The sequence below is a fragment of the Adiantum capillus-veneris genome, chromosome 12 (genome assembly GCF_014529385.1).
Source record: "Adiantum capillus-veneris isolate H3 chromosome 12, ASM1452938v2, whole genome shotgun sequence".
NCBI classification, from domain to species: Eukaryota; Viridiplantae; Streptophyta; class Polypodiopsida; order Polypodiales; family Pteridaceae; genus Adiantum; species Adiantum capillus-veneris.
In genome coordinates this window covers 144,570,831-144,715,009 of record NC_140942.1, presented here as the reverse complement: position 1 = coordinate 144,715,009, position 144,179 = coordinate 144,570,831, and the positions used below count along the sequence as shown (strand labels likewise).

General features: G+C 44.9%; 1 protein-coding gene across 3 annotated transcripts; it reads left to right on the top strand.

The window, feature by feature from the left end:
* The first annotated feature begins 44,089 nt into the window (after positions 1-44,089).
* Positions 44,090-139,457, top strand: CRY3 (cryptochrome 3). Of its 3 annotated transcripts, XM_086525827.1 has the most exons (16): positions 44,090-44,277; positions 44,480-44,761; positions 78,464-78,603; positions 90,199-90,429; positions 90,587-90,730; positions 90,821-90,898; positions 101,837-101,953; positions 102,057-102,103; positions 102,173-102,249; positions 102,324-102,402; positions 102,483-102,552; positions 120,466-120,589; positions 120,861-120,910; positions 138,191-138,413; positions 138,594-138,751; positions 139,121-139,457. In XM_086525827.1, the coding sequence occupies exons 1-16, from the start codon at positions 44,169-44,171 to the stop codon at positions 139,259-139,261; spliced, it is 2,070 nt and encodes a 689-aa protein (XP_086381953.1). In that variant the 5' UTR covers positions 44,090-44,168; the 3' UTR covers positions 139,262-139,457. The 3 variants fall into 3 exon arrangements, with proteins under 3 accessions (XP_086381953.1, XP_086381952.1, XP_086381950.1); XM_086525826.1 differs by lacking the exon at positions 139,121-139,457 and having other exon boundaries at positions 44,093-44,345; positions 44,485-44,761; positions 138,191-138,643; XM_086525824.1 differs by lacking the exon at positions 139,121-139,457 and having other exon boundaries at positions 44,093-44,382; positions 138,191-138,643.
* The last annotated feature ends 4,722 nt before the right edge of the window (positions 139,458-144,179 follow it).

Here is a 144,179-nt window from a genome sequence, read left to right as displayed (position 1 = left end):
CACTCTTGGGAAGATACACACACACACTATGGGGCACCACTCGGCTTACACAACACACCTGGCCGAGACAGGGAACACACCTCTGGAGTGAGAGGAGAGAGACTATCCACTTGCCCACTCCACACAGACACACACACACACACACACCCACCCAAAAAACTCAGCTCAAAAGAGGAGAATTTCTGATGTTTAGATACAATTGAGCTTGGGCCAACACCAATGGGACAAATAGCTCACACAATATGGGTAAAATAAGCCAGATACAATCACAAACTAGAGCCGAAACTTCGCTCATAGGAGAAACTTACACAAAAAAAAAGCAAGAAAAGAGTGAGGAATTTGGCAAAATGGACAGCGCCATCGCGTCCGGAACGGCCCAAAACCCCAGTCTACAATGTCAAAGTGCTCAAATCCGACCTCGGATGAGCAGTTTAGGGCCAAAACAGGCTCCAAAATGGGCAAAAACACACCTATGGCTGTTCCTCCTCTCTTCTCCACGTTTTTTCTGGTCTTCTCTCTTTTTTTTTCAGTTCCCACACTTAGCTTTATTAATTGGGCACCCTTGGCCTTTTAGATGACCTCAAACGGACCCCGAACAGGCCAAAAACTGACCTCGCAGTGCATAGTTGTCACCTTTTTGCATCATTTGCACACCTGGCACTCAGCTTTTTTCCAATAATGCATCTCGCCACCACGTGAAGTGGCCCCAAAAAGTGGTCCTAATGATGACCTTTCTGCATAACTCTCACAAGAAAACACCCACGTTGTGTCCGTCCTCATCCGCGTGCAAATATTGACCTCGTTCGCCCTCCTGACGCCACTAGATGCCATCTGACGCACCTGCTGACCTCACGTCCTCAGCCCGCGGATAGCTTCCTCGAGAAGTTTTACGCGCTATAAACTCCTCATTATTGTAGAAAAAACATACTGGTACTGGTGATAGTGAAAATCGATACACTATGTACATGCTGTCCTACCTGTACACATGTGGGCCCCACATAACCACCTGGCTCTAGAAAATGGGCAATCCTTTATTTGATGCACCATGAATGTATATGTACATATGCGCAATCCCTTGCTCCAAAAAACTCCTGACATAATTTGCCCATCCCCTAGCCTGCTAGATCATTCATGATCAGCAGCAACAAAGAGAGATATGAGACTCGGCGCATCACAGGTCTCCTCATCCCTCACCAACACTGCTTGATCCACAGACAGCTCATCTTGCTCCACCATCATCAATCTAGCATGATACAATTTAAGACGCAACCCATTTACCCTTGACTTATGTAGAACACCATCCAGGTTAGCCAGCTGATATGTGCCATTTGGAAAACACTCCACTACCTTGAAAGGGCCTTCCCACTTAATTTGAAACTTCTTTTGGAAGGTGTTGTCCAGTTTGCTGTTGTAGCGCAAAACCAAGTCATGATTCTTGATACCCTTACTTTTGACCTTTTCATTTATCTTTGCCAAAGCCTTATCCTGCATCTGCCCATAATGCTCCAATGCGCTCATCCTATCCAACTGGACCTCTTGTAACTGCAAGAGCCTCTCTTTGAATGCATCACTAGGCGGCCCAAGCAACTTCTCTAACATCTTGACCGCAGGCAACTCTACCTCCACAGGCAATAGTGCTTCCTTTCCATACACCAAATGAAATGGAGTAAACCCAGTACCTGTCTTCACCGAAGTACGGTAAGCCCATAATGCACTAGGCAATTCCAAATCCCAATTCTTCCCTTGGTGCTCTGTCACTTTAGAAATAATTTGTACCAACTCACCATTGAATCTTTCATTTAAGCCATTACACTGTGGGTAATAAGGAGTGGTATGTTGGTGCCTAATCTTCATCTTTGTGCATAAGAAGTCTAGCAGTTTAGCTCTAAATCCTGGCCCCTTATCTGAAAGTAGCTCTAATGGCACCCCAAACTTGCAACATATTTCATCATACACAAATTTTTCCACATCCTTTGCAGTGATCTATTTTACTGCTATAGCCTCTGCCCATCTAGAGAGATAGTCCACTGCCGTCAAGATATAGCTTTTGCCCCTGCTTGTGATAGGTAACGGGCCTATTGCATCAATCCCCCACTTTTCAAACACATCAAACGCCATAATGGTTTTTCGTAGCTCTGGCTTCAACACTCTCTTCCCAAATGCTTGACACCTATTGCAAGACCTACACCAATGGTGAACATCCTTGTGCAAACTAGGCCATACATACCCCTCTTGCAAAATCTTATGCAAGGTGATCTTTAGAGCAAAATGGCCACCACATGCGCCTTCGTGATTCTCTTCCAACACTCTGTAAAGCTCCTCCCTCCAAGGTACACGTCTCAACACGAGATCAGCCCCTTTCATGTATAAGACATCGCCAATCAATTTGTACCTGTATGCTCTACGCACAAAGCCATACTTCTTAGACTTCTCAATCTCCTTTGGAATGATTCCTGTTAGCAAAAACTCCTCTTCTTGAGCCAAACTTTCCCGGCCATGATAAAGAGGTAAATTGGTCCTCAACACAAATAGCTCCCCAATCATGCCTTGAGCTGCTTCATGTGCCTCTCCATTTAGAGCACGTTCAATGTGTCTGATGCTCTATGCTTCAAAATTTTTTAACAGGCCTTTAATTCTGAAGCACATTTCCTTCAATGAGGTGTTCTTGCTCTTCCACACACCCAGCACTTGCTTCACCACTAACAAGGCATCACCTTTTATGCTCAACCTTCGAACCCCATGCTTCAAACAAATGTGTAATCCGGCTTCCAATGTAGCATATTCAGCCTCATTGTTACTATGCGCATCCAATTTGAACCCTCTCTTGCATACTAGCTTCCCCTCTGGATCATAAAGTGCTATACCCCCTGAAGCTGCATCGTGGCTCTTTCTGTATGAACCATCAAAGAACAACACATGTGCATTGCTGATCTGTGGCACTTCTTCAACTACCTTTCTCACCACCTCTTCCTTAACAATAAGGGGATTCTCCTTGTAGGTCAACAAATCAGCTAGGGTAGCCCTTGTACTATCTTCCACTAGAAAAGAGAACTCAAACTCTTGCAGCTCAATTACCCATTTCTTCACCACATTTGACATGTTAATACCATTAATTAACTGTGGCAAAAAGGCATAACTTGTCAAGAAAACAAAAGGCCGTGGTAGCAAGTAATGACGAAATCGTCGACAAGCAAATATTACACTGGCCATCACTAGCTCTACTTCCGATAACTTTCTCTCCGCTACCAACTTCACTCGGCTTGCACAATACACTGGCCTCATATAATGGCTGCCCTTCCCCTTTTGCAATAGCATGGCTCCAATGGCATCATCCCCTACTGATGGATTTACATAAAAAACTTTCTCCCAATCAAGAGCCTGCATGGCTGACAACCCCCCTAACACCTCTTTCACCTCTTGAAACACTTCTTCACACTTGTCATCCCATTGCAATGGATCATGCTTTGCCACTTGCTGTAATGGATAAAGAAGCTGCGAAGACAATGGAATACACCGTGCCATGTACTTCACTTTGTGTATAAAGGTTGCCAATTGCTTTGTACTCATAGGTGATGGAAGAAGAATAATAGACTTCACCTTATCTGGATCAGCCTCAATGCCATTTTTTGACACCATATGGCCCAATAACTTCACCCTTGGCTGTGCTAGATGACATTTCTTTGGATTTAGTTGTCCTCCACATTCATCATATCGAGCCAATACCATCTGCAGCTTTTCATGGTGATCAGCTCTACTGCTATAGACACAGAAGTCATCCATAAAAGCTTTAACACAACTACCAATGAATGGTTCCAACACCCAATTTGCTCTCTCTTGATAGAAGGAAGGTCCATTTGACAACCCAAATGGCAATACTGTGTAGCAATAGCAGCCCCATGGCGTAATAAAAGTTGTCTTTGTGCGGTCTTTAAGAGCAATCTTCAATTGAAAATAGCCTGAAAAACCATCACACACACTGTACCTCTCATAACCTGCCACTGAATCCAAGATCTGATCGATGAATGGAAGAGGATATGGGTTCTTCTTAGTGGCTGCGTTTAAGGGTTTAAAATCCACACAAATTCTCCACTTCCCATCCTTCTTTGGACTGACTACAACTGGACTCACCCATTCTGTGGTCTCCACTGGAACTATGAACCCTGCCTTCAATAACTTGTCCACCTCTACCCACAAGGCTTCCATTTGCTCTTGACCCATCCTTCTTAACCTTTGCCGCACTAGCTTAGCACCTTCTTTCAGCTCTATATGCATCTCTTCACCCTTGAACCCTCTGATCTCTTCATATGAAGTAATGAACAAATCAGGAAAACTAGCCAGCATATGCAAAAATATATCCTTCTCCATAGCTGAGAGGTCTCCACTAATCATTTGTGTCATTAATTCCTGCTTCTTTAACAACTCAACCTTGGTTTGCATCAGCCCTTCAATCACTTCATAAGGCCCTTCACTTTCATCTTCAACCTCATTCGCAAATGCAACTAAACCAATCTCCTGGATTTCTTTGTCCATCAAAAGAAATGCAACATCAGCATCCTCATCACTGCTGGTAGTGCTATCACTGTCCTCATCTGTCACCGTGGAAGAGTCTTCATCACTAGACTCATCCTCATCTTCATAAAGCTCCTCTAATCGTTTCCTTGTGTCCATATTATAAAGCTTCTTGGTACCTGTCTTTCCATAGAGGCTAATCGTACCATGTCGCCAATCTTGAACAGCTCCCACTGCACGTAACCATGGTCTGCCCAGTATAATAGGATATGCTCCCAACCCTGCTGGCATCACATGAAAATCAACCACTACCTTTGCATCATATGCCTCCACTTCTAAGCTCTTTACAACACCCAAGCATTTTACTTTTTGATGGTTTGCCAATCTGATCCGAAAACCTGACACCCCCAGCCACTGTGAGACCCATCTTCTCAACGCATGAGTGTGTTATGACGCATATTTGGGCTCCGCCATCCACATAACCTTGTCCCAAATTTTTCCTTTTATGCCACACATCTACTATTGGACAAATGTCTGGTAGCTCATCCATTGCCAACACCTTTACTGAACCTCTCTCTGGCTCTTTCTCCATTGGGTTAACCATCCTCTTCCACTGTCGCTTTAGCTTAGGCACCATCTCTATAAGCTACCCAAAAGTAACATCTGCCTTCCTGCTCGTCAGATCCTCCTTCAAGTCATAGCTTAATTGCCCATCCCCTAGTGGAAAATCTGAAACATGAAACTTTCGACGAGCTCTCCTTTTCCTCTTGGCCTTGACATCCTCGCCTTCATGGCTCTTTCCCTTCTTCTTGCTAGGACCTGGGACACTTCTTCCTTCCTTTTCCTCTGTCGTCCTCTTCCCAATAGGCATCACTAATGTATCCTCTAGCTTTGATGCCTTCTCCAAGGTGACTACACTTAGCACTTTTGTCTTTCCTTTTTCCTCCTGGGTCAGTCCATTGGTTCCTTCATCTCCCTTAATTTCGATTCCATAATCATTTGACCTAGTTAGCACCTGTCTTGGCAATGGATACATGTCTCCCCCCATCCTTGGTGGCTTATCACATTGCGGGCTGATGTGACCCAACTCTCCACAATTATAACATGTGGGTGTCTGCCTCCAAAACCTACCATTGCTTTGTCCAACACCATTCCTAGGCCTTTCTTCACCTCCTGGCTGATTTGCAAACCTCCCTCGACCTCGATTATTTCCCACTTGACCTAGCATGTTTAGGCTGAGATTCTTCATCAAATCTACCATTTGCCTCATGTCTTGCCTTAGCCCATCATCTTGCACTGTTGTAGTGACCACTGCTGGCATAACCTGAGTAGTAACAGGAACTACTGGTTCATGATGAACCCCTGACATGCGCCCTTGTAAAGACTCTATAGGCTGAAATTCAGACCTCATTGGCAAAGACTCCACCCCTAACTGACTCATTTTCCTCAGCTTCCACTCTTTGTTCCTTGCTACCTCTAGTGCATCCTCATATGTCCTAGGCTTCTTTAGCTCCACTCTCCAACGTATATTCTCCCAAAGACCAGCCAAGAACCTGTCCTTCTTCATCATGTCAGGCGGGGGTACCTGTGGTGCTAAAGCCTTGCACATTCGCTCCCATGCCAATGAAAACTTACGTATGTACGCATCTACTGGCTCACCTTCCTTTTGCACCAAAGCCTGTACTTCTTGCCACACTTTGTCAGGATCTTCTATCTTCACAAACTCCACTTCCAACCCATGTCGTAGATTGTCCCAACTCAACCTTATAGGTGGATCAGCCACACGCAACTCCTCTTCAAATGATTTAGACCAAACTCGTGCATCACTCTTCAAACAAATTTGGAGAAGGCGTAACATTTGCGTAGGGTCATGAATCTGGTTGCTAATGCAGGCAACCTCCATCTTTTCCAAAAATTCTTCCACATCTTCATCACTTCTTCCATGAAACTCGGGATAAGAGAAAGCCATGGCTACCCAAATTATGATGCTTTGAGAACCCCTTTGAACACACGTGCAAGAACCCAAAACTTTTCACTACCCAATCCCTAGAAACTTCAATGGAGCTCAGATTTAGATAAGGACAAACACATGCACATCAAATGAGTTTTCATAGTTGATCATCGGAATGACAACAGGCAAAGGACATTCCAGGATCTCTCTCAATCTTCTTGGCCCAAACATAAAGACTATGCGCAGCTGGAAAAAGATCTTCCTGGACACATGAACATTAATCTGAATCCTTTGAGTTAAATGAAAAGGAGTGAAATGAGGGCCATTTTGATCATCCATTAAAGCCAACCATGAAGCTCCCAAGAAGGCACACCTGACTAATCCTCTGATTTTGCCAGAATTTCAGCAGCATAACAGCATAAATGGCTCAAAATACCAAAAAACCAGCCATCATAACTTGGGAAAATTTCGACAGAGTTTCCCCAGAAGTAGAGCAGTAGGAACCCAAAATATAGACTGTCTATGTATGCATAAACTATCAACAATAGAACCCGAGCATCAAGTAGAACTCACTAGTACATAGCCTATGGCGAGGTCACAAAAAGGGTGCTCGAGCTACCTGTATCACCGAAAGGATCTCTACATTTAACACGAAGGCTAATGCAAATCGCATATAGTCAAGTCTCAGAAATGACTATCTTCCAGACCAAGTCTCAGAAATGGCTGGGACTGCCAAATACAACCAAGTATGGCTCCACAAATGCGTACAATGGCAGTTTCCACAAGTAACGTACAATCTAGCAGACAATGCGCTCAAATAGGCGCCAAGTGATGCATTCCCACAACAACTGCAAGTGACATCACTGCTAGTATATCACTGTACTCCAGCTACCTGTACCTGTGTGAATCACTTGTACCTGTACCTGTACCTGTCCCTGTAACCTGTAATCTGCAACCTGCAACCTGTAATCCCGAAGCTCGAAGCTCGAAGCAGAAGGTACTCGAAGAAGATCCTCAGTGGGGGCACCAAAAGAATGTGAGCGGGATGAAAACACACACAGCGCCTCTATAACAACCCGACACACACTCTTGGGAAGATACATACACACACTATGGGGCACCACTCGGCTTACACAACACACCTGGCCGAGACAGGGAACACACCTCTGGAGTGAGAGGAGAGAGACTATCCACTTGCCCACTCCACACACACGCACACACACACACACCCAAAAAACTCAGCTCAAAAGAGGAGAATTTCTGATGTTTAGATACAATTGAGCTTGGGCCAACACCAATGGGACAAATAGCTCACACAATATGGGTAAAATAAGCCAGATACAATCACAAACTAGAGCAGAAACTTCGCTCATAGGAGAAACTTACACAAAAAAAAAGCAAGAAAAGAGTGAGGAATTTGGCAAAATGGACAGCGCCATCGCGTCTGGAACGGCCCAAAACCCCAGTCTACAATGTCAAAGTGCTCAAATCCGACCTCGGATGAGCAGTTTAGGGCCAAAACAGGCTCCAAAATGGGCAAAAACACACCTACGGCTGTTCTTCCTCTCTTCTCCACGTTTTTTCTGGTCTTCTCTCTTGTTTTTTCAGTTCCCACACTTAGCTTTATTAATTGGGCACCCTTGGCTTTTTAGATGACCTCAAACGGACCCCGAACAGGCCAAAAACTGACCTCACAGTGCATAGTTGTCACCTTTTTGCATCATTTGCACACCTGGCACTCAGCTTTTTTCCAATAATGCATCTCGCCACCACGTGAAGTGGCCCCAAAAATTGGTCCTAATGATGACCTTTCTGCATAACTCTCACAAGAAAACACCCACGTTGTGTCCGTCCTCATCCGCGTGCAAATATTGACCTCGTTCGCCCTCCTGACGCCACTAGATGCCATCTGACGCACCTGCTGACCTCACGTCGTCGGCCCGCGGATAGCTTCCTCGAGAAGTTTTACGCGCTATAAACTCCTCATTATTGTAGAAAAAACATACTGGTACTGGTGATAGTGAAAATCGATACACTATGTACATGCTGTCCTACCTGTACACATGTGGGCCCCACATAACCACCTGGCTCTAGAAAATGGGCAATCCTTTATTTGATGCACCATGAATGTATATGTACATATGCGCAATCCCTTGCTCCAAAAAACTCCTGACACCGTCTTTCAACAGAATCAAACCAGGTGGTGGCATCTTCCTCTAAGGTGAGTCCAAATCTGGCAAACTGTGTATCAAAGTCCCTGACCTCTTCTGCTCGGATCACTCTCAAGCATGTTGCCACGTGGTCTCTAGGGTCTCTTTCCCCTGAATAGTTCTTGTTAACCCATTTATACACTTGAGAAGGTCTAACACGTCTGTGGGCTACCAGTCTTACTGTAGAATCTCCTTGTCCCTCTCCTCTTCCAGGTCCTCTTTCATGTCTCAATCTGGCATCAAATGCTTCTTCCAACCCGTATCCTCTATAGGTTATATCAATAGGTGGGTTCTGCTGCAAATCTTCTTTCCATATAGGGGAATCTTGTTGTGGTCGGCATCCTCGTCGGTTCTTTGCCGCCCTTGGGATAAGAGTAAGAACAAGTGGGCATTGGTGATACTATGGGGGTCACATATGATCCTACTGTGATACAGATTTCTCCTTTATAGAATTCTTGTTCCCTTGTCATTGTCGAAGGCAACTAGGATTGCAAGGTTTCAGGGTTTAAGTTCAGATATGAAGGAAAAATTGGTGTTTCAACCACTCTAGCTTGACTACATGTAAACCTGGCCGTATCTTCCACTTCCTCAAAGGGATCTGTAGACTTGTTAGGGGTAAGGTTTAGGCTTTGAGTTGTAATTGGATCTGTTGGAATTACTCCACTGCCTATCAATCTCGCTACTTTCACTTTTTCTATCATGCATACTCCCATCCATACTTGTCAACATATAGTATGAGACTCCCCTAACCTAATTCGTACAAAAACAAGTATAATGTCTTTTCCGTGCTTAACTCAAAGGTGTAGGGTGCTAGACACCGGAAATATGTTTTGGCCCTACCATTCGTGTACTCATAGATTCCTACCACTCCTTGGTTTGTCACTACTTTAGTCACCTTCTTGTCAAACACCAGCATGGCGTTAGCAAGATCTATCCGAGGAGGCTGATGCATGGTTTTTAGGACCCCTTCTGAAGATGCAATAAAGGCACAGTTAGTTGTTGGGGAGATGAGGATACTCTAGTCCAAGGGATCTCGAAAGAGAAGAAAAATCTACTTCACAAGCACCAAAGAGTAAAAAGTGCCATGGACAGAAGATACGTGGGAACGAGCTCTTATGCATGCCTACAACCTATATCTTACAAAATAGCCCATTCTAGGTGTGAATTTCTAGTGAAATTTACACGAGGATGTTCGTGTGGACTCACAGCACAGCATACTCCGTTTTCACTTTTTACCGACAGTAAATATTTTTTACCACAGTAAATATTTTTTACCTACAGTAAATATTTTTCACCTACATGGTAAATACAAATCACTTTTTACCTACAGTAAATTTTTTACCCATGGTAAATATTTTTTACTGCACCATAAGTATTTGGTAGGTAACAGTTCACTGTTACTAGAAGCAGTGATTGGGCATCAACAATGCAGTTACAGGAGGAGAAAAGGGGAAAATCTTATGGTAAAGGTGAGTCAACAGGGATAAAGACTTTTGAGTTGAAAAGAGACATGCTGATTTTTTCAAAGAACACATGTCAAAAGAAGCCATGGTTGAGGATTTTTTGAGAATTTGATATTCAGAGGACCCAGCTGCCACCTCCCCCCCGCAGGTCCCCCCCTGACATGTGCAGAACCTCCAGTTTCAACAGCCACCTTACCTGCTCTTAAATGCTGGTCAAGGCCTTATCCCCATGTGTCACAATCAGAAAAATCAGCATTTACCCTCCCCTCTCACATCACTCTAGAGAATATCTTGATGGTGACATATCAGGTGACCTCAATCTTTTGACCACCCTAAGCAAAAAGTAGCCCCAATCAGCGGATTTAAGCATGTTTATCCCTAATCCTAAACCCTCTCAGAAACCTATATAAGGAGGCCTTCTCTCACTCAAAACCAACACTTCACCCACTTCACCAAGCAATGAAGCTATGACGACATTGCTCACAACGAGGAGCTATGGAGGGAGCTCTACTCTCTCTCCCTCTAGTATGCTACATTACTAGCCCTAAAACCTAAATAAGGAGTCTTCTCTCATGCTCCATGGCCACCATCCTCGCCATCATTCTCTAAGGTATTGATGTGTTGCTAGTAGGATCATACCTACTTGCTGGGTTGATTGTTTTTTACAAGGGATTATGCCATCCTTGGCTTGCTTCTCTATATCCTTGTTATGTATGATCAGATGCCGTTGTATGGTTAAGCTAATGTCTTGTGTATATATATGCTACATAAGGTCCCTAAGCTTCGTTTCTATGTGTTTTGCCATATGTTTTGATGCCATCATAATGCCAGAAGTCTCACTTGCCTATGTGCACTATGTGTGAGGTCCCTAAACCTCTTAATTTAGGGTGGTGCCCCCTTTGTTTTGTTCTTTGCTTGTTTGCATGAGGTGTGGTTTGTGGAGTGTGCACGAGTACAGAGGCCACCCGATTGCACTGCTCTTTTTTCCGCTTTCATTTTGGTACCCCCACTGAGGAGGGCTACACAGACCTTCAGTCCACAAGCTATGAAGATGTGGAATCTACAACATGGACGAATGGCGTGAGGAGTTTGCAAATTGGAGAACAGAAGAGGAGGAGGCTTTAGAGGCCTTAAAAGCTTTCATCGAGGTCTTGTTACCAGGTTGCAGTGTCATTGAAATTCAAGAAGTAAGTTCTTCTACATGCCTTGTTCGTGATCGTCGCCAACGAAGGAGAGTAAGAAGAAGAGCTTGATATACCTCTCCTCTCAACCTATGAGTGCTCCAGAAACCTCCAACGCACACAAGCTTGAAATATTCTACATCAACATACACGAAGGTACTGTGACACACATTAAGGTTAGAGAAAGCATCACCAGACCTCTCTTTCCTGAGGAGCCGACTAAGAGGAGGAAGATCACCTCTACACCTAAGTGGCCCAAGGCCGCAGCGCGTGTTCAAGCGTAAGGTAACATTTGGCTTAATCTCATTAATAAGGGATTACATGACCACTACAGGCAAGAAAAAGGTTAGTGAGCAACCAACTTCAACCTCCAACTTGCAACCACGACTCTCACCCCTAAATCCTCCTGAAGCAAAGAGGCGAAGGCTTGCCTACAAGAGTGCCGCCCGTCTGCGAGTGCTCCCAGTGCACTTTGGGAATGCAGACACCACCAATCCCAAGCCAATCTCCTGTCCGCGTGAAGATCACTTTGGATATTGTCCAAAGTGCTTTGGAGACCGGGTGAAAAGCCTCCCTGCCCTACCTTTGCTGCTAATTTTCAAGAAGTTATCTCAATCTAAGGAAACTATCTTAGTTGATGATGTGCTGCACATTAATGGTGTCACTTTCATTCGTCATGCTGATTATGGTAATAGCATCCAATTGTTGCTTGCTAAAAGGCTCAGCATTGTACAAAGTGTTGCCATCACGCCTTACGTCTTCACAGATGCATCAGGAAGAGTCGAAGTGATCCGAGGTGCTGACCTTCTGTGGCTGATCAGGCTCATTGGTCCCAAGGTGGTGCAACTAAGCTAGGCTCTTGTGTGTAAGTATGGATGCCAATAATGAGAATGATGATCCCCGCATGTTTCCTTTCCATTTTGTGCGTCATATCCATGTGAATATTTGTATTGATAGAAAAATATTTTATCAGCAAAGAATAGCCCTGTTGTTTGGAGCCGAGAGACTTAGGGAAATCTTGCGCTCTCCTCATCCTGTCATTCTACCCTTACTAGACTATTACCATTCCTTTGATGTGTCGATCTTCATCCTATTTTGAGCTAAGTTGTGCTAAAGCTCCAAATTGTAATTACCATACTCTATTTTAAAATAAATTGGAGCTGTTTGTGTAATTGTTTACTCTCTCACTTATGGCCTTCCCTAATTTTTATGGTAAGCCTGGGGAGGTTGCTCCAGACTTTTTGGATAATTTGGAAATGGCCTTTCTGGTATCGGGAAGGGATGACGAAGCTACTAAGTTAAGGGCCTTTCCTTTGGTCTTGAGGGAAGGTGCAAAATTATGGTATCAAACTTTGGCACCTGAAGAAAGAAGAGACTGGGAGTCCTTAAAGATAGCCTTCATCGAAGAATTTCGCCGCCATGAGCCTCCAGAGGAGATATGGAGACAGCTCTTAGAGGTACGCCAAACATCACCCAATGACTATAGAAGCTATGAAGGAAAGTTTTCCAACCTGTGGGAGAAATGGTGTGCATCACTAGGTGAAGGAGAAAGGGCGCCAGAATGCCTAAAGAAGGATTGTTTCCTGGCAGGGCTTTACCCCATCCTTCGAGAAAAGGTAAAAGGTAAATTCCTAGATACCTTTGATAAAGCTATGACTTATGCAAGGGAGAAGGATAGGAAGTTAAAATTCCAAGCTCAACTACAAGGGGGAATGGAGCCTCCACCGCTAGCTCAACCTACGGCAAGGGTAGTAGCAGGGACAGGAGCAACAGAGCAAGATTCCTCTCGACAAGAATTACTTCAACAAATCACCAATCAACTAGAGAGCCTGTCCATCAATCTGGTTCAAGGTGTAAGGGCTCCCCAGCCAGGAAATGAACAAAATAGACAAGAAGGACAAAGGCAAGCACGTGAGTACATTTGCTACAACTGTGGAGAGGTAGGTCACCGCATGTATTATTGCCCCCATCCACGACGCTATCAAGGAAATGGTAATCAAAGACGGCCTCCTCGCCAGCAAGTCACTCCTCCTCAAGCTAGGCCACTAAATGGACAAAATGCACACGTGGCTCCACCAATCCAAATATTGAGACCCCCTCCTCCACCACCACAAGCACCAGCAGAGATCCCTCCACTACCATCGGGAGGGGAGGACAGGGCTGTCTCTGTCATAAGTCTTGACAATGGTAAGGATAAAGGGAAAGAAAAAATGGAGGAAGCTGTTGCCATGCCAATAAAGAGAGTTAGGAGACAAAGAACTGATGAAATGGAAGCTTCAGAGCCGGATAAAGGGAATGAGGGTTCCTCCCAAGTGATAGGAGACAAGAAAAGGAAGAGTAGGTCAAGGAGGCACGTGGGAGTAGAAGACTTTCCACTTGGGATAGGATCCATACCTTACGACCTGATAGCAGATGTGAGTAAGCAAGGACCAAAGATTTCATGGCAGCAACTCCTCCACCTTTAGATGCGTAGAACCTGGTCTAAGATGGTCAGCACCAGGAGGGCTAAGGCAAAGTCAGTTGGGTCTATTAGTGCAAGAGGCATTAAGGATATCGTGCCAGTAATTGATGCAGAGATTAAGAGTCAACGAGTCTCCAATGTGTACGTAGATGGTGGAGCCGAGATTTGTGTTATGACAAAGAAATTAATGCACAGGTTGGGTTTGGAAGTAAACGAGCAAACTTCCTTACAAGCTAAGATGGCAAATAATGTAAGGGTGGCTTGTGTGGGAAAGGTTAATGGAGTGAAGGTTTCAGCTTTTGGTGTGGCAATCTCAATTGATGCTTATGTGATCCCAACTAAGGGGGAGGGCTATCCGCTAATCCTTGGAAGACCTTGGCTTATGGCTATGAAAGCTAGGCAAGATTGGGAGACAGGTTCCCTTGAGTTGCGACCAAATCATAAGGTAGGTGGCAAGCAACAAAAAATTGTGTATGACATGAAGCAGGGTAGACAACAAGACCTAGAGATGGAGACTTCTATGGATGAATGGAGCACAAGCAGCTGCTCTTCATCTGAGGATGAGTCATCTGAGGAGGATGCTAGCTCTTTGGAAGTCATGGGTATAATACTGCGAAACCCAGAAGGAGAAGGTGGTCAAGACTCTCTAAACAAGGAAGAAGCCACAGGCTTAGGGAGATGCTAGCTAAGGACCTACTAGAAGAAGAGAGAGAACCCTATTTGCAGGTACTAAAGAAGCATGCTGGCCTCTTTATAACTGATTACGAGCACATTAAAGGAGTGACGGTAACCCAACACCATATCCAATTAAAGGAAGGTGCCAAACCAGTGGTGCAACGGCTAAGGAGATTAGGGCTAATGCAACAAGATGCACTCTTAAAAGAAGTAAAAAGATTACTCAAGGCAAGATTTATCTACCCAGTGGAAGATTCTGAGTGAGTGTCTCCAGTTGTGGTAGCACCAAAGAAAAATGGGAAGTGGAGGGTATGTGTGGATTACAAGCCTCTAAACGCAGCCACAAAAAGGGACCATTTTCCTTTGCCTTTTCAAGATGAAATACTAAATGAAGTGTGCTGTGGCTCATGAAAGGTACACAGTGTGTGATGGGTACTCGGGCTACTTCCAAATCAGAATTGCAGATGAAGACCAAAGAAAAACTACCTTCATAACACCTTGGGGGTGTTTTGCTTATAGAGTTATGCCTTTTGGTTTAACTAATGCCCCAGCTACTTTCCAGAGGTTTATGAACTTGGTGTTTCAACCTTACTTTGGTAAGTCCATACGAGTCTTCATTGATGATTTTTGCATTTACAGCTCTAGGGAAGTACATCTGTCCAAGGTTGATGAAGGTTTCACCCATCTGGCCCAATTGGGTGGGCAATCGAATAAAGACAAGTGCCACATAGGTGAGAGTAAGGTCACTCTACTAGGCCATGTTGTGTCTCAAGATGGTATTGAGGCTGACCCTGAAAAGGTAAAGACATTGTTAGCTTTACCTACTCCTTCAAACGTGAAGCAACTAGTCTCCTTCATTCAAAAGGTTCGCTACATGGGACGATTCATACATAGGCAATCTATCCTTTGCAGCAGCTCACTAAACACACTACATTGACATGGAGTGAGGAGGGTGAAAGGTGCTTTCAAGAAGTTAAAACCATTTTGAGCTCATTGCCTGTCGTCCTACAACCCACATGGGGTGAATTATTCTATGTAAATCCTAGTGTAGGTCCAGAAGCTCTAGGAGCTGTCTTGCTGCAAAAAGACCCAAAGACATCTCTCATGAGACCAGTCTACTTCTCTAGTAGAGTGATGACAGCTGCTGAAAAGGGTTTCAGCGCAACTGAGCAATTGGTGCTAGCTCTTAAGTTTGCAGTGGAGAAGTTTTGGGCTTACTTACTTCCGAGACAATTTGTGGTGATCACAACTGAGGAGGTTTTACAATATGCCCTACAACACATGGAATTGTCTCAAAGAATAGCAAAGTGGGTGGTGCAGCTTCAAGAGTTTGACTACACACTACAAGTAGAGGATTCCACCCGTGCTTGTTTGGCAGATATCCTCACACAAAGGTGTTATGAGAAGGCCAAGAAAGAGGCACCTAGTAAGGTACCGCCTATCCCAGAGCCTGAAGTTCTACTGGGAGCACACAGTCTGTATTTTGATGGGGCTTACAAGAGGACCAAAGACAAGGCATCAGCAGGCATAGTAATATTAGGTCCAGAGAAGGAGAAGATCTTTGCAAAAGGGTTTCAACTAAAAGAGGTTCATTCTAACAATGAAGCAGAGTACCATGCCCTTGTTTTAGGGTTGCAATGTTGTCTTTCTCAGGGCATCACAAAGCTAAATGTTTTTGGTGACTCCATGTTGATTGTTAAGCAAATGGTTGGGGTATGGGCCTGTAAAAATGACAAATTTTCTGTTAAGATGAGGGAAGCAAAGGCCTTGTTGAAGGGTTTTAAAGAAGTTCGAGTGCACTTTGTACCTAGAGATCAAAATCGAGAAGCAGATGCCTTAGCAGGTGAAGAACTACAAACTCTCATAGTAGGTGCTATCCTTGTGAAAAGTCCTTTATACCAGGGAAAGGAGGAGCTGCATGATTTACTTTACTTTCTTGAGCATTGTGAAGCACCCTCTGATATGAGTAAAAGTGAACGTAGGTGGTTGGCAAAAAGGCTACCAGCTATAGCTTAGGTGAATGAGGACTTGTATTGTAGAGGGAAAGATGCTGTCTTAAGGAGAGTTCCTGCATCCCAAGAGATAAAGGATATTTTGTTTAGTTGTCATGAAGGTGTGTGTGGTGGCCACTTTGCACAAGAGATTACTAGCAGAAAGATTTTACAAGCAGGGTTCACGTGGCCAAGCCTCCATCGAGATGTACAACATTGGTGCCGCACATGTGAGGTTTGCCAAAAAGCTGGACCAAGGCGTCTTACCCATGAAAATCAGCATCCAATCAAAACCTATGGGCCATTTGAAAAATGGGGGATAGATGCAATAGGGCCACTACCTTGCACTCAATCAGGGAAGGAATACATCATTATGGGGATGGAGTACATGACCAGATGGGCAGAAGCTCGTCCCACAAAGCGCATCACAGCCAAGGACGTGAGTGATTTCATTTTTGAATGCATTTGTTGCCGTTTTGGCACACCTTTGGAGATTCTCTCGGATAGGGGACCGAGATTTCGAGCTGATTTAGTCGGGCAATTGATGAGCAAGTTAAAAATCAAGCGCAGGCACTCTACACCATACTACCCTCAGTGCAATGGTCTTGTGGAAAAGGTAAATGGTCTTATATGTAAAATCATCACTAAGCAAGTGCATTTACATCCTAAGGCATGGGACAAACACCTAGATGCAGCACTTTGGGCCTACAGAACATCCTTTAAAACATCCTTGGGGTATACACCTTTTCACTTGGTTTACGGGCAAGAGGCACTATTGCCTATAGAAGTGGAGCTAGCGAGCCTCCGAGTTCTAAAAGCACATCAAGAGGATAGTCAAGAGAAGCAGGTGGAAGGAAGAATCATCGATTTGGAGAGGTTAGGGCTAGATCAAGAGTCAGCAGTGAAGTACTATGCAGCCCAGGCAGAGAAGAAACGAAAGAAGTTCAATCGCAACCTTGTCAAGAAAGGTATCAAGGAAGGTTCTTTAGTGCTCAGATACGACAATCGCTTTGATCGCAGGAAGGATGGTAAGTTCTTGCTTAAGTGGGAAGGCCCTTTTGTAGTGATACAGAGGTTCTCAAATGGTAGTTACCAACTAGGTGACCTAGATGGTAAGGTACATCAGACCCCGGTAAATGGTTGGAGATTGAAGGCCTACCAATGTCGTCTTTCACAGCCATATGCTGGTGAAATCAATGCTAAGGATGGTTCAGAGGAGAGCTCATCATATTCGAGCTCCAACTAAGGTAACAATCATGTACATAGTCGTTTCAAAAAAAAAAAGACAAAAAAAAAGGAAAAAAAGAGAAGAAAGAAAGAAAAAAAGAGAATGCTACCAGTGAAAGCGGATATTGACAATGGATGGGGTATGGCTTTCAAGGGTCTAGGAGACCAGTTGTTAGTCATGGATGGATACAATTATTCATCAGAAAGGACTAAACAGGGTGCATCAGCCAAGAAAGCAGTAACATGGCAAATTCAATTGGTACCAGGTGGGTAAGTATTCAAGAGAACCCTATTGTAGCACAACCTACAGCTAGAGGCATCAAATACCTCTAGCTTAAGGGGGAGGGCTATATGATGCATGGTTTTTAGGACCCCTTCTGAAGATGCAATAAAGGCACAGTCAGTTGTTGGGGAGATGAGGATACTCTAGTCCAAGGGATCTCGAAAGAGAAGAAAAATCTACTTCACAAGCACCAAAGAGTAAAAAGTGCCATGGACAGAAGATACGTGGGAACGAGCTCTTATGCATGCCTACAACCTATATCTTACAAAATAGCCCATTCTAGGTGTGAATTTCTAGTGAAATTTACACGAGGATGTTCGTGTGGACTCACAGCACAGCATACTCCGTTTTCACTTTTTACCGACAGTAAATATTTTTTACCACAGTAAATATTTTTTACCTACAGTAAATATTTTTCACCTACATGGTAAATACAAATCACTTTTTACCTACAGTAAATTTTTTACCCATGGTAAATATTTTTTACTGCACCATAAGTATTTGGTAGGTAACAGTTCACTGTTACTAGAAGCAGTGATTGGGCATCAACAATGCAGTTACAGGAGGAGAAAAGGGGAAAATCTTATGGTAAAGGTGAGTCAACAGGGATAAAGACTTTTGAGTTGAAAAGAGACATGCTGATTTTTTCAAAGAACACATGTCAAAAGAAGCCATGGTTGAGGATTTTTTGAGAATTTGATATTCAGAGGACCCAGCTACCACCTCCCCCCCGCAGGTCCCCCCCTGACATGTGCAGAACCTCCAGTTTCAACAGCCACCTTACCTGCTCTTAAATGCTGGTCAAGGCCTTATCCCCATGTGTCACAATATGAAAAATCAGCATTTACCCTCCCCTCTCACATCACTCTAGAGAATATCTTGATGGTGACATATCAGGTGACCTCAATCTGTTGACCACCCTAAGCAAAAAGTAACCCCAATCAGCGGATTTAAGCATGTTTATCCCTAATCCTAAACCCTCTCAGAAACCTATATAAGGAGGCCTTCTCTCACTCAAAACCAACACTTCACCCACTTCACCAAGCAATGAAGCTATGACGACATTGCTCACAACGAGGAGCTATGGAGGGAGCTCTACTCTCTCTCCCTCTCTCTCTCTCCCTCTAGTATGCTACATTACTAGCCCTAAAACCTAAATAAGGAGTCTTCTCTCATGCTCCATGGACACCATCCTCGCCATCATTCTCTAAGGTATTGATGTGTTGCTAGTAGGATCATACCTACTTGCTGGGTTGATTGTTTTTTACAAGGGATTATGCCATCCTTGGCTTGCTTCTCTATATCCTTGTTATGTATGATCAGATGCCGTTGTATTGTTAAGCTAATGTCTTGTGTTTATATATGCTACATAAGGTCCCTAAGCTTCGTTTCTATGTGTTTTGCCATATGTTTTGATGCCATCATAATGCCAGAAGTCTCACTTGCCTATGTGCACTATGTGTGAGGTCCCTAAACCTCTTAATTTAGGGTGGTGCCCCCTTTGTTTTGTTCTTTGCTTGTTTGCATGAGGCGTGGTTTGTGGAGTGTGCACGAGTATAGAGGCCACCCGATTCAGCTCAAATTCAAATCTTAGGTTCTCCTTGATGGATTAAGTCTCAATCCAATCTCCTTCTGCGGTCTTAACACATGGAATCTGGTTAAATCCTCTTGAAACTGCCTGAATATTCCTCAATTCCTTAAGAGGTTTTCTAAACCAAAATATGACTGAAATTAGGTGAAACTGGGTCCTTAAGTTTGCCTTGAGTTGCTAGACCCCTTGGTCAACCCTAAAGTCAACTCTGGTCTATAAATATGCCCTTCAGACATCATTCGTGTATGATGTCTATCTGGCCAAAATGAGAAGATTTCCACTCCATAGGTTCTCTACAATGCAAGCAACTCTTAGAAGCTTTCAAAACTCAGTTTCAACACTTTTTGTGCTAGTTATGAACAATGGAGTCATTCACTTGCATCAAACCGTCTTTTGGCACTTTTTACCTCCATTAGTGTTTCCCACTTGATGAAATTGGTTCTATGTTGCGTCTTTTTGCCCTGAATGGAGTTCTCTTTCTACCACATCTGCCCCTTGATATATGCAGCATGCATATATGCTCACATCCAATTTTGGATATCAAAGTTGTACAATTTCATTACTATGTACCCAGGAACTTCCCGAAAAGAGTACTATGCACTCAATTCTTAGCTTATTTGCCCAAATGAGATGAAACTTTGGGAATGTGCTCCACACAACATGTAGAATGTGAATATGAAGTCAAAGGTTCAGTCTGCCTGCCAGATCACCCTTTGAGACATTATACGTGTATAATGTCTCTACTGATGGTTTTTGGCACAGATTTTACTCACAGGCTTCCACAAGTTCTTAGCAATGATTTCAAACACTTTTACCAGTTTTTATGCAAACAAATGTGCTCAAAATCACTAACTCCTTAGTTTTCCGTTTTGACTTTTTGGCTTTTGTCTTTTGGGTATCAAGGGTTGGTCAAAGCCTTGGTCTCAAGTTGCACTTAGGGTAAAACACCCCTCTACAACACTCTGGTGTAGTCTGTTTTACCAAATTTGGTCTCCTATTGTTCACTAAGACATCATACGTGTATGATGTCTGCTTATGAAAAATTATAGTTTTCTCACCTAGATCTCTTACAAATAAATTCTTTTATGCCTAGCAACACCCAACCATGTTCAATCAACCATTGATGCTTGTTTATTGCATTTCTCTTCCTAAAATTTAGTTCCTAAGATTGCAAATGCAAACAAGCAAACAAAAAAATTTATTCTATGATGATCAACTCTGGATCTCAATCACAAGTTCTACTTAACCTACTCCTACACATCATATGGGGTTTTTTTTTTTCATGAGTAGAAAAACGCTTTACTCCTACACACGGACTAGTTTATGCTTTTAATACCTATCAAATCACTCACTCTCTAACTACAGTATCTACAACTCAAAAGTCCTACCGTCAAATTCTACCTAAAGTAAAATAGTAAGATTTTGGCAAACCAGAGATACTTTTACCTCGTAGGATTGGTCTAAGGTCACCTACCTAGGGCTCTCGTCCGCGGCAATGGCACCAATGTTGGCGGATATGCGGTAAGGCGATGCTAGCACAGTGAGAACAAGACCAACAACTTTATGTCAACCAAGGAAGAAGCCCCCGCTGTCGCTAACGCATTAGTGATGTCGCTTTTGCAATGGAAACTTTATAGAGTGTGTAGGGAAGAGAAGAAGCCTCAATCTCTCACTCTCTCTCTCTCTCTCTTAGACACAGTGCACAGTAAACGTGAGATTAGATTAATTCAAAAGTTTTTCTTAGGGTTACAAAAATTGGCTTATATACAATTCCTCCTTAAAGGCTCATTCTCACAAAGAATATCGGCCAATTAATTCATTACAAAATTTCTTGTTGTTCCTAAAAAATAAGTGATACAAAAAAGTTGGGAAAGACTTCTTCTGTGTTCATAGCCATCAACACATCATCATCGCTCGCATATGAAGACATCACTCTAGCATGTTTCAAAACCTCATCCGCATCATACATACATCTTCGATGCTACCTCATACATCGGAAACAGTAGAGCTTAAGGTGCCTTGTGTGACCACAATGCCAACAATGCAAGTATTAGCATGAACGAGACCTTCGTCTCTCACGAGTCACGTCTACAGACTCTGAAACATCACACATTTCTGTTATGGATGCCAAGAAACCAAACTATGGTAAGAAATCCTGGGAGAAATTTGACAGAGTCTCCCTTGTAACTTGAGCAAAATCTCAATCATAAACCTGATGGGAATGGGATCGTGCTAGCTAGCGTGGATGAAAGATAACATCGTGCATACAAGTGAGTGTGTGTTGGCTAGATTATCACTCAAGCGAATTAGGTTCCAAGATCAATTAACTTGGACTCATAAACACAATCTTGAGTATTTTCTAAGCCATCACAAGATCACCATAAACAAGGGAGATGTAATGGAAAATAGACTTGGTTTATTCATTCATGAAATGAGCTTTAAGCAACTCTACAACCTTGCACCACTGCATGTGGGATAATTCCACTCTTCTCTCCTTGACTCACACTCTAGGACAAAGCTCACACCTTACAATCCTCCCCTTGAGGTTTGGACTAGGAATATGTTGGGGTAAAGCCCCATGTGGCCAGTTAGGCCAGGTGCCCGCCCACTATACTTATTCATTATGTACATAAAAGAATAAGGGGACTCACATGTAGTGAGTGAGTTTTAGCCACTGCAAACACAAGGTCTCCTCTTCTCCTCTCTTCTCCATTGCTGCACACACTAATACACGCTCCCACTTGTGCACTTCAACTGGTATCAGAGCATGACATAGTTGGTGCAGGAGTTGGCTTCATGACAGATTGAGTGCTACAGAGAAGTGAGCTCTTGGCTATGGTGAGCTCTCTTTCGGTGGAAGCTTGAGATCAGTGAGCAACCACCAGATTTGTGCCCATGAAAACTTGGGGGACATTCCCAAGCTTGAGAGAAGGGTGTATTGCAAATGTGTATGCTTTTTTGCAGCCATACTTGCAGGAAGAATGCAGATTTTCATTTTCGCAAGCCATTTTTCAGGCTCCAAAACAGTGTTTTTTGCATAACTTTTGCATACGGAATGCGATTTATGCAAGCTTAGGGTGTAGCATGGGGTTTTGGCACGCTTCGGATGCAATGATGTCCATTTAGACTGATTTTGACCTCAGAATTTTTTGCATTAGTAGTTGTTTATTGTGTGTCGAGGATTCCACACATGGTTTGCTCTCGGATGTGAGACTAGTAATGGCTGCAAGTTTGCTCACAGGTGAAAGGATACGATGTATGCCTTATCTGGTTTGATGCTCAAGGAGTTGAGACTTTGGGGCAGCTCATGTATGCTTGAGTGCGGATTTTGTGCAGCATGATTTGCTCATGGTTTTGAGCATATTTATGGCATGTATGGTTATTATGGTTAGATAGCCAAATACTGCCAAAACTCTGTCGGAATTTTTTTTGCGAGTTTATTTGTTTATGTGCATGGTTTGCAATCGTGTTTTGATTGCATTTGGCACTCAGTGGTTGTTTTGCCATAGTGTTTTGGTATCGCATTGTGAGAGTGTTTGCTCACCGGATTATGTCACTTGACATACATGAGGTAATCTCTTCATGAGGGAGATTGTTGATGATAGTTTCATCGATTACCACATAGTGCTCTTAGATTAGAGCGGTTCTTTTGGAATCATTTGAGGATGTTTCTCATTTTGTTTCATTACATTGATCGCCATATTTGTTGATACTTCTCTTAGACAGCTTATGTTGTATTTTGACAGTACTTGGTTGTTGAAGATGATGAAACAGGAAACAGAAGGAAGACAGCAACTCAGAGTAGGAAGAAGATGGAGAAGGAGAAGACACAGAGCTTGCGTACGAGATCTCTGTAGTCTATCTCTCTATATTAGAATAATAGAGTATATAAACTCAGAGCTACAAAGCTTATATGAAACCCTAAGAGATAAGGTGTCCTTTCACACCAGATGTTCAGGGGGAAAAACCCAGTGGGAGAAAAGTGCCCCTGGTGAAGCGCGTATACACACTAACACTACTACATATCTACAAATCCCCCCTGTAGTGATAGTGTGAATCCGTACAAGGTAGCAGATCATCATGTGTATGAGAGTAAGCCCAAAGCTTTTCGGAAAGCTTCAAACTTTTCTCGTGATAACGCCTTCGTAAATAGATCTACAATGTTATCCTGTGTAGGACACTAATTTAGTGTGATCTCCCCTGCATGTAGCCTTTCCCTGACATAGTGGTAGTGAACCTCTATGTGCTTTGTTCTTGCATGAAATATTGGATTCCTTGCAACTGCCATAGCACTCTGACTGTCAGTGAAAATGGTAGTGGGTGCCTGTTGACACTCACAAAGATCTGCCAATAACCTACGTATCCATACACAATCAACTGTTGCCGTGAAAGCTGCCCTGTACTCAGCTTCACAAGTTGATGTAGCCACTGTGGGTTGCTTCTTGCTTAGCCAAGATATACATGCATTTCCCAAGAAAAAACAATTGCCACTTGTAGGCAGCTAGGATGTATTGACTGTGAGTTAGACAGTTGGGATTGCATCTTTGCTTTACTGCCGTTGAGGCATTGTTGCAGTCTATGCTTACAGGACAGTGAGAGACAGTACAGGTGCAGGACAGGTTTACCCACAGCTTACAGTGTTAGAGAGACAGTGGTTTTTTGAGCTGTTTTTGGTCTGTTTTTTTAGTACACCAGAGCCATTTTACAAAGGAGACTCTGCCAAAATTTCTGCAGAATCTGAAGCTTTCTTGGTTCATTTGACAGGTTGATATTGGTTCAGAGGTCAGTTTACACGGGAAACTCTGCCGAATTTTTCCCGAGAAAGTAAACTACTGTGAAGCCTAGCTATGGATCACAGGACACTGCTCTTTACAATATCAAGAAGCTAGATGGAACCAATTTCCCATTGTGGAAGAAGCAGATTTGGCACGTGTTGGTACAAAAGAAGCAGATAAAACCTATAAAGCTCAAGGAAATAAAACCAGAAGATATGGACGAAGATGAATGGAGCGAAATGGATGAATTGGCACTTTCTACCATTATGCTGACTTTGGCAGAAAGCGTTTACTTCAATGTAGCAGACGAGATGTCATCTTATGAAGCATGGACAAAGCTGAGTGATCTTTATGAGAAGCAGAGTGTAGCTTCACAGGTATACTGGCTTAAGAAGCTTGTTGACTTGAAGATGAAAGAAGGGACACCTATGTCCAATCATCTGAATGAATTCAACACCATCTACAGTCAGTTGTCAGTTCAAGGTGTCAAGTTTGATGAACCTGTTAGAGCTATGTTCCTGTTGATCACATTGCCGAAAAGTTGGGACACTTTTCGCACAGCTTTGAGTAATTCTGCACCTCCAGATGGTTTGACCATAGCAGGTGTAGAAGGCAGTTTGCTTACTAAAGAAACCAACAGAAAGACAATGGACAAAGGCAAAGGAATAGCCTTAGTTGTCAAGGGAAGGACCAAAGAAAAGTACAAAGGTGGAAAGCGGAATCAGTCTCGTAGCAAGTCCCGTAGTGCTAAAGGCAAGAGTGACATAGAATGCTACCATTGTGGCAAGAAGGGTCACATGAAAAGAGACTGCAGAGAATGGAAAGCAGAAAAAGGCAAAGAGAAAGCTGAAGACCATGGTGAGAAGAACAAGTCCTCATTGAAGATTCAAGAAATAAATGTGACAAACAATGTTGCAGAGGATGATAGTCTAGTGTCAGGAGACATCTACTTCTTGAAGAATACCATGGACTTAGCTCTTCTTACAGCATCTGATGGAAATGCACTGAGTGACTGGATTATAGACTCAGGGACATCACTTCCTGTGTCTCCAAACAAGGAGTGGTTTACCTCTTATGTGACCACTAAAGATCATGTTCAGCTAGGCAATGGGCAGACATGAGAGATCTTAGGTGTTGGAGATGTTCAATTGAAGTTTCAAAATGGCTCTTCTTTCATGCTGAAAAATGTGAGACATGTTCCCGCAATTACAAAGAGCTTGATCAGCACAGGTTTACTTGATGATGCTGGCTATGTCACCACTTTTGGACAGAACATGTGGAAGATATCCAAGGGTTCTATGACAGTAGCACATGGAGTAAAGTCTGGAGGACTTTACATGATTTATGTATCAAATGTCTCTAAAAATGTAATCAATGTAACCGAGCAGCAGAACGTTTCTTTGTGGCATAGCCGGTACAAGAAGGGAATGGAAATCTTGTCTCGTTCTGGTTATTTGCTTGGCTTTTCATTTAATGATTTTGAATTCTGTGAACATTGTCTGTATGGTAAGCAAACACAGCAGCCACATAAGCATAGAAGCAGTAGAAGAGGTACACAGTTGGCACTTGTTCATAGTGATTTGTGTGGACCTATGCCTAACCTATCTCTAGGGGGAGCTTCTTACTTTATGACATTTATAGATGATTACTCGAGGAAAGTATGGGTTTACTTTCTCAAGCACAAGGATGAAGCGTTTAGTGTTTTCAAAATGTTTGTGACACTTGTGGAGAATCAGAGTGGCAAGAAGCTTAAATGCTTACTCATTGACAATGGTAGAGAGTATGTTTCAAAGGCCTTTCAGGACTTTTGTGAGTCAAAAGGTATAAAACGTGAACTTACTGCTCCTTACAATCCTCCTCAAAATCGTGTTGCTGAGAGGATGAATAGGACCATACAAGAGAAGGTCAGAAGTATGTTGTCTAATGCACAGCTGCCAAATGGGTTTTGGGCTGACGCTGTATCAACAGTTGTTCATCTTATAAATAGATCTCCTAGCAAGGTTTTGCAGAAGGATTCAGTGGCAGAGATGGTATGGTCAGGCAAGGTGCCCTCATACAAGCATCTCAGAGTCTTTGGCTGTGAGGCATATACTCACGTTCCAAAGGAATTTAGGAACAAATTTGAGCCAAAGAGTAGAAAGTGCATCTTTCTAGGCTATGGTAATTCTGGTGAGATGGGGTACAGACTTTGGGATCCCGAATCCAGAAAGGTTATCCGCAGCAATGATGTTCACTTTAATGAAGCCAAATATCATTCTAAACCAGAGAGGGTTGAGGAGATTAGAAGATTTGTCTTCCAAGAAGATGGACCTGTACGTGCAAGACAAAATGTCAGGGCTCAAGAGGAGCAAGGACAAGATAGAGTGGAACCACAAGTTGTGGCTGAGCCTCAGCCACTTATTTTGCGTAAATCGGGACGTATCTTACGACCTCCTGATCGGTTTGTTCCATCTATGACCTATGTCATGTTGACTGATTGCAATGAGCCTTCATGTTACAAGGAAGCAGTGCAAATGAAGGACTCCGGGAATTGGCAATTGGCCATGCAGTCAGAGATGACAGCTCTGCATAAAAACCAGACATGGAAGCTAGTTAAATTACCACAAGGCAAAAAGGCTCTACCTTGTAAATGGGTTTACAAGTATAAGATCACCACTCATGATAGTCAGCCAAAGTACAAAGCAAGGCTTGTTGCCAAGGGCTTTAAGCAAGAACAAGGCATTGACTTTGATGAAGTCTTCTCTCCGGTGGTCAAGATGACTACATTGAGATGCTTTCTTGCATTGGTTGCCATATTAGATTTGGTGTTGCACCAAATGGATGTCAAGACAGCGTTCTTGCATGGTGATTTAGATGTGGAAATTTACATGCAGTAGCCAGAAGGGTTTGTTGAGAAAGGCAAGGAAGATTTGGTATGCCAGTTGTTAAAGAGTCTTTATGGCTTAAAACAATCACCGAGGGCATGGTACCATAAGTTCCACAAGTTTATGCTTTCTTAAGGCTACAAACGTAGTGAGTTCGATCACTCTCTATATACAAAGAAGGTTAAGAATGGCAGTTGGCTGATCCTTATTTTGTATGTGGATGACATGTTGATTGCTGGCAAGCACTTGGAAGAAATTTCAACTTTGAAGTCAAAGATGGCAAAATCGTTTGACATGAAAGACATGGGTGAGGCAAGTCATATACTTGGTATGCGCATTGAGAGAGACAGATCAAAGAAGTTGATTTGGTTATCTCAAACAGGGTATATTGACAAGGTTTTGCAACGTTTCAATATGGAGAAGGGAAAGGCATTGAGTGTTCCATTGCCACCATATGTGAAACTTAGCAAACAAGATTGTCCTGTGTCTGAGGAAGAACAGGTTGAAATGGATAAGATTCCATATGCGTCTGTAGTGGGTAGTTTGATGTATGCAATGATCGCTACTCGCCCAGACATTACATTTGCAGTGGGAGTAGTAAGTCGATACATGTCAAACCCAGGCAAGAAACATTGGGAGGCAGTGAAAGGAATATTGAGATACCTGAAATCTACAAAGAGTATGCGTATATGCTATGGGAGTCAGGAGCTAAGTGTTAAGGGTTTTACAGACTCAGATTATGCAGGTGACTTAGACAAACGAAGGTCTACGTCAGGGTATGTCTTTACATTGGCTGGTGGAGCAGTATCATGGCGTTCTAGATTACAAGATTGTGTTACTCAGTCTACTACAGAGGCTGAATATGTTGCAGCATCAGAGGCATGCAAAGAATCAATTTGGCTTAATCGACTAGTAACAGATTTGGGAATCAAAGAAGAGATGCCTATGTTATATTGTGATAGTCAGCGTGCTATACAATTGGCTCGCAATCCAGTTTATCACTCAAAGACAAAGCATGTGGATGTGAAGTATCATTTCATCAGGGAAATGCTCGAGGATAAGCAAATTCAGCTTGTCAAAGTTCACACCACAGAAAATCCTGCTGATCTAATTACAAAAGGACTTCCCTCAAAGAGTTTTGCGCATTTTCGCAAGCAGTTAGGTGTAGGGTAGTACATCACTTCTCTACATCTCTTGTATATTAGCTTGTATAGTAGCTTCTCTCACACTTAAAGTACCACATTGGACTTTAAGTGGGAGGTTGTTGGGGTATAAAGCCCAATGTGGTCGCCCATGTAAGTGGGCGGGCCGCCAGGTATGTACACATATTCTTTTGTAAAAACCTAATAAGAACTCACTATGCTCTACACATTACAATAGAGCGAGTTCACCATATCGTCGTACTCTTCTTCTCGCACTCTCTCTCGCGTCGCACTTCCGCTCGTACTCCTTCATTATGTACATAATAGAATAAGGGGGCTCACATGTAGAGAGTGAGTTTTAGCCCCTGCAAACATAAGGTCTCCTCTTCTTCTCTCTTCTCCATTGTTGCACACACTCATACACGCTCCCGCTCGTGCACTTAGAATATACAACGAAGGTTCTTTATCCATTAAGGATGCCAATACAAGAGGAATCCTCCCCTTGAACTTTGGGCTACAACTTGATGAAGAAAGACAATACTCCAATCCATGAGCACATACAACATACGTACAATGAAGGTTCTTTATCCACTAAGGATGTCAATACAAGAGGAATCCTCCCCTCGAACTTTGGGCTACAACGTGATAAAGAAAGACAACATTCCAATCTAGGAGCACGGACAACATACATCCCCAATCTAGGAGACAAACAACATAACATTCCAATCCAGGAGGCAAAAACAATGCTCTAATCCAAGAGCAAAAAATGTCTGCTTCGCTCTAGTCCAAGAGCATCTTCGTCTTCTTCAATGATTTTTCTTCAACTGCTTCATGGTCTTTGTCTTCGTATCCTTCCCTCGAACAAGTGCTTCTTTCCCCCTTTTGTTGTGCATCAGGATTTATTAAAAAAAAATGCAATACAAAAATATTGAAGTAAAAGACTACTAATGTGAATGCTAATGATGTTGTTGCCGGTTTTCCCTTCCCTCAAAGTGAACCTTTGAATTTCCCCATGGTGCCTTGGAGCGGTCTTTGCACTTGGAGACTCTCCAAGGCCAATGGTAGGACTCTGTGCAATAGCACAATGATATTATCCTCCTTCATGATGGATCTAGTGACATACATTGCAATAAATTGTGCTTGGCTACAAGATTTTCAATTTTAATGTGTACTTTAAAAATTTCCCTTCAATGTGAAGTACCTCTTCACTCGAGGTGAAGTCTCTCTTCACACACACTTTTGGTTGATGATCTTAGGACTTGCCTCAAGGCCTTGGTCTTGGGCTTGAGGGGGTTAAAGAGAGATTCTGTTGCATGGAAAGCAGTGTGCTCACGTGAGAACCTCTTCTTGAGAGGGTCTTTGAAAATGAGGATCTCACCATATGAAAGCCTACTAAGCTTGAGGAGGTTATACACCACTTAGGAAGACTTGAGAGTAGTCAGCAATTTCGTGGGAAACGCCTTTAGTTAAGGCTTATCGGCCTTTGCTTTGGAGCAATTCGGCTCGTGGGAGAAGGCCCTCCACATGCGTTGAACGGGTCAGCCCATGTGAGTCGGTGAAAGGGAGGGTGGAGAGGTCGACCAACGAAGAATGAGCGCATTGCCTGTAGTGCAAACCAAATCCCGATGATGACCACCATGTGCAGCACAAGTCTCGAGTTGTAGGTGCAGGTTGATAGGCCCATGTGCGCACGTGGGGTAGCAAAAAAGGCTTAGGGAGCGTGTTGGCAGCTCTACGACAGGGCCGTTGACCGAGTCTTGATGAGACAAGCTACAGAATGGCCGATTTATGTCAAGCAGAGGTTGGCCGTGGGTGTTTAGGAATTGGGTGAACCTTCAGAGCACCGGGTTTGAGCTAGTGGCAGGTGTATTGACTATTTGCAGCCAATCAACGACAACCATCGGACGGTTGAGCAATGCTGTCGGGTGCAAGGGTGTGAGCAAAGAGCCATACACAGGTGCATGCAGTTTCTTTCACCGCGAGGGTGAGGGCAAGTTGAAGGCAGTGGGTTGGCTGTGAACAGGAGATGCAAGATCAGCTAGGCTAGTTAATGGTGATGACGAAGGCAGTCACTTGTTGATTTGCTGGTCGAAGATAACACAAGATTCAAGGAGTCGTTGCGGACATGCAAGTGCTTCAAAAAAGTCATTCATCTCTTACCATGATATATGCTATCTGCTGAGTTCCAGACAATTGTGAGTGTGGACCTGTCTTTAATAAAGTCAAGGCCCCCCCTTAAAATAGTGCATTTTTCCACATTGAGGCTTTGCTAACAATCTTTTACGAAGGGATGCTTTTAATAAAAATAGTGAATGGTTTTAATGCTCAGGACTACACACACATACACATAGCTACTTTAGTTATTGCAAGCCTTGAAAAATAAAACCAAGATCTAATAATGCACTAATCAACTGAGCAATTAAATGTGCATATGAGACTCGATTGGAGCAGATGGATAATGGATTGCTCTTGTCGATGGCTTCGCATACACACAAATTGTAATAGCCAATGGTAGCACCAATGAGAGCAATGTTATGATGAAACAGGCTGAAAACGAGTAAAATGTGAAAAATCACACACACACATACAATGTTAAATGCAAAAATCCTTCTCATCTAATCACCAAAGGGTAGTGGAGCATGCTCTTCCTTGAGTGGTGGTTAGGGATTGGGATTCTTAAGCTAGTGCAAATAAATATTAGAGAACACTAATTAGAAAATGCTAATCACTAACACATAAATGCATAACAACAATCCTAGCTAGCATAACCTAGAGCTCCAATACCACTTGATGAGAATGGGATCGTGCTAGTTAGGGTGGATGAAAGATAAACATCGTGCACGCAAGTGAGTGTGTGTTGGTTAGATTATCACTCAAGCGAATTAGGTTCCAAGAATTAACTTGGAATCATAAACATGATCTTGAGTATTTGCTAAGCCTCACAAGCTCACCATAAACAAGGGAGATGTACTGCATGTGGGATAGTTCCACTCTTCTCTCCTTGACTCACACTCTAGAACAAATCTCACACCTAACAAAACCACGCCAAAATGGCAACAAAAGTGGGAGATCACTCGACCACTACATAATATCACCATGATCAACCACATCAAAATCAATGCTCGCATATTCGTAAAACGGCTCTACAATAAGTATATGATGTAAAATCCACAATCTATAGGCATAAACATCAACGCTAAACCAAGTTCGCCCCATCCGGGATCAACAACTCAATAGAGCATAACGCACATAACCATATACGCAAGTAATGAGCAAACATATTGCTCAAAACATATCCCATAAGAAAACTGCCTACAAGGATCTGCCAAATGGTCCAAAAAATTTGTAGAACATATAAAGACGATGACTATTGGTAATCTATAGCCACATGAGTATATGCAACGCATGGCGAGATTTTGGAAAAATCTAACAGAGTTTCCTCTAAATCTTGAGCAAAATCTCAAAAATCTCACAAAAATTGCATAAACCATGAATAGACACTCAATGTCTCAGTAGCAAAACCACATATGGTATACATAAACTGCCAAAAGTGTGGAAATGTAACACACTCATGAACGAGCGGCTCTATGGACAGATGTACCAATTCAAAAATCTTGTAAACCTGTGAATCTGTCACCTGTGAGCTGCCATTAGCTCACGTTGTATCCCCATATGTATACATAGTATAAAACCGCACAAAATTGTGCTGAAAATAGTACTCTCTGAAGAATCCACACTAAAAAGAATGCGCAACCTGTGAGCAAAAGATTGAAATCTAGTGCATGCACACACACACACACACACCAGTAGACTCTGCTAGTAGCTGCATGACACTTACAGCCTCTAATACCCCCAACTTCCCTGTAAACCTTGGACAAACCATCTGCCAACTCCAATGGTCGAGTACGACAAGCTTTTAAGAGGAGCTGCCTCTCGAGTGCTAAATCACTTCTCTATGGCTAATTACGTCTCTGCCTGTGGTGGTCGATCGACCAGCCGCCTGTCGATTGCGCTGGCCAGCCAACTTTATGTACATCCTTTCCTTATTTTTCATACACCAAAAGAATAAGAGGCTCCCATTCTTTTGCTTGAGGGAAGCTCTTGCTCATTCTAGCTATGTCAAAGTCGAGAAGTACATGCCAATGATGTCTTCCATCGTCGAAGAGAAGTCACTAGCCAAATCTCCAAGTTGATGTCGAAGCCAAAAAGAATGCTACTGCCAAGAAGATGTCATCCAGGAGAATCTGTCTCAACCAAAATGTCCTAGCTCTTTTGATGTCGAGCACTAATGTCAAGAACCATAGAAGTCGATGCCGAGGAGATCACCGAAACCTATCGATGCTTGAAGCCGTCGAAGGAGAGCCTATGTGCTTTTTCTCCCTCAAGTACTCTAGACGTCATCGTCAGGTGATCTCGAGCTTACTCATCCGTGTGCTAGCTGCTCGCATGAGCCACGTGCAATCGTCAATGCTTGAGTAGCTTTTCACCGCGTGAAGGGGGACCTGAAGAGATTATTATTAAAAAACTTCTTTTCAAATTTCACAAATAAAAAAATATTCTCTATCCTCTCTGTGGTGACCTTCTTTGCTATGACCAAGAGAGCTCCCAAGCTCTCTCTATTTCACTCTGTAGCCCACTATAGCGCTACAGAGCACAAAACGCTGCCCATTTTCCATTTTGTTTTGCAAGGCTTTCGATTTTCCAAGATTTAGAACAGAAAAATCCCAAGTGCTTGGCCAAATCAGCTACAAAACCTTCACTCTTGTCCTTTTCTTTTGCCTGCTCGTTTGATTTAGCGATGATGGCTGCTTTGTTGATTTCAGTTGTTGTAATGTGTGTGTGTGTGTGTGTGTGTGTGTGTGTGTGTGTGTGTGTGTGTGTGTGTGTGTAGGTTACAGGGGACCAAGGCTCATCACAATATAAATCAGATAGAGAAAAGGTTACAATCTCTTTATTAACAAAACACCAGCAATTGACCATATTACAATAGTGTGCCTTTTCCAAATCATATGAAGATGTTTATTGCAGAAGCTTTGTAAGGTAAGGGTTTCCTCTATACCTGTCACCATCACAGCCAATAAAAAATTCATTAGTGAGTGGAAGACATGTGTCACAAAAAAAACCCACGTGTTATAGATGTCAACCAAACATTGCAATGCAAAAAAAATCCTTATGAAACTAGGCCAGCACCTGTGTAATGCTCTCCATAGTTGTTGGACTGTGGTGTATGTATGAGAAGGGGCCCAACAACTGCTCTGTGAAGCCAAAGGTGGTGTTCTCATACACTAGCACTTCAATGTAATACGTCTCTTCTTGCACCAGGTCCATACAAGGCATCTCTTTTAAAGCCATAGCTAAGCATGCATAAGGTAGTGGGGGAGTGGCGCCACTCCTCAGCCAAGCCAGAGAAACCGTTTTTCTGCAAGGGCTACCATATGTAGGAGACCTCATATAAACGCAGGGCATATCTGCCAAGTGAGGGGGGCAAATACCCATCGCGCCAAAATGATGGTCTTCCCACGTATAATAGTATGCATGAGATAATTATGTACTTAGATTATTCTAGGCTTTTCCATAAAATCTCTAGAGAGTGCTAAGGGGAGTATCCCATGGACCAAAAGAGTAACAAATATTTTAATAGCTGGTGCACCTACCCATGAGGTTATAAACCGAAAAGTTTTATAGGCAGGGTGTGTGAATCCCTCCATCCAACCCCGCACTAGGGATAGAGAGGGGGCACTAGGCCCCCTCTTCTCGAGGTCCTAGTGCCCATCTCTTAGAGACAATATGGGAAGAAGTGCTTTAGGATCACAAGTAAACATGGAGTAACAATAACCTTGTAGGGTCTGCCTGATCAATCGCCATAATTTTGCCTTTTCAAAACTATTTCTACAAAAGGCAGCTACTAGCAGGTGGATGTCCTTAGCTGCATTAAGGGGGTCTGAGTTGCAAAAAAGAATAGGCTTTAGCTGTGAGAGGATGACTTTGTGTGCCCAATTGCTAGGCCTATTGCTAGCTCTGTGGATGTATTTTATGGGATTTATTTGGATGGATGTATGTTTCTTAGCCAGAGCTTTCTGAATTTTTCCATCATTTATGGAAAGGGAAAGATTTAGGAATGTTGTTTGTGTATCTTTCTTTCCTTCAATGGTAAGCTTTTTTGGGTAAATTTCTTACTTGGAAATGAACCATTCTGGTCTTTGACAATCTATCCATAGGATGTCATCAAAATATCTAAACGGGGTAGCTAACTCAGTTAACATTGCCCTAGTGGTTGGAGATAGTAACATCTTCTCATAGTATTTGTCTCCAAAGCATGTAAATAAAGATTACACCATATTGGTGAACATGCAAGCCCCATGGGGATCCCATTAGTTTGTGTCATGGATGCTTGAGAGTCAGTCGCTGCCTACATCATTGCCTATGTCATCGCCTACATCATCGCTAGAAGGCTCTAGAAGATTCTAGAAGTTCTAAAAGTATCAAGGAGATTCTAGAAGTTTCTAGAAGCATGGAGAAGATTCCAGAAGAATCTAGAAGTTTTTGGAAAGCTCTAGAAAGTTGAAGAAGGATCAAGAAGGTTCTAGAAGATTCTAACCTCCTCAAGAAGAACCTAGAAAGTCCTAACCTCCTCAAGTAACCTCCTCAAGTAACCTCCTCAAGCACTAGTATAAATAGGGGTCTTGGGCCACAAGCCCCTCAGTCTTGCCAACACCAATTGTGAGGCTCCTATGAGGAGATCCCTCTTCTAGTTCTTATGTTCAAGTCTTGTCCTTGCAATCAAGCCTTGTCTTGTACTCAAGTCATGTATTCCAAGTCTTGTATCTAGCTCTCTTAAAGTATTAAGTTTTATAATCAATATTAAGCTTATCATCAAGTCCAAGTTCTTGTACATTGTGAGTGCCTCCTCTTGTTCTATTCTAGCTCTACACGCGCCCATAACAGTTTGGCAAGACTACCATCTCTTAATCTTCTCAAGCCATCATGGAGCTGACAATGGAAGGTGTTATCAACACATTGCAAAGCATCCAAGCTCAGTTACAAGAACTTCGCGAGAGTAACGCTCGACTTCAAGCAGGGCAACCCCTAATCTTGGGACCAGCATTGCAAGATCTTCAACGTCAAATTCAAGAGCTTCAAGAGACAAGCACACATCAAGCACAAGCTATAAGACCTAGCTATTCTCAACAACATAAGAAGGAGCCGAAGGTCAGCATGCCTGAAAAATTTGATGGGACTAGATCAAAGTTTAGAGGTTTTCTCCAACAAGTGCGTCTCTTCATTCGAATGCAACGAGAGCGTTATCCAGAGGATGCCTCTCAAGTAGGCCTTATTGGGACCCTCCTCTCGAGTACAGCTCTCTCTTGGTTTGCTGCCTTACTTGAAAACGAATCTCCTCTTCTTCACGACTTTGAAGCTTTTGTGCGGGAGTTCTCTGAAACCTTTGGGGATACTGATAGAGCAAGGGTTGTTGAAACCAAACTTAGAAATCTCCGCCAAGGATAAAGACCTGCATCCATCTATGCATCCGAATTTCAACAGCTCACTTGTGATCTGACTTGGCATGAGGAATATTTCATTAGCCAATTTTGGTGGGGATTAAAGGATGACGTAAAAGATCTTTTATTAACTATGCCAAAGGTTCACACACTAAGCGAGTTCATCTCTCAACCAATAGAATGTGATAATCGACTATTCGAGAGGAGACAAGAGAGGCGTCTTGTGTTGGGTGTGCAAGCCCGAATTCCATAATGTCTACGCCCGTGAGAACAAGTCTCAAGGCATGCAGGCCACTTACAGTTTGCATGGCATATTTTTACTTTATAAGGCTTTACAATCAATCAAAAACATATAGCGTTATTTTTACTGGTGTCAAGCTCTCTCTCTCTCTCTCTCTCTCTCTCTCTCTCTCTCTCTCTCTCTCTCTCTCTCTCTCTCTCGTTCTTTCTGTTGCTCATCTTCCACGCCATGGCTTGCCTCAGGCTACACCCACCATAGCCTCAGGTTCCAACATCTTGGGGCACCATTGCGACCCCAAACAGAAGTGACACATAATGGCTACACACCTCAACAGGGCCATGAATCAAGCATTGAGCCCATGCAAATTGATTCAGCACGGTTTCAATCTCTCTCAGCCCAGAAGAAGCAAAGGCGACGCATTAATGTCTTATGTATGTATTGTGGGAGCAGGAGCTCCAGTACTCTTTGTATTTCTTGGTTATGCAATTTTTGAAAAGGGAATCTCCATGGATCCAAAGAAGGTTCAAATCATCCTTGATTGGGAGACACCCACCTCGGTAAGAGATGTTCAATATTTCCTCGGATTTGCAAATTTTTATTGTATCTTTATACAGGGATACTCCAAGGTGGTTACAGCACTCACAAGGTTGACAGGCCATAATAAGTTTATCTGGGACTCAGAGGCCGTGAAAGCATTTCAGACTCTCAAGCAAGCTTTCACGACCGCACCCATTCTAATTCACACAGATCCTACAAAGCCTTTCATCCTAGAAACAGACGCTTCAGATTTTGCCCTTGGGGCTATTCTATCCCAAGTAGGAGAGGAGGGTCGAGTACATCCAGTGGCTTTTCATTCCCGCAAGTTCTCAGCTACAGAAATCAGTTATGAAATCCATGACAAAGAGCTCTTAGCAATCATCGACTCCTTAGACACTTGGCGTCACCTACTTGAAGGAGCTCCTCATAAGATCACTGTCTATATAGATCACAAGAATTTAGAATACTTCATGACATCCCGCGTCTTGAGTCATCGCCAAGCTAGGTGGAGTGGTATCCTATCAAGGTTTGATTTTCTTCTCTCTTATAGACCTGGCCATTGTGAGCGGGATGGAAACACACAGAATGCCTCTATAATGACCCGACAAACACTCTTGGAATGATACACACACACACACACACACACACACACACACACACACACACACACACACACTATGGGGCACCACTCGGCTTACACAACCCACCTGGCCGAGACAGGGAACACACCGATGGAGTGAGAAGAGAGAGACTCCCTTTTACCCACTCCACATAGAGAGAGAGACACACACACACGCCCAGAAAACTCAGCTCAAAAGAGAATAATTTCTGATGTTTAGATACAATTGAGCTTGGGCCAACACCATGGGGTAAATAGCTCACACAATATGAGTAAAATACGCCAGATACAATCACAAATTGGAGCAGAAGCTTCGCTCACAGGAGAAACTTACACAACCAAAACAATAGAAAAACAGTGAGTAATTTGGCAAAATGGACAGTGCCATCATGTCTGGAACGGCTCAAAACCCCAGTCTACAATGTTAAAGTGCTCAAATCATGAGCAGTTTACGACCAAAATAGGCTCCAAAAACAGCAGAAACACAGTTGCGGCTGTTCCTCCTCTTCTCTCCATGATTTTTCTGGTCTTCTCTCAGTTTTTTCAGTTCCCACACTTAGCTTTATTACTTGGGAACCCTTGGCCTTTTAGTTGACCTCAAACAGACCCTGAACATGCCAAAAACTGACCTCGCAGTGCATAGTTGTCACCTTTTTGCATCATCCGCACACTTGGCACTCAGCTTTTTCCAATAATGCATCCCGCCACCACATGAAGTGGTCCCAAAAGATGGTCCTCATGATGAACTTTTGCATAATGCATCACAAGAAAACATCCACGTTGTGCCCGTACTTATCCACGTGCAGATATTGACCCCATTCGACCTCCTGACGCCACGAGATGCCATCTGACGCACCTGCTTACCTCATGTCATCGGCCCGCGGATAGCTTCCTCGAGAAGTTTTACGCGCTACCAACTCCTCATTATTATAGAAAAAACACACTGGTAGTGGTGATAGTGAAAATCGATGCACTATGTACATGTTGTCCTACTTGTACACATGTGGGTCCCACGTAACCACCTGGCTTTGGAAAATGGGCAATCCTTTATTTGATGCACCATGCATGTGTATGTACATATGCGCAATCCCTTGCTCCAAAAAACTCCTAACACCGTCAACAAGCTAAGCCAGATGCCTTATCAAGGAGATCCTACCTTGCACCTAGAGAAGGCGACGCAGCATTTGATCAACAAGAGTCAGTGACTTTGAAACCTGAGTAGCTTAAGCTCAATGCCACCATGAGCCAAGCTCCTGAAGATTCTAATTTTCTTTCTAAGGTGAAGACGCAAATTGCTAAAGACCGACTTGCTCAGAATATTAGACAACAACTACAAGGACAAGAGGTTAGTGAGGACTTTCACCAGCGAAGGTACGACCAACTCTTTCTACAGCATATCTATCATTATCATGAATTACCGGATGACATAGTTTCTGATCGAGGCCCACAATTCATCTCTAGCTTTTGGAAAAGCTTATTCAAGCTACTTGGAGTACAAATCAACCTCTCCTCAGCCAATCACCCACAAAGTGATGGACAAACAGAGAGAATAAATCAAGTTTTGGAATAGTATCTCCGCTGTACTATCAATTATCACCAGAATAATTGGGTCGAGCTCCTACCGCTAGAAGAATTCTTCTTTAATAACAGTTTTCATGCCTCCACCCATCACACTCCATTCTTTGCTAATTATGGTCAACATCCCAAACAGGATATCCATAGACACTATCAAGTCAAGAGTCCAACTGCTATGCATCTTACACAACAATTATCTGCAATTCACAAAGAACTTACAATTCATATCAAAGAAGCTCAATCCAAGTATAAGGAAAGTGCAAATCTCCATCTCATGCAGCATCCAAAATACAAAGAAGGGGATAAAGTGTGGCTCCTCTGACGTGATCTGCGTTCATCTCGTCCCTGTCAAAAGCTTGATTATCGAAGGCTTGGCCCGTTTAAAATTATCCGTCAAGTCAATCCGGTCACCTATCGACTCCGATTGCCCTCATCCATGAAAATCCATTCGGCTTTCATGTCTCAATCCTAGAGCCTTGTCACACATCTAAGATCCCAGGAAGAGCCCTACAACCACCTGGTTCGGTAAGATTCAAGGACATGAAGAGATATGTAGGTCGAGAAAGTCCTAGATTCTTGAGTTGCAATAGTAAGTGGTGCATTGGAAATGCTATGATGTTAGTGTATGAACCTGGGAACCAGCAAACAATCTGAGTACATGCATATTATCATTGGATCCAATTCCAATGATAAATGAAAATGGGAACCCAACTCAAGGAAAACCACTCTTCGTGGAAGAGGAGCTAGAGGAGGGTAATGCCATGGATCTTGAGTCGCTGCCTGCATCATCGCCTATGTCATCGCTTACATCATCGTTAGAAGGCTCTAGAAGAATCTAGAAGGATCTAGAAGATTCTAGAAGTTCTAAAAGTATCAAGGAGATTCTAGACGTTTCTAGAAGCATGGAGAAGATTTCGGAAGAATCTAGAAGTTTCTGGAAATCTCTAGAAAGTTGAAGAAGGATCTAGAAGGTTCTAGAAGAACTAGAAGGATCAAGAAGTTTCTAGAAGCTTGGAGAAGATTCCGGAAGAATCTAAAAGTTTCTGGAAAGCTTTAGAAAGTTGAAGAAGGATTAAGAAGGTTCTAGAATATTCTAACCTCCTCAAGAAGAACCTAGAAAGTCCTAACCTCCTCGAGTAACCTCCTCAAGCACTAATATAAATAGGGGTCTTGGGCCACAAGACCCTTAGTCTTGCCAACACCAGTTGTGAGGCTCCTATGAGGAAATCCCTCTTCTAGTTCTTATGTTCAAGTCTTGTCCTTGCAATCAAGCCTTGTCTTGTACTCAAGTCATGTATTCCAAGTCTTGTATCTAGCTCTCTTAATAAAGTATTAAGTTTTATAATCAATATTAAGCTTATCATCAAGTCCAAGTTCTTGTACATTGTGAGTGCCTCCTCTTGTTCTCTTCTAGCTCTATACGTGCTCATAACAGTTTGTTGGTAGAACTTTTGGTAACATTGAATGTACATATGGTTAATCAACCAAGTATTGGTCCTAATTACATCATCAAGGGAGAAGGAGAGTCAATTCTTATATTTTGTTTTTGACCAAGTTCCCTCTTGACAGAAAGTAGGGAAGTTTTGGAAAGAAATGTAGGAAGTATTTGATCTTGAAAGCACAAGTAATGAGGTGATTAATGAGAGGGGTTAGACCCATATCTCCACTATGGGGGATATTCTCATAGCATTTCTTAATGTCTGCTGAGTAGAATATGCTAGCTCCCTTTGGTAGGTTAATTACACGATCATAGATGGATTCAATAATCCACCAAGATTGTATCCTTAGGTTATGGCATAGAAGAGCTTTTCAGTTCAGTGCCTTAGCTCTATGTTTTAGCAAAGGTAGGCAAGTCTTCAAGAGGCATGCCATGAGCAACGAGGCTTCTAAATAAATACTAGAAGCACCACAAGTCAGCCATCTAAAACTATTCTTGTGTATCTTAAATGATGCCATTAGAAAGGGGGTTGAGGATGGTAAGTTCATTTTTTTAAAAGCATATCTATGATAGCATAAGAAGGGTCCTGCAAGCAAGCAGTGAAATCACTACTGGTGAGTCTGCGTTGAATCTGCTCTTGTATTAGTGCTTTACAAATAAAAAGAGGGTTGTTTGGGGCTTTGTCAGCATATGTAATAAGATATCGATGTTTAAGAGAGGAGAATATGACATTCATGTCTACATCAACATCATAACCAAACTTCTAGGGTAACCATTACAGACAATAATCATAAAAATATTGCTTAACCGAGTTGATATCCAGAATCGGAGGTAAGATGACTATCTTATCAGCAAGCAGTTTTAACAAGACCATATACAGTTCATTAAAAGCCTCATGTAGATTAGGGGGGCAAGATGGTATGTGGTTTAACCCTATCATGAGTATTCTCTTAACCTCTTGAGGAACAAGTAGGTGCTCCTGACCAACCAACACATGACGAAGGTTAGGAACAAAACCAGGGTCCGAAGGGTGCAATTACAAGACAAAGGTTCAACTTTGGAAGTAAACACGCATTTCTGATTAAAAAGTAAAAGCTTTAAGGAAGGTTTGAAGCTCCAGGTAAGCATACATTTTTCCCATGAAGGGGATAACTCAAAGTTTAATCCAAAAAAGGACACCCCAAAAAAAGATCTTAGACTAGGTAAGTCCATCAAAGAGTTGAAGTACAAAATGTTGACAAAAAGGCGATCCTTTTTCTTTGCAAGGGGGCTAAAGATAAAAAGTCCAGCAGAATCCTTTAATCCCTCATTCCCATAAGGCCTCTCTGACTTGCATCCGGTATTCTTCTCTGGTGTGTGAGCTCCCAAAGCTTAATACATTCCCAACACAACCGTGGGTCAGATGCAGGGAGTGGAGATTTTCCCTCCATCCTGGGAAAAGCTTGCGAGTGGCAAGCTATGTTGCACATCATAGCCTAATCTTTGCCAAATATAGGATAGGCAATGTTTCCAGCGGATGGATTGGTGCAATCTATAGTGCCAAGCACATTAAATGGCTGCATGGAGATCAATGGAGTCCACCTAAGACAAGCCATGATTAGTGTGATTATCACTGTTGGTGGCGTTATTACAAGTACTATAATTGCTATGTAAATTGGTATTGTTGATGTTGACATTGCAGTGCAGCATGTAAACTGATATTAGTCAAGCCCGCCACTTGTCTGCGGCCAGCTGACATGCATGCTACTGCTTCATCTCTGCAAGAAGTTGACCATGATCGTTCAATACCAACTACCACTAGTGGCCTCTCCAACGTGGCTCATGGTTAGGGAGGTGGAGAATCAGGATCTTCAAATCACAAAGAACAAAGAGAGTCAAAGAGCCTTGGCATTTGCAAAGCGCCAAGCTGAGTGCAAGAGAGCATTGAGCTTGGGAAGCCAAAAAAAATGGACGAAGAGTTTTTAGAGGGCGACATGTAGAGCTATTAAGAAGGAAAAGAACGTTTAGCTACAACATTTTTTTTTGGAGACTGGCGAGTAGAGGAAAAACAATTGGATGATGAGACAAAAGAACGAACGACTATTCATCTCTCTTTAAGTTTAATCTATATCCTATATCTTTTGTATTTGTCTTAACGCGTGTTTTGTGTCTGACAGAGAGGACATATATTCACAACAGTGGACATTTTGATTGCATAAGCAAGTCTCTAATTCGACAACACTGCAAGGGTCGTTATTTGCGTCCAATTCCCCATGGCTATGCGTTTGCTTGGTGCAACATAAATGCTACGGGGCAGGGCACGGCTTCCGTTTCTTATAATTTTTGGAGAGACCATAGTGCCAACTCTCCACTATACTTTTGTATGGCACTTCTGCATGACGTGCACCGTATACTTCGTATTTTCAGTCTGTGACCCTTCATCGCAAGGCGAAATGTTTAACTATTCACATTGCTTTTTTGACTCAAATATTGGTCTGCAATTTGGACAATCGAAATGCACCTATACGTCATTACAGGTCAGTAAAGCATTTTATTTCTTATTGCAGTTCATTGATGCTTTACCACTTGCTTGTTTTAGAATTTTGCACAATGCTTCCTTTAGTTTGGTTTACATGTATGTTGTCTTTAAAAATATACACTCAATGTCGATCAACATCTGTACATAATAATTACAGATGCTAGAGCGAAGATCAGCCCACTGATGTCTTGGTCGAATAATGCTAGTCTACACTCTACAACTCATGAACTATCCAGCTCAACCATTTTAGTTGTCCTTGCTTTCAACATCAAGAACAAACCTAGACAAACGACTATACAAAAGAATAGCATTCTGCATATTGTCTGAAGAGGTTCCAGGCGACATGATCCATCGCCATTCACAGCTACAATCCTTTGACCTAATGGATCAAGCCCAAAACGAAACCAGTTTCTTGATTTTGGAAACATTGGCTGAGCCAGCAACACGACAAGCATATATCACATCCAATACGCATGAATTTGGCTCCATACAGCCTGTCAAAATCATGTTTGTTTAATTATTCATTGCTATAATATGTTTTAGCAAGGCCCACCAAGCAAGACTAGTTGGTGGAAGAAGACATGTAAGCCAAATAAGTTGCATACACTAAAGCACTCAACGTGCTTGCGGAGCTTCTTTAAGCAATTTGTTGGTTGTTGCATGTATAGTACATACCATAAATAGAATCCTATAATTTGTTTTTTTATTGTGGGTTGTGTTAAGACAAAGGACACTCTGTCAAGGGGGGTTGGCCTAGTGTTTAAGGCGAGGGGCTTTAAGGTGCCTCCCACACGCAGGAGGGTAATCTAATATTCAAACGGCTTGCCTCTCGCATGTCACCCTCACACGCACGGAATCATGAATCCGTAATTTCAAAATGGGAGATAATACCAATTGTAGCTCAAAGAGATTCAATTTCCTCTTCTTCTTCCGTTTTTCGGTTTGAGACTCCCCCAACTTGTCCTTTCATTGCATTCAATTAGCTCGTAGGTATTTATTTTCTACATTGGAAACCTCATCGACTACAATCCCTCTCTCGATCGAGACGCTTTAACATTTTTAAAATATGCTCAACAGTTTTTTACTTCCAAATCTCAAAACTTCTCAAAAGGTGAGCTTCTCTCTCTAACCTGCGCAAAAAAGAGCCTACAATGAAAAATCCCATTTAACAATACGTTATTTTGTGTGTGGCCATGACTATATTATCACTCATTTAAATCACGCTCAGTTTTGAGGGGGTAACCATACTCGTTTTGGTTCAACCCTTGCCACATGCGTGTAATGGGAAGCATCAGATTGAAAAAAAAAAAAAAGATGTCAATTCACGGCTCTTAAGAAGCCACGTATCCAACTGCAATTCTACCATCTCGCAGCGAGACAGATGATTTGCATTTTGTTTTGCGACATTCGCAACTGAAATGATCAACGTGTTGGCTCTTTCCATCCCTGTCAGCATCCAACCATTACCCACCTCTCTCAGACCTGCAAAGAGCCTTATCGCCCACAAAGTACGCCAAAGGTCACGTTGTAAGTCCACCTTTTGTTTCTTGCTTCCATCAGCTCACAAGTCCAGTCTACTTACTGATAGCTCAAATGTTGGTATTGCCCCCTTCGAAATGTTATCTAGACCTGGTTGGCTTTGTTTGTTGTGAAGGCTTAGTATGTGGTGGGTATTTGTCCCCTTGAAAATTTCTGAAGACCTGGTTGGCTTTGTTGCCTTGATTTGCAGACCAGGTCTTCTTGATAAACTGTGGGTTCAACTCTGCTACTGGTAGCATGGGAGAGAAAGCAGACATTGCTGCTGCAGATGCTTTCAAACGGTACACATCCAATAAGCTTGTCAGGAAAGGCAAGGGGATTGCCATTGTTTGGTGTAGAAATGATCTTCGGCTTCTCGATAATGAGGCCCTTTGCAAGGCCTGGGTAGCTTCGGAGGCACTCCTCCCTGTTTTCTGTTTTGATCCTCGACAGTTTGGTACGACATATCACTTTGGGTTCCCCAAAACAGGAGGTTAGTAGCAAACTAAGGGCCTATCTTTTATGGGATTTTTAAAGTCTGTTGAACATGATTTGTTTCCTTATGCACAAGCTCATTGCATGTGCATGCTGTTAAAGTAATCCATTGCGTTCAAAAGTGCTTGCTGGGCAGATGCATATATTGTGCTTTTCAAGGACCTTATCAACATATACATTTTTTTAATTATACGCACTTACAGAAATACTGGTCATGGTTGTTTGCCATTGTAAAAATAAGCTCGAAGGAAATGTGACAAAGACACATAGTTTGTTACCATATTTGTAGTTGTCCTATGCCATGAAAAAAGTTGGTGAAGACAGTGCGCTACCATATATGCAACAATGTGTTTATCAAAACTGCAACGTAAACCTGAATAATTGATGTAACCACAGAGTTAACAATAGAAAGCTAGGCACAAGGAGCCATATGCTTCTAGTTAGAGAGTTGGTGGCTGTGAACCATTACAAGCAACACCCCCATTATTGCACAAAAGCAACGTCAGCTGAGTTGGCAATTTGTTGCAATTAAGGCCGAACCACAAGAGATGCTTTCTACTTGTGCTCACCACCTAGTGATGATTGGTAAAGGGTATTCTCTTGGTTGTTGGTCGACCTGACATTGGAGTATCCTGTTGTCATATAGGAGTTGTCTCACACCAGTCTGTGACGGAGGCTCTCTACTTCTCTGGTATGCGTTACTTCCGCATTGGAATAGCAAGGAGAGGATTCTAAGAGAAGCAATTGCATTATGTGCGCTGCCCCAGCGTGGTAGATTTGCCCTTGGGACAATCCTTTTGGCCATGTCCACGTCCCATGTAGTTAAAACATAACTTATCCATCTTTGCCTTTTCAAACACATGGATGCGAATAGTAGGATCCTTTGTGTTTGGCTCTAAAGTCAAACGCCTTTCTCCTGATAAGGGCTCCTTGCTAGATACAAATAGGCCTTCTGGCAATGAGGGCAAGTGTTATTGTAGTTAGAGGGTCTTCTGATCGATTACAAAAGCCAAATGTATTCAGTTGGTGTTCATTATGGATTCATAAATTGTGTCTAGGAATACTACTGGGCTGCATACGACAATTTCATACGCTCATAGTTGAAAACGACTCTGATGTAAGGGTGGGGTTATGTCACCAAATAAATTTTTTGATGAAGCCTAATACTTTGAAAGTAATATAAAGTCATTTTGATCACATAAAGATGTTTTCAGAGTGATCAAATTGAAAGCCTAAAGCGAGAGATCTCTTTGTGGAAAATTTGCGCACAAATTTCTTGAATCGGGAGACAAGTCTCAAGTAAGAGAAAAGTTCAATCCATTTTCTCAAGGCAAGAACCAAAACAACAATAAGGAAAAGGAGAAGGGATTTTACAAAGGCATCCCGTAGAACTTGAGAGATACAAGAGAAAGGATAAATGTTTTAGATGTGGAGAGATTGGTCACATCTATCGTACATGCCCTCAAAAAAGGAGCAAAAGAGGATAATTACAAGGTACTAAAGTTCCTTTATACAGAGGCTCAGGTCCACAAGGAGCTCTATCATGTTATGCTTGGGGGAAGGGGATTAAGATGCCTTCACACTCTTTGACCGTGGCTCTACCCATAATGTCGTCTCTCGAGAAATGGCTATCAAGGCAAGCATCCACTCCTCTAAGATGGGTTCCTATGAAGATGCGTGTCAGATGCAGCGGAAATGTTTAGGATATAGCTTGGATCTAGTACTCCGCACAAACACAAGGTTACTGTTGCTAGAGCAAGTACTTGCTTTATTACTTGCACAATGCTGTTACAACGATTCTAGATGATGAATGCTGATGGGTACTTGGTGTAGATGCTTGGTACTACTATAATGCTGATGGGTACTTGCTATAAATACTTGGTTCTTGCGAGGCTAAGGGCTGAATTCTGAAAATGCTATGTATGCTGAGGGCTGAAAACTGAAAACGCTGATGAGGCTGAGGGCTGAAAGGCGCTGGTCTTGTAGGGCGTGACGAGGTACTGGCGTTGAGGCCAAAATGCTGAGGTGAGGTGCTGCAAGGTACTGGTTCGGGTAGTGCATGTACTCTCTTCTTCTTGTGCTTCTTGCTTTCTCTAGCACCCCAATTGGCTGCCTATATAGCTCGAGAATGCTGGGTGGAGCAGTTCCCTTGAGCCTCCCACGATTTGGAGAAATATGCATAAATGTCACTTATTATAAAGTGACTCGATAAGAGGTGGTTCCCACATGGTAAGTTGGATCCACATGCGGTAAAATGCTTATGCATTGGTACTAATGCACTGTACAATCAGAGGGTATGCAAAGTGTCTGGACATGCACGTCCTGCGTATAGGCTCACAAGGGTGCCAGAACACTTCCTAGGCTGTCCTAAACCCTAGAAGTAGGAGTTACAGCTTGTCCACATGCACATATGGTTAGATGTGCTTGTGGCATTCCCCTCCTTTGAAAGGTGAGGTATTGGTACTGGGCTGCATGGCTTCCTTGTTGTTTGCCAACAACTCAGGGTAATCCGTGAAGAAATCTTTGCCAACCCACACTGCCTCGTGGGTTCCTTAGTGTAATGCATCCCATCTCCCAAACCACTTCTTTATGTCTTGCATCCATCTCGTGCACAAGATCTTGCTTTTTTACGTCTTTTGAACTTTTTTGCTGCTTCGCATGCAATTGTAGGAAGTCCATGTGAGGGGTTTTGATACATCTTTATCATGTACTCCACAACCCTTTCCATGCCATAACCTCAATCGGAAGAGATCCCAACTCAAGAAGTAGGAGCATATATGGTGTTTGTGTCTTAACTTGGAGAACGTTTGTAAGAAAACGCTTTTGGACAGTCTCAAACTCTTTCCAAGTAGACTTTGTGTCACAAATGGGTCACACGGCTAACCCTGGACACACACACACACTCAGCGGAGAACTGGCCCGAAAAAAGCGTCGTGAATTGCGCTGACTGTTTGACACGTGGCAATCCGAAAAAAGCGCCGCAGAATGCGCTGCTGACGTGGCATTGCGTACGGAATTCCCTGGTTTTACGTTGGCTGATTTTTGGACAGCTTTTGGGATAATTGCTTTTTTGTTAAAAGCTTTTCAAGTTAATGCTTTTGGGGCTCTGCTTTTGGGCATCCCTTGTATCAATAAATTAGTGGGCTAGGCCGCCTCACTTCTCAGAGCATCTGGACGTAGAGTCTGAGAGGGAGTTCCTACCCATTCTCTTGTACTTTGAACACAGATTAATACAAAAAGAAATACTGAAAGGGGCACCAGTCTTTGAGGCCAATATCTCTAGGCATGGAACTACGCCGGGGGCCGTGTCGACAAGTGTGAATTGTGAACTGTTTTAAAGTGACTCTGCTGTGTCGCTGTAGAATCTTGACTTGGGGTGTCCAAGTTTGTTACAATGGTATTAGAGCACAGAAAGATTCTTCTTCTACGGAGGATCCGATCTTTTTTTTTGCAGCGCACACAGCTTTTGAAAAAGAATCTTCGTGTCCCGACCCCGGACTTATTAGCCACTCCCACCCTTCATACATCGTGCATCGGGCGCGCTCCCGTTTTCATTGCTCTGTCTTACAGGGCATTAAGCCATAAAGAATCCTAGATTACACATGTGTTCTCGTGAAGAATCTGACAGAGATGACATCTCTCAGTGGGAAGGCAAAGAAAAGTTGAAAATCCGGCGCGGGAATTGAAGAAAAGAATGAAGATTTGGGCAAAAATTTTTCGAACAAGTTTGGCAGAAAGTAATTCAAACGTCAATTGCAGATTGGCATATGTGTGAATAGATTGATTAAGTACTCCAGGGACCCGAGATTGGTGAAACACTTGAAGAATTACTTGATTGATACGATGGCGTGGCCATCGCTTCTCCTCTCAGGTAGGGAGGAAAGCCGAAAAGACAGACGAGTGCAGAAAAGCAGAACATGTACTCACAGAAAGACATTGACAAGCACTCTTGAAAAGGACTTCTACAGAGCCAACGAATATGACTTCCTTGAAGATGAGCAAGAAATAAAAGAATTTAAAGAAGGTGGACAGTTGATTAAATTTGAATCCTTTTCTGGGTTCCGAGATGCTCGAACATGGTGGTCCACTCTTCTTCTGAAGAAGGAAGCTCCATTACATGGTTGAAATTCAAAAGGCTCTTTATTTTCTTCTTGGTTGACTCGGGAGTACGAACGAGATATACGAACTGCTTGGAATCATCTTCGGATGACCAAGGGAGATTCTTTGGACGCTTATTGCTAGAGATTTTGGAAATCTTTTCTACCAACCTCTTCATTTATGAAGGTCTCTTCTAAGGAACATATTGAGCGGTTTTGTTGCGGACTCCTTACAGAGATCCGAGACTACTGCTTGGAACAAAAGTTGAATTCTATTCAAGAATTGATGGGTCATGAGAAACGGGGTTTTGCGATACATTCGGGAAATTCGACTTGCCCCACTGATGAGATCTTGACTTAGAGAACCAACATACCTCTCACAATGAAAGTAGAGAGAGATGTTCCCACAACAAAGAAAAGAAAGATACACGTCCCCGATTGACTCTTAGAGAAAGGTCTATCTATCTCAAAGAGGGGAAGTGTTTTGGTTGCGGGGCATTTGGACACATCTCCGCAAAGTGCCCCAAAAAGGCACAACAAGAACAGACTGAAGACAGGCTAGAGAGTTCTAGAGCAGTAGAGGAATGTGGCAGAAAAGGCAGATGAAAACAGAAACTGGTACCACATTGTGTGGAGCCCGAACCGAATCAGATGAACGAAAGTACAAAACTTTGCCGCACTTAGGGCAAAGTGAGAGATCAAGAAGCCCTCATTTTCCTTTGATGGAGGAGCCAAGGCCAACTTCTTTTCACTTAAATTGGCGGCTCGATTTGGAATTATGCCCGACAGGCTGAGGCCACAGGCGGAGGCAGTTCTAGTGGCACCTGGACGGGATGTTGCCATTACACCGATCATTGGCAAACTTCGTTTGCAATGTCAAGGGTGTTTAGGGCACGAGGACTTCTACGTAATGGCCTTAGGAAGGTTGTGATGTCCTCCTTGAAATCCCTTGGTACCACAAGAACAACGCCGTGGTTGACTATTGAGCTGAGAAAGCGACTTTGACAAATGAAGGGCAAAGAGATTGTACTTGATGAAATTCAGTTTCTTTACTCGATTTTCTGGAGAGAACTGAAATGATGATTGAAGCTCGAATATGTTTTGACCTTGATAAAGAATGCCACGATTTTCTCCACTCATGCTGGTTGCTTTTCTGAGGGCCTGCCAGGCGAGTTGCCACCAACTCGTCTTGAGGATCATACTATTGATCTGATACCTGGAAGCACACCACCGAACCGGCCACCTTACCGTGTGAGCCGAGCCCAGAATGAAGAGATCATGAACCAAGTGGAAGACCTCTTGGAAAAGGGTCTTATCTAGCCGAGTACTTCAGCTTACTGCTCTCCAGTGTTGTTGGCTTTGAAGAAAGACGGATCTTGGAGAATGTGCATTGATTATAGAGCTCTCAATAAAATCACCATCAAGAATAGATTTCTGATTCCGAGGATCGATGATATTCTTGACCGACTACAGGGATCCTCTTGTTTCAGCAGGATTGATTTGAAGAGCGGATATCATCAGATTCGAATCGCGCCGGGAGATGTCTATAAGACAGCTTTTCGGACGAGCCTCGGTTTATATGAATTTTTGGTGATGCCCTTTGGCCTTACCAATGCTTCGGCGACTTTCAACCGAATGATGGACAGGATTTTCAGAGAGTACAGATCTTTTGTTGGCACTTTCTTTGATGACATTATAGTCTTCTCCAAGGATGAGGCAGAACATAGACAACATCTGCTATAGGTCTTTCAGGCATTGCGAGATCACAAGTTGGTGATCAATGCAAAGAAGAGTGAATTTTTCTTATCAGAGATACACTTTTTGGGACACATTGTCTAAGCAGCAGGAGTGCAGATGGACCCGGCCAAGATTGAGACTATACGTGATTGGCCCTATTTGAAGAATGTTCATGAAGTTAGAAGCTTCTTGGGGTTATGTTCTTACTACCAACGGTTCATTAGAAAGTTTCAGAGGTTGCTTCCCCTTTGCATATCTTGACACAGAAAGGAGTCCCTTTCTCGTGGGGACCCACAGAGGTGACTACATTTCAGACTTTGAAAGAGAAATTGACCACGAGACCAGTTTTGACTTTACCGGATTTGCAAAAGTCATTCGAAGTATATTGTGATGCTTGTGGTTGTAGTCTGGGTGTGGTCTTAATGCAAGAAGGCCATGTCATTGCCTGTGAGAGCCGATTGTTTTCAAGGCCGGGATTGAGAACACAGATATATGAGAAAGAGCTGTTGGTGGTTATCCATGCTCTTACTCAGTGGCGACATTACCTACTTGGAGCCGATTTTACGGTCTTCAATGATCATTAGAGTTTATGCTACTTCTTGTCACAGAAGCAGCTATCGGAAAAGCAGATGTGGTGGGCTAACATCTTGTCACAGTTTCACTTCCAGATTGTCCATGTGTACGGACAAAAGAACTTGGTGGCAAATGCTTTGTCCCGGAAGCCGTTGGTCTTGGCTATTTCCGTGATTCATCATAGAAGCTTCGAGGACATGGTCGATCAGTATGCCACAGATCCAGATTTTGTAGATGTATTCAGTCAAATATAGAATGGGGAGGTAGTAGCGGGATATTCCATTTGGGATGGCTACTTGATGAAGAAAACGATTTTCTGCGTTACACAGCCGTTGAGGGAAAAAGTTCTAACCAAATGCCATTGTCCACGATATACGGGTCACCGCGGCATTGATACCACCTTGAAAGGTGTGGAGTGATACTTCTTTTGGCCGAGACTCAAGAAGGATGTGGACGATTTTGTACGCAGTTGCTTGGTATGCCAGAAGGTCAAGTTTGATAGGCATAAAGCACAGGGATTGTTACAGCCTTTATCCATTCCCACCCGTCCTTGGGAAAGTATTGCTATGGATTTTATTTTTGATCTCCCAAAGACACAGAGTGGACACGATGGTATCTGGACTGTTATTGACATATTTAGCAAGCACATTCTAGTGAAGAAAACAGTCAAGCCGGATCATTTAGCGAGACTGTTCATTGCCCAGATATTCAGATTACATGGCTTGCTTCAGACAATTGTCCCTGACAGAGATCCCCGATTCACGAGTTTTGGAAGGCTATACGGGAGAACACTGGCACATGGTTGCAGTTCTCGTCATCTTTTCACCCGCAGATAGATAGGAAATCTGAGATTGCAAATTTAGTCGTACTGGATTTATTGAAGTCTTACATTTCAGATCAGAAGACTCAATGGGAAAAGTTTTTGCCTTTGGTGGAATTTGCCTACAATAACACGATCCACTCTTCGACGGGGAAGGCGCCATTTGAGATTATTGAAGGTGCTACGAAGGTTCCACTCTTCCTAAGCACGAAAGATAAGATTTTTGAAGCCGACGAGTACACGAGGGACTTGGACACTTCTTTTGCCAAGGTCGGGGAGGCTTTAGAGAAATCTCAGGAAAGACACAAGAAGGCAGCTGATTGACACCGTCGCGATTTGAAATTAAAGAAAGACGATTGGGTGCTCTTATGTTTTCAGAAGGCACGTCTGAGAAAGAAAAAGGGAAAGGAGTGGCTTTTTCCAAAGCTTAGCATGAGATACTATGGACCTTTCCAGATAAAAGAAAAGATAAATGATGTCTCCTTTAGACTGAAGCTGCCCGATACTTGGAGAATTTACAATGCTTTTTATGTGAGTCTCTTAAAGCCTTTAAAGGCGACGTGCCCGATGATGGGGAGCCAGATGAGCAACCCGAAGTGGAGAAAACCGAGGAGATACTTGTTCCAGAACAGATATTGGCACATAGAGATAGAAAGATTAAAGGTAAAGTGGTTAGGCGGTTCTTGGTTAAATTCAAGAACTATCCTGCATTGGATGCAAAGTGGATGGAGGAGGAGGATCTAGCAGATACTCCTCAGATCGTGGAACTTTACCTTGAAGCATTCGGTTTAGCATAGTCTACTCCGATAGAACCCCAATTTTAGCATTGGCGAATCTAGTGCAGCGGGTTTTCACAAGAGGGGAGTCACTTCGCTCCTTTGTCAACAGATTGCCCCGATTTTTTGATATCGAGTCACTGATGTCCCTTTGGGTTCCAAGGATATTGCTGAGCTGACTTTATGAATTGGAATTCCCGATAATGAAATGATATTGATTGATTTGTACTTGACTTGTTTGAGTGTAGGAACTGATAGACGAAATGACTGCAGCATTTCGGTCTCATAAATCTCTATAGACATGATTGCAATATGGATTAGTTAATCAGGCATGTGTGAGGTCCCGACTGGATCTCGATGCGATTGCTAAATACGTTGCCGATTAATCATGGTCTGAGATTTGGAATGATTTTGAATGTGATTTGTCATGTGATGTCCTATGATGTGACTATCGATTGGTACATGTGCTAGATGTGTTGTGCCTAGTGCGTCGGTACTAACAGTCAGTGTCTGCTAAGACAGTTTATGGCCTCTATCTGTTTTGCAGGCGTAATCGAGGGCGATTACAATGCTTTCAAGAGGGGGGTTTGTCACAAATGGGTGACGTGGCTAACCCTGGACACACACACACACACAGAGCAGAGAACTGCCCTAGAAAAAGCACCGTGAATTGCGCTGATTGTTTGACACGTGGCAGTCTGGAAAAAGCACCGTAGAATGCGCTGCTGACGTGGCATTCTTTATGGAATTCCTTGGTTTTACGCTGGCTGATTTTTGGACAGCTTTTGGGATAATTGCTTTTGAGTTAAAAGCTTTTCAAGTTAATGTTTTTGGGGCTCTGCTTTTGGGCATCCCTTGTATCAATCAATAAGTGGGCTAGGCCTCACTTCTCAAAGCATCAGGACGCAGAGTCTGAGAGTGAGCTCCTACCCACTCTCTTGTACTTTGAACACAGATTAATACAAAAAGAAATACCAAAAGGGGTGCCAGTCTTTGGGGCCAATATCTCTAGGCACGGAACTACGCCGGGCCGTGTCGACTCAAGTGTGAATTGTGAATTGTTTTGAAGTGAGTCTTTGCTGTGTCGCGGTAGAATCTTGACTTGGGGTGTCCAAGTTTGTTACACTTTGAGATGCTCCCGCCCCACACTTGAGCTCCATAAAGAAGAACCGGTGTCACCAATGTGTCAAAAAGGTACTTTTTGAGAACCCAACACTTGATGTTTCCTGCATTACACATGTTCTCGAATCTCAAATGAGAGAGAGAGAGAGAGAGAGAGAGAGAGAGAGAGAGAGAGAGAGAGAGGGAGGGAGGGAGGGAGGGAGGGAGAGAGAGAGAGAAATGAAATGATATATTAACGTCTTCAAAATGGCCAAAATGACCTATGAGACAAAAGAGTTTACAAATGGTGAATTGGATACAATGTCTGTGTAAAAGACCAAAAACTGAAACTGAAATTAGCTAAAGCGAAATGAAATGAAAGGCTGAAATGCTGGAATCAAGATCCTATCCTATGATATCCAGCGTCGGTCGTTGGCAAAGCTCATCAACGTCCTCCTTAGTGAGTACTCTGACTGGGCGTCTCCCATGTCGTGCCAGAACAGTCCGGACCCTCTGTTGTGTAGCTTCCAGCGATGAGCCTCGCAGTCGTGGGCAGCTGGATCTCCCAAGCTTAGTGGCCCTGTCAATCAGTGCACCGTTGGTACAAGTGGACTTTGAAGTCTGCTGTGATGCCTGCTCATCTGAATGTCGCGTATGTAGTCTGAAGAAATCAGTGATCTCCCTCTGTGATTGTCTCCTACTGTTTGGTCTCCTCAAGAGGCTCTCCCTATGTTTGTGGAACTCCAATAAAAATAGCCCAAGGCATCTTTGATCCTGATATCTCATAACTTTGGCCAGTGGTCCAAAACCCTCTTTGAATAGGCAGTGGAAATGGCCTCGTATCTCATAGTAGACTAGGCAGTGACATGCGATGTAACTTTGTCTCTGGTTCTATATGGCATAACTGACAAATCCTGGCCTTTGCTGGTACTGCTCTAAATCTGCCACCCTCAATCTCTAACTGATGTGATGATGTGCGCATCTGTCCAATAACACACGTAATCCATGGGATAGATGAGTGTCCATGTAGGCGGGTCGGGTCACAAAACCATCCTCTGTAAGCTCAAGGAGATGCTCTATGTAGAAAGCCATCTTCGTGCCAAGCACATGCATAGGCTGAATCCATGTCCTCCTAGTGTCTAACTGAATCAAGTCCTGTCTGATGGCCCCCATATCTGCACCCCATAGAGCATAGCTGATGTGACCAAAGTGTCGAAAAGCCATAGCTTCGTTTGAGGTTCGTGAAACTGAACCTGCGAACACATCCTCTCCATCTTCCCTAAAGCCGGGTATGCTCTCGTTAGCCTAGTCTCTGCTGCTCTCCGTAAAGAAAACATTGGGCCACTAAAGACCACATCAAGGTAAGTGTATGCATGTGTATGCTCCACCGTCTCCTGACCATATGCAAAGGTAGGTGCAAATCGCCTGACCCACTGTGGTGTGGTGTTGAACACCATAACCTTGGTCTTGCCAAGGTTCACCAATAAGCCGCTACCGCTAGCAAATGTGTGCAATGTATCCAAATATTGCTGCATTCCCTCTGGTGAATCTGAGATCAACACAATATCATCTGCATAGAGTAGCAAACTAAAGACCACACCAAGGTAAGTGTATGCATCTGTATGCTCCACCGTCTCCTGACCATATGCAAAGGTAGGTGCAAATCGCCTGACCCACTGTGGTGTGGTGTTGAACACCATAACCTTGGTCTTGCCAAGGTTCACCAATAAGCCACTATCACTAGAAAATGTGTGCAATGTATCCAAATGTTGCTGCATTCCCTCTGGTGAATTTGAGATCAACACAATATCATCTGCATATGGTAGCAATGAGATCCAAGTCCCTGCTAACTGTGCTCCTTTGTCGCCTTCCCTCTCAATGTAATCTAAAACCTCATCCACATAAATACCAAATAAAGTAGGGGAGAGTGGACATGGCAAGTGCGCACAAACCAGCAAGACCAAACAAGGGAGGAACGCCTAAAACAGCTGTGATGAAGTGTATAGCACCTAGGGGAAGATGTCGCTGGTGGGGGATGCAAGGTTGAACCTTCTCCAGGCAGAAACAGAGAGCCTGATGGCCTCCATAGTGGTGAAGGGGAAGCGGCACTTGATGTTGAGGCGAGGCGAGGGCTGAAGCTGGTTGGACAGAGATCAACACCAAGCCTTAAGGGCGAGCACTTGCAGGGGCAGCAATGCAAGACAGAAGGTCGCGAGGCTGAAGACGAAACTGTAGAAACCAGCGGCAGTAGGAGGGCAAAATCTGTAGGTGGTGGGGCGTGGGAGCAGAGCGGGTAGGCAGAGAACCGAGGGGACACGCAGGTATTGGCAAGGTGCAAGGCCGCCACGAGGAGATGTAGGGGCTTCACGCAGGGGGCAAGGCCGTCGCGAGCAAAGGAGAGGGCCTTGTGCAGGGGGCAGGTTGGTTGTGAGCAGAGGAGGAAGTGTCGCGAGCTTGAGCCTTGCAGGGCACTTTGACGTTTGCTAGAGAGACTAGACAGATTTTATGTGGGTGCATGGGCAACATCCCTTGGTGGGATAGTTATGTTTTGGCCTAGCAAAGTGCTCTCTGATCATGTCCCAGTTTCTTTGCACTTGAGTTTTGAAACTTCCTTTATGCCGAGATGAGGATCGCGCATAGTACATACCTGACTTGGTGTTAGAGGATGCTTCATTGTCTTAGCTGATTCAGGATGTTGGACACGCAGTGCTCTGTAGATCCAACATCCCATTTGTTGACATGCATCACTGTGTCCTTCAAGGCTTGTAGACAAACCACTGCAGAGCGGCGACGACACCTGTTTCGTAGGGAGCATGACCTACAGGACCGCTTGAGCTGCATTCGCCGTTAGCTTGAGGAGTTTCCAGGAGATGAGTTCTTGGGTGAGCGTGAGGTCGACACCGAAGAGACACTTAGTCACATTCAGACTGAAAATTCCGAATTCGCCTATCATGCTTCGGTCTCGACGTGGATATCCAAAGCAGATGAGACGAATAAGGATTTCGTTGCCCACTTCGGAGAGCCTCAAGGGGACTTCCATTAGAGTCTTACGTATTTTTGCAGACAGAGACATAGTTTTAGATTATTTTGAGCATTTGTTTACTACTGGTCAGCTTACAGATGATCAAGTCCTTGACATAGCTTTAGATTATTTTGAGCATTTGTTTACTGCTGATCAGCTTACAGATGATATTCAGCGTGCTAGAGAAGAGCTTTGGTCTCATGTACCGCGTGTGGTTACAGAGGCCATGTGCCACACGTTACTAGCCCCCTTTTCTTATGTTGGAGATGCATGACGTAGTGGTTGGCCTGGATAGTGTCTCTTGTCCGGGAGAGGACGGGTTGACTAGACAGTTCTTTTTGAGGTTTTGGGATGCTCTCAAGTCCGTTATGCTTTCAGGTTTGCAACACATGTTTAACACAAGAGAGATGCCTGCCTCTATGTGTTCGGAACTTATTTCTTTTATACCAAAAGGCGGAGATGGATCGCCTCCCTGACAGTGGAGACCGATCACCCTCATGTCTTCTGTGTATAAGATCTTCGCTCGTATGATCAATATGCGCTTGAAACCCTTAATGCCCGATCTCATCCATGCTTCACAGACTGGTTCTGTGCAGGACCACTGTATCTTGGATAACATCTTCACTCTCTATGAAGCAATTGAGTGGGATCGTCAGACAAATCAGCCTATAGCTTTCATGCTTCTTGATTTTGAGAAGGCTTATGATAGAGTGATTGCATTTGTGTGATGTTTCGAAAACCGCATTTCGTACACGGTATGGACATTACTAGTTTTTGGTTTTAGCCTTTGGGTTAACCAACGCTCCTGCCACTTTCCAACAAATGATGAATGATCTCTTTCGTTCGTACTTGGGAAAGTGGGTTGTTGTGTTCCTTGACGACATTTTAATTTACAACAAAACACTCGAGGAGCATTTGCAACACCTTCGTCTCGTCTTGCGTGTTTTGAGGCGGGAAGAATTGTATGCGAAGCAAAGTGTGAGTTTTTCCGCACCGTATCCGGGTCATGTCATCTCGGTTGATGGCATTTGCATTGACCCTGAGAAGATATGGGCTGTGCTGGATTGGCCCATTCTTCGCACGACTAGGCAAGTAAAATCTTTTTTGGGTTTTATTCGTTTTTTTGGAAAATTTATTAAGGACTACGCTCCTATTGCTGAGCCCCTTACTCGTATGTTAAAGGGCGCCAAAAGCGAAAAGGGTAGTGTTAGTCTGTCCGTTCGATGGACCGATGAGCTCGATCGATGCTTCCAAGCATCGAAGGGACTTGTTACCACTGCACCAATGTTGCAGATTGTGGATCCGAATAAACCCTTTGTGGTGGAAACGGATGCTAGTGAATTTGCTATCGGCGCTGTCCTATACCAGGATGAGCGGCGTGTTGCATTTGAAAGTCGGAAGCTCATTGACGTGCAGACACGTTATTTCACACAGGAGAACGAATTGTTGGCGGTCATTCAGGCCTTAAAGGTTTGGCGCCACTACCTCTTTTGTGCCCGCAGACATAGACTTCCTCGCGGGAAAGCATCTGCTTTCCCGAAAAGCAATCCCGCTTTCTCAAAAAGCATCTGTTTTTCCTCAAAGTTTCCTCTGAACCCATCTTCATTCAAGTGCTTGCTTTTCCTTGTGCACAATTCTAACACAGTTCGGAATTTCCTCCTGACTATGGATATTCCCTTTCTGATGTACCCGTCACCCACCTTGTGACGCATCAAGAATACCCATCACCTAGTCCTTTCCTACCGAACTTGTGGTACAATCTCCTTGGCGATGCTCTGTCACCCATCCTATGACGCATCAGAGATGTCCGTTCCCGGATGGTCGGATACTTCTTCCCGATGCTCCCTGTCACCCATCCGATGTGACGCATCAGAAGTACCCGTTCCTGGTGGCCTTACAGATATTTCAGTGCTCCCGTCATTACTTTGAAGATGCACTAGGAATTCTCTGTACTCGGATGTCTCCAGTGAGAAAAACCCTCTCACTTAAAATTCCAATAATTCATCTAGAATTATTTTTCCTTGGTGTTCCAAGCGAGAAAACCCTCTCACTTATAAATCCAATAATTCATTTAGAATTATTTTTCTGTAAGATAAAGTCAATTTAGCAACATCCCTCTCACTTATAAACAGTTGTCCTCAACTGTAGAGGTCCAACTGAACTGCTCGGGGAGAAACTGGGAAATTTCCAAATCTTACTCAATGGTGAGTTGAGCTAGTCCTTTCTCCAAAAAGAACTTCAAAATTAAATAAACAGAAATTCAAACATTCAATACTTACCTTACCGGTTCATGTCCTTCCTCTAGTACCTCGAGGATATCCTTCACCAATCATCAAACTTACGCGCCATGTAAGAACTCTTCATTCGCGTCTTTCCAACAGATCGAAAGTTTCCTCATCCGTGAATCTGTTAACTCAATTCCACCTTCTCAATCCCGAGAAGAAGAATCCTCCTAGAAATCAATCTAGGTCTTTGCCCTTGCGCATAACCTTGCGCTATTAGTCGTGAGGATATTAAACCTCTTGTGTCCTCTCGCATAGGGCATGTCGAGAGCATTAAGCTTATGTGAATCTTCCTGAGGCAGACAAAGTGTGCCATCTTACCAAAGTAAGTTCTTATTCCGGAGCCTTTGCTTTGGGTAGGCCAATTGTTCTGATCCAAAGTTTCCTTATCCGAGACTCTGTTAACTTGATTCCGTCTTCTCAAATTCGAGAAGAATAATCTTCCTAGAGATCAATCTAGGTATCTGTCCTTGCGCATAATCCTGCGTTGTTAGTCCAGAGGGTATTAAACCTCTTGTGTCCTCCCACATAGGGAATGCCCAAGTCATAGGGCATTAAGCTCGACGTCTTTCTTTCACAAACAAAGTTTGCGATCACCTTAAAGAAGGTTCTTGTTCCGGGCCGTCGCTCAACGTAGGCGGACGGTTCCAATTCGAAGATTCTTTGTGCACGGCGGCACTTCCTTCCAATCTTTTCCTCCTGCGAGTTATTACCACCAGCAGTGTTTCCCCGACGCCCATTAGCGTCTCTTCCTTACAAAATCGTCAAAAATGATTCACCTTGCGAGCATCAATGACGACTTGCAAAATCTCAGGCAGATAGGATTCTAGCCATAGCATTTTCTGAACGTACGTTCAAACCCGGTTCACAATAGAGCGAACCCTCTTTGATTCTCAGGGATGTTCTCCCATATGTAATTTTTACCATTTTGAAACGGTTGGCGAACTATATTCTTACGAACATAATAGTTCGAATTTATTCAAGCAGCGTGTAAATGCTGCTTGACCCGCTCATGGAGAAACATATACCGCAACCAAAAGTTGCTCTGTAATGGTAAAAGCACATAGCGTACTCAATGATCAACGACCATCAGAAAACCTCTTCTCCGAAGAGAAACTCAAATAGAGATTCTCGTGTCGAAATATTCTTGTGTGCAAAAAGGCGCTCAAGAGAGTATAACAAACTCTCGTCCAGTTCCTTGGCATAGGTCTGCATCTTCGTGTGTTATCCATGTACTCAAAAGTATACATAATTCTTAAGCTATGTTAGAGCTTCGGTGAACCTGGGAAATTACCTTCCCTTCGTAAGATCCTTAGAGCGAAGACGCTCAACTTGATGATCCCTTGGCTCGATCTTAGAGCAAAACCCTCTCATCAAATCATCTAGGATTTCAATCTTTGGATTCCTCAAGCACAGGCCGTAGTCGTCGCTTGTTCCTTCCCTCGTAAAGAGAGTGTTCATTCACTTGTGCGAAAAGCACAACCATATCTTCCCTTACCGGGTAGGGGGTGTGGGCTTAAAGAGTATTCAAGCTTAATGAAAGCTTTTCTTTGCTTGAAAGCTCAGAATGGTTCCTTCATAATTTCCTACCCGCAGTAGCAGGTAATCTGTTGGAGAACTACCGGATACCAGATCAATCATGGATCTTCTGGATGGTTAAGCAAAGCAATTCATCGTATAAAACAATGTTCTTACTCAACCTTACTCTCATAAACACTCGAGAGTGATTGTCCTGGTTAGACGCGTGCATATCTCGTGCATAAAAGCAATACGCAATTGATGAGTTCCTCAAAGATTTAACTTTGATCAAAGACTTGCCCTCTCACTTAAAGTTTGAGGGTCTTCTACTCAAAAAACTTAGGAGTTAGATTTAATTCCCTTACTCCAAACTTTCTCCGGATAGCAATGTATCCTTCGAGGAGAGGTAACAAAAATTCATTGTTTCTGTGTTCAATGGTTCTTGTCCCACTTCGGGGATTGTATTCTATGTACACTAAGGTGTACACTTTCAGCTTTTATTGTTGACTCCACTATCTCTGCAAAGTATCTTGCAGATGCGTTTACAAAATTCGGGTAAGAGTCCATTAAATTTGTTCGCTTTCCTTCCTCAGAGAGGATCAAGAATGGAGCTACCTTGGCAAGAGTGAACCACTACTTGCTTTGACTCGCTCGTGTTCCTATTGGGCAAACCAATCCCAATCTTCTTGAATGCCTTTCTCAAAGCGTAGAGGAAAAAAAATTTGTCGGAAAATTCAGCCTTGAACTGTTGTTGTAAGTTCCTTGCAGAGCTTTGGTATACCACCAAGTACTTGCAATCCCCCTTGAGGTGTTTGGTCACATGCCTCACCTTCGACACTTCTCAGAAATTGCCGTTTGCAAAGGCAACTTCAAATAATCGAATGAAAGCAGTAGCTTTCAGGACATCTTCCCTTCCATCAAAAGTATCAAACTTGACTGCAGTGTTCCTAGGTCTAGAGACCTTCTTCATACCCTTCCCGAGATGATGGGATTTCTTGGCTATGGTTCTGGATTGATGTTCATGGATATCTTCTCGGCTCTGAACGATCTTGAGAATTCTGCTTCTTGGATTCTCTACGTTCTTGAGCATCATGCTCTTGTCGCCTTCTCAAAGAATCCCAAGTCTTGTGTCGACTTCTTGCAAAGAGAAGAAAGAAAAAAAAAAAATCCAACTCTGCGAGCTTTTTCCTGCAGGACTTAGGTTTCCGCGTGCTTACTTCTCTCTCGGCTTGTCATGGCTTCTTCCCGTATCTTCCCAGAGTCGTCCTCCTTTACAGAGAAAGAGAGGAGACCATGCTCTGATACCACTGTCACAAACGGGAGCGCATAACAATATAAAATATACTTGGATAAATAGAATTTATCACTTAATACTGAAGCCAAAGGATATAGAGAGAAATAAATAGAGAGAGAGAGAGTGAGAAGATCGACACAGTACTGGGGACCAGAAGATGGGTTGGTCCCCCCCCGTAATAGTATCTTTATTACTGAGGAGAAGTCTATACAAGCACTTGAACCGAACGTATTACCTCGTTCGTTCTAGAATAAGACTTGATGGTTCCCGAAAGCCTCGGCTTACGATTCCTACGGCAAAACCCTATTCCAAGGAACTTCCGTTCCTTATTCCAAATCCTTGAGAACCAAGGTTCTCGCCTCTGGATCTCACCTTCCAGACTCAGGGCATGACATCCCTGCAACTCTCTTGTCCAACTCTGTTTCCAGAGTCCTCTTCTCGCAGAACAACTTTGCTTTTCCAGACACGAAGTCCTTACTTGGGAATCCCAACTTCCGGATCACAACATGAGAGACTACCTCTCTCCGATCCGTGGATCTACTTCCCAAACTCGGGTACGAAACCCTTGGGCTGATCTGGCTCTAGTTCCTCAGAGCGCTTTTCTCCTGCAAAGGCTCATGCCTTCCTCTGCTCCTACTCCCTCGCGAAGAGGAAGTACACTTGCAAACAAATACTCAGAGTTCATAACATGAAAATCGTTACCTTCAAAGTCTCGACGCTCGAAATGCAACTCGGTTCTCGAAAAGCAATTCCCTGGAAGAGATTTCTACATAGAAAATCCTCTCTTCCAATCCTACACACAAAAGAGGTGTTCTCGGGTTCCTTCTCATAAATCAGCCCTGTCTACGACGTTTATGGGCTGAAAACAGAGAAAAAAAGCAACTTGTCGCAATGGAAACATGCTTCATAGGCACTTCTTCGCGAGGGAACTCGCGCACTGGGTCTTGGCGACATCTGGTACACTTGGGGCAGCCATGGGCATCACCGGCAACGTCTTCTTTACGGCTGAAATCTGCAGCAGCATCTCCTCCTTGCAAAGATTGGTCCTCCTCCTGAGTAAGGGCATGTGATGCTTTTATAGCTCCTAGCCACGGGCTCGAATAGCTGCTCGCGTAGAGATCGCGGCCGTTTTTTTTTCCTGCTCTGCCAGAAAAAGAGAGAGAAAACGCTGGCTGATCTGTTGCTTTATTTATCATATGGTTGCCCACTTATTAAGTGGCCGACTGGCGTATTTTAAAAATAGTCTGAACTTGCCCAAAAACTCATTATAACCTTTTAAGTTAAAAACAATATAACCTTTAAAGTTAAAAACAATGCTTTCACAGCACTTCCTAGGCGTCCCAGGATGCAATCACATGCACAGTTGCAATGCAGACATAGACTTCCTCGCGGGAAAGCATCTGCTTTCCCGAAAAGCAATCCCGCTTTCTCAGAAAGCATCTGTTTTTCCTCAAAGTTTCCTCTGAACTCATCTTCATTCAAGTGCTTGCTTTTCCTTGTGCACAATTCTAACACAGTTCGGAATTTCCTCCTGACCATGGATATTCCCTTTCCGATGTACTCGTCACCCACCTTGTGACGCATCAAGAATACCCATCACCTGGTCCTTTCCTACCGAACTTACGGTACAATCTCCTTGGCGATGCTCTATGTCACCCATCCTATGATGCATCAGAGATGCCCATTCCCGGATGGTCGGATACTTCTTCCCGATGCTCCCTGTCACCCATCCGATGTGACGCATCTGAAGTACCGGTTCCTGGTGGCCTTACAGATATTTCTGTTCTCAGTGCTCCCGTCATTACTTTGAACGACGCACTAGGAATACTCTGTACTCGGATGTCTCCAGTGAGAAAAACCCTCTCACTTAAAATTCCAATAATTCATTTAGAATTATTTTTCCTTGGTGTTCCAAGCGAGAAAACCTTCTCACTTATAAATCCAATAATTCATTTAGAATTATTTTTCTGTAATATAAAGCCAATTTAGCAACAAGTCCAAAGCATTGTAGAGATTTGTGCAATCAATAGTAGACCGCTCTCGCTATAGAGAGTGGGGCCTTCGGAGGAGGGTTTGAGAACATTCTTGTGTCGTATTCTTCTCTCTCTATCTCTCAATCTCATGCACCTTCATTCACAGTGTTCACCACTTTGTTTGTGATCACTTTCACTCTCTCATTAAAGGAACAGATGGCTCTCCCTTCCGTAAGTAAAAGGAACCTTGAGCACAGTTCAACATTCACTTCCGCTGCACCTTACATTTAAATATGTGCAAAGGGCTCATTCTCTGGCATGCTTCTTGGAGAAGGTGCAGAGTCTGGAGTACCGGCTTGTACTGTGTTGATGCAATATAAAGAAATACCGATAGGGGCGCCATGGTTTGGGGCCAGTGCTCTCTTGGGGTGGAACTTCGCCACTCCCCGTCTCGTGAAGTGCTAAAAGTCTGTTCAGTCTGTTCTTTTCTATTGGCACGTGGTGCCCGTCTTGTGACAGTGGTATCAGAGCATTTGGCGTGTGCTTTTCTGAAAGCATACGGATCCTACCAAATAGCAAACAGAGCAAACCAGCGCTTCCAAAAGTTTACTGGAATTTTTTCTCGAAGAAGCTTTGTACTCCGACCCCGGATTTACTAGCCACTCCCACCCTTACTCAGCTCCCGTCTTCACCGCTCATGTCTTACAGGGCATAAGCCATAAAGATCACTTGCAAGAGAAGGATCCAGATTTGTTTTGAGTCATTGTTTTTCTCAGAAGCAAGTGCCATGGAGATGTTGATTTCTATAGCTACCAAGCCGCACACACCAAGGACTTGGCAAGCTTTCAAGAAAATTTTTGCCCGAAGTTATACGGTTTCAGACATCTTCCTTCGGAGTGCAACCTCTGGGAGAGTCGGGTATTCTAAAATGCTTGCCATGGAAACCTAGCAGATAATAACTTGAAATTTCTCGACATCTCTCAGTAGGTGTCTCTTCTCAAGCTGATAACCTTGGATGTCCAGTGCGATTGCTATCTTGTGACTACCATCGCCGCTAGAGGAACACTGTCTATCCAAGAACTGATTGGACCATGCTGTGGTTGGCTACGACCTTATAAAAAGGACGTAACCCTAATTTTTTGGTGCAGGTTTCAGGATGGAAAGTCAATCGACTTTTCGAGCTCGTCTAATGTCGAGACTGCCTTTTAAGTTTGAATTTTGTTTGAGAATGTGTTTGAGAAATTGTTTGGTGATCCTGTTTGAAATGGATGGTATCTGTTTTGAACATGTCTTGGTGCCGATTTGAACTGTTTGACTCTGGTTTTAATACTGGTTTCATTGATTGGTGATTTTACTCGCGGGTGGAGAAGTGAGAAATACTGTTTTGGTATTGTTTGAACCTCGGAACGACGCAGGTCGATGCCTAAGGAGCGTTTCGTTGTATGCTTGAAAACCTCAAAACGACGTAGGCCGATGTCTGGGGAGCGTTCCGTTGTATGCTACAAAACCTCCGAACGATGCAGGACGATGCATGGGGAGCATTTGGTTGTATAGTTAAACCTTCAAGCGACGCATGCTGCAGCCTGGGGAGCGTTTGGTTGTACAGTCCTCTGAGCTCATGGCCCGATCCTTTTTAGGTTATTTGCGAGGGGAGTGACGAGGTAGTCGTTGAGTAGCTTTATACCGCAGACCGTTTGTCTTGGGGGAGTGCTCAGCGGCGCTGTTTGTTGTGTCTTGTAACATGCATATGTAAGCATGTGTGTTGCTTTGTGATGTGCCAACTACTGAATATTCCTAACTGGATGAGATTGCCTCGGTATGTAATTTTAGTGCATTAAGACACCTATGGAAGATCAGTGCGGTCTGGGTGTGATGGCTAATTTTACTACGCCAGCATATCAAGAGTTCCGAACTGGATGAAAGAAGAAGCCAACTCCTTGATCAAAAGAGCCGAAAGGAGAAGCCAACTCCTTGATCAAAAGAGCAAAAAAAAGAAGCCAACTCCTTAACAAAAAATATAGCAAAGTGGTTGTCCCTTGGAATGTCCCTCGGAACGACCATCGGAAAATTTTGAGCTAACTTGAGTTGTTTTGCAGATATCCTGTAATCGCGGATGATTACTTTCTTTGAAGAAGGGGGGATGTCACAAATTGTTGACGTGTCAAGCCCTGAAGAATGGAGCCAACTTGCAGATCACGGCCGAAGGGCCCTAAGAAGAACAAGTAGCAGAAGAAGAAGTCCTACCAACTTATGGGGACTGTGTCCCATGGGGCCCCAAGTGATATAAAGGATTAAAATAAAGCAGGACCCACACACACACAAAAGAGGATTTGCGTAGCAGCTGATGTCGTGGCAGTTTTTCGGATTTTCCACTGACAGTGTTGACGTGGCAGATTTTCGCCAAACACACTGACGGTGTTGATGTGGCAGTTGTACGGAATTCCGTGATTTACGGTGGCAGCTTTTTGGCATTGCTTTTGGACAGAAGCTTTTGAGTTTGAAGGCTTTTCATGTAAACTGCTTTTCATAGGCCAAGGGCCTTTAAATATGTGCAAAGGGCTCATTCTCTGGCATGCTTCCTGGAGAAGGTGCAGAGTCTTGATGCAATATAAAGAAATACCGAAAGGGGCGCCAACGTTGGGGCCAATGCTCTCTTGGGGTGGAACTTCGCCACTCCCCGTCTCGTGTCGTGCAACTCTTTCAACTCAGTTGTTATTGAAGTGCTAAAAGTCTATTCAATCTGTTCTTTTCTATCGGCATGTGGTGTCCGTCTTGTGACATTTTGTGTAGGACGGTTGTATTTTGGATAACATCTTCACTTTCTATGAGGCAATTGAATGGGCTCGCCAAACTGGGGTTTCCCTTGCGTTGGATGAGAGGTGTATCTGTGTTAAGCCGTATTGCTTCTAGCACTGCCACAATAAGAGGCCACATTGGACGATGCTTTCCTTTGTCTTGTTTAGTACGACAGGGATGTCCCTTGGCAACCTACGTTTTGTTTCTTGCTATGGCCATGTCTCTCTTTTGCGTAGCAGAACTCCGTAGTTAAGAGGCCTTGCTATGCCTTTGGTGGACTTGATTTGTTGGATCAAGAGTATGTAGATGATACTATGCTCTTTGTAAGATATGACACCCCCCCTTTGGGCAGTCTACGGGATGCTCTTGCTACCTTTTGCTTGGCCAGTGGTGCTCTCATAAATTGGCACAAGTCTTTTGGCTTTCTTGTAGGAGTGGATGCGGATTGTTTGTGGGGTGCGCAGTATAACCTCACTTGGCTACCTAGAGAGCAGACTTGCAGATAATTGGGCTTCCATGTCGGCATTGATGTGTCGGTTGAGCAGCAGTTTACACCTGTGCTGCAATCTATTAGGAAGAAACTTTGCTATTGGTCATCCTTGCATTTATCTCTGGCTGGCAGAGCTCTTGTGGTGAGTCAGGTTCTTTTTGCGATGGCTTGGTTCACGGCATCTTGCATGACTCTTCACTCAAACATCATGGCGCGCTTGAAATGCCTTGTATGCAACTGCTTGTGGGGTGGCCTAGATGGCTCTTCTGACACTCGACTACGAGTCCATTGGGACAGAATCATTTTGCCTAGAGGAGGGAAGACCCGGGATTATTGATCCAGAGATGCAAAGCAAGGCATTCCTTGCAAAGCTGATAGTTCATGGATTGTTTCTAGGGGCCCAGCCTTGGAAAGAGTTTTGCACCATGCATTGTCACATACCTCTTCTCGTTTTGGATCTCTACATATTATAGGTGCTTGGGGCCCGACCATCAGATTCATCTTTACAGATGCACCCTTGGATACGTCTCATTTGTCATCATTTATACGCTGCTTGTTGCGGATTTGGAAGGAATTACGTCTTGCTTTGATTCGCCACCCGCCTTCGTGTGTCAAGGAGTAGCGAGGCAGCGACTTGTATGGAATGCATATGTGACAAACTCAGAAGGCCGTGAGCTAGGCAAGAGGACACACATTGATTGGGCTAGATGGGTTATGGGTCAACAGGCTCTTTATGTCACAAAATGATGACGTGCCATGACCACCTGTGATCGGACAGAAGTGATGACGTGGCTGATTGTACGGATGCCCGAAAAATACACAGGTAGGCTGATTGTACGGACAGTTCCGTGAAATGTGCTGATAACTGCTTATGTGGCAGAACTGTATGGAAATCTGCTTTTTGTGCTAGATGCTTTTACTGTCAGATTTTTGGAGTGAATTACTTTTGGAACAGGGATCATTACTTTTGAGTTTAATTGCTTTTGGGGCTCTGCTTTTGGCATCCCTTGTAAGAATAAATAAGCCCTAAGGGCCTCACTTGTCAGAGCATCTAGACACAGAGTCTGAGAGCAGAAGGCTCTTCGGGAATTGTGCTTTGCTCAAGATTTAATAAACTAAACTATACCGAAAGGGACGCCAGGTTTTGGGGCTAATACCTTTGGGCACGGAACTACGCCGGGCCGTGTCGTCTCGAATTGAACTGTGATCTAAAGTTGTGAATTATTTTGAAGTGATTATCTATAACAAACTTGGAGACCCCAAGTCAAGATTCTACCGTGACATAACAGAGATTCACTTCAAAACAGTTCACAAAATTGACACGGCTCAGCGTAGTTACGTGCCGAGAGGTATTGGCCCCAAAGACTGGTGCCCCCTTCGGTATGTTCAAGTACAAGAGAGCGGGTAGGTGCTCACTCTCAGACTCTGCGTCCAGATGCTCTCAGAAGTGAGACCTTGCCCACTTATTTAAAGGTACAAGGGATACCCAAAAGCAGAGCCCTAAAAGCATTAAACTCAAAAGCTCTTAATTCAAAAGCAACTGTCCCAAAAGCTTTCAAAAAAGTAAACCATTCAGTCTCAAAAGCTACCGTAAATCAACCAGCATTTTTTACGCAATTTCTGTACGGAAATGCCACGTTAGCACTGTCAGCACAGACTGTGCCGCCGCGAATTCCGGAGGTCCGTACATTGCCACGTGTCAGCCTGTCGATGCATAATCCGGGACTTGTGGATCTTTGTGTGTCCAAGGCTAGCCATGTCTTCACTTTGTGACATACCCCCCTCTTGAAAGAATTGTAATCGCTCTCGATTACGCCTGCAAAACAGACAGAGGCCATAAACTGTCTGTTAGTACCGACTTACTAGGCACAACACATCTAGCACATGTACCAATCGAGAGTCACATCATCGAACATCATTTGACATCACATGACAAAATCACATTCAAATTCATTCCAAATCTCAGACCATGATTAATCGGCAAGGTATTTAGCAATTGCATCTAGATTGAGTCGGGACCTCATAGATGCCCGATTAACTAATCCTTATTGCTACATCATGTCTATAGAGATTTATGAGACCGAAATGCTGTAGTCGTTTCGTCTTTCAGTTCCTGCACTCAAACAAGTCAAGAACATATCAATCAATATCATTTTCATTTTCGGGAATTCTAGTTCATAAAGTCATACAACAGAATACTGTCAGCCTAGAAGTATCCCTAAAACCCAAAGGGACATCAGTGACTCTATATCAAAAAATCGGGGTAATCCGTAAACAAAAGAGTGGAGCGACTCCCCTCTTGTGCAAGCCCACTGCACAAGATTCACCCATGCTAAAATCGGGGTTCTATCGGAGTAGACTATGCTAAACCGAATGCTTCAAGGTTAAGTTCCACAATCTGAGTAGTATCTGCTAGGTCCTCCTCCTCCATCCACTTAGCATCCAATGCAGGATAGTTCTTGAATTTAACCAAGAACTACTCAATCACTTTACCTTTAATCTTTCTATCTTTATGTGCCAATATCTGTTCTGGAACGAGTATCTCCTCGCTTTCTTCTACTTCGGGTTGCTCATCTGGCTCCCCATCATCGGGCACATCGCCTTTAAAAGGCTTCAAGAGACTCACATGAAAAGCATTGCGAATTCTGCAAGTATTATGCAACTTCAATCTAAAGGAGACATCATTTATCTTTTCTTTTATCTGGAAAGGTCCATAGTATCTCATGCTAAACAGTGGAAAAAGCCGCTCCTTTCCCTTTTTCTTTCTCAGGCATGCCTTCTCAAAACGTAAAAGCACCAAATCGTCTTCCTTTAATTTCAAATCGTGACGGTGTCGATCTGCTGCCTTCTTGTGTCTTTCTTGAGATTTTGCTAAAGCCTCCTGGACCTTGGCAAAAGTAGTGTCCAAGTCCCTCATGTACTGGTCGGCTTCAAAATCTTATCTTTCGTGCTAAGGAAGGGTCGAACTTTTGTAGCACCTTTAATAATCTCAAATGGCGCCTTCCCCGTCGAAGAGTGGATCATGTTATTGTAGGCAAATTTCAGCAAGGGCAAAAACTTTTCCTGTTGAGTCTTATGATAAAAAATGTAAGACTGAATTTGCAATCTCAGATTGCCCATCTGTCTGCGGGTGGAAAGATGACGAGAACTGCAACCGTGTGCCAATGTTCTCCTAGATAGCCTTCCAAAACAAACTCGTGAATCGGGCATCTCTGTCGAGACTATTGTCTCAGTCATGCCATGTAGTCTGAATATCTGGGCAATGAATAGTCTCGCTAAATGATCCGGCTTGACTTTTTTCTTCATTGGAATGAAATGAACTTGCTTGCTAAATCTGTCAATAACAGTCTAGATACCATCGTGCCCACCCTATGTCTTTGGGATAAAAAATGAAATCCATAGCAATACTTTCTCAGGGGCGGGTGGGAATGGGTAAAGGCTGTAACAATCCCTATGCTTTATACTTGTCAAACTTGACCTTCTGGCATACCAAGCAACTGCGTACAAAATCGTCCACATCCTTCTTGAGTCTCCGCCAAAAGAAGTAACGCTCCACACCTTTCAAGGTGGTATCAATGCAGCGGTGACATGTAAATGGTGGACAATGGCTGTAAGGTGCAACGGAAGTGAATGTTGAACTTTGCTCAAGATGAGTGCTCGGAACTGTGCTCAAGGGTTCCTTTTACTTACGGAAGGGAGAACCTTCCATTCCTTTAGTGAGAGAGTGCAAATGACCACAAGCAAAGTGCTGAGATTGAGAGATAGAGAGAGAAGAATACGACACCAAAATGTTGTCAAACCCTCCTCCGAAGGCCCCACTCTCTATGGCGAGAGCAGTCTACTTATGATTGCACAAATCTCTACAATGCTTTGGACTTGCCGACGATGTCGATGACGATGAGGACGACGACGAGACGGGCTGAAATCTGAAAATGCTAATGGCGAATTCTGATTCTATGACGACCATGCGACGACGACGCGCTGAAAACGCAGATGCTGAAATCTGCGTTTTCCGGGCTGAAACTGTAAACCTTGCGGAAACTGACCGTGCGGCGAGGAACTGCTGCGGGAAATTGAGATCTAGAGGATCGGGACTTTATCTGCGGTGTCTAACTGCTGAAAACTGAAAACGTTGATGTTCCTTGATGTTCCGTCGCGGTAAATTTGCAAAACGCCAGGGCTGATCTGGAAACTAAAAACGCTAGGGCTGAAAACTGATCTGCTGTCGTTCGCCGGATGTCCTGCAAATGCAAAACGCTAGGCTGATCTATGGTTCTGTTGTCGCCGGGAATCTGCAAATGCAAAAACATTGGCTGATATGGGGTCTTGATGCAAAACGCTAGCCTCTCTGCTGTGTAGCAAAAACGCTAGGCCTTGCTGGGGGTTCCTACTGAGAAGGTGCCTGTTGAGCGGTGCTCCTGCTGCCTCTGCTGCCAATTAGTGCTAGTCTAGGTTTGCTTATATACAAACTTACTCAATTTGCCCTACCTACTTTCCAACAAAAGTCACTTAAAAATAATAAGTGAAAAATGTCAAAAATAGGAAAAATAGGCTAAATGCACTGGAAAATTCCCCTGAAGGATTCTGATGGGAATGCTTATGATCATGCTGTGTGCAACCAGAGGATATGCATCTAATCTAAGTGTCTGGACATGCACGGTCTGCAACAGACTCACAAAAGTGCGAGATCACTTCCTATTCTAGACTGACTTGACTGACTGAACCCTTGTCGTGCTGTAGGTTGTCCACGGACACGTAGGGTTGGATGTGTTCACGTGACATCCCCTCCTTTTCAAAGTGACGTACTGGTACCGAACTGTATGGCGTTGAGGGAGATCACCAATAGCATCCGGAATCCTGGAAGGGACTCTTCGCCGGCCCGCTCTGATGTGTGGGTCGTGCGGTACTTGAACTTCATGAAGGTCTGCAATGCTTGCTTCTTTGGGCCGCACCGAAAGCGACAAAGTCTTCTGAGGCTCCTTCAATGCTTAAACTTCTTCTAGAGTCATGCTTCTTTCTTCTTCAAGAATCTCCATGGCTGAAAATTCATGAAACCACTTCCAACACAAAATCATGAACATACCTAGTCCATGTAAAGTGAGTGGAAAAAATCTTGTCTTCCTAAAAGACTGTGCATGGAATGTAGATGAACCAATAGACGGAGTGTCGAACCGTTCACCACACACACGCAAACAATGAGATCGAATCTTTCTCTTCTGATCTAAAGCAATCAATTGTGGCAATTCACAACGGAAATGCCCATGCTTGGTGCTTATACTTTCATGTGCTCTTTCTACAAATGTGTCATGCCAAGGAAGAGACATGGAATGTGACTTCCTTGAATGCATACTTTTCAACTTTTCATGAACAATCCGCATACATTCGTGCTCATTCATGAGTGAAACGTGCTCAATGTACAATATGTTATGCCTAGGAAAAGGGATCACATAAAGACACTGACTAAAATACAGGAAACGATCACGAATGAAACACTCGTACAATGCGTGTGTATCAATCATGCAAACACATAATACTTCCTATGGGGGTTCTTTGGACCGAGGCTCGAGGGCCAAGATCGGTTCTTCCTGAGGGGGTTCTTTGGACCTAGGCTCGAGAGCCAAGATCGATCCTTTGTGATTGATCGAATTTGCAAGGAGGTTAGCTTCGCTAGAAAAAGCATCAACTATCACATCATCCTTGTGAACAATCACATCATCTTCATGCAACTCATCATGCTTGTGAGAAATCACATCGTGGTCATGCAAATCATCATGCTTGTCATTGTCATCCAAATCATCATGCTCATCATTATCATTCAAAACATCATGCAAATCATTGTCATTCAAATCATCATGCAAATCATGTGTGTCTTGCTTTGGAGAAGTAGAGACTGAGAGAGTCTCCTTTTCCCGATTCTGTGCAAAGTGCACCTGCACTTGAGAAAAAAGTCGCCACAACTCTTTCATGTGTCGATCGCTCTTTTCTTAGATGGCTTTTTTGTTCTCGTGATCAAATCCTGCTTGTCTTGCTTTGTTCTCTGCTTGTCTTTTTGCGCGCTCACGATCCAATTTGGCTTGTCGTTCTTTAGCTTCCAAGCGTGCTTGCTCGCGCTCACGCGCTATGGCTGCCATTCTTTCTTGGTGTTTGCGCTCCATTTCTGCTTTTCTTTCTGCTCTTCTTGCTTCGCGTTCTAACTTCCTGTCCATAAACATCTTGTCGAAAGCCTCCATAGAAGTTAGTGCAATCCTTGGCGTAGATGGGGAAGGGGGAGGGTCGAAAAAAACTCTTGGTGGGGAAAATTCTTCTTCACCACCCTCATGCTCATCACTCCATGCGAAGTATCCATTCCGCTTCGGGTGATGACCATCCACTGAAGTCGTGGGTTCTTAACAAGGAACTTGGGTTCTTGTGGTTCTTGGTTCTTGGGTTCTTGAGGGTCTTGAGGTTCTTCTTTCGCTTGCAATCTGTGTTAGAGAAGGATCTTCTCTTTACCTGAGCAATACTCTTTCCCACGGGCGCACCCCTTGGCGGCCTTGCAATCACACCTAGGTTGCTTTTTCCCACCTCATGTCGATTGGCCGGCCGCTAAGTGCACGGTCCACTCTCAATGAGTGAAAAGAGGCACAAGGGGAGGCTGGACAAGTCCTTCTTTCTTGGGTTTCCTGTCACTCTTCAAAGACACGATTAGGAATCGACACGCCCAAGAGGTCTTGGGTTACGTGCGACTGCAACAAGCAAAAAAAATTCTGTGGTTCTTTCCTTGAGTGATATAGAACACTGCCAAAGCTCTGATACCAATGTAAGGTGCAACAGAAGTGAATGTTGAACTTGGCTCAAGTTGAGTGCTCCGAATTGTGCTCAAGGGTTCCTTTTACTTACGGAAGGGAGAGCCTTCCGTTCCTTTAGTGAGAGAGTGCAAATGACCACAAACAAAGTGTTGAGACTGAGAGATAGAGAGAGAAGAATACGACACCAGAATGTTGTCAAACCCTCCTCCGAAGGCCCCACTCTCTATGGCGAGAGCGGTCTACTTAACATTGCACAAATCTCTACAATGTTTTGGACTTGCCGAGGATGTCGACGACGATGAGGACGACGACGAGACGGGCTGAAATCTGAAAATGCTAATGGCTGAAATCTGCAAATCTTTATCTGCTGAATTTTGACTCTATGTCGGTGACAATGTCGATGACAACGATGCGATGACGACGCGCTGAAAACGCAGATGCTGAAATCTGCATTTTCCGGGCTTGATCTGCGGTGTCTAATTGCTGAAAACTGAAAACGCTGATGTTCCTTGATGTTCCGTCGCGGTAAATCTGCAAAACACTGGGGCTGATTTGCAAACCAAAAATGCTAGGGCTGAAAACTGATTTGCTATCTCCGGATGTCCTGCAAATGCAAAACGCTAGGCTGATCTGGGGTTCTGTTGTCGTCGGGAATCTGCAAATGCAAAAACGTTGGCTGATCTGGGGTCTTGATGCAAAACGCTAGCCTCTCTGCTGTGTAGCAAAAACGCTAGGCCTTGCTGGGGATTCCTGCTGAGAAGGTGCCTGTTGAGCGGTGCTTCTGCTGCCTCTTCTGCCAATTAGTGCTAGTCTAGGTTTGCTTATATACAAACTTACTCAATTTGCCCTACCTACTTTCCAACAAAAGTCACTTAAAAATAATAAGTGAAAAATGTCAAAAATAAGGAGAATAGGCTAAATGCACTGGAAAATTCCCATGAAGGATTCTGATGGATTCTGATGGGAATGCTTATGATCATGCTGTGTGGAACCAGAGGATATGCATCTAATCTAAGTGTCTGGACATGCACGGTTTGCGAACAGACTCACAAAAGTGCGAGATCACTTCCTATTCTAGATTGACTTGACTGACTGAACCCTTGTCGTGCTGTAGCTTGTCCACGGACACATAGGTTTGGATGTGTCACGTGACAGTGGCATTCGGTTAGAACCTTTTCCCTCAACGATTGTGTAACGCACAGCATTGTTTTCTTCATCAAATAGCTTTCCCGTATGGAATATCCCGCTACTACCTCCCCATTTTGTATTCGTGTGAATACATCCGAAAAATCTGGATTTGTGGCGTATTGATCGCATCTGCTTTTATAAAAAGCTGCTTCCGTGACAAGAAGTAGCGTAAACTCTGATGATCAGTGAAAGGGTCTACTCTCCCAAGGCAAGGTTCGAGTTTCCAAATGTGATGATTGAAAACTAAAAAGAAGTTTCTAAGAAGTTGTTACATTTGTGAAAAGCGTGGTCATTTGTCTCGGGGTTGCACAACCAAAGGCAAAGGCAAGAACTATCGAAAGGACAAAGGCCGTGTGTTGGAGCTCACGTAGTATATTAAACACTATGGATGTGCTTCAGACAAATCATTGTTGTTGGCAAGATTATAGATGAGTTCAAAGTTCATTGTCTTAAAGAATCTTGGATGTGAAGTGTTGACATTTCAAGAATGGGGATTCTTGGATGTAGTGTAGCATACAATTCAACTATTTATGAGGCAAGTGGTGCTCAAGATAGCATCACCATTATGGTTACAAGCTGACGGCTACAAACAAGAGGTGTATCCCGTAGTGAGATACCACTGGGGTGTCCATGGTAGCTTTTTTTTTTTGGCGGGAGGGGCAAGAAAAGGTGTTGTATTCTATGTAGTGTACACTTAAGAGACCCTCTGGAGATGAACAATGGCCTATCACCCAAGGAAGTACAAAAGTGGGCTAACAAAGTGTGTATTACACTATTAATTGCGGAGAGTGTTAAAGTTATGCATCTCAAGTGAATGCCCTACATGATCCTTTTTCTTTACTTGTCATTTTAGGTAATTTTTACCTATTTGACATAATGAATTGGGTCAAGAAATTCAGCTCAGGGTTGTATAAGGAACCATCAGCCCCCATTGTACTAATCATCTAAATCATTGCCTATTGTTAGTTTGGTGAATTCATCTCTCTCTCTCTCTCTCTCTCTCTCTCTCTCTCTCTCTTCTCAGGGGTATATAAGAAATCCTCAGCCCCCGTTGTACTAATCATCTAAATCATTTCCTAGTTTGTTAGTTTGGTGAATCCATCTCTCTCTCTCTCTCTCTCTCTCTCTCTCTCACTCTTATATATATAAATATATATCTATATAAATATGTGTGTGCGTGCGCGCGCGCAATCAGGTTTCCTGAGTGAGGATCAAAGTACACCCACCATCCGTGATGAGAAGGTAAAAGTGTAAGCCCCTTGATGAGGGCGTGCCAATCGGATGGAATAGCCTCATCAATCTCTCCCCTATAGGCAACAACCCCTTTGCGGATCCCGTAGGTAGCTCCAAGCACCCGTGTCCCTAGGAAGCATATGATCAACGGTGTAAAGTGTCATAGGCTTGGGCACCCCAAGCAGAGAATCTGACACGACACATGAGATAATGTCACAAACTGGTGACGTGGCTAGCCTCGGACACACAAAGACCCGTAGGTCCCGGATTATGCGCCGACAGACAGGCTAACACGTGGCAGTGTACGGACCTCTGAAATTCGCGACGCAATCTGCGCTGACAGTGCTGACGTGGCATTTCTGTACAGAAATTGCGCAAAAAAAGCTGGTTGACTTACGACAGCTTTTGGGGCTGAATGCTTTACTTTTTTGAAAGCTTTTGGGACAATTGCTTTTGAATTAAGATCTTTTGAGTTTAATGCTTTCAGGGCTATGCTTTTGGGCATCCCGTATACCTTTAAATAAGTGGGCAAGGCCTCGCTTATAAGAGCATCTGAACGCAGAGTCTGAGAGTGAGCACCTGCCCGCACTCTTGTACTTGAACACAGATTAATACAAAAAGAAATACTGAAAGGAGCGCTAGTCTTTGGGGCCAATAACTCTGGGCACGGAACTACGCCGGGCCGTGTCAATTATGTGAACTGTTTTGAAGTGAAACTGTGTCGCGGTAGAATCTTGACTTGGGGTGTTCAAGTTTGTTACAGTGGTATCAGAACGCGGCCAATTTCTCTTCTACCGGGAAATCCGATCCTTTTTTTGTAGCACTTATGGATTCCATCAACTTCTTCTGCATCTACAAATGGGGAGGAGATCACGAAGAAGATTCTCATGAGCAATTAGAGGAAGAGTACGGCCCACCTCGGCCTACTGAGTTTGAGATTGAAGAGATGAAACATCGACAATTGGTTGATGAGGCAACAAAGCAGATGATTAAAATTGCGAAGGATCCAAAATTTGCAAAATTTGTCTTAGCAATCCCTCGCAGAAGTACATACCCAGTGGCAGAAGGCCACAGAGCCACCCATCAAACCGGCCATCAAGAAACATCCTTCTCTGAGGATGTTTACAGAGCAAGAATTACAAGAGGTGGTTCAGACATAGATTAGCCGGCTTTTGGACGCAAACAACAAATCCAAAAATCATGAGAAAAAGCACAAGAAAGGAACTGACTTCCCAGGTTATTTGGGTTATCAATCTACTTTTGCATCGCAAGAAAGTAGAAGAAGCGTGTACAATTTGAAGGACTACTACTCAAGCAACTTCGTAAGTACCAAGGCAGCTAGTCTGAGCACTTTCCATAGCCAAGAGTTGATCATGGATGATCTTTGCCTTCATAAAAAATGAATGCATGGGAGTCGAGTCTTCAAACTTAGGGTAAACGTTTTCCCAAGAAGGGTGATCGCTTGCATTGTAAAGTCCGATCAAACATATCTCCGAGCTTTTACCACATCTCACGAGCAATTTCCAAAGTCTGAAGCGGGAGAGATCTCCTTTGTGAGTGCTTGAACAATGGCAGACATGACCTACACATTACTCAAGTCCCAATCAACACAAAATTCAAGAGACTCCTCATCTTGACATCAAGTTCACTATTGCTACCGGACGGTAAAGGTCATGATGCTTTTGCACAAACATCAATATGTTTTGCTTTTCATCGATGATCGGAAAGCCTTCTTAATGTGGGTTTTTTGTATCTGCCTCAACTGAGACTAATGGTATATGTCAGGCAACATGTTGCATACATGAACGCCTAATGATTGTGTCAGCAGAAATAAGTAAAATGTTTTTCTGAGTTAAAGATGAAGTAAACAAGGTAGCATGACAATACAAACTACATCAAATTGTTTGGGATATTATGTCTGGTTTGGCGCTGTGGCATCTTTTTATTAGTTTTCTGCCTTCTTCAAACATATCTCAGTTCTTACTAAATTATTGTTTTTTTTTGTGAGGCAGAGCTTCGCGCTCAGTACATTTTGGAGGGTGTCTCAGATTTACGTAAAAATTTGCAAAAGAAGGGCCTTGATCTCTTTGTTGAGTTTGGAAAGCCAGAAAAAGTTCTGCCAAGACTAGCTGCAGCAACTGCAGCACACACGGTAATCTCTAATATAACTGAGAGACTGACTTGTTTAAGTTGTACATGCAGAAATACTCAGATTCTAGCCCTTGACGTTATTGAAGTTTATGGATTTCAAAAACACTTGTGTGGTAGGCACAAGTATCTCTTTGATTCTTACCTTGAAGCTTGTGAGGCCCTTTAGACCAAAGGGCTGCTGTATCAACCAAGAAAAGAAGATGTGTGCTGTCAATGCTCATTCTTGGGGCTGTTTGTCATTTTGGTTATTTATTATTTGTCTCGGATGGTCAACTTCTCTTTGGACCTGGCCCTGTTTCTTGGTGGTCAATCTTTTATTTCCATTTTTAATTCTCATTTAGTCTATGCATGTAGGTGGGGTTGTGACCTTTGGAGTTATGGCCACCTTGAGGCTCCAATCTATAAAAGTCTTCATTATTTTTTGCGAACTTGCTCTCTTTCTCGCTTCCAGCTGTTTTTTCTCAAATGTTGTTGTGACTAGGTTTCTTTTTACCCTATGACATTGCTAGATACTTGGGAAACCTTGGTTGTCTCCTTGAGCAACAGTCCCACCCTGACGTATGACGGTGTGAGAGGGTCTATTCTCAATGAAGAGATTAGACGCAAGTCTACTGGGTAAGGTGGCAGTTATGCCTACAATGCAAGAGGTAGAAATCAAAAGCGTGATACGGGCAACATGACTCAAAATAGAAGTAAGCGCAAGACAAAGGATAAGGATGTCACTTGTTATCAATGTGGCAGAAAGGGTCACAAGAAACCCGATTGCAAGTATTTCAAGAAAGAGCAGGAAAGGAAGAAGGAAACGCAAGATAAGAAGAAGCAAGATGAGAAGAAAGGGGGAAAATCAGCAGGTGATTCCTCCAAGGATGCTAAGAATGCAAATGTATCCTCTAGTGTGGTCATTGAGGAGTTGTCAGACGTTGAGGAAATCTTGGTTGCGGCTTCATGCCCTTCAGATTTGGTGATAGCTAATGCAGAAGATATGCTTATCTCGAAGAAAGATGTCATTGATGCATTGCTCAGTGCTAATGATGGCCTATCCCAGTCATGGATAGTGGATTCTGGTGCCTCATTCCATGTGACTCCATCTTTGGAGTGTTTTGCTACATATGCTGCATGCAATTATGGCAAGGTATACCTTGGTGATAATTTTTCTTGCAATTGAGGAAATGGGTACTGTGCGTTTGTCTCTTAACAATGGTCAAGAGCTTGTGTTGAATGATGTCAGGTTTGTACCTGGCATTAAGAAAAGTTTGTTATCTGTTGGCCAGTTAGATGCACATGGTTATGCTGCCATCTTTGCTGGGGGTTCATGGAAGTTGCTTAAGGGCTCTATGCTTGTTGCAAAAGGATCTAAAAGAGGTACTTTGTACTATCTTCGATGCAAAGCTTTGCCTGTCAAGTTTCTTGCTGTTGCTGAAGTTGCTTCACATACGGAATTGTGGCCCAAGAGATTTGGCCATATGAGCCAAAAGGGTATGGATGTGCTTTTCTCTCTGAAGAGAGTTGATGTAAAAGGCAAAAACTTGGATTTTTGTAACGATTGTCTTTATGGAAAGCAAAAGAAATCTTCGTTTTCTCTGGTGTCTCTCGCAAAGCTAATCCTCTTTATCTTATTCACTCCGATGTATGCACTATGCTTGTTAAGTCTTACGGTGGTGCATTGTATTTTGTTACATTCATTGATGACTGTACTATGAAAGGATGGGTGCATTTGTTGAAAAGTAAGAGTGAGACTTTTAATGCTTTTAAGAAGTTTCATGCTTTTGTCACTATGCAAAAGAGTACTAAGCTTGAATGTCTCAGATCTGAGAATGGAGGAGAGTATGTATCTGCTGAATTTTAGCGTTTTTGTGATGAAAATGGGATCAAAAGGGAGTTGACAGCCCCTTATAATCCGTCTTCTAATGGTGTGGCTAAGAGGTATAATCGTACTTTATGCGAGAGAGTGCGTTGCATGTTGTCCACCGCTAATCTTTCCCAAAAGTTTTAGGGGGAGGCATTGAAAACTGCAGTTCATATTTGCAATCGCTCTCCTAATAGTACGCTGAAAAATGACATTCCAGAGGAAGTTTGGTCTGGCAAACCTGCCTCTTATGATCATTTGAGAGTATTTGACTGCGAAGCTTTTGTTCATGTACGCAATGACTTGAGAACAAAGCTTGATATGAAGTCCATTAAAGGAGTCTTCTTAGGTTATGGGGAAGAAGGTGAAATGGGCTATAGAGTGTGGTTACCACAGTTTAGAAAGGTAATACGCAGCCGAGATGTAGTATTCAATGAGGCAAAATTGCTTAAGAATGCTACAAAATCTGATGCTGACAAGAAAACAGTCAGATTTCAGCCTTCCGTGCCACCCATTGATGCTGAAAAAGAGCCTCATGATGCATTACCGCAAGCTGAAATTGATAATCATCCAGTTAACCTTGAGCCAGAAGAGGTAGGACATGATTTTGATGCTCCTAATGAGGATGGACAACCACCTGAAATGGCTGAAAATGATTTTCAGCAGCATGATAGAGCTGAAAATGAGTTGCCTTACGATGTAGAACCGTTGCCTGAGAATGTAGATCATTGGGTACGTAGGTCAACTCGTTTGAGAAGGCAACCGTAGAGATTTAACCCCTCTTTGGATCATGTAATGTTGACAGATGTGGGTGAACCTCTTACATATAAAGAGGCCAAATCATGTGAGTCAAGCAGTAAGTGGGAGCTTGCGATGCAAGAGGAAATGAAATCCTTGTATGCAAATGATACTTGGGATCTTGTGCCATTGCCTAAAGGCAAAAAAGCTCTTCCTAACAAATGGGTATACAAGATTAAGATAGTGCATGAAAAACCCAAGTACAAGGCAAGATTGGTTGCAAAAGGATATGCACAGAAAGAAGGAATTGATTTTCAAGAAACCTTTTCTCCTGTTGTAAAGCTTACAACTTTACGTGTCCTTTTTGCTCTCATTGCGGTGCTTGATTTGGAATTGAATCAAATGGATGTAAAGACAACGTTTTTGCATGGTGACATTGAAGAGGACATATACATGAAACAACTTGAAGGTTTTGTAGTTCCTACACGCGAGGAACTTGTATGCAAACTGAAAAGGGCTTTGTATGGTTTGAGACAATCATAAGGACAGTGGTTTAAGAAGTTTGACACTTTTATGCTGTCTCAAGGCTTTAAACGCAGCCATGCAGATGATTGTTTGTATACGAAAAGGGATGAAGATGGTAGTTCCATCATACTTGTTCTCTATGTTGATGACATGCTCCTTACCGGGAAACATAAGACCAGTCTTGATGCTCTGAAACGTAAGCTAAATTCAACATTTTCTATGAAGGATTTGGGTGATGCAGAGCATATTTTGGGCATGCTTATTAAAAGAGAGAGAAAGCTCAAATTGCTGTTTTTATATCAAGAAAGGTACATTGCAAAAGTACTTGACAGGTTTAATATGGCTGATGCTAAGCCTCTTGGAGTACCTTTACCTCCATACACTAAGCTTAGCAAAGCAGATTGCCCAAAGGATGAGGTGGCATTGAAAGCAATGAAGGGAATCCCATATGCATCATCTTGTGGTTCTCTTATGTATGCTATGGTTGCCACTCGTCCCGACATTGCTTACGTAGTGGGAGTTGTTAGTCGATACATGTCGAATCCTGGCAAAGCGTATTGGGAAGCTGTCAAATGCATTTTGAGATATTTGAAAGGTACACAATCAAAGTGTATCTGTTATGGCAAAAGTGACTTAAAGTTGCAGGGATATTGTGGTGCAGACATGGCAGGTGACATGGATACCAGGAAATCTACCAGTGGATATGCATTTGCCATTGTTGGTGGTGCAGTCTCTTGGTGTTCTAGGTTACAGAAAATTGTGGCATTGAGTACTACTGAGGCTGAATATATTTCAGCAAGAGAGGCTTCAAAAGAGGCCATTTGGTTGGGCACACTTGCAAAAGAACTTGGTATGCCTGCTCATACACCCGTGTTCGGTTGTGATAGCCAGAGTGTTGTCTATTTAGCCAAAAATGCCATGTTTCATGCGCGTACCAAACACATAGATGTCCGGTACCACTTCATACGACAGGTATTGGAGGATGGTCTAGTCACCTTGACTAAGATCCATACACAGGATAACCGTGCAGATGTTCTCACCAAGAGTCTTGCTAAGGCTCAACATGAGCATTGCATACAGGTGGTGGGAGTTGGTTAACTTAAAGGCGTCATTTATGCCTTTAAGTGGGAGGTTGTTGGGTTAAAGCCTTAAATAACCTCTTTTTGTACAATTTTATACTTTGTTCAAGAACCTCGACACATTTTTTTAAAGTCACTTATAATAAAAGTGGGAAAACCCAAAACTCACATATTGAGTTTTCCCCAAAAACGTGAGCTCTCTCTCTCTCTCTCTCTCTCTCTCTCTCTCTCTCTCTGCTTCGATCTCTAGCGCTTCCTCTCTGCTGCACTCCGCCTCCTGCTTCTTGCCCCAATCCTGCACTACATCGCGACGCGCACCTACCGGTACCTTCTACTTCGCGCTTTCACCCTCTTATCTCGTTTCAATTTTGAATTAGCTTCAAATTCATTCCCTTAGTGTTTTACTGTTAGTTCTTTGCACTTTCCGTACTCAGACATGGTATCAGACTCACGAATTGTAACTTTTTGGTCTCATAGGTCATTTTGGCTTTTCAAAGACGTTAATATAACATTTCATTTCATTTCATCTCTCTCTCTCTCTCTCTCTCTCTCTCTCTCTCTCTCTCTCTCCATCACTTCCACAGAGACATGGGGGGAATATGCTACATCTCTCTACACATCATCAAGGCAGCCACCTTTGCTTGACCCTCCCGAGGCATGCCTAGAAATTGGGAGGGTAAGGAAAGCCATTGACAAGATGAAGACAGGTAGAGCACAGGATCTGGTAGCAGAGCACTTTATCCATGCCAGAGATATGCTTGCAGAGCCTCTTGCTATGATGCTTAATAGAGCCATGCATGAGGGTTTCCCTAAGACTTGGAGTATGTCCACTATCATGCCTATCTTCAAGTCGGGAGATCCTATGCTTCCTGGTAATTACCGAACCATCGTGGTTGGTCCCACTCTGGCTAGGCTACATGCATCAATTCTTGAGCATGAGCTGAGTGGATGGGCAGAGAGAGAGGGCATACGGGCAGCAGGACATGCAGGGTTCAGGAGAGGTTTCCCCACTCTTGACCGGATTTTGACACTCAGAGCCATTATTGAGGAGGGTAGACACCATGGCAGGATGATATATTGTAGCTTTGTGGATTTCCACAAAGCCTTTGATACAGTGCCACGAGCTAGACTCATACGTAGATTGCAGGACATGGGGGTGCCCACAGAGCTGATTTGGGGGATCTTAGCTTATACAGGACAGTGGTAGGACAGGTATGCACTACTCAGGGCATGTCTGATATGGTTCACTCCACCATTGGGGTGAAGTAGGGTTGTCTCCTATCTCCTATTTTCTTTGGGATATATGTAGATGAGTTTTCAGATTATGTACATACAGAAGGTGATAGAGGTGCCCAGCTTGCCGAGACATGGATTCCGTTGCTATTATATGCTGATGATATTGTGCTGATCTCCGATTCTCCAGAGGGGATGCAACGTCATTTGGATGCATTGCATGGATTTGCACGGGATAGTGGATTGTCTGTGGACCTTGGTAAGACCAAGGTAATGGTTTTTAACACCACGGCGCAGTGGGTAACGAGGTCCCCACTATTACATATGGTCGAGAGACTGTGGAGTATGTAGATACATACACTTATCTTGGGGCGGTTTTTAGTGGTCCAGTATTTTTCCTGAGGCATGCAGCAGATACGCGATTGACCAGAGCCTATGCAGCATTGGGGAGACTTGAGAGGATATGTTCGCAGGTTCATTACCAGGAACTTCGGACAAAGCTTTGGCTCTTTGACACTTTGGTCACTTCGGCCATGCTGTACGGAGTGGAGATATGGGGCCCCTCAGTTGATCACCATAGCAAAGCTGGCAGTACTGATGGATGGAGATGTATGGAGAAGCCCTTGGTGTCTATGATTTCTCGGATGATTAGCGCCAAGGCCTCAGTACCACATGACATTGTTAGGGCAGAGCTCGCTGCACCTCCGTTGGTAGTGGAAGCACTCACTCGATCAGTTTCATTTATGCATAGCAGTTGGGCTCTCCCCAGAGACAAATATGCTCGATTAGCACTAGAATCTTTGTGATAGCTTGCATTACAGGGAGATAGATCATGTTGGTATGCAGAGATGGCATCTTGGTTTCAGTTACATGGCTTTAGTATGGATCGGCTACCCCCATTTTAGTGGTATCTCATGACTCTAGAAAGTGGCCCAAAACCCTCTCTCAATAGCAGTGAAAGCGGCCTCGTATCTCATAGTATACTGGGCAGTGACATATGTAATGTAGCTCTGTCTCTATCTGGCACACCTGACAAATCTTGGACTCAGCGGGTACTCCTCTAAATCTGCCTGTCTCGATCTCTAGCTGATGTGAGGATGTGCGTATCTGACCAATAGCACATCGTATCCTGTGGGATAGATGAGTGTCCATGTATCCTGGTCTGATCACAAAACCATCCTCCGTGAGTTGGAGAAGATGCTTTCTATAGAAAGTCATCTTCGTACCTAGCTCATGTGTAGGTTGTATCCATGTCCTCTTCGTATCCAATTGAATCAAGTCCTGTCTGATGAGCCTAGTAATCTCTGCCCTAGTGAGGGAGATGGAGGGTGCATCCCGAGAGTAGGATCAGAGATGCCTCGGCTTATACTTACTGGAGATTCGCAAACACAGAGAGGACCTCTTGAAGAGGGGCACAATGAGAGAGATCCAGCAACAACAGAAGATTACAGATTTCTTTTAGTCACAGACAGAGGAGTCCGAGAAGCCCTTGCTTGATCGGGTGATAGAGTTGGGGTGGTCCTGCCACCCACGGATGAGGGGACCCTCTCGACATTGATGTAGATTGCGATAGAGGATCCATACCATACTGGCGCGACATAGGAGCCGTCCGGACAGAGTGCCTACCTTGGAGGACATTGAATCTCTATAGCCTTTTGGATACTGATGTAAATGTATATGATGCCTCGATTGTCAGAGAGCTCCATTGTATCAGCTCACCCTTTGTATTCCTCTTGTATCAACTTTCACCCCACCCCTACCCACTATTTTCTTTTTAGCTCTTTGTACTTTTTGTACCCAGACCTGGTATTAGATTCACCACATGTAACCTTTTGGCCTCATAGGTCATTTTGGCCTTTTGAAGACGTTAATATTACATTTCATCTCTCTCTCTCTCTCTCTCTCTCTCTCTCTCTCTCAATGTGTTTCAAAAGGTGCTAAAAACCTTCTTGTCTTTTTTTATTCTCCAAGAAAAAGATATTTCCATTAGTTAATAAAACTGCCCAACGGGCTACAATGTGCCCCTGCTAGAGAGGGCTACATCAGCATGTGGGGAGACTCTCCCAATGAAAAAACAAGATATGTACAATGAGGCTAAATCAGGAGATGGGAGGAAAAAACACCCCACACCTTGAGGAGTTACCGCAACGACATTACCCATTCGAGTGAGTACAGTATGCACTTGAGGTATTGCATGTGTGTACATTACGTCGGCAACGATGTGGGGCGCTTGAGAGAGTTGGTTGGGACCCCATTGGGTGTGTCTCTCTCTCTCTCTCTATCTCTCTCTCTCTGATTCCCTCTCTTCAGGGAAAAGTAAAGGAACCATCGAGACAGTATTCTATGATACCTCAGAGGAGTTGATGCCGGAGCTTGATATTACAGAAATGGGCCTATTTAGATTATCACAGGATAAGGAGCACACTGAGTATGGCAGATACTTGATTGATATGGAGACTGTACATGGATTTGCCATTTTTAACGATTCCCTGCAGCGGGTGGTTTTACATGCTTTCCACATCGGCATGGCTCTAGTACAATGGATTATGTTTTGGCTCCGCCAGGACTCATTCCTTCCTCTCAGGATTTTGTGGTGGGAACTAAACCGGTTGGGGTAGCAGTCGATCATGCTATCTTGTCTTTCACTCTATCGTTCCAGTTCAACACAGCTCCATTGGGAGAGGCCTCCACACATACTCGGTATACCTTCACGAGGGAGACGGATCACATGTACACTGATGAGATATACAGGCAACTATGCACTCAGGAGCCAGGACGACCGCTAGATGAGCTCACCCAGATTTTGACAGAGACGCTGCATGATGCAGCATCAATGGCATATCCCCACAGCCAGCCTACACGCAGACGATCTGGGAGCATGCCTCAGAAAAGTTGGTATGATGAGGAGTGTAGAGAGACGAGGATCAGATTATAGAGAGAGGTGCTCATGGGTACTACTACACATAGATAGTCACGTATTATCTTCCGCCGCCTAGTGCGACGAAAGAAGAGGGCTTACCTATCTCAATTAGAGCGTGATCTGTATCAGCTGTTTATGAGTCAGGACTCTAGTGAGGCATGGAGGCTTTTCAATGAGCACTCTCCATGGCTAGCCATCACTTCCACAGAGACATGGGGGGAATATGCTACATCTCTCTATACAGCATCGGGGCAGCCACCTTTGCCTGACCCTCCACAGGCATGCCCAGAAACATGTACTTTCTTTACTGCTGAGAGGGTAAGGAAAGCCATTGACAAGATGAAGACAGGAAGACCACCGGATCATGATGGTCTGGTAGCAAAGCACTTTATCCATGCCAGAGATATGCTTGTAGAGCCTCTTGCTATGATGTTTAATAGAGCCATGTATGAGGGTTTCCCTGAGACTTTGAGTATGTTTACTATTGTGCCTATCTTCAAGTCGAGAGATCCTATGCTTCCCGGGAATTACCGAACCATCATGGTTGGTCACACTCTGGCTAGGTTATATGCATCAATTCTTGAGTATGAGTTAAGTGGATGGGCAGAGAGAGAGGGCATATGGGCAGCAGGACAGGCAGGGTTCAGGAGAGGTTTCTCCACTCTTGACCAGATTTTGAGGAGGGTAGACACCATGGCAGGAGGATATATTGTAGCTCTGTGGATTTCCGCAAAGCCTTTGATACAGTGCCACGAGCCAGACTCATACGCAGATTGCAAGACATGGGGGTGTCCACAGAGCTGATCTGGGGGATCTTAGCTTTATACAGGATAGTGGTAGGACAAGTACGCATTGCTCAGGGCATGTCCTTATGGTTCACTTCACCATTGGGGTGAAGCAAGGTTGTCCCCTATCTCCGACTCTCTTTGGGATATATGTAGATGAGTTTTCAGATTATGTACATACCAAGGGTGATAGAGGTGCTCAGCTTGTAGGGGCATGGATTCCGTTGCTATTATATGCTGATGATATTGTGCTGATCCTTGATTCTCCAGAAGGGATGCATCGTCATTTGGATGCATTGTATGTATTTGCACGGGACAGTGGATTGTCTGTGAACCTTGGTAAGACCAAGGTAATGGTGTTTAACACCACGGCGCAGTGGGTAAGGAGGTCCGCACCCACTTTTACATAGGGTCGAGAGACTGTGGAGTATCCAGATACATACACTTATCTTGGGGCGGTTTTCAGTGGTCCAGTATTTTCCTTGAGGCGTGCAGCAGATACGCGATTGACCAGAGACTATGCAGCATTGGGGAGACTCGAGAGGATATGTTCGCAGGTTCAGTTCCAAGAACCTCGGACAAAGCTTTGGCTCTTTGACACTTTGGTCACTTCGGCCATGTTGTACGGAGTGGAGATATGGGGCCCCTCAGTTGATCATCATAGCAGAGCTGACAGTACTGACGGTTGGAGATGTATGGAGAAGCCATTGGTGTCTATGATTTCTCGGATGATTAGGGCCAAGGCCTCAGTATCACACGACATTGTCAGGGCGGAGCTCGTTGCTCCTCCATTGGTAGTGGAGGCACTCACTCGATTAGTTTCATTTATGCATAGCACTTCGGTTCTCCGTAGAGACAGATATGCTTGATTAGCACTAGAGTCTTCGCGATAGCTGGCATTGCAGGGAGATAGATCATGTTGGTATGCAGAGATGGCATCTTGGTTTCAGTTACATGGCTTGATCGTGCGATAGAGTTGGGGCGGTCCCGTGGCCCACGGATGAGAGGGCCCTCTCGATATCGACGCAGATTGCGACAGAGGATCCATATCATATTGGCGCGACATAGGAGCCGTCCCGGATACTGATGTATATGTATATGATGCCTCGACTGTCAGAGAGCTCCACCCTTTGTCTTCCCTTTGTATCAGCTTTCACCCCACCCCTACCCACTATTTTTTTTTTAGTTCTTTGTACTTTTTGTACCCAGACCTGGTATTAGATTCACCACATGGAACCTTGTCATTTTGGCCTTTTGAAGATGTTAATATTACATTTCATTTCATTTTCATTTCTCTGTGTGTGTGTGTGCCTGTGTGTGCGCGCGCGTGCGGGTCTTCATTATTCTCCTCTCTGACGGGAGATTCAAAACATGCTTGCTGCTCATTCGCCCATTCCTCCGCTGGATGAAGACTCTCGCTTCTCTGATTGGAATCTGGCTACTACTAGATTGGACTGCATCTCAGCTGCCAGTGTCTATGCCGTTCTTCCACATTCCTTTTGAATAAAGAACTTCGGCTTCTTGTGTTTCAAAAATGAATGACTCCAAAGTTCTGTTTAGGCAATGCATTGGAGTCAGGCATGGTTATGTATTAGAAGTAAATTGTCTACGTTACCATGTGTAATATCATCTTCACAAAGTTTTTCTACTTTAGCTAGGGTTTTAGTTAGGATTATGCTCCTCCTTTTGTAACACTTTATGATGACAGAGATCATCATCAATTGTACCTTGTTCTGGTCTCATGGGCCATTTTGGCCTTTAAGAGACCATAATTTATCTCTCTTTCTTTCTTTTGTACCATTTTTTAACACATCGTTCTTTTTCATATAAATTCTTTTTCTTATTATTTTATCATGGAACTAATCCAAAACTCTGTTCACTTAATGCACTCTTCGTCTATTTCTTCTGTCTTTGCTGCACGTAAACTTTTTTTGTGTCTTTCGACTTCAAATGTTTAAAGAGGTTTGAGCATATGCAAATCAGATAGATCAGGAAGAGACATTTGATGCAGATAGAAGTTGACATGAATTTACCAAGAGTCAGCTTTATACAAATTATGGAAATACTGGAGGAATTCTTGAAGGATTGATTTCCAATTAGTTTACCAAAGACCAGTTACCATCTGTTCATTCATTTGAGGAGATGATTGGTGTTGCCTTTTCAAAATGCATTCGGATTTGCCTGGTATTGAGTTGGTTTGCAGTGCGCGTCTTCTCTAGTGGGTGCCTGTCAGGATGGTGTGAATAGCGCACTCTGCCTAATAAAGAAAAAAGAGTGGGCTTAGAAAGTGGTTCATGGGACGGATGGCACACGAAAGTTGACAGTCTGTCCTTAGAAAGTAGCAAATTATGTTTTGTGCTGTAAGATCTTGCATTTCTGTGGAAGACACTCTAATAGTGAATGATTTTGTGCAATGTGGATGTCATGATTCTTCAACAATGAAGCCTGAAGGTACTCTTAACTTTCTCAGGTCTTTGCTCATAAAGAGACTTGCAGTGAGGAGCTCTTGGTTGAAAGGCTTGTTCGTAAAAATCTTGCAAAGATCGATATCTCTTCAAACAAATCTTCAGATGGAACATCTAAAAGCGCCAAAGTGCAGTCTCCAAGGTTGGAACTTGTTTGGGGTGGAACGATGTATCACTTGGATGACCTTCCCTTTACCACTGCCCAGCTTCCAGATGTCTATACTCAATTTCGAAAGGTGAACCTCATTCCTTCTCCCCTTCTATACAAAGTTTTGCATCTCCTGTCATGCATGTGGTCGATTAAATGAGAAAGATGATGGCAGTGTGTAAACTGTGTTTTTACGGATTGAATATTTGCACATTTGCCTTTACATTCTATAACTTTGTGAACAGGCAGTGGAGACTCGTTGCCAGGTTCGCACAACATTCAAAATTCCTCCTTCTCTGGGTCCTAAACCAAAGCCATTCAGTGATGGTGAAATAGATTGGGGAACAATCCCAACTCTTGAACAATTAGGGCTTCAGGACAGACAGCAGGTGTTCATTTTGTTTCCCGATTATTAAGTGGTTGTGAAAATAGTGTATTTTATCTCGCCAATATTTATAAACTGTGCTGGGGTTGGACAGAGTCCTCTCGGGGTGATGAGGTTCATCGGAGGGGAAACCACAGCACTTCATCGACTCCAGGATTATTTTTGGGAAAAGGTGAGCCAATTTCTGAGTAATCTCTTTGAAATGTTTAATCTCAACTTTTTTTTTTTGTAGGTTCTATTTACAATCATAAATCTAGATGAGTATGAGTCTTGATCCACCTAATTCACATTCATTTGAACCTGTCTAAGTTGCATGCCTCTCAAGAAAAAGTTATAGAGCTCATTCTCGACTCTAAATTTCTGATTAGGCATATCTTTTAGGGAATCACTTTCTGCATTCAAGCCATTGACTTGTGAATTGTCTCAGAAATTGATTGAAATTACTTGGCATCTTTCTCAAGGTCTTTTCTGCCCATTGGCAAAATAAGTTTTGCAGGTGTGAAGACCAAAAGAGGGCAATACGGTGTTTTAAGTTTTCAGTGATCTGAGATGTATACACTTGAATTCAGTGTGCTTCAGAGAGTCTTTCATCTCAAACTCTTTGGAGATTCTGGACTGGACATCCTCCACCATTCATCAAAGTGGAACAAGAACAATATCATTTTCCTTGACCTGTAGTAGAGCTTATGATCAACATTATTCCTTTGAAAGCCTTGAGATTTGAAAAGATCATCAATCCTACCATAGCAAGATCTTGGGGCTTGCTTCAATCCATACAAGCTCTTTTTCAACTTGCATACTATTTGCTCCTTACCTCAAATAGCATATCCTTCTGGTTGCTTAACATGCTAATGTTCCACTGTCATAGTCAAATCCTAAAGTAAAAAACATTATCATGCATAATGTACATCCTATTCAATCAACCCCATCTATTAGAATCCTGGGATGATTGGAATGTGTAGCCTGGGTCATGAGAATTTAACAAAGACCATAACTCTTGCTTAAGCATGGGGCATGGGAAAGTTAATTGCACCCTACACTAAGGTGTATTCATCAATTCCATGTGGGGAAGATGATTGCAAGGGCATAATCAGCGGAATTTCAAAATGCACTCTATGCAGGCCTTTGAGGCCTCAAGCATTTGGATTGGAGTACTTTAAGTTCCTTAAACTGTCTGCTCATGAGGTAACTGCAAGATGTGTCAACGAAGCAAACCTGGTAGTCCACTCGCTAGAGGATCCTTCAATCATTAACCCTACGATGTAAAACCTTTTTTGAAAGACAGAGACAATTTCAAATAAGAATTCAAAATCCGAGTCTGGGTGCCATTTTGGCAGCAATTGAGATTGGGACTTTGGGATTGTCTCTAGAATTGTCCCAAACATCTCACCAACCCAGGACGGTACTGAAAGTCCTCCATTTGAAGCTCTGGAAAGAATAAGTAGGTTGTTTGCCTCCTTATGAAGAGCGTCAATGGTAGGAATAAAGACATAGTAGCATGTTTGGAAGCCTTGCCTTAATTTCTGATGAGAGAAAAACTTGGAGGTGGGTGAAGGGGGAGATGGAACATTGCCAACGTGGCTACATGCATAGGGAGCTCATTTTCTATGCATTAGCTGTAGCAAAAGACCATGTTTTGATGTAGCATCTTGCCAATAGAGCTCTCAAGCTCTCTCCTTCCCTCCCATCTTTTCACACGGAAAAGTAAAGATGTCTAACTGCATCAGAAGCAAAGTGCTTAAAGAAAACCTTGACAAATCAATATGAGTCGGTTTTGACATAACAATGATTACCCAAAAAGCATGGTGTTGTGGCATCCTGCTATAGGCTATGAAACACATTTTGTGTTTTGCTACCAAAACACAAAACCAAATAACCTCAGCAATGGAGTCCATTGTACACTATTAAATACCTCGTGATAAACTTGCTGTCACAAAGTGATGACGTGGCATGCCCAACTGGAAGAGAAATGGCCTTCAAGTTACGAGGACACCCATCGAGCCCTTGAGTTTATACAACAGTTGACGTCGCATTCTTTGAAGGTCGGTTCACGGAACACTCCAAGGTGCAAAGGGCGGCACCTTACTTGAAACTGCACAGACATGGTGATCCACTATGTTGTTACGCAGAGAAGCACGTGCGACGTGGGTAAAATTCAAGAAAATTTTCACGTCAACTTGGATTTCAGATGAATATGAAAGAGACGTCATTACGGCTTGGCATCATTGGAGAATGACTAAGAAATATACATTGGATGGCTACTGCTAGAGGTTTTATGATACTTATTTGCGAGTGTCTTCGTTTCGGAAGATTCCTTTGAGGGACAAGATTGAACTGTTTTGTTGTGGTTTGCCAAAAGAGATTCGAGAGTATTGTCTAGAACAGAGGTCTGACTCTATTCAGAGACTTATGGGACATGCTAAGCAAGGATTTGGGATGCATGCCGGCACATTGACTTATCCTACGGATGGGATAGTATCCACCTCAATAGGGCAAGAGTCTTCCAATGAAGAGAATGAATTGGGGGAACCGGATGACAACTCATTATAGGATTCTGGAGCAGTAAGAGAATCAGATGGTAGCGCATCCGAGGGTTCCAATGAACTAAGGGAACCAGATGCAAGCTCATTAGAGGATTGTGGAGAAGAACAGGGATCAGATGATTGAGACTGATGTGCTAGAGGAGAGGGGAGGCTAGCGAGGCTATCCACATATCCAAGGCACAAGGAAAGAAAGGAAAGTGAATGAGCCGGTAGATCAGAGAATTCCATAGATCGAGATTGAGGTGCCAAGGGCAGGGAGGCCAGCAGGGCTACCAACAGGTCATAGGGCACAAGAAAAGAGAAAGGTAAGGCCGTGGGATAGTTTGGTCAAGGGTACTTTTTTTGCCCTCGATGCAAAGTGGATGGAGGAGGAGAAGCTCACAAATTCTCTTCAAAGAGAGCTGTACCTTGAAGCTCTTGGGCCATTAGCAGTGTCTGTGTCAAAAGTTACCGATGAATCAATAGGTTGAATTTGGTGCAATGTGGACTGCACAAGGGAGGAGCCACTCCTCTCCTTTGTCACAGATTGCCTAGATTGAATAAAGTCACGAATTTCTCGTTGAGATTTTAGGATACTGACAAGCTGAATTATTTTGCGGAAAGATTTTATGAATAGATGTATACTGAATTGAAATTTTCTTAATTGAATTGAAAACATGTGCTCTTTCATGTGTGTATTGATGGAATGTGTATAGTATTTTTTCTGATGAATGATTTGAACTTAGTGCATCTAGACATTTGTTAGAGATCAATGAAATATGGATGTGATGGCTAAGTGAACTGAATGTGCATTGAATGAGATTCTAGTGCATCAAGATGTCTATTTGGATGTGATGAGTGGATACTATTGTGAGTGTATCAAGAGTTCCAGAAGGATGAGATGGCTGTACAATGATCTAGGTGCATCAAGAGTTTTGGACGGAACGAGATGGCTAGATTGAATGATTGAAAAGATGGTGTTTAGTGTGAACTAAGTGTGTGATTTTGTGGACTGCATGCGATGAGGATGTCATGTCTTGTGGGGATGGTTTACTTGATTGAAATGTGAAAAGAAAGGATATGAATCTGATAGTTACAAGATTTAGTAGATCAAGACATCCGTGAAAAGATCAACATGGTCTGGATGTGATTGCTAAATGGTTACAATGATCAAGATTTGTATCGGAGACCCTCGATAGAAATGTGATTAATCAGTGACTGATGTCTTTGTAGGAGTGCTGGATTGGTGGAGTCTGGTGCGAGTACATAGAGTGAGTGTCTACTGAAGAAGTTTTTGTCCTTTGGTTGTTTTTGCAAGTGTAATCGAGGGCGATTACAATTCTTTCAAGAGGGGGAATGTCACAAAGTGATGATGTGGCATGTCCAACTGGAGGAGAAATGGCCGTGTGGACAAGAGAGACCGAAGAATTGAACCTTAAGGGACTTATGAGCACCGACTGTGGGGCCTAAAACTCTAAAAACCCAAAGCTTGAATTCTCAAGAGGTTTTCCGCAAAACGTGCTGCATGCTGACGTGGCGCATTGTAGGGATACTGACGTGGCAATTGTTGTACGGAATTTCCGCGTTTTGCACCGTTGATGCCATGTGGCTGGCTATATGAATTTTTGCAAATCACACTGGCAGCTTTTGGGAGTTTCTAGCGCTAGCTTTTGGGAGCAGATTCTTTTGGGGTTTAGTGCTTTTGAGAGGACTGATTTTGGGGCTCTGCTTTTAGGCAACCCTTATACTGTTTATAAAGAACCCAAGGGCCTCACTCTGCAGAGCATTTGGACCCAAAGTCTGAGAGCAGAGGACCCTTGGGAGTAGTACCTTGTCAAATTAATAATGAAGAAATACCAAAAGGGGCGCCAGCCTTTGGGGCCAGTGCTTCTGGGCGCGGAACTCCGCCGTGCCGTGTTGACTCTCTCTCTTTCTCTCTCTCCAGAGACAGATTACAGATTTCTTTTCACTAGATATGGGACAGCCAGAGGAGCAGCCATCACTGTAGAGCTCGGCCAACACTCATTCGACCACTACCGGCACTCTCATTGATCGAGCACTGGAGCTACGGATATCGAGACGGCCACGATTGAGGAAAGGGGCTACACAACATTGACGGAGACTACATCAGAGGATTCGAGCCATACTCTCTCGACATCCAGAGTGCAGATGAGGATGAATTCTAGTAGGAGTATTTTTGTTCTAGTCTTTTTGTACCCAGACATGGTATCAGATTCACTATTTTGTAACAAATTGGTCTCATAGGTCATTTTGGCCTTTTGAAGACGTTAATATAACATCTCATTTCATTTCTCTCTCTCTCTCTCTCTCTCTCTCTCTCTCTCTCTCTCTCTCTCTCTCTCTCTCTCTCTCTCTCTCTCGCGCGCGCGCGCGCGCCCCCGCTGCCTGCGCTGCACCCTCGCGCCCGCCCTGCCCCCCCGCTGCCCTGCCCTACTCGCGCCCCCGCTGCCCCTCGCGCCTGCCCTGCCCTGCCCTGCACCCGCACGCCCGCTGCCCTGCCCTACTCGCGCGCTGCACCCCCGTGGCGCCCTGCTGTGCACCCGCTCATGCGCTCTCTCTCCTCCCCCCGCGTCCGCTGCACGCTGCCCTAGCCCCCCAACTTCTACGCGTAATGTCTCCCCCCCCCTCTCCTACGCGTAGATTGTCTCTCCCCCCCCCCCCCCCCCCCCTCCCCTACCCCCCCCCTTTTTTCTTTCACGCGTAGGATGTCCATCCTCTACGCGTAGGGAGTAATTATTTTTATTTTTATTTTTCCGCCTGCCCCCCTTCCCCCCACTCTATCTACCATACTTTCCCCCCCCTCCCCTCTCTCTCTCCAATCTGTAACTACCGCTATCTTCCCCGGGCCCTACCGCCTCGCGCTCCACCACTCGCCGAGACCGCCGCTAGTGTGGGTGCACACGTGCATCTAGCGACTCCCTTGCGGACGACTCCCCCACATGCCCAATTGCCGCGTCCGCTGCTAGGGTGGGTGCACACGTACATCTAACCCCCTTGCGGACGGCGATCAAGCATGAGGAAGACGAACGATAAAGCCGACCCCCTAGAGGATGCCATTCAAAAATGCAAAGAGGAAATGACGGAGACCATTACCAAGATGAACCGCAATCTCTGGGGCACAATAAACATGCTCGAAGGACGTGTGCTGATCCAAGAGAGCAAGATAAGCACGCTGGAAGACCGAGTGACGACCCAAGAGGAAGAGATCGCGTCACTCAAGAAAGAACTCGCCGAAGCCCGATCAAGAAACACACTGGAAGAGGGCGAACTGCAACCCTCAGTAATCGAAGAAATCAACACGGTCAAGGAACAAGTACGTGCCATCAAAGAGGGAGAAGAACAACACAAAGAAATGACGACTTCTTGGGTGGATGTTCTTACCAAAACCCAACAGAAGGATGAAGCCGAGAAATGGATCAAGGTGGCCAAGAAAGGAAAAGACAAGGAGATAACGCCCACGTCCACACCCAACAACATCATTAACCAGACACTAGAGGAGGAGCAGAGGAGAAGGTGCGCGCTTTACATGTGAGAATTTGCGGTCTTAAAGACAAAGGCAATGTGGATGAAGAAGTAAAAGAACTCACAGCCTTGATGGGGATTTATGAGCCGACACACACAAGGGTATGGAGAGTGGGCAACATAAAGAAAAATGGAGGTAGTGGAGAAACCTCAAAAGAAAGAGCACTCATCCTCCGTTTTCCCTCCATGGAAGCAAAGAAGTCATTCTTGAAGAAAAGACCAACTCTTAAAGAGACTGGCATCTTTCTCGGGGATGATCTCACCCTCTCGCAGATCGCTCATATGTAGGAAGTAATGCCGGAGATTAGAGCGGCAAGGGGAAAAGGCAAGATCGCTTTTTACCTAGACGGAAAGTGGTAATACTTGAGCGACTCTCCACATGACGGTGCGAGACTTATGGGACCACACTCAAAGGAGCTGCCTGGAACTGCAATGGATCTATGCATCTTGATGTGGGTGCTTTTGAGGATAGCTTTACTGGAAGAGACATCATCTTCTACTCTGAGACACACCAGGCCCCTGGGCAATCCATGCCTCACATCAGTGGATACAGGTGGGAGACAGCCTACAGACAGGAGACACGCTTAGAGCACAGAGGACGGGGCTCGGGTGGAGTGGCAGTGTTATTTAGAGAGGATCTGCAACCACTAATACATATAGCCCGCAGGGACGAGTAGGCTAGGTACATGTGGGTGAGACTGAAAGCAGAGACAGGCAGATACCTCTATCTAGCTATTTGTTACTTTCCCCCGAGTACATCAATTTATGCACCACCTAGAGGACAGTCCCCTTTCTCTATTTTGGATGATGACATATGGGAGTTCTCTAGGGACGGTGACATTATCATCCTCGGGGACTTCAATGCTAGGACTGCCCATCACCAGGCAGTGTTTTATGATACTTCAGAGGAGATGCTAAGAGAGCTAGATGTGGTAGAGACGGGCCTTTCGAGACTATCACACGATATGGAATATACTGGGTATGGGCGACACCTGATAGACATGGGCACTGCACATGGATTGGCCATCTTGAACGGCCTACAGAGATTTCCTGCTGCGGAAGGTTTTACATGCTTCCCACACAGACATGGAGCCAGCACGGTGGACTATGTCATGGCACAACCGAATCTCATCTCTAGTATCGAGGATCTTACAGTTGGGCCCAGACCGGTCGGGGTGGTAGTGGATCATGCTCTGGCGTCAATGACCATCTCCTTCCAGTTCAGTGTAGCACACAGGCCACGAGTAGCAGCCCCTACTCGCTACACATTCACACGGGAGACGGATTCTGTATACATGGACGGAATCTACACACGCCTATGCACTGAGAACCCGGGGCGACCTCTGGATGAGCTAACTACTATACTGACACATACATTACATGAGGCAGCAACAGAGGCATACCCACACACCCAACCTGAGCAGAACCGCCGATCAGGGAGCATGCCTCAGAACAGCTGGTACGATGAGGAGTGCCGCCAGACTAGAACCAAACTTCAGAGGAAGGTGCTGTTGGGGGACGTCACTCACAGACAGTCACAGATTGACTTCCGATGCCTGGTGCGGTGGAAGAAGAGGGCTTTTCTGGCTCGACTCGAGGAGGATCTGTATCAGCTATTCTTGAGCCAGGACTCGCGTGAGGCGTGGCGGCTCTTTCATGAGCAGTCCCCCCCCCCCCCCCCCCCCCCCCCCCCCCCCCCCCCCCCCTCTTCTATTTCCTCCACAGAGACCTGGGGTCAATACGCATCATCTTTGTACATAGTACCTGGACAGCCGCCCCTCCCCAACCCCCCCGATCCATGCCCACACGCATGTGTCTTTTTCACCGCTGAAATGGTGAAGAAAGCTATTGACAGGATGAAGACTGGGAGAGCATATGATCATGAGGGACTAGTCGCTGAGCATTTCATGCGTGCGAAAGACCTACTAGCTGAGCTTCTAGCAGTTATGTTTAACCGTGCCATGTGTGAGGGCGTACCGGACACTTGGAGCCTATCTACGATAGTACCTATCTTCAAATCAAGAGACCCCACGGAGCCTGGGAATTATCGCACTATTATGATTGGGCACACACTGGCACGGTTGTATGCATCCATTCTTGAGCAACAGCTGAGTAGATGGGCAGAGAGGGAAGGAATACGTGCAACTGGGCAGGCAGGATTCAGGAGAGGCTTCTCTACTCTTGACCATATCCTAACACTGAGGGCCATCATCGAGGAAGGCAGATCTCATGGGAAACGGATCTATTGTAGCTTTGTGGACTTCCGCAAAGCTTTCGACACGGTACCCAGAGCTAGACTGATGCGCAGATTACAGGAAATGGGAGTACCCACAGAACTCATTCAGGGGATCATGGCATTGTACAGATCAGTAGTAGGGCATGTACGCACCTCGGAGGGACTTTCTACACCGGTTCACTCCACTATTGGAGTGAAGCAGGGCTGCCCGCTCTCTCCTACTCTTTTCGGTATGTATGTGGATGAGGTTTCTGACTACATTGACAACGATGGGGATAAAGGTGCTCAGTTGGCAGGGACATGGATCCCACTTTTGTTATATGCTGATGACATAGTGTTGATCTCCGAATCCCCAGAGGGAATGCAACGTCAATTGGATGCTTTGCATACATTTGCCCACGAAAGTGGTTTGTCTGTCAACCTCGGTAAAACCAAGGTTATGGTGTTTAATACCACCCCCAGTGGATCAGGAGGTCAGCACCTACATTCACATACGGCCGGGAGACTGTGGAGTACACAAACGCTTACACTTACCTCGGAGTGGTTTTTAGCGGAATTGCATTCTCACTCAGAAGAGCAGCGGAGACCAGACTTACTAGAGCCCACGCAGCATTGGGTAGATTGGAGAGGATGTGTTCGCAGGTTCAGTTTCAGGAACCCCGGACGAAGCTATGGCTCTTTGACACCTTGGTGGCTTTAGCATTGCTCTATGGAACCGAGATATGGGGACCTTCACTGGATCACCACGGGAGGCCGGGTCGCTCAGACGGATGGGGGAACATGGAGGAACCTCACGTCTCTATGATCTCGCGGCTCATTAGAGCCAAGGCATCAGTACCACGGGCCATTATCCGAGCAGAGCTAGCGGCCCCCCCACTTGTGGTGGAGGCACTCACCAGATCAATCTCCTTAATAAACCGCACATGGGGACTTCCTAGAGACAGATATGCTCGCATAGCACTTGAATCCTCTCGACAGTCAGCCATACAAGGAGATACAACATGCTGGTATGGGGAGATGACATCATGGTTTTAGGCACATGGGTTCAGCATAGACAGGCTGCCACCATTCCATTACTCATTGGATGCACCATCTCTCACTCTTACACAGTCAGAGATCACCAATCTCATCCGCCAAGACCTGACCCAGCTAGACACCAGGAGGACATGGATACAACCAGCCCAGGAATTGGGCACGAAGATGGCTTTCTTCAGAGACCACCTTCTCCAGCTTACGGAAGATGGTTTTGTGGCGAGACCCAGATACATCGATACCCACTTGTCTCATGGGATACGATGTGCTATTGGCCAGTTACGCACATCTTCTCACGGGTTGCAGATTGAGATTGGGAGATACAACGGAGTACTAGCAGAGGACAGGACATGCCCCTCGTGTAACATGGAACCGGAGACAGAGCTACACTATACATGCCGTTGCCCCGTCTACTACGAGATACGAGGCCGCTTCCATTGCTTGTTCAGAGAGGGTTTTGGACCACTCTCAAGAGTCATGGGATACGAAGACCAGATATGTCTGGGTCTGTTCTTACTCGAGCTGCGCAGACATAGAGATAGCCTGATGAATGGCGAGGCTAGCCAGTCTCAAAGGCGGATCACAGACTTCTTCAGAGCAGACACGGGACAGCCACGAGAGCCACTCCCGCAGCGGAGCTCCCCCTCGTCTCACACCAGAGGCACACTGATTGACCGAGCGATTGAACTGGGGAAATCCAGGCGCCCGCGACTGCGAAGAACTACACAGCATCGACGGAGGCTACGACAGAAAATTCGGAGCACGCTGGCCAGGCATGCACGACGCCCGGTCAGACTTCTAACCATGGAGGAAATTGTGAGATTCGCCAACGACCGATGCTAGATTTCTTGTGATTCTGCTATCCCAACAAGCCGCCCATTGTTTGCTTAGTTATTGCTTGGCTCACACCGACCTACCTACTTAGGACCCCATAGTATATATCTTTGTTTTGTACTGTTGTTAGGTTATTTTGTTACTCTTGACTCTGTATCTGATCCACCACTTTGTAACTTTCAGGTCTCATAGGTCATTATGGCCTTTTGAAGACGTTAATATTAACATTTCATTTCTCTCTCTCTCTCTCTCTCTCTCTCTCTCTCTCTCTCTCTCTCTCTCTCTCATAACGTTCAACAATTTTGCAGTTTCTGTTGGTGTGTTGCTATTGATTTCCCGTCAGAGTGTCCACGCCTGTGACACTTGCAACAAAAGAACATCCTGACCTTCAAACCTGGATGCTGTTGAAGATTGTGTTGTCTGCTTGGCATTTAGCAGTAGTGCAAGAAAGAAGCTTCATAGAAGAATCATGTCAAAAGGTTGAATGAAGTTGTGATGGATATTAATCCAAGAGATAATCCTTGGACTGTGCTTTTGTATCTAATTTTAAGGCTTACACCTCGGTCGTAATTGGTTTATATGATGTATTTTTGCCTTGACATCTGTGTACTGAAGAATTTTTTTGGCAAAGGATATTTTTTGTGCAAAAATATAAAAATGCATGACAATGGCACCTTAATGGTGCAAATCTGGCTAATGATTAGTGAGAGCAAAAATGTCAATATTGTCAATCCAGACAGTACCTTAGAGAATTCGACCAATGCATGCGTATGTGCACGAGCACATGGTACACAGATACATGTATGCCAGTGTGAGAGCAAGTCTAAAGGTATTGAGCACACCATATGGAGCACTCCATCTGAGCTCGCTTAAGAGGATATCTATTGTATTCTGATTGTATCACCAGTCATAGCTGTTATCCCTTTTTTGAATTTTTGACTAGGACCGCTTACGAATCTATAAGGAGACGCGAAATGGGATGTTGGGAGCAGACTATTCCACAAAAATTTCTCCTTGGCTTGCACTCGGTTTCATCTCTCCAAGATACATCTATGAGGAGGTGTGAATTCTTTTTGTTTTCAAAGTTATGTGGTGTTTGTGGGGGCAGTGCAGGTGTGCTGAAGCAGTTACAGATGCAGACAAAAGTTTTGTGTTTTGGATAGGTCAAGCGGTATGAGAAGGAGAGGATTTCAAACGAGTCCACATATTGGTAAATCATATGTGCTTATTTCAAAATTGTGTGTTCTCTTGTGAGAGAAGGACTTATCATCATTAACAGGGTGCTATTTGAACTCATATGGAGGGACTACTTCCGGTTTGTGTCTATGAAGTATGGAAATGCAATTTTCCATCTGGGTGAGTGCTTTTATAACTTGATCTTCAGAGGTACTCTAATGTTTTGAAAACTAAGCTCCAGAATTTTATTTTAGAGGGCCCAAGGAGAGTGAAAGGAATTAAATGGAGCCAGAACAAAGAGTTGTTTGAATGCTGGAGAACTGGCACAACTGGGTAAAGTTTTTGCTGTTAAGGTTGTTGTATAAATGCATTTGTGAGTGCTTTGAGGTTTGGCACGTATTGTCTAATTGCAGTTATCCTATGATCGATGCCAACATGAAAGAGCTGATGGCCACAGGATTCATGTCAAACAGGGGACGCCAGGTAGGATTGTGTAATCTGATATAACCAAAAGAAGTCAGATCAATGGTTAACTCTTTCAACAGGGTAAAAACTACATTAAAAATTTCTCCTGTTTGATACTTCTGGAACCTGCGATGCTATGATTTTCCTCTCGTTGACCTGCGAGACTATAAAGTGGCAATTAGATTGCTCAACCATGTTCATAACGTTAGCCAAATGGATCCTCTATATAGGATAGTTGGTCCTCTTATTCTTGTTTGAAGATTCCACTGAGCTTCTGTTGTTCCTGTTGATATTCTGTTACTAGTCTCTGAAGATACATAGGAATGACTATTCGGCACTTCTACTTCACAATGTGCTCACAAGATGAGTAATATGTAGGCCAATCCAGGGCCTTGAGCTCTGAAACTCAAGAATGACTTTACAATGTAGGGACAAATGGAATAAGAATTACATTTTTCTTTTGTAGAAAAGTGTGTTTCCAGCTTGTTCTCCAAACATGTTGTAGAAGCATGCCCATCAGTTACATGTGAAGCAGGTTGGCCTTTTCAGCTTGTCCCATGAGTCCTCAACATTCGTGCTTATGTTTAGTCGACATTGGATTACGTGGATCTCATATATGGACATGCTTTTGCTTGTATAATTAGGAAGTGAATAGGGTATAGGAGGGGTCTCTTTATTTGGCAGTTTAAGGAAATGCTTAAGGCTAGCTTTGACCAAGCCTACGTGGTAAGGAAAAAGGTCTATGTTGGGCCTAGAGAAAAAGGCTTTTTCCATATCTTGGCTTTTAAAATAAGTAGTTTCTACCAAAAAAAGAGGTGGGTAACTCAGTTTTTACATATATGTTTTTGAATTTTAAATTGTCCTTTTCCCACCCGTCGTCTCTCTCTTACATAGAGACCACTCTCTCTTTTTTTTGTAAATCTGCTTTGATTAATTTACGAGTGGGAAACCTCAAAGCGAGGAAAACCCACGAAAGGGAAGCACTTTTGAGCCCTCTACCTGCCACAAAAGCAGATTTTTTGACATTCTCTTTAACCCCCCCCCCCTCTCTCTCTCTGAGAGACAGGAACCGTATATAATGATGTCGCATATTGGCCCCACACATCAGGTGAAGTAATCACTGGGGGAGGGGAGTGCTCATAGAAGAGTCGCCATGCCTGTCCTGAGTCCCTACTCAAGAACATCTGATATAAGTCTCGCTCCATCTGAGCTAGGTAAGCTCGCTTCGTCCGTCGCACATGGCGTCGGAAAGCAATCCGAGACTGTCTGTAAGTGATGACTCCTAAAAGAAGATCCCTCTGAAGCTGGACTCTCATCTCTCTGCACTCCTCATCATACCAACTATTCTGGGGCATGCTCCCAGAATGTCGTCTCTTGCCCGGCTGAGTGTGTGGGTATGCCACTGATGCAGCCCCATGCAGTGTCTTAGTCAGTAGAGTGGTGCACTCCTCCACCGAGAGGCCTGTACCATTTGTGCCAGCTGTGCCTTTCAATAGACGGTCCCAGATCTCCTCTGTATAGACGAAATCAGTCTCTGGTGTAAATGTATAGCGGGTGTGTGACCTGCCTCTTGATGTCTCGGTTGTACTATACTGAAATTTAACGGACAGTGTCAAGAGAGCATGATCTACTGCTATGCCCATTGGCCTGGCTCCCACTGTGAAATCCCGAATGCAGGGGACAAAGCTCGGTTGTGTCATAACATAATCCAATGTACTGGCCCCATGTCTGTGTGGAAAGCATGTGAAACCGTCTGCTTCAGGAAATCGCTGTAAGCCATTAAGTATGGCTAATCCATGTGTAGTCGTCATTTCCATGGGGTATCTCCCATACTCCGTCTGCTCTTTGTCATCTGAGCATCTGTCAAGTCCCAACCCACCCACAACCAGCTCTCTAAGCATCTCATCTGAAGTGTCGTAGAAGATTGTCTCCTTTTCAATACTCTCTACAGGCACCCTCGAGGTCTCTGACACGGGTAGAGATTAATAGACTTATTCGTCAGGATCTGGTCCAGCTGGACAGGAGGAGGACATGGATAGAGCCATTACAGGAGTTGGGCACAAAGATGGCTTTCTATACAGAGCATCTTCTCCACCTTACGGGGGATGGGTTTGTGATTCGACCTAGCTATATGGACACACATCTTTCTCATGGTTTGCGTTGTGCCATTGGCCAGATACGCACGTCCTCACATCAGCTCGAGATTGAGACTGGCAGATTCAAAGGGACACCAGCAGATAGCAGGATATGCCGCTTATGCCATCTAGAGCTAGAGACAGAAGTACATTACATATGTCATTGCGCAGTGTACTATGAGATACGAGGCCATTTTCATTGTCTATTCAGAGAAGGTTTTGGGCCTCTATCTAGGGTCATGAGTTATGAGGATCAAAGATGTCTTGGGCTATATCTACTTGAGTTACATAGGCATAGAGAAACTTTACTGAGGAGAGCTGAAGAGAGACAACCCCAGAGACAGATCACAGCTTTCTTTACACTAGATATTGTACACCCAGAAGAACAGACAAAGGAACAGCCAATAGTGGAGAGGTCTACCTGCACTACTGGCATTCTCATAGACCGAGCATTGGAGCTAGGGAGATCTAGACGACCCTGAAGGAGAAGAGGAGCTACACAGTTTCGAACGAGGCTACAGCAAAGGATTCGAGCCATACTCTTTCGTCGTCCAGAGTGTAGATGAAGATGGATCTCTACTCCCCTCCCATATTGTCTTCACATTGTACTGCTTTGTTTAGGATCCCGCAGTATTTATATTTTGTTATCCTAGTTTAATTTTTTTTGTTAATCTGACTTTGTATCAGATACACCGCATTGTAACTTTCTAGTCTCATAGGTCACTTTGGCCTTTTGAAGACGTTAATATAACATTTCATTTCATTTCTCTCTCACCTGGAGGTTCTTAAGGGAAGCACGTTTGAGCCCTCTACCTGCCACAAAAGCAGATTTTTTGACATTTTCTCTACCACCCCCCCCCCCCCCCCCCTTCTCTCTCTCTCTCTCTCTCTCTCTCTCTCATGTCATCCCCAACCTCACCTATGGCAACAAGCAAACTCAAATATATGCTTCACTCCAAACGAATTTCCATCATTGAATTGGAAATGAAAGCATGGAGAAAAGAGATGGAAGATTGGAGGAACGCGAAGACCGTTTTCCTCCGAGAAAATGAAGAAAAGGAGAAGAGGTGGAAGGACGAGAAGGATCATCTTCTCAACAAGATCACCACGTTGGAGAATAGCATTTTGGACCTCCACAAAGAAGTGTTGGAAACACGGTCAAAAAATGGGCTTGAAGAGGGGGAATTTCAGCCCTCTTTGAGGGAAGAAATTGACAACATCAATGAGGAGAAGAAGTCATGGGCCGCGGTCATATCCGAAACGCAAAAGAAAGTAGAGGAGGCCGAAAAATGGATTGAGGTTGCCAAGAAAGGGAAAGGTAAGGAAGCTCCTTGTACACCCACTCTTATCAACATGACCCTCGAAGAGGAACAAAGAAGGAGGATGCGGGCTCTACATGTGAGGGTAACCGGCCTCAAGGACATAAACAATGTGGAAAAAGAGGTCACAAGCCTCACATCAATGATGGGGGTGGAGAAGCCTTCACACACAAAGGCATGGAGAGTGGGCAAGAAGAGTGAGGGCCCCGGAGAATCTTCAAAGGAAAGAGCTCTCATACTACGCTTCCCTTCATTGGAAGAGAAGAAGGAATTCTTGAGGAAGAGACCTACTCTCAAGAAGACAGGTATTTTCTTAGGCGATGACCTCACTCTCTCACAACTTGCGCATATGAGAGAAGTAATGCCCGAGATTCAAGCGGCAAGGGAGAAGGGGAAGATGGCCTTTTACAGAGATGGTCGGGTGGTGATTGTAGAGCGGCGCTCTACATGACGGTGCGAGACCTATGGGACCACATTGAGGATGGCGACTTGGAATTGTAATGGGTCTATGAGGTTGGATGTTGGTGCCTTTGAGGACAGTTTCAGAGACAAGGACATTGTTTTCTTTTCAGAGACTCACCAGGCCCCTGGCCAACTGATGCCACATGTGGTGGGATACAAATGGGAGACAGCCCACAGAACAGTCACGAGATCTGAGCATGGGAGTAGAGGTTCAGGAGGAGTAGCGGTGTTGTTTAGGGAGGAGCTACAGCCACTACTACATATTGTACGGAGAGATGATCAGGCTAGATACATGTGGGTGAGGCTGAGAGCTGACACAGGTCGATTTCTATATATTGCTATATGTTACTTCCCCCCCAGTACGTCAGTATATGCTGTATCCAGAGGGCAGTCGCCTTTCTCAATTCTAGATGATGATATATGGGAGTTTTCTAGGGATGGTGATATCATCCTCCTAGGAGACTTCAATGCTCGAACGGGCAACTGTCAGACAGTCTTCTACGACACCTCAGATGAGATGCTTAGAGAGTTGGATGTGGGTGAGCTGGGGTTTGACAGATGCTCACATGACAGAGAGCAGACTGAGTATGGGAGATACCTCACGGAGATGACGACTACACATGGGCTAGCCATACTTAATGGCTTACAGCGGTTTCCTGGAGCAGCAGGCTTCACATGCTTTCCACACAGACATGGGGCCAGTACAGTGGACTATGTTATGACACAGCCGAGCTTTATTCCTTGTATTCAGGATTTCATGGTGGGAGCCAGACCAGTGGGCGTAGCAGTGGATCATGCTCTCTTGACACTGTCCGTATCTTTTCAGTTTAGTACAGCCCAGAAATCAGGAGGCAGGTCACACACCCGTTATACATTTACACCAGAGACTGACTCGGTTTATACAGAGGCGATCTGGGATCGTCTATGCACAGTTGCTCCAGGCCTCTCAGTAGAGGAGTGCACTACTTTATTGACTGAGACACTACATGATGCAGCATCAGAGGCATACCCACACACTCAACCGGATCGGAGGCGACATTCTGGGAGCATGCCCCAGAATAGTTGGTATGATGAGGAGTGCAGAGAGATGAGAGCCCAGCTTCAGAGGGATCTTCATTTAGGAGTCATCACCTACAGACAGTCGCGGATTGCTTTCCGGCGCCTTGTGCGAAAGAAGAAACGAGCTTACCTGGCCCAGATGGAGCGAGACTTGTATCAGTTGTTCTTGAGTAGAGACTCAGGCGAGGCATGGCGACTCTTCCATGAGCACTCCCCTCCCCCAGTGATTACTTCTCCTGATGTGTGGGGCCAGTATGCGGCATCGTTATATACGGTTCCTGGGCAGGATCCCCTTCCAGATCCTACAGAGCCATGTCCACCTACGAGCACCTTCTTTACCACTGAGATGGTAAAGAGAGCCATTGACAGGATGAGGACCCGGAGGGCCTACGATCATGACGGTCTAGTAGCGGAGCACTTTATACATGCTAGGGATATGCTGATGGAGGTTCTTGCAGTGTTGTTCAATCGTGCCATGTGTGAGGGATTACCTGAGACTTGGAGGTTGTCTACTATTGTGCCTATATTCAAGGCAGGTGATCCTACAGAGCCTGGAAATTACCGCACTATTATGGTTGGACACACACTGGCACGATTGTATGCATCCATTATTGAGCAGCAGTTGAGTAACTGGGCAGAGGGTGAGGGTGTACGGGCAAAGGGACAGGCAGGTTTCAGGAGGGGTTTCTCCACTCTTGACCATATTCTGACACTCAGAGCTATCATTGAGGAGGGCAGGTCACATGGGAGACGGATTTATTGTAGCTTTGTGGATTTCCGCAAAGCATTTGACATGGTACCGAGAGCTCGACTGATGCGCAGACTGCAGGAGATGGGGGTGCCCACAGTGTTGATTTGGGGGATTATGGCTTTATACAGATCAGTGATGGGACATGTACGCACCCCAGAGGGGATATCTGACTTAGTTCACTCCACTATCGGGGTGAAACAGGGTTGCCCATTGTCTCCTACTCTATTTGGTATGTATGTTGATGAGGTGTCTGATTACATTGACAGAGAGGGTGATAGAGGTGCCCAGCTGGCAGGGACGTGGATCCCATTGTTGTTATATGCTGATGATATTGTCTTGATCTCTGACTCACCAGAGGGTATGCAGCGACAGTTGGATGCATTACACAGTTTTGCAGAGGATAGTGGATTGTCTGTAAACCTTGGTAAAACCAAGGTCATGGTGTTTAACACCACACCGCAGTGGATCAGGAGATCGGCACCGACCTTCACGTATGGTCAAGAGATTGTGGAGTATACAGATGCATACACTTACCTTGGGATAGTCTTCACTGGGCCGAGGTTTTCTTTGGGGAGAGCAGCAAAGACTAGACTGACCAGAGCTTATGCGGCCTTGGGAGGCTTGGAGAGGATGTGTTCGTAGGTTCAGTTCCAGGAACCTCGGACAAAGTTATGGCTCTTTGATACTTTAGTAGCCTCAGCTATGATGTATGGGGTACAGGTATGGGGACCTTCTGTAGGCCAGGATGGTTGGAGAAGTATGGAGAGGCCCTTGGTATCTATGATCTCCCGATTGATTAGAGCCAAGGCCTCCGTACCTCACGCGATCATTCGAGCAGAGCTAGCTGCCCCCCCCATGGAGATTGAGGCGCTTACCAGATCAGTGTCCTTTGTGCACAGCCTATGGGATACTACTAGAGACAGATATGCTAGATTGGCCCTTGAGTCTTCCAGACAGTTAGCTCTACAGGGGGACACTTCATGCTGGTATGCACAGATGACTTCATGGTTTCAGACGCATGGCTTCACCATGGACAGGTTGCCCCCTTTCCAGTATTCTCTTCAGGCACCCTCGCTGTCTCTTACACGGGTGGAGATCACTAGACTCATTCGTCAGGACCTGATCCAGCTCGACACCAGGAGGACATGGATAGAGCCGCATCAGGAGTTGAGCACGAAGATGGCTTTCTATAGAGAGCATCTTCTCCACCTCACAGGAGATGGGTTTGTGATTCGACCCAGCTACATGGACACACATATGTCTCATGGTTTGCGTTGTGCCATTGGTCAGATACGCACATCCTCACATCAGCTCGAGATTGAGACCGGTAGATTCAGAGGGATACCAGCAGACAGCAGGATATGCCGATTATGCCAAAGAGAGCCAGAGACAGAGTTGCACTACATATGTCATTGCACAGTGTTCTATGAGATACGGGGGCGTTTCCACTGCTTATTCAGAGAGGGTTTTGGTCCTCTATCTAGGGTCATGAGTTATGAGGATCAGAGATGTCTTGGACTATATCTACTTGAGTTACACAGGTATAGAGACACTTTACTGGGGAGAGCTAGAGAGAGGCAGTCCCAGAGACACATTACAGATTTCTTTTCACTAGATATGGGACAGCCAGAGGAGCAGCCACCAGTGCAGAGCTCGTCCCACACTCATTCGACCACTACTGGCACTCTCATCGACCGAGCATTGGAGCTACAGAGATACAGACGACCGCGACTGAGGAGAGGAGCTACACAGCATCGACGGAGACTACAACAGAAGATTCGAGCCATACTCTCTCGACATCCAGAGTGCAGATGAGGATGGATCCTCACCATTTCTTCCATCTTTGTTTCACACACTGTTACATCCAGTTTACCGGGTACCTATTGTATCAGCTGCTACACCCACGTAGTTTTAGATTGTAGTAGTAGTAGTAGTATTTTGTTCCACTTCTAGTTCTTTTCTAGTTCTTTTGTACCCAGACATGGTATTAGATTCACTATTTTGTAACTGATTGGTCTCATAGGTCATTTTGGCCTTTTGAAGACGTTAATATAACATTTCATTTCATTTCATTTCTCTCTCTCTCTCTCTCTCTCTCTCTCTCTCTCTAAAACGTGAGCTATCCACTTCTACTCCCACCCTTGTCAACATGACGCTAGAGGAAGAGCAAAGGCGACGAATGCGGGCCTCACATGTGAGGGTTGCTGGCCTCCAAAATCGGGATAATGTTGGGGAAGAAGTGAAAGAGCTCATGAGATTTGTGGGGATTGGTACACCGACACACATAAAAGCATGGAGAGTAGGTAAAAAGAATGGGGGCAATGGGAAGCATCAAAGGAACGAGCTCTCATATTGCGCTTCCCCTCTATCGAGATGGAGAAGTTTTTGAAAAGGAAGCCCACCCTAAAGAAGACCGACACTCTTTTACAACTTGGAGCTTGCCCACATGAAGGAAGTCTTGCCAGAAATCAAGGCAATGATAGAGAAGGGGAAGATGTGTTTCTTTAGGTGGATGGGATGGGACCAAACTTAAGATAGCGGCTTGGAATTGTAATGGGTCTCTTAGACTTGATGTGGGGCCTTTTGAGGATAGCTTCAGAGACAGAGACATCGTTTTCTGTTTAGTGACTCACCAAGCCTCTGGTTAGTTGATGCCGCATGTGATTGGGTACAAATGGGAGACAGCTTGTTGAACAGAGATGAGATTTGAGCACATGGGTAGAGGATCAGGAGGAGTCATAGTCCTATTTAGGGAGGAGTCATTGTTCGGAGAGATGACCATGCGAGATACACATGGGTGAGGTTGAGGGCTAAGATAGGTAGATTCCTGTACATTTCTATATGCTATTTTACTCCCAACACATCATTTTACGTTGCACCTAGAGGGTAGTTCCCATTCTCTGTGTTAGATGATGATATTTGGGAGTTCTCCAGGGATGTTGACATCATCCTTATGGGGACTTCAATACCTGAACGGGTAATCACTAGAGAGTTTTCTATGATAGCTCAGAGGAGATGCTGAGAGAGTTGGGTGTCAGTGATATGGGACTTGGCAGATGCTCACAAGATGAGGAGTGTACAGAGTATGGGAGGTACTTGACGGAGATGATAGCTCAGAGGAGATGCTGAGAGAGTTGGATGTCAGTGATATGGGACTTGACAGATGCTCACGGGATGAGGAGTATACAGAGTATGGGAGGTACCTGACGGAGATGTGGATTGGCCATCCTTGTTGGCCTACGGAGATTCCCCACCGCAGTGGGCTTTACTTTTTTCCGCATTGACATGGGGCCAGCATAGTGGATTTTGTCATGGCTCAGCCAAGCTTTATCGCTAATATCAGGACTTCACAGTTGGACCTATGCTAGTTGGTATAGGAGTGGATCATACTCTTTTGACATTGACCATCTCCTGCTAGCTCAGTACAACACACATAGCAGTGGGCTTTACTTGTTTTCCACATTGACATGGGGCCAGCACAATGGATTTTGTTATGGCTCAGCCAAGCTTTATCGCTGATATCAGAAGAGGTCACTTATATTTTGCTAGAGACATTGCACGATGGAGCAGCAGAGGCATATCCACACACTCAACCTGAGCAGAGACGATGTTCTAGGAGCGTGTCCTAGGACAGCTGGTATGGTAAGGAGTGCATAGAGACGAGAGCGAGACTTCAAAGGGAGGTGTTTTTGGGAGTCATCACTCATAGACAATCACGGATTGCCTTCCGGCGCTTAGTGTGTTGGAAAAAGCGGGTGTTCTTGGCTTGACTGGAGCAGGATTTCTACCTGTTATTTTTGAGCCAAGACTTAGGAGAGGCATGGCGATTCTTCCATGAGCGCTCTCCCCCTCCAACCATCACTTCTACGGAGGTTTGGGGTTAGTATGCATCATCCTTGTACATAGTTCCCAAGCAGCCACCTCTCCTAGACCCTTGAGAACCATGCCCACATGCATGTGCTTTCTTTACTGAAGATACTAAAGAAGGCCATTGACAAGATGAGGACCATGAGAGCATATGCTATCATGTGACACATTCAACCCTATGTGTCCATGGACAAGCTACAACATGACCAGAGTTCAGTTCAGTCAAGTCAGTCTAGAATAGGAAGTGATATGGCACTTTTGTGAGTCTGTTCGCAGACCGTGCATGCCCAGACACTTAGAGTAAATGCATATCCTCTGGTTGCACACAGCATGATCATCAGATTACAGGCAGAACCCATCGGGAGCATTTTTACAGTGCATAGACCTATTTTCCCTATTTTTGACATTTTTCACTTATTAATTTTAAGTGACTTTTGTTGGAAACTAGGTAGGGCAAATTTACTAAGTTAGTATATAAGGAAAACTAGCACTAGCAATTCTGGCAGAAGAGGCAGGAGTGCACAAGAAAGCCACTTGCAATAGGCATCCCTCTGACTCTCTCTCAAGCAAGACTCTACAAGGACCTGGCGTTTTGCAGCAACAAAGACTAGCGTTTTTCCAGCATGCATCTCCAGCGTTTTAGAAGACCATCAGACCAGCGACTTCAGCCTTGGACAATGCTAATTCAGCCCCCTGTTCCAGCATTTTTGAAGGACAGCAGAACCAGCGAATTCAGCCTCATAACCAGGGTTTTCCTAGATAGCAGACCTGCGTTTTTTCAGCCATAGAAAACCAGCGTTTTTCCATCAGCAAGCCAGCGTTTTTGACAGCAAGAAAGAGCAGCGTTTTCAGCATTCAAAGCCACAACAACAAGTTCCTCATCGTCGTCATCGTCGTCTTCGAAGCATTCACTTTTCAGCCCTAGTCTCGTCATCGTCGGCACCACCGTTGGCCTCGACATAGCATCACTTAGTTTTGCATCAGTATCTTGTATCAGATTGTGCAATCAATAGTAGACCACTCTCGCCATCGAGAGTGGGGCCCTTGGAGGAGGGTTTGACAGCTTCATGGTGTCGTATTCTCTTCTCTCTCTATCTCTCAGTCTCAGCACCTTCATTCACAGTGTTCACCACTTTGTTTGTGTCCATTGCACTCTCTCACTAAAGGAACGGAAGGCTCTCCCTTCCGTAAGTAAAAGGAACCTTCAGCACAGTTCGGAGCACTCATCTTGAGCAAAGTTCAACATTCACTTCCGCTGCACCTTACATATGCTCTCTCTCTCTCTCTCTCTCTCTCTCTCTCTCTCTCTCTCTCTCTCTCTCTCTCTATCTACTGAGGTAGCGCGCAGGTAGCAAACATCACCCGTAGTCAGTTCTATAGTTGTCCCCAGCAAGAGGTACAAAGGGTGAGCACGCTGGCAATGTAGAGCAGTTAGGGCACCACATGTTAGGGCAGGCACAATGCACAGCTAACGTAGAGCAGCGTAGGCTTCATTACTGTCTCGTCTACAGACAGTGAGTGATGGGGCTTGGGCTGTAGACCAACACACAATCAACGCATACAGCCGCTGTACAGTTTAAGCGGGAGGGTGTGTGAACACTCTCTCTCGAAGACCAGGTCTTTTGTACAGCTAGGAAAAGGAAGTGAATCAAACAAGCAAGAAAGATGGTGGCGCACTTCATGGTCACAAGCAAGAGGATGACAGCCATTGAAAGAGAGTTGAAAGAATGCAAAGTTCTCATGGAAGAGTGGAAGAAAGAGAAGAGCTCACTTCTTGAATGGAAAAAGAGGGAGGAAAAGGCGAGGGAACTAGAGCGTAAAGAGTTCCGGGCTGAAATTCAAGCTCTAAAAGGTAATATCTCAGACCTTCGGAAGGAACTTGCCGAAACTAAAGAGAGAGGATGCCTTGGAGATGGAGAAATTCAGCCATCAATGCTAGATGAGCTGAATATTATACAAGCGCAAGTCAAAGAGATAAAGGAGGAAGGAGAAAAGAAGACCTCATGGGTGGAGGTTCTCTCCAAAACGCAAAAGAAGGTGGAAGAGGCTGAAAAGTGGATTGAAGTTGTCAAGAAGGGGAAGGGCAAGGACATTCCGGCTACACCCGACACCAACATCATCAACAAGACACTTGAAGAGGAACAACGAAGAAGGGTACGCGCTCTACACGTGAGAGTGACCGGCCTAAAAGATTCACATAAGGTGGACCAAGAGGTGAAGAGCCTCATGTCAATGATGGGGGTGGAGAAGCCCTCGCACACACAAGCTTGGAGAGTGGGCAAGAAGAATGAAGGTAATGGGGAGAGTTCAAAAAAACGGGCTCTCATTTTGTGCTTTCCCTCCATGGAAGAAAAGAAAGACTTTTTAAAGAAGAGGCCAACCCTCAAGAAAACAGGTATCTTTTTAGGAGATGACCTTACCCTCTCACAGCTTGCACATATGAGAGAGGTCATGCCGGAGATTATAGCAGCAAGGGAGAAGGGAAAGTTAGCCTTTTACAGAGATGGGCGAGTAGTGATTACAGAGCGCCGCTCTACATGACGGTGTGAGACCTATGGGACCACTCTCAGGATGGCGGTTTGGAACTGTAATGGTTTGTATAGACTTGATGTGGGGGCCTTTGAGGACAGCTTCAGAGGCAGAGACATTGTTTTCTACTCAGAGACTCATCGGGCCCCAGGACAGTTGATGCCGCATATATCAGGATACAAATGGGAGACAGCTTGCCGGACATGCACCAGATCTGAGCATGGGACTATAGGATCAGGAGGTGTAGCAGTTCTTTTCAGAGAGGAGCTCCAGCCACTACTGCACATAGTTCGGAGAGATGATCAGGCCAGATACATGTGGGTGAGGTTGAGCACAGAGACTGGACGTTTCTTGTACATCGCCATATGCTATTTTCCTCCCAGCACTTTAGTATATGCTTCACCCAGAGGACAGTCTCCTTACTCTGTACTTGATGATGATATTTGGGAGTTCTCCAGGGATGGAGACATCATACTATTGGGGGATTTCAATGCCCGTACAAACAGTTCACAGACGGTCTTCTATGACACCTCAAAGGAGATGCTCAGAGAGCTAGAGCCAGAGGAGAAGAATCTTGAGAGATGCTCACACAACAGAGAGCATACAGAGTATGGGAGATACCTCAGGGAGATGACGACTACTCACAGTTTAGCCATACTGAATGGCTTACCAACCTTCCCATCATCTACAGGTTTTACTTGTTTTCTACATAGACATGGGGTCAATACTGTAGACTATGTTTTGACACATCCGAGCTTTATCTCTCACATTCAGGATTTTACAGTGGGGCCCAGAACTATTGGGATAGCAGTAGATCATGCACTTTTGACATTATCAGTGTCCTTTGAGTACAATACATCTCAGGCCCCACTAGGTGGTAGACATCCACGCTATACTTTTACACCAGAGACTGACTCAGTCTATGCACAGGAGATACGTAGACTTTTATGCAGATCAGAGCCAGTATACACAGTGGAGGAGATCATATCTATGCTGACAGTGACATTACATGGTGCAGCGACAAAGGCATACCCACACACTCAGCCTGGTCAGAGACGTCGTTCTGGGAGGAGGACATGGATACAGCCAACACAGGAGCTGGGCACGAAGATGGCTTTCTACAGAGAGCATCTCCTCCAGCTTACGGTTGATGGTTTTGTGACGAGGCCCAGATACATGGACACCCACTTGTCTCATGGGATACGATGTGCTATCGGCCAGATACGTACATCTTCACACCAGCTGCGGATCGAGACTGGGAGATACAGCGGAATACCAGCAGAGGCCAGGACATGCCCCCTGTGTGACATCGAGCTTGAGACAGAGTTGCACTACACATGCCACTGCCCCGTCTACTACGAGATACGAGGCCGCTTCCATTGCTTGTTCAGAGAGGGCTTTGGACCATTCTCCAGAGTCATGCAGTACGAGGATCAGAGATGCTTGGGGTTTGTTTTTGCTCGAGCTACGCAGACACAGGGAGAGCATGATGAGAGGAGAGGCTAGCCAGTCCCAGAGATAGATCACAGATTTCTTTAGAGCTGCCACTGGACACCCGGAGGAGTTACTACCACAACAGAGCTCGTCGTCTCACACCAGAGGCACACTGATCGACCGAGCGATTGAGCTGGGAAGATCCAGACGCCCACGATTGCGGAGGACTACACAACATCGGCGGAGGTTGCATCAGAGGATTCGGATCACTTTGGCTCGACATGCATGACTCTCGGTTAGACTACTGACCATGGAGGAGATTGATGAGATCCGCCAATGACCGATGCTGAATCTCTTGTGATCTAGCTATCCCAGCTAGCTGCTGTTCACACCTAGTAGTTTAGGATTCCATAGTATCTTATTGTGACATTTGTCATTTCATTTTTGTCATTGTTGTCATCTTGTTACTCTGACTCTGACTTTGTATCAGATCCACCACATTGTAACTTTCTGGTCTCATAGGTCACTTTGGCCTTTTGAAGACGTTAATATAACATTTCATTCATTTCATTTCTCTTTCTCTCTCTCTCTCTCTCTCTCTCTCTCTCTATAATCTATTGATACTAGTAGCTACATAGTACATACTACATAATGCCTCCTCCTCTTCATGAAGCCTTTGAGAAGCATTGCCGCTATTTTGAGCGGGTGGGGGGCAAGCAAAACGCTTGCAAGTGGTGGTGCAAATATTGTCCAAAAAGCATTACCTCTTCCGTTACCCGTCTCATCATCCACTTGACAAAGATGGGAGGAGAAACGGGACCATGTCCCAATATCCTCGAAGATATCCTTGAGGAATGCAAGAGAAAGTACCTTCCATTGAAGACACGCAAGGGTAGAGTCACCTCGGATGAGATAGTGCCGTCAGATGTTGATAGCTCCGATTTGGAGGAAGAGACCTCTCCAACTACGTCCCTGGCTACCGGTGCCACTGGGGCCTCATGTGATGGTGGTGCCATCTCCAAGAAGTCCAAGAAGTCGTCTAGTGATGGTGGTTCGCCTCCGAAGATGGAAAAGCAAGCCTCTCTAGCTAAATCGGTGGGTGGATGCTCTAGCCCCTTGTCTTTCCTCAAGGAGAGACAAAGAATCACGGAAATAGAAATTGCCCGCACGGTGATTGAATGCAATATTCCATGGGAACAAAAAAGCTAGATGAAGAGAGGGCAAGGACGGATGGAGCGACCACAAGAAGAGAGGCATCATCAACATTCTTGTGTCTTGTCCTCTTGGCATGTACTTCTGGCCGTGGATGCGAGTTCGAGAGGGAAGAAAGTGACCAAGGCATTCATTTACAAGCACATCCGTAAAGCCATTCTTGAGGTAAAACGTTGAACCAAGCCTTTATGTCTTGAGCAATTGCCAATGAGTCCTATGTTTCAAGTTTTAACTCTCTTTGTTACAAATGCTTCCTGTGTAGGTTGGTAGGAGCATGTCGTGCAAGTGATTACCGACAATGCTTCAAATTGCAAGTCAATGAGTAAGAGGCTAGAGAAGGAATTTCCATCCATAGTATGGACTCCATGTGCCTCTCATTGCCTTGACCTTCTCTTTGAAGACATATGGGAGCTAGATTGGGTGAAAGATATCCTCAACCAAGCACTCTCCATCATCAATTTCATCAACAGAAAAGTGAAGGTGCTCGCAATTTACAGCACCTACTCCAACCTTGAGTTGAAGAAGCCATCGTCCACTCGCTTTGCCGCTATGTGGCTACTTCTCGAGCAGCTCTATGATGTGCAAAACAAGATCCAAAAGACCATGGTCTTTGATGAGTTCAAGGAATGGATGAATCAAGAGTCGGCCACTTCACAACAAGATGCAAAAGCCATCCAACGACTTTGCTTGCGTGAGGAGTTTTGGCAAGAATTTAAGGGTCTTGTCATTGTGATCTTGCCCTTGTACAAGGCTCTCCGCATGTCCAACATGGAGGGGGCAATCAATGGGCTTCTATGGCACTTTATGGAGGAAGCTTACAAGGAAATTGAGAAGTCTACAATCCTAGATGGGCCTCCCGATGGAACACGGTATAACTACATAATACATTTTCTATATATTTACTTTTATCAATTTATAATACATTTGAATTTTGTACCTTCTCTACATCTACATGCTTGTTTCTCTACTCAATACATTACCTCTCTCTTCTTGTTGTGATTACCTGGAGGACTCTCCCAAGAGGGACGACATTCTCCTCCTAATCAAGAAGCGGTGGGATTGGATGAACAGACCTATTCCATTACTTTGTGGCTCTCTTGCATTTGGCTTACAAGAAGCCGGAACTCTTTGCAAATCAAGACCTTATTGAGGAGCGCAACAATTACCTCTTTAAGGTGCTAAAAGAAGAGGATGTTGGAGCGTTTCTCCAAGAGGTAATTAACTATATCGACTAACGAGGCACCGCATTTACTTCCAACTTGTGTTGGAAGCGGGAATCCTTGGTGAAGCCTCTATTTTGGTGGGAGAGCTTTGGCTATCAATTGCCCACTCTCAAAAGACTTGCTTTGAGGGTTCTTGGTCAAGTAAGCGGCAAGCCTTAAAACTCTTACAACTTGTGCTTAACCTTGTAACATATGCCTTGAACTCTAGTCTCTTATAACTTATGCCTCTCTTGATGTGCTTTAGGATTGCTCATCCAGAGCATGTGAGCGTAATTGGTCCGCATACTCCCTCATCCACACCAAAATCAACAACACCAACGGAGGCTCCTGTAGGACCTATGTGCGGCGAGGCTCCGGAAGCGGTTCTAGTGTGGCGGCCATCACTATGGAGGATGTTTCTAATCGTAGGCCTACCAATATGCAGCCTAGAGAGCTAGAGTATATGATGAAGGCAATCTCATTAGTGATGGAGATTATAAGCCATCATCCTTCGACTCTTGTAAGGAAGAGGATGATGTTGATGAGAATAGCTTGCAAGAGGAAGATGATGAGAGCACTAGTGACTAACGCTCTTAGACTTGACTTAAGTCTTAAGTCTCTCCATTTTGGTGTGCCACTTTTTGTGTATTTTGAAACCCCTTGGTCCTTCCACTTTTTTGTATGATCTTGATTCTCTTCTTATCATGCTCATTCTCTTGAGTCTTGACTCGTTACATTGTAGTATTGTAAATTGTAATTGTACAAATGTCAAGTTTCTTTAAGAGTAAAGTTTCAACCCAAGGGCCTAGGCCCTAGGATTAAGAATTATTTGTATTTTTATTTTGACCGTACATGACATCGTCGTACATCTTAATTTTAGTACCGTACATCTTCGTATATGTACAAAACGTACGGGACCATACGAGACCCCTCTCTCTCTCTCTCTCTCTATGCTTTATTTTTTACTCTCCTTTGCCATTTTTCACTGTTTATACCCCATGCTCTCTAGTCCCTTTTCCCCTTAGAACACCCTCTGAAGGGTGCACCCAACTCTAAAATGTGGCTGTAGACAAAGCAATGATCTCGTAACCCAATGAAAAATACTATGTCTTCTGGCCTGAGGCCGAACTAAGTCTTGTAACCCTTCCATGTATGCTTGTAGATGATAACAAGGGAGATCGGACACCTGATTTATTAATATTGTCCTCTAATGAAAACTAACAGGCAGCAAAAGGTTGTTTCAGACCAAGCCAAAAAGGTAAGCCATGCCTGCTCTATCAAAGAAACTTGCCGAAACTGTGACTATCTTATTGATGCGACCCCAACAAGTCTACATAGGAAACTTGTTCGCAAGCAGTGACCTATGGGCAGCCAACGAGAACCACCCCATTGATTAGAGTCCGGACTCCAGTAGGCTGTGGAGAGAATGTGGAAACTTGGTAAAGACACTGTTAAAATTGTTTCCAAAAGAGCACAATGGTTGATAGCAGTTAGCCCGTAGATTGGGCGGTTATCACAGGGCTACACCTCTTCTGGAATCCACCAGTAGAAAGATGTTGTATTTATGTGGAGCGTGAATCCCTTCTTTAAATGAGTACTTCGTCTGATCACATTCTTGGTACCACTGTGTGAATAGCGTCTCGTGTTGGAGGTATTACTTGGGACTTATACTTCTTCATAATTACGAATCACTGGGGACTGTTTGAATGTTTTATATGCAACTCACACTTGTTTGTGACAGCAAGTGTTTGCCTTCATAATCTGCATGTGAAGTGTATCATACTTGCATAATACAGCTAAGTTGGGGTCTTCTCCAAAGTTTTCGGAAACAAGGGTCAATTTCTTGCTACTTGTAGGTTTTTCCCTCACAGTAACACATCTGCTAGTGGTAGTAAATTGTTTTGAACTAGGCTGGAACTTGTGCAGGTTGCACGTCTGACTATAATGTTCCATATTGCCAGATTGTCTGTTCATTTTTGGTAAGGGATATGGGCATTGACTGGCGGATGGGAGCAGAGTGGTTTGAGAGCCTATTGCTAGATTATGATCCTTGTTCGAACTATGGGAATTGGACATATGGAGCAGGTATGTTTTAGGATCAGCTATCACCATTTTCTGAAGTTAGTTCAATTTTTTTGCTAGAGATCGTAAAATTTTGTTCTGAATTTTCTTCCAAGTTTCCCCTAAATTTCTTGTATCCGTCATATCAATCACAAGTTTAAGTTAATATTTTCCTTGCAAATGCTAGATCTCTACCCTCTCAGTATAGAGTGAACTCAATGAAGGCACAAGTGCATTTCTTTGTCTCTCCTCTCAGTCAAGTTGATAAGAATGTGTCTTATTTCTTCCTGAACAGGTGTTGGAAATGATCCACGAGAAGATCGGTATTTCAGCATTCCTAAACAGGTTTGTGTCTGTTACGTGAATCGCTTTTTGGTTCTTCTAACATGATTTTTTAACTATGGCTCTGTGTTTGTTTTTAAATGTGTTAGTGTGTAAGGAACCATTGTTTTATATCAAAACCTCCTGAAGACAAAACATCTTCAGTAATCACTTGCCAATGTCTTGCCAGCATCCTCGAGTTTTTTGTGTTCGATGCTCTAAGGCTCTCTGTCCCCGTGTGACTCTGATGTCCTCAATTCGATTAAGTGACCTCCCTCTATTGGTAGTGGGCCTCAATATAGATGGTTAATGTGCGTGCTTAGACATTCAACATGGTGCAGTAAATCTTCAAGTTTCAAGATGAAGATCATTCCGTTAGTTAAAAAAACTTTCCCAATGGGCTACAATTTGCCCTTGCTAAAGAGGGCTACATCAACATGTGGGGAGACTCTCCCAATGAAAAAAAGATATAAACAATGATGGCTAAACCAGGAGATGGGAGGAGGAAACAACCACACTGGTGGACATTAATGCCATCTAGGCGCACCATCAACCATGGTGAAGAAGGGCCCTGGGCGCCAAAGTTGCAAGAAGGCCTCATGGCTCTCCAGCATGAGATCGGAGTTTCCTTGGAGTCTCTCAAATGGGCCCCTGAGTGTGTGGATCAGCTCCAGCCAGATGTCACGGATAGTCTTCGCAAGTGGGACTGGTCGTGCCTCCAAGATGCGGAAGCAGCGGGCTCTCTAGATGAACCAGTGTCAGGCTTCACATGAGCTTGTAGCCTGCTACAGTGTCACTTTCACTTTCATATGACAGTAGTTTACAGTTGGGCTTTGGTCAGTTGGTCTTTAGTCTAGTCGGTTCACACTTGGGCAGAGACACGTGGCAGGGTGGTCTAGTGGACATCGTGGCCAGGTCACCACCGCCACCCAGTGGGGATAGACTTAGATGATGTTCTTTATGAGCCGTTGGTGGCTCTTGATGATTGTGCATATGAGTAGTCGTTTTGGGCCAGTGGCATTATCTTTGTACGTAGTAGTCGTCTAGAGTGGGTTTTTACACGGAGCACTTCTGCACCATCCCGGCACATCTGAGCCTCGACACCCCCATTGTACCTGAGAGTCCTGGGCTGGAGCTGAGTGTGCTGCCATGCCAGAGTCTGTATCAGTCTTTGAGATAGTCGAGTCATATGTTCTGGTCTGTTGCTGTGTCTTTGAGAGCTCTGTTGACGTCTATTGTTTCCCTTGTGTTCATCTGTTTGAGGGAGATTCAGTCTGTTTGAGTGAGATTGTCACGCACATTGCACTGAGGACCACCCACTGTAGAGAGCGCGACACGTTATCCGCGCTACAGGTGCTCTCATTTCGGCGATCACGGTGGGACCTCAAAGGAAGTCTCACTCTTGTGGGGTTAGAATCGTGAAGCTAATCGGTTGTTACCTGGCTCTGCACACTTGCTCACACTGTGTAGATCGTCTGCAAGTCTGGTCTGTTTCTCTCTCGCCCTGGTCCAAGTCCTGGTCCTCGTCTTAGTCCTCGCCCCTGGTCCAGCCCTCTCGCCCTGGTCCAGCCCTCCTCGTCCTGCCAGCTAGGTGGTCTAGTACTGGTCCTGGGCCAGGTGGCCTAGTCATATCCTCACTTGTTCTAGCACTCTTCACTGTTCACTGCATGACACATACAAGGCGGTGAGTTGAGCGTCAAAGCGCACTACTGAGCCCTCTGAATCACTATAACAGAAGACGCCCGGTGGTATCTAGTAGAAGTCCATTAACCTCATCAACCTTACCTCCACATACTCCATCCCCCATTCCTTCATCTCCCATTCCTTCATCAGGTTCCACATCTTCCAGATCACCTTCTCCAGTAAAGCTCTCCCCTATTTTGCTGCAACAAGGGGCCATGGAGGCGTTGGCCAAGGTAAACATCAAGTTCCCCACCTTCAAAGGACTCTCCTCGGAAGATGCTGACGACCATGCTCGGAGGTTCGTATCTCTCTGTAGAGGACGTGGTCTTAACAAGGAAGATGCTTATCTGGTACTTTTTCCTTCCACCTTGGACGGCTTAGCAGACAAATGGTACAGCCAATTTGCAGAGAATCATTTTGCAACTTGGGCACAGACTTAAGACAACAGTTCTGTGCAGCTTTCAGGCCGGGCGACTACCAAGAGAAAGTGTTGGATGAGTTGGCCAACATGGTGCTCCAGCTAGAGGAGACTTTTGCGGAGCTTATGACCAAAACCAAGTCTCTGGTTGCCAAGCTTCCCCAGCAACCCGGTGAATTCATGGTTAAGAAGTGGGTGGAGAAGGCGCTTCCAAAAACCTCTCAGCAAAAACTCCGGGAGAGCCTCCGACCTGACGCCACTCTGGAGGAATTCATCGTAGCTGCTACTAGAATAGAGGGGGCTAGGAAGCTGTTCAACAACTCTCCTCACATAGATACTTCCTCTGTGTTCTCCGAAGGAAGTCCTGTTGATCCTTTGACTTCCTTGCGCAGGGAACTCGAAGCCCTCAAACTACAACGAGCACTCCAAGAAGAGAAATCAATCTCTCCTCACATAGAAACCATCGCACCTGGAGGCTTTCGATCAAATCAAAAGAGAACTAGAAGAGCTTCGGTCTCACCAGGAGACCAAAGCTATGGTATGGTACAGCTCTTGTTGCTCTCCTGGACATCCTCCACAGGACTGTCCCCTTCGGGCTTATTGCCACTTCTGCGAAAAATCTGGGCACGAAGATAAGGATTGTTACTATATCAAAGGATTGCGGCAAATACAACAAAATCTACGTCCTTCTCTCCAACAAGGGCTAGCACCTGCATCCAACATGGTCTCACCCTACGGCCATCAAAACCCGTTGCCTCCTCTGCTGACAACACCCCCTATGTAGCAAGGTATGCACAACAACTTTGCACCCCACAGTTTTTATCATGCTAGTACTCCCTGAGTTCCCCAAAGTTTCTACACCTCAGCCTCCAGCACCGTGCAACAACAAGAGCAGCGACCACCTCGTCCCTCGTTTCGTCCGTCAAATCGGCCAATCCTATGCTACAGATGCGGTGAATATGGGCATTACCAAAGTAAGTGTCCTTTACCTGAAGGGTCTCCTCCGTGCAGACATTGTCCGGAGTCTAAGGACCACTACAGTAAAGATTGTCCCAAACAAAGGGCATCCTCATCTTCAGGCCCAAATCAAAATCAACAAGAGTTTATATTCCCGAAAATCAATCTAATCACAGTGAACACCACCCCTCAGCCAGCACCTGCTACACATACAGTTCAGCCACAACAAGCAGCAGAGCATACTGGGGTGCTCACTCGAGCACAAAGAGCAGCCCTGGGTTTAAGTTTGCCAACTGGACCATCAGGTCCAACACTTCAGCAACCTGTTCAAAATGTCGCACCCGTAAATGGTGCAAAGAATAGGCCAATCTCTATGCTTTCGGACATTGATGGAGCCTTCCTGGCAGCAGTAGCTGACTTGCAACAGGTCAAAGTTTCCGAGGAGGCCCAGGTTGTAGAAGCTAGGCCTACTGCGGAAGCAATCTTGAAGAACACCTTTCAGCAAGTATCTCTTTATGAGATGCTTCGGCTAGATGCAACTCTTAGAAGTGACACCCTCTCAATAATTCAATCTTTGTACCCTAGTACAGGGCCTAGTGGCGGGCACCTACCTGTGCAACCCCTGGAGTCCTACATGATTTCATATCCAGCTGCTCCCCTCACCGACTATAAAAGTCCACGTCTTACTGTATCTATTCTTGGGCAGTCATTCTCAGACGTCATAGTGGATGGTGGGTCTGGAATCAATCTGATGCCTGAATTTACCATGTCAGCCTTAGGTCTGTAGCCTACTCGCCCTGCTCCGTTCACTGTTACATTGGCAGACCAGAGGACAGTCTATCGTGTGGGCATAGTAGAGAAGGTGCCTTTGAAGGTACAAGACTTCACATTTAGCTTGGATTTTGTGGTGGTCAGTCTTCCTCAGGTGGAGGGAGGATTTCCCTTGCTGATTGGTAGACCATGGTTGCGGCATACTAAGGCACTTCACGATTGGGGAAACGACGCCATGTGGATACACACTCCCGGCTCCCAAATGCAACCAATCTGGCTTGAAGGAGGGATGGATCCAGTGGCTCAACACAGCTCATTGACAGTACAGTCCAACCCCGACCCTGAGCAGCCCATCCCACTTGACGGGTCTGACGAGGACCTGCTACAGTGGTTGGAAGCTACCACTTCGATGCCATGCTACATGGTCTCTACTCAAAACTTACCTGTGCCACCAGTAACACTCTCTCTTCAAAATCCTCAGGAGGACATTGTCCAAAGTCCTATAGCAGACAGTACAACAGTCGAAGAAGTAAGTGTGTCAGCCCCAAATTCTCATGCGTCGAATGACCTGCCGATGGAAGCCCTCGGTCTTGGGGAACATAAAACATCACCGTAGGGGGAAAAAATCTCCCCTGCATGCACTCACCAAAGATTTCCCCCTTCCTGGAGCGTCTCCCAAGTCGGACCCCCTTCAAAAGCACTCTGTCATGTCGTCTGCATTTGAAGATTTACCCTTCGAGGAGCTCCCACAGGGATGGTTACAAGAAGAGTATGCACAGTTTCCAATCGATCAAACACCTGCACATGATGTCTTGAATCTCCAAGAGGCAGCTCACCTCTCATCTTCAGAAGCACCCTCTCCAGCTACACCCCCAGACCCAGTCAGAGAAGTCAACCTGGGAGATCCTGACAATCCTCAGCACGTACTGCTAGCAGCTTGGTTATGGGAGCATCCCGCATTACTCAATCAGGTAGTCTCTTTCATCCACTCTTTTAAAGATGTTTTTGCTTGGTCCTACAAGGATTTAGAGGGGATTCCACCAGAATTGGGTGTCCACACTATACCTCTGGTTGAAGGGGCTAAGCCTGTAAGAGGCCGAGCTTACAAGTTCAACCCGAAGTATGCTGAGGCGGTCAAGGCAGAGTTAGAAAAAATGCAAGAGGTAGGGATCATAGTACCTGTGGAGCACTCTGAGTGGTTATCACCCATGGTGATAGCGCCTAAGAAGCAATCCAACAAAATCCGTGTGTGCGTCGATTACCGTGCTCTGAATAAGGTAACTATCCCAGATGGTTTCTCAACATCTTTCACTGAGCGTGTACTCAAAGATGTAGCAGGGCATGTATTGTACAGTTTCATGGATGGGTTTAGTGGATACAATCACTTGGGCATCCATCCAGGTGATCAGTTGAAAACGGCATTTGTGACTCCTTGGGGTATTTTTATATACACTCGAATGTCTTTTGGGTTGAAAAATGCTCCACCTTCTTTCAATAGGGCGGTATATCTCATCTTTTGTCCTCTGCTTACGGATCATCTTCGCATCTTCATGGACGATTTTTCGACCTTCTCAGGTGCTCAATGTTCAACCCCAGTGGAAAACCTAGAGGAACACCTCGCTCAGCTCTCTGCTGTCTTCCTCAGGTGTAGAGAGGCACGCCTAAAGCTAAATCCTAACAAATGTCATTTTTTGGTTACTGAAGGCACACTTCTAGGCCATGTGGTGTCTGCTAAAGGTTTAGCGCCTGACCCAAAGAAGATTGTGGCAATCTTAAAGTTACCACCTCCCATCAACCCAAAAGGGGTACAGAGCTTTGTAGGCCACACAGGGTATCATCGCAGGTTTATACGCATGTATGCACAGGTGGCTCAACCCCTGACCCGCCTAACCAGTGCTGCTGTTCCCTTTCAATGGTCAAAGGCAGAGGCTGAAGCTTTTGCATACCTTAAAAAACGACTCACTGAAGCGCCTATCTTAGTAGCTCCCGATTGGTCTCTCACCTTTCATGTGCATACAGATGCCAGTCAACTGGATGTGGGTGCGGTGCTGACTCAACCTAGTAAGGAGTATAACCTGGATCGCCCTGTTCACTATGCAAGTCGCTTACTCACCAAGGCAGAGTGCAACTATAGCACCACAGAAAGGGAAGGTTTAGCTATGTGTATGCTCTGCAAAAATTTCGGCACTACTTTTTAGGGGTCCACTTCACAGTTATTACTGATCACCATGCCCTGCGATATCTGCTCAACAAGCCGCAGGTTGCAGGTAGAGTATGGCGATGGCTACTCTTATTTCAAGAGTTCGATTTCGAAGTGGTACTCAGGCCCGGCAAACATTATGTCCTTGCGGACCACCTTTCTCGCGTTCACACTGGTGAAGAAGCAACAGGGGTTGCTGACGACTTTCCTGATAGCAGTCTCTTTAAGGTGGATACCACACCGGAATGGTACGGCGATGTTTTGCATCTGCTTTCTAGTGGCCTCTACCCAGAGAATGCTTCTCCCCTGCAGAAGAGACGCCTGTTGCTGAAGTCTAGGCCTTTCACTCTCATTGGGGGCCAGCTATACAAATCAGGGCAGGATGGTGTTCTGCGGCGGTGTGTCTCCCCTCATGAAGTCGAGTATATTTTAGAGGATGCCCATAGTGGTCCCACTGGTGGCCATTACCCTGGCCATATTACTGCACAAAAGATTCTCCAGTGTGGCTTATGGTGGCTCTATATTTTCCACGATGCAATTGCCTATGTAAAGGTATGTGATGTATGTCAGCGCTGTGGCCCTAAACCAAGCAAACAGTCAAACCGTTCTCTGCAGGTCTCTATGGCATGGCAACCCTTTGAGAGATGGGGCACAGATTTTGTAGGCCCAATTACTCCCTCTGCCCAACCAGGCAATCGGAAGTATCTCTTGGTGGCTACCGACTACGCAACAAAGTGGGCAGAGGTACTTGCAACAACGGACTGCACTGGCACTACGGTAGCCAAGTTTCTCTACGAAAATATTTTGTGTAGGTTTGGATGTCCCTTGGAAATCACCAGTGACAGGGGTAGTCACTTTGTGAATGAAACAAAGTGGCTTCACTGGCTCTACTGGCTCTAGAAGCAGAGCAGCTTCGTCGTAAAGCCTGGCATGATCGCCATCTCAGGAAGCCGCAAATAACGCAAGGAGCATTGGTGCTACTTTATCAGGCCAAGTTTCTGAAAAAAGCAAAGAAGTTGGTCCCAGCATGGCAAGGACCATATAAGGTGATGGAGATTCTACCCCACGACGCTGTACAATTAGCCACTCTCGAAGGAGTTTCTCTGCCTTTAGTCAATGGATCTCGGATCAAATGCTATCATGCTTAAGAAGCCGCTCAAGGGTCTAACCGCGCGACAATCAAGTGTTGAGCTTCGCCGATTCTGAACCTTTAAATAGCCTCAGAATCACTATCCTCGGAATCACTATCTACCGCATCTTGCTGTTAAGCTCATAGGTTTGATTCTGGACTTGGATCAACTCTATCCTTCACTCTCTCTGTCTTCAATCCCTGTCGGTCTTGGGCATAAGCAAATCCCCTCAGTCCTCAATCTCGACTCAGTACCTTTTCTCATCTTTTGCCTCTCAAGTGAATCTCAGTTCTTTGATATGGATCAATGCCTTTGTATCATTGAGTGGGGTGTTTATGAAAGTACTTCGCGTTCTATCCACTGCTCATTCTTTCTCAGTACCTCGAAATTATCCATGCTTTCTATTAATCAAGTCTGTGTATTGGTTGTCGCTAAATCTTTAAGATCTCTGGGATAGTTCCTACGTGTTAAAACTCCCTCTTTATTTTTCTACCCTCGACTTTGTCTATCCTCTCAACCCCTAGCCCTAATCCTAGCCCTAGTGGTTTCCCCGCCCTAGGCCCTAGGCCCTAGCCTTGACCTTACTCTTGCCCTCGCCCTCGCCCTCGCCCTCGCCCTAGCCTTGGCCTGCTTCGCCCTTGACCTAACTTATCCCTAGCCCCTCGTTCTCACCCCCTATTTGCTCGCCCCTAGCCCCTCACTCCCTATTCCTCGCCCTCGCCTCCTTATCCCTAGACCCTCACCCTCGCCCCCTCGCCCCCTCGCCCTCGCCCTCAACCCCTATTCCCTGGCCCCTAGCCCCTCGCCCTCGCCCCTAGCCCCTCACCCCCTATTCCTCGCCCTAGCCCCTCGACCCTGGATTCGCACCCTCTCGCCCTCGCCCCCTAGCCCCTCTTCTCTCGCCCTAGCCCGCCCCTCGCCCCTCGCCCTCGCCTCCTTATCCCTCGCCCCTAGACCCTCACCCTCTCGCCCTCAACCCCTGGCCCCTCGCCCTCGCCCTCGCCCCTAGACCCTCACCCTCTCGCCCTCGCCCTCGCCCCCTAGCCCCTCGTCCTCAACCACTCCCTCGCCCTTAGCCCCTCGCCTTTGCCCTAGACCCCCTCACCCTCTCGCCTTGCCCATCTCCTCGTCCCTAGCCTTAGCCCTAGCCCTCCCCTTCACCCTCTCGACCTCTCTCGACCTCGCCCCTAGCCTCTAGCCCTGGTCCTAGACCTAGCCCTTCCTCCCCTCGTCCCTCGCCCTCGCCCTTCGCTCCCCAAAAAAAAAAAAAAAAAAAGCAAGCACCGCGGATCTGCGAAACGCAATTTGGGCGGTTTCTCACTTCTCACCAAGGGCATATTTTACCTGCGAAAAGCATGCAAAAAGCCAACCCCAAAAGCAGAGAGCCTTTATAGCCTTGGTACTTTGTTCAGTCTTCATCCAGTACCGAAGTGGGTCTCGCCCTTTTGCTCCTGCTAACAGTGGGACTCATCAATTAGATTCTCAGGCACACTTGATAAAGATGGTTAGAACTCGCAATAAAGAAAAGCATCTCCAATATGAGGAAGAGTCCTCGGCCTCTGGGGATAGCTCTGACAGTAAATCAGATTACACTCCTAGTTCAGAGCAGCTTTCAGAGGAATCTTCAGAGGAAGAGTCGCCCCAATCAGTCACTGACAGGGTTACCACTCTCCAGGTGCCTCGCCCGTCTGGTGCCCTCTCCAAGGTACCTCTAATAATGATATATCATTTACAGGCTCCGAATCCAGCACTCAAGGATGTGTTCTCTCAGCAGCAACTGATACACTTGGGTCTTCAAAATTTGGCTCAGACCGACTTGTCTGCCAATATCTCTACTGCCAAGCTATGTTCCCTCTTGCTAACTTTTCCAAAGCTGAATGATACTGCACTTACAACGGAGGATATAGGACAGGCTATGGGAATATTCACTGTGCTGGCACCTCTGCCCGCAACAAAAACCTTCTCGAATCTCTCACCAGAAGAAATTGCGAATGCTTGTCAGGAACTTTTGTTGGACTCACATCCAGACTATCACAGGAGTCAACAACTGTATTCAGTGTTACAGTATTATTTTTTACTGCGAGCACCTGAAAGAACAGGGGTTCCATCTTCTCCAGGTTCTCCAGCAATATGCGATGCTCTTTTTTGTCTCTATCACTGCCTGCCATACCCATTTCACAATTTGCTGTTTAAAGCGCTATAGGACAGGGCAAAGCGTTTTCGGACTCAGCGTAAAGGCAAAGCGGAAAGGTTCAATTGCTATGCAGCGCCTATTATGTATTGGGTAGTACAGATTATGCAGCAAAAGACAGATGCAAAATGATCCAAAAGAGCAAGAACGTTCCAAAATGGCCAAAGGGAAAGGCATCTTGCGTAAGAGGGCAAAGGTGCAAAAAGATTCATCTGAGCAGCTGGCAACACTACCTTTCTCAGAATCACAGGTCAAAATCTCGGACGTCCATACTACAACACCAGCAGTGCGTATGTCTACTTCTATGGCCGCCACCACTTTCACACCACCTCTTGTGAGTATTGTTGCAGTCACTAAAACACAACCTCCAGTTGTGTCGCCAGCACCACGTACTACTCTTACTGTTGGGGCACCAAAGGATACTACAGGGGCATCTAGCTCTGGGGCGCCTACATCTGACAAGCATGACATGTATGATACTTTTGCGCATCAGGCCGACAGACTTTTAGAGGCAGACAGAAGAGCCATTTCGACGATTATCAATGCAACCCTCTCATTGCAAGGTACCAACGGTATGCATCGCGCTTGCTATGACGGTATGACAAGGGAAGTGCAAACACATCTTCAACGAGCAATTGATAGGGACAATTTCATTGCTATAGCTCAAGATCGCATAAGAATCTTAACTCAACAGGTAGTGGACCTCAAACATATTGTCCACACTTAGCAAAAACAGTTAAAAGAGGCAAATGATATGACCCCAGCAGTTCAGGACCTCTCTCCGGTGGTACATACACTATGTTCTTCTTGCGCAAAATACCAAGCTGTAGCCATTTCACAGGCAGTTCCAGCTACAGCTACAACTACAACCCCGGTTTCTCAGCAAGTTCCTGCTATGGCAACACAGGTACCGACACAGGCAGATGTTGCCAAAGCACATTCAGGGAATTCTCAAACAGCAGAGAAAGCAAATCCTACTAAAATGGAGTCTAAACCAACAGGATCGGTCTCATCACACTTTCAGGGTCCCTCTATGGCCTCCCCCTCCCAGTCTCCATCCTTTCCTCAACACTTCTACGGCTTCCCGGGATTCCAACAACATGTTCCACCCTCGCAGCCTGCGCAGTCTTTTCCTGGGTTTCCACGAGCTCCACCTACTCACAGTCAACCGTCTCACATGACGCAGCCTGCTGCTCATGGGCTGGCTACTCCATACCCGATGTACCCTCCTCATGGCCACTACCCCTCACCATACAATTGGCCTCCATCTCCTTACCCACCTTACTATCAGCCTCCTCCACCTCCTCCTCCATCATCCGACCACCAACAGTAGATCGTCGATATTTCAGTTCTTCAGTTCCGCTCTCCGGGACGGACAACGGTCTTGTGGTGGGCAACCTGTAGCCTACTACAATGTCACTTTCACTTTCATATGACAGTAGTTTACAGTTGGTCTTTAGTCTGGTCGGTTCACACTTGGGCAGACACGTGGCAGGGTGGTCTAGTGGACATCGTGGCCAGGTCACCACCACCACCCAGTGGGGATAGACTTAGATGATGTTCTTTATGAGCCGTTGGTGGCTCTTGATGATTGTGCATATGAGTAGTCGTTTTGGGCCAGTGGCATTATCTTTGTACGTAGTAGTCGTCTAGAGTGGGTTTTTACACAGAGCACTTCTGCACCATCCCGGCACATCTGAGCCTCGACACCCCCATTGTACCTGAGAGTCCTAGGCTGGAGCTGAGTGTGCTGCCATGCCAGAGTCTGTATCAGTCTTTGAGATAGTCGAGTCATATGTTCTGGTCTGCTGCTGTGTCTTTGAGAGCTCTGTTGACGTCTATTGTTTCCCTTCTGTTCATCTGTTTGAGGGAGATTCAGTCTGTTTGAGTGAGATTGTCACGCACATTGCACTGAGGACCACCCACTGTAGAGAGCACGACACGTTATCCGCGCTACAGAGCTCCCAACACCACTCTCTATCTCTGCTCCACGCCTGATAGACTAACTCTGTGGTCGGCTGGAGTGTAGGCCGGCCCTCCTATATCACAATCATCTTGCTAAGTGTAGCCATCTCAAAACAAAGTGTGTAGCAAGGATGATGTGTCGTGCTCTCTATTGTGGGTGATCCGCAGTGCAATGTGCGTGAGATCTCACTCCAACAGAATGAAAACACAGAAGATAGTGAATAACAAAGCAACAACACCACGACCAACAGTGGAACGTGAACAACATGAACATCGACTAACTCAAAGAAACCAGTACAGACTCTGGTATGGCCGCACATTCAGCTCCAGCCCAAACTCACGGGTACAAATGGGGGTGTCGAGGCTCAACTGTGCAGGGATGGTGCAGACGTGCATGTGCATGAACTCAAGATACAGTCTGATACATGCCGCTGAAGAAGGCAAGAGGATCAACTAGGTTCAGCTGCTCGGACTCGAGATGTCAGATGTGCTGCTACAACTTCCCTTACACAAGACTTCAACAAGGATCCAGCACAAGGAAACCATTCCCCAAGCATGTCATATGTAAGCTCGAAACTTGGAGAATTAGGAGAGAAACTGTGGCGAGACTTGCAAGAAGAGGTGTAGGGGCTCAAGCAAGCCGAGCTAGGGGGCAAGGGGTGGGTAGGGGCTAGGAGGGTGAGAGGGGGTAGGTAGGGGCGAGGGAGAGAGAGGGGTGGGTAGGGGCGAGGGTAGGGTGTAGGGGGTGGGTTGGGGTGAGGGCTAGGTGGTTGGTAGGGGTGAGGATAGGGTAGGTAGGGGCGAGGGAGAGAGGGGGTGAGGGTAGGGGCGAGGGCTAGGGGGTGGGTAGAGGTGAGAGAAGATAGGGGTGTGGGCGAGAAAGAGAGAGGGGATGGGTAGGGGTGAGGGCTGGGGGTGGGTAGGGATGAGAGAAGATAGGGGTGTGTAGGGGCGAGGGGGTGGGGTGGGTAGGGGCGACGGGGGGGGTGGGTAGGGGGTGAAGAGGGGCGAGGGAAGGCCATGAAGAAAAATACTGTCAGAAAGTAGAAACAACAGAAAGTGAAGAAGGTCCAAATATAATCTTGTGCTTGGAACCTGCTTTGCGGAATCTCGTTGAAGGGTAGTTCATCAGACGTTGTGACCTCCACACCTGCTGGGAGCTCAGGTGGCTCGTTGGGTTCAGGTAGTGAAGAAAGTTTGGAAGATGTTGTATCCTTAGGCAAAGATTGAATAGAGACGCCATAACAAGGCATATGCTTGGTAGCTTCCAACCAATCCAGCAAATCTTCTTCTGACCCGTCAAGTGGAGTAGGCTGATTTAGTTCAGGATTCGATTCCATTGACAAAGAACTATGTTGCACCACTGTATCCATGCCTACTTCAAGTTGAATGGGTTTCATTGGGGAGCCAGGAGTATGTATCCATATTGAGTCATTTCCCCAATCATGCAGTGCTTTAGTGTGCCGCAACCATGGTCTACCAATGAGCAGGGGAAATCCTCCCTCAACCCGTGGAAGACGAACCACAACAAAATCCAAACTAAAGGTGAAATCTTGTACCTACAGAGGCACCTTGTCCACTATGCTCACAAGGTAGACTGTCCTCTGGTCGGCCAATAATATTGTGAAGGGATCAAGACGAGTAGGCTGTAGGCCTAAAGCCAACATGGTGAACTTAGGTATCATGTTGATGCTAGATCCACCATCCACAATTACTCCTGAGAATTACTGCCCCAAAATGGACACAGTGAGATGAGGACTTTGATAATCAGTGAGGGGAGTAGGGGGATAGGATATCATATAGGACGCTGATGGTTGCACTGGGAGGTGCCTGCCACTAGGACCTACTCCAGGGTAAAGCGACTGAATAACTGCAAGGATGCCACTTCGAAAACTCGCATCTAGCCGAAGGATGTTATAGAGTGACACTTGTTGGAAGGTGTTCTTCAAGATTGTCTTTGCTGTAAGCTTTTCTTTTTCTACAATTGGTTTCTCAGGCATCATAATCTGCTTTAGGTCGGCTAGTGCTTCTAAGAAAGCTTCATCAATATTTGAGAGCAGAGATGAGGATCCTTGCTTGGCACAATGGGATGGCTTGTCGACAGTTGGAAGCGGGGTTTCCATTGGTGGGATCATGGGCAGAAGAGGGGAATTGGTTGGAAGACTGAGACCCAAGGATGCCCTCTAAGCCCGAGTGAGAACACCAGTGGGCTCCTGTACCTACTTGAACTTGTCATTAGGGGCCACCACATGAGTAGAAGGTGATGCTTGAGGGACGGTACTAAGTGCTATCAAATTGATTTTGGGAAAGGTGAATTCAGGTTGCCTCGAAGACGTGGATGTCCTTTGCTTGGAACAATCCTTAATGTAGTGGTTCTTAGTCTCCGGGCAATGACGGCAAGGAGGAGACCCTTCAAGTAAAGGACATTTGCTTTGGTAATGCCCATATTCTCCGCATCTACTGCATAGAATGGGCCGATTGGATGGACGAAACCAGGGACGAGGCTCCTGCTGCATGGAGTTGGAGGCTGAAGTAAAGAAGCTCTGAGGGGCTGATGGAGCATTGGCATGAAAAAAACTTCGAGACGGAAAATTGCTTGGCATACCTTGCAAAGGAGGGGTATTCAACAAAGGCGGCATGTAGTTTGAATGGCCATATGGGGAAACCATGTTGGCTGCAGGTGCTAGCCCCTTGTTGGAGAGTAGGACCGAGACTTTGCTGTATTTGTCGCAATCCCTTGAGGTAGTAGCAATCCTTGTCCTCATGTCCAGACTTTTCACAAAAGTGGCAATAAATCCGAAGGGGCATTCATGTGGAGGGTGCCTTGGAGAGCGGCATGAGTTACACCAAACCATACCCTTAGTCTCGTGCTGAGACCTGAGCTCTTCTAGCTCGCGTTTGTTCCAAAGCCTCGTGATGTGGAGGCTTCTCTTGTCTAAAGAGAGAAGGACCTCTCCTCTTGAAGAGCTCGCTATAACTCTAGGGCTTCTAGTTCCCTGCGTAAAGAAGTCAAGGGGTCAGATGGAGTTTCCAAGAGTACAGTGGCAGTCTCTACCTGAGGAGAGTCGATAAACAGCTTCCTCGCCCCCTCTATCCTAGCAGCAGCAACAACAAAGTCCTCCAGAGTGGCTTTAGGTCGGAGAGACTCTCTGAGTTTTTCTGAGAAATCTTAGAAAGAGCCTTCTCTACCCATTTTTTGACCATAAATTGAGCTAGTTGCTGAGGAAGCTGCAACCAGAGACTTTGTTTTGGTCATGAGTTCTGCAAAAGTCTCTTTGGGCTGGAGCATCAGGTTGGCCAACTCATTGAGAACCTTCTCTTGGAAGTCGTGTGGTCTGAAAGCTTCATAGAAATGTTGTCTTAACGTGGCCCAGGTAGTAAAGTGGTTTTCTGCAAACTGACTGTACCATTTATTTGCTTAGCCATCCAAGGTGGATGGGAAGAGTACTAAGTAGGCGTCTTCTCGGTTGAGGCCACGACCCCTATAGAGGGAAACAAATCTCCGGGCATGGTCGTCGACATCCTTCGTGCGACGTGGAGAGACCCTTGAAAGTCGGAAACTTGATATTCACCTTAGCCAGAACGCTTGTGAGCTCCGCCATGGCTGTCTGTGTAAGAGCTTGCTATAACACAGTGGGTGAGAACTTTACTGAGGGGGGTGACTGGGGAGGTGTAGAACTAGTTGAGGGAATGGAGGTAGCTGCAGGGGAAGGTAGGGGTAATGGGATTGGTGGACTTCTACTTGGCACGAAGGGTTGAGGCTTTCTGTGGAAGTACTTCAAAGGACTTAGTAGTGGGCTTTGTCGCTCTTTTGATTGCCTTGTATGTGTCATGCAGTAACCAAGAGCCCACCCAAGCTTTGGGCACGAAGACCTTTAACTTACTAAACACAGGACCAGACTCCACTAGACTAGGGCGAGTGACTAGACCACTTGGCTAGACCTCAACGAGAGAGGACTAGACTAGGCTGAGAGACAACTAGACCAGGATGAGAGACTAGACAAGCAAATCTAGTCAAGCAGGTCCAAACAAGCAGGTCGAGGGGAAACTAGACAGGACCAAGTTGAAGAAGGCCCAGACTAGTCGAAACCAACCGATTGATACAGAGAGCTTAAACCAAGTAATTCCTTGACTCTACTTTCGACGGAGTGAGACTTCAGTTGAGGTCCCACCGGGCGTGCAAAAAATGAGAGCACCTGTAGCAGGGATGATGTGTCGTGCCCTCTACAATGGGTGCTCCTCTGTGCAATGTGCGTGAGATCTCACTCCAACATAATGAAAACACAGAAGATAGTGAATAACAGAGCAACAGCACACGTCTCAACAGTGGAACGTGAACAACATGAACATCAACTAACTCAAAGAAACCAGTACAGACTCTGGCATGGCCACACACTCAGCTCCAGCCAAGAACTCACGGGTACAAATGGGGGTGTCGAGGTGCAGGGATGGTGGAGACGTGTATGTGCATGAACTCAAGATGCTAGACTCAAGATGAATAACCATACAAAGTAGATGACGATAATGATAATGTGTGCTAGGACCGGCACTAGCCACACATATGTATCTCCTAAAGAGCCACCAACGGCTAGCCGATATCCCAATATAGCTAAGCCTATCTCCAAACTAAGGTGGTGGTGATCTGGCCACGGTGTCCAGTGGACCACCATCCGTAACACTTGCCACGTGTCACTGCCCAGACGAGAGTCCGTCCAGTGTGAACTCCTGTTCAACTGTAACTAACTGTCGTCCTATGCTAGTGACACTAGCCCTGCTACAAAGTGCTGGGCCCGTGAGTGTGGACCAAGTTGCAGTGCCCCAGATGTACTGGCTGGTTGTAGAGAGTGCAGACTTCAGCTGAAGAATCTGAAGCCAAACCTACTGTGCCATGGGACAATCCCACAGCTAGTGGCATCGAGTCTCAAGTGGGTGGTCACAGGCGGCACATACTGCCGAAAGGCCGCTGTGCACCAACCAACGCGATTGCAGTAGCTCGATGTGCAACTAGCCACTGGAACATGGTGACTCGCCTGGGTTGTTTGTTGTCTCACAAGCGCTCCCAAAATTCTGCCAAGAACTCGAACGTGAGACCCTCCTCTTGCCAATGAATCGCTGCAGCAGGACGAGCCTCCTTCTGCTCTATCAGTATGTGGCGACCCAACTGAGCTATGTACTGGAAGAAAGGGATCTGCGGGTGATCAGCTGAAGTAAGGGAATCCCACCAAAATGACTCCCCCAAGAAGGGCTGCTTTCCCAAGCCCAAAGCCGCCAATGTCCTGACTCAAGATTTGACAGGTCAATGTCTATGACACAAGTCCTCCCTCTGATGCCCACAACTCTAATCCACTGAAAGCAGCACTCGGCCACCTTTGGTGCCTCGGCAGTGACTCCTCCTTCTGAACCTCAAGGAACATGCAGGAGCCTGTGTCTGAACAAGCCCTAACTAAGATGAGGATCTCCAGTCACATGAAAGCCCCCATCTAGCAGGGAACTGTCGGCTCCATGGGACTCGCTACAGATATAGACTCTACAATATCCTGACACATGCTCTGCACTTTGGGTGTCTGCAAAAAAGTATATCACAATGTGTCTACAACCAGCTGCATCAGGTGGTGTCACACTGAAGTTGGCTAGCGGCCAAAGTTTGTGTAACAAGTCTGTCACTCCTAGGTCCCACGTGTGGTGCGAGAACTCAAGAGCCCGGACTCTGTGTGATCCTTGCCACACAATGGAAAGGAAAAACCAACCGTTGTATTCATGTACCTCCGGCTGCCAAGGAGACCATGTACTCTGAAACACGCTGCCTCGACGTTAGGGGATGGGTCCCCAAGAAACATCGTGAAATCGTAGTCGGTAAATCTTCATGTTGCAAGCCATCGTTGTATGTTGCCAAACATGTATACACATGTTTTCTTTCAGCTCTAAATCTGTGATCTTGAGTGTGAAGCCCTCTAAGTTGCTAAACTTGTATCTTTGGTGTTTTTTTCAGGCCCAAAACTATGATCCAGAGGGTGATTATGTGGCACATTGGATTCCAGAGCTTTCAAAATTGAACAAGTCTCAAAGGCACTTTCCTGGCCAAGCCTACTTAAAGCCTGTAGTTCCGTTGAAATTTTCAAACCCAGGTAGGCCAAAACCAGATTCTAACAGGCGAGACTTCAGCAAGATGGAATTTAAGAACAGTGGAAATAAAAGGGATGGAGCACAGGGTGGTATATCCAGGCGCTTTTAGTAGAGTTACTTGTGCAGTAATCGAGAATGACTCCTTATGCTTATCTTGTTGAAGCATGGATGAAGTTGAGTTCTTCGGCCATATGTTGGACATTACATGAGAGAAATTCATGTTTGGTGAGAGATATTGATGTTATGCTGAATACCACGTTCCATCCCAGCTTCTGATGGATCTCAAGCAGACACTCTCATGGAGGAAATTGCACTGTTCTGTTCTTGCTTTGATCCCTACTTCCGCATGTTCGGGCCCTATTGTTCCCACCACCTCTGTATGAAGATTGCAGAAACCATAAAAGAAAACTCTGCGGCACAAAGGAAGGTATGAAGCAAAGCTTGAGAACGTATTATTCATCCCCATTGGTTCTATGTAGAACATTGGTGTGGATTACCATGGTTCGAGAAAGCTGGAAGTGACTTATCAGGATAGAATTAGATCACGAATGATGTTCATATAGGTGGCTTCAACTGAAAGATGTGAAGCAGTTGCAGGACTGGCTCTTTTAAAGTTCGAGCTCTGTTGCTGGGCATGAGAACAATTTGATTGGTCACAGCAACAGAGTCTGAAAAAATAAAAATAAAAATATTACGACACTGTATATTTAGAAACTAATTGCGAGGAAATTGAAGCTAGAAAGTTTCATTCTTGGCGATGGTTCTCTAAACAATTTATTCTTGTATGGTGTTACAGAAGAGAGTCAAGCTTCAAAATAGATATTGCTTTGCAAGCTCGTCACTCTCATTGTTGATAAAACTGGAGGTCAGTCTGCATTTTTCAGGAGAGGGTTGTTGGATTATGATCAGTCACCCAACAGTTTTGACTGAAATGTAGCGGACATAGCTGACACCGATTACTCGAACATATTTTTAATTGAAGGTGACTTGCTGGCACAGTGCAAGGTATGTTCATAGGTTCAGATGTAATAAGCAATCTCAATAGCCTGTCACTTCAGGTTGCAAACAACAATACACATTAATTTGTTTGCTTAAATTACATGAGTTGACAGGTATTGATAGCACTAGAATAAGATTTCTGTGTGTGCCTATTGTTGTGACCCGGTTTGCATGCCAGCGCATTATTTGGCCAATGTCCATGCTATCGTATGGAGAATTGTTATATTCATGTTTTTTGAATGGGTCTGCATGAATGTTGTCATTTAGTACCTGGATGTCTCATGTCTGTAAGAGCCAGCAAGCAATGTTTGGAGGAAGTAGTGTTTGTTTATCAGTACAAATGTTTGTTTTATCATTGCGAATCCGGTGCGCCTGGATGTTCTGAACAATTATGGCCCATGTTCAAGGCTTAGGTAAGCATGTATCTTAGGTCTTGCTATACTTGCGGTGGGATATAGAACTGCCTGAGCAATGATATGCATTCTGACAGATATCGATACCTTGCTGCTTGTTTTCTCCCTCAAAGAGTCTGATTTCACAAGCACAGAGTATTTGCTTGGATGGTTTCACCATGTCGTTCTTCGTAGGAAACATTTCCGGTAGATTGACACTGCCACTGGAGAGCAAATGACCTGAAAGCCTTGCCTTCCTTGCCCATTGGCACTTCACAGATGAGAAGCAGATGATGTTGCAATTACATAATTTCCATTGGCTGGTCTCTCTACTACCAGGTATTGAATGTCTCCAAGCAGCCTGCACTGAAAAGTGGGTGGAACCGGGGAGTGCTGCCCGACCTTTAGTGGGTCTAGCCACTCTGTTCAAGAATTCTGCAGAATCCATGTAGGCAGCATGCTCCTCTCAAGTCCTCTGCCATGCGTAGTCTGATCAGTACCGAAGTGTGTGTGCTTGTGTGTGTGTGTGTGAGAAATGAAATGAAATGTTATATTAACGTCTTCAAAAGGCTAGAATGACCTATGAGACCAAACTGATACAAAAGTGGTGAATCTGTTACAATGTCTGGGTACCTTAGTACTAAAGTACTAAGTGTGAAAAGTGTGAGTAAATGTGAAAAAACTAAATACAAAGTATTAAATAAACTTCTTAGGAGCATTCTGGGTGTCTGGCTAGAATGCTTCTAATCCTTTGTTGTAGTCTCCTCCGGTGAAGTGTGCTTCTACATCTTGGTCGTGGTCGTCTCGATTTCCTAAGCTCAATCGCTCTGTCAATTAGGGTGCCTTTGGTATGAATGTGGGTACTCCTTTGTGTTGGCTGCTGGCCTCTTGCTTCCCCTTCCACTCCTGCTTCTCTCGATCCGAAGAAGTCTGTGATCTGCCTCTGAGGCCGTAGTGCTCTTTGTCTTCTCATTAGATTCTCCTTGTGCCGATGTAGTTCCAGTAGGTACAAGCCTAAACATCTTTGATCTTGGTATTGCATGATTCTATCTAGAGGTCCAAAGCCTTCTTTATAGAGGCAATAAAAACGCCCACATATCTCATAGTATACTGTGCAGTGGCATATATAGTGTAATTCTGTCTCCGGCTCCATTCTGCATAACTTGCAAATTCTGCTATCAGGTGGGATTCCCCTAAATCTGCCAAATTCAATTTTTAACTGGTGTGAGGATGTACGAAACTGACCAATAGCACATCTCAAACCATGAGACAGGTGGGTATCCATGTAACTCGGGCAAATCACAAATCCATCTTCAGATAGTTGTAGGAAGTTTTCTCTGTAGTCGGCCATCTTCGTGCCCAATTCTTGTGTAGGGTCTACCCATGTCGTCTTAGTATCCAACTATATAAGATCCTGTCGGATGATTTTATTAATCTCCGTTCGTGTAATTGCCAGTGATGGAGCCTCAAGAGAGTATTGGAAGGGGGGTAATCTTTCCATACTGAACCCGTGTCTCTGAAACCACGAGGACAGTTGCGCATACCAACATGATGTATCCCCTTTCATTGCCAATTGTCGAGAGGATTCGAGGGCGAGTCTAGTATATCGGCCATTATTTGTATCCCACAAACCATGTATAAAGGACACGTCTGGTAAGAGCTTCAATTTCTATCGGAGGGGCCGCTAGTTCCGCTCGGGTAATCGCGTGTGGTACGGAGGCCTTGGCTATAATCATTCGGGAAATCATAGATACCAAAGGTCTCTCCATTGACTTCCAATTATCCTGATCCACAGATGGTCCCCAAATCTGGACCCCATAAAGCATAGCCGAAGCCACCACAGTATCAAAGAGCCAAAGTTTTGTTCGTGGTTCCTGAAACTGCACTTGTGAACACATCCTCTCCAACCCTCCCAGGGCTGCAGAGGCTCTGGATAATCTAGCATCCGCTGCTTTCTTAAGAGTAAACTTCGGTCCTGCAAATACCACCCCAAGGTAGAGAGAGAGAGAGAGAGAGAGAGAGAGAGAGAGAGAGAGAGAGAGAGAGAAAAATGAAATGAAATGAAATGTTATATTAACGTCTTCAAAAGGCCAAAGTGACCTATGAGACCAAAAAGTTACAATGTGGTGGATTCGACACAAAGTCAGAGTAACAAGATGTCAAAATGACAGAATGACAAAATAAAATACTATGGAATCCTAAACTGCTAGGTGTGGACTAAGTAGCTAAACAGCTAGCTGGGATGGGTAAATCACAGGAGATCCAACATCGGTCGCTGGCGGATCTCATCAATCTCCTCCATGGTCAGTAGTCTGACCGAGCGTCGTGCATGTCGAGCCAAAGTGATCCGAATCCTCTGATGCAGCCTCCGTCGATGCTGTGTAGTCCTCCGCAGTCGTGGGCGTCTGGATCTCCCTAGCCCAGTCGCTCGATTGATTAGTATGCCTCTGGTGTAAAGCGACGGGCTCTGCTGTGGTAGTAACTCCTCTGGGTGTCTAGTGGCAGCTCTAAAGAAGTCTGTGATCTGTCTCTGAGACTGGCTAGCCTCTCCTCTCATTAGGCTCTCTCTGTGTCTGCGCAGCTCGAGCAAAAACAAACCCAGGTATCTCTGATCCTCGTACCGCATGACTCTAGCGAAAGGTCCAAAGCCCTCTCTGAACAAGCAATGGAAGCGGCCTCGTATCTCGTAGTAGACGGGGCAGTGGTATTTGTAGTGCAACTCTGTCTCAGGCTCGATGTCACACAGGGGGCATGTCCTGGCCTCTGTTGGTATTCCGTTATATCTCCTGGTCTCGATCCGCAGCTGGTGTGAAGATGTGCGAATCTGGCCAATAGCACATCGTATTCCATGAGACAAGTGGGTATCCATGTAGCTGGGCCTCGTCACAAAACCATCCTCCGTAAGCTGGAGGAGATGCTCTCTGTAGAAAGCCATCTTCGTGCCTAGCTCTTGTGCTGGTTGTATCCATGTCCTCTTGGTGTCTAGCTGAGTCAAATCTTGGCGAATGAGCCTGGTTACCTCGGACTGTGTAAGAGTCAAAGAGGGCGTATCCAGTGAGTACTGGAAGGGGGGCAATCTGTCTATGCTGAACCCATGCATCTGAAACCATGATGCCATCTCCCCGTACCAGCATGCTGTATCTCTTTGCGTGGCTAACTGTCGAGAGGACTCAAGTGCAAGGCGTGCATATCTGTCTTCTGGGAAGTTCCCATATGCGGTGCATGAATGAGACAGATCTGGTGAGCGCCTCAACCACCAGTGGGGGGGCAGCTAGCTCTGCTCGTACAATAGCACGTGGTACTGAAGCCTTGGCTCTAATGAGCCGCGAGATCATAGAGACTAGAGGCTTCTCCATGTCCCCCCATCCATCCCTGTGGCCCGTCCTCCCATGATGATCCAGTGAAGGTCCCCAAATCTCAGCTCCATAGAGCAATGCAGAAGCCACCAGAGTGTCAAAGAGCCAGAGCTTCGTCCGAGGCTCCTGAAACTGAATCTGTGAACACATCCTTTCCAATCTACCCAATGCTGCATGGGCTCTGGTCAATCTAGTCTCTGCTGCCCTCCTTAATGAAAATGCTGGCCCACTAAAAACCACTCCAAGGTAAGTGTAAGCATCTGTATACTCCACCTTCTCCTGGCCGTATGTGAAAGCAGGTGCTGATCTCCTAATCCACTGTGGGGTGGTATTAAATTCCATGACCTTGGTTTTACCAAGGTTTACGGACAGACCACTTTCTTGGGCAAACCTATGCAAAGCATCCAAGTGACATTGCATCCCCTCCGGAGAGTCGGAGATCAACACAATATCATCAACATATAACAATAGTGGAATCCATGTCCCTACCTGCTGTGCACCTCTATCACCATCTCTCTCAATGTAGTCAGAAGCCTCATCTACATACATACCAAATAGAGTAGGAGAGAGCGGGCAGCCCTGCTTCACCCCAATATCCACGTAAACCGGTGTGGATAGACCCTCTGGGGTGCGTACATGCCGCACTACTGACCTGTATAATGCCATGACCCCCCAAATGAGCTCTTTGGGTACTCCCATCTGCTGTAATCTGCGCATCAATCTAACTCTGGGCACTGTGTCAAATGCTTTGCGGAAATCCACAAAGCTACAATAGATCCATCTCCCATGCGCTCTGCCCTCCTCAATGATGGCTCTGAGTGTCAAGATATGGTCCAGAGTAGAAAAACCCCTCCTGAAACCTGCCTGCCCGGCTGCACGTATCCCCTCCCTCTCTGCCCATCTACTCAGCTGCTGCTCAAGAATAGATGCGTACAACTGTGCCAATGTGTGTCCAATCATGATAGTGCGATAGTTCCCAGGCTCCATGGGGTCTCCCGACTTGAAGATGGGTACAATAGTAGATAGGCTCCAAGTATCAGGCAAGCCCTCACACATGGCACGGTTAAACATAACCGCTAGAAGCTCTGCTAGTAAATCTCTGGCATGC

Coding starts and splice junctions, on each gene's coding strand:
- CRY3 (XM_086525827.1), top strand. CDS start 44,169: ATGATCAACGTGTTGGCTCTTTCCATCCCTGTCAGCATCCAACCATTA. Junction 90,899..101,836: donor AGGATTATTTTTGGGAAAAG/GTGAGCCAATTT, acceptor ATTTTTGACTAG/GACCGCTTACGAATCTATAA. Junction 102,553..120,465: donor TGTCAAACAGGGGACGCCAG/GTAGGATTGTGT, acceptor CCATATTGCCAG/ATTGTCTGTTCATTTTTGGT.